This window comes from Balaenoptera musculus, chromosome 18 (assembly GCF_009873245.2).
Source record: "Balaenoptera musculus isolate JJ_BM4_2016_0621 chromosome 18, mBalMus1.pri.v3, whole genome shotgun sequence".
In the NCBI taxonomy this organism is placed as follows: domain Eukaryota; kingdom Metazoa; phylum Chordata; class Mammalia; order Artiodactyla; family Balaenopteridae; genus Balaenoptera; species Balaenoptera musculus.
The window spans coordinates 17,894,132-17,998,833 of record NC_045802.1 but is presented as its reverse complement, the minus strand read 5'-3'; the positions used below and the strand labels follow the sequence as shown (position 1 = coordinate 17,998,833).

The following is a 104,702-nucleotide window of genomic DNA, read 5'->3' as shown; positions in this document are numbered from 1 at the left end:
GTTTGTCTATTCTATTACCCATGCCTCACTCCCAAAATTGTAAGCTCATGAGGGCTGGAATTTATCTGTTTTGTTCAGTGCTGATCCTCAGTGCCAATACAGTAGAATAAATAAATTTGTAGTCCTCTATATATAAATGCTTCAAATCTATTTTTAATGCTCCTTGTTAAACATAAGCCAGAAAAGACATTTATGGAAAAACAAATTAACATAAAAATCTGCATAGACTATGTTAAAATGTACAAATTCTCTTAAGAAATGATGTACTTAAACTTTCTTTACTTCTAACTATGGGACAACATTCTACTTTGTTGCTTCATGCTAAAGTGGTATTTTTAACTGACCACATGAAAACTTAAAAAAAATTATCCTATAGTTACTATCGTATGCATTAAAGTCCAAACAGAAAAAAAGTTTTAGTGGTTCTATTAGAATTTATATCCCTGAAAAATGTTACTTTCATAAATACAAGCATTCCCAAAGATTATAAAATAATGAGATGTGGAAATAAGCAGACTCTGGAGTGATTTTAAAGTTTCTACTACTTCCTAAAGATATTAATCCATGCTAAGTGCTTAAATTATAAAATGAAGATATACAGAATAACTTTAATAACAAGTTAATCAAATTGAGGACATTTAGTGTAAAGGTGGCTTAAAAATTTTTTTCTCAGCATAATTTCTCAAACAAAATCTAACCCTATAGCATAAGATAAATATAAACAATAACAAGATTCTCCAGGCAGTTTACATTTTTTCAAAACACAAAAGTTCAATCACAAGAATATGATAAGTATCAGATTATTCAAAGTTCCACAGAATTAAGGGGGACCTGTACTCATACATATGCTAATCTAAATGTATTATTCATGAAGTTTTTGCATGAATCCCATGGATTAAAAATCAAGAAATAGACCCAGAGAAATTATAAATGTTGAATTTAATTTCAGTATAATAAAAACAAAAACCCAGCAACTAACTTGTTACCTTGCACAGTAATTTTAACATAAAAAGTTTAAACTTATTTTGCCAACATTTTCTTCATTGCAAATAGCCTAAAAAAAAAAAAATCAGAAATCTGTGAGATTTATTTTATAAATAAATAAGGTAAGAACATAAACTCTTAAATTCTGCTGGAGAAATTAATTCTCCATTAAAGGGGCTCAAGCTATTAGTAATAAAACAGGAATTTTAAGAAATCCCTTGATAAGAGGTAAGAAAATAAAAAATTTTAGCTGGAAATGTACTGATGATGGTCTCTTATTCCTTCTCCCAGACATGTAAGTATTGGGTTGGCCAAAAAATTCCTTTGGGTTTTAAGTAAAAATAAAAGACACATTTTTCATTTTCACCAATAACTTTATTGAACAACGTATTTGCCCTTTTGTTCTACTACCTTCTGCCATTTTTCAGGCAACTTCGTAATTCCTTCTTCCCAAAATTTTTTATCTTTTTGAGCAAAGAACTATTCCAGGTGCCTTTTATAGTCTTGCAGGGAATTGAAATTTTTTCCATTAAGAGAATTTTGTAAAGACCGAAATAAATGGAAATCCGAAGGTGCAATGTCTGGTGAATATGGTGGATGAATCAGAACTTCCTAGCCAAGCTGTAACAGTTTTTGCCTAGTCATCAAAGAAACATGCAGTCTTGCGGTATCCTGATGGAAGATTATGCGTTTTCTTTCTTTTTGCTTTTTAAATTTATTCATTTATTTTTGGCTGCGTTGCGTGGCATGTGGGATCTTAGCTCCCTGACCAGGGATCAGACCTGCACCCCCTGCAGTGGAAGCACAGAGTCTTAACCACTGGACAGCCAGGGAAGTCCCAGATTATGTGTTTTCTGTTGACTAATTCTGGATGCTTTTCATCGAGTGCTGATTTCAGTAGGTCTAATTGGGAGCAGTACTTCTTGCAATTAATTGTTTGGTTTTCTGGATGGAGCTCATAAGAGGGGACTCCCTTCCAATCCCACCAAATACACAACGTCACCTTCTTTGGATGAAGACCGGACTTTGGTGTGGTTGGTGGTGGTTCATTTCACTTGCCCACGATCTCTTCTGTTCCACATTATTGTACAGTATCCACTTTTCATTGCCCGTCACAATTTGTTTTAAAAACGGAATGTTTTCGTTACGTTTAAGTAAAGAATCACACGCGGAAATATGCAGGAAGGTTTTTTTCACTTAACTTATGTGGAAGCCAAACATCAAAGCGATTAACATAACCAAGCTGCTGCAAATGATTTTCAAAGCTTGATTTGGATATTTTGAGTATGTTGGCTATCTCCCATGTGGTATAACGTTGGTTGTTCTCAATTAATGTCTTGATTTGATCCCTATCAACTTCAATTGGTCTACCCAACCGTGGAGCATCGTCCAGCAAGACATCTCCAGCACAAAACTTCACAAACCATTTTTGACACGTTTGATCAGTCACAGCACCTTCTCCACACAATGCACGAATCTTTTTTTGCGTTTCAGTTGTGTTTTTACCTTTCTTGAAATAATAAAGCATAATATGCCGAAAATGTTGCTTTTTTCTTCCATCTTCAATACTAAAATAGCTATACAAAAATTCACCAATTTTGATAAGTTTTTTTGATAAGTTTTTTTTAATCGGCACTCTGATATGACAGCTGTCACAATACAACCTAACAAAACTGTTTTGAATGAAGTTAAAGACAACTAAGCACTCACTACTAGAGCCATCTTATGGGAAAAAACCGAACGAACTTTTTGGCCAACCCTATTAATAATAGGTCTAAATACTTACTAGAGCCAAATCTATCTCAAAAGTTTAGGACATTAATTTTTCTCCTTTTTGCTAATACTCAATGGGAAACAACACTTAGAATACAACTTTTTCCATGAATAAGGGATAGTAATATCCACCTGCAAAAGGAAAAAAAAATTGATTTAGAATGTCAACTTCTAAATAAATAAATACATTAACTTAGAAATCATAGTTTATTAAAGTATAATCTTGCTAATCCAGTTATGGCCAACCTGAACATATATCAGTAATGACACTTGGTGGCTTAAAAACACCTCTAATTCTATAACAATTAAAAGGTTACATAATTGATTGAAGAAAATCTTTACTGTTAAATATGGCATTTAGTCTATGATCAAATTGTCAATTCTACTTTCACATATATGTGATCTTAAGAGATCTGCATTTGAATATAGTATGCAAGCTGAATTGTTCAACTATTAAGATATCCCTCTGACTACCTCCTGAATACTTGCCTGTAGTCCTCTGAGTTAGCTCCAAACTCAATCCATACTCCAAGTAACAGATTTAAGATGCTCAATATTGGAATTATTTGGCATCAACTTAAACCTGAATGAAAAAGATTAGGATTTTTTTCCAAAGAAGGTGGAAAAAATGAAAGCTTAATATACACCCATATATAGTTATTTCTTCTTTGCAAAAAAATAAATGGCCATATTAAGACTAACATGAAAGGGTATAACTTTTATTTTACTATTTTCTCTTTGTGTTTCAAAATTACACAAAGATGGAAATATATTAACTCTTACAAATAAAACTTTAAGTCCTGTTGAGTTACCTAAATGAGTGTTTCATTAGGTACTGACAGGCTATTTCACCTTCTCTAATAAGAGACTGGAAAGAAGTTGCATACTGTTATAATGAATTTCAATGCAACAGTTTTTCTATACTTCCTTACTCTCCCAATATTTCAATTTTTCTTTAATCCATTCTCAGGACTGAATTAAATAAAGTTTTAATTTAGCCCCAAATGATCCTTTTTCACATCTTGAGCACCTAGATATAAAGATTTATTTAGTAAATATAAAATGCATTTAGAAGGCAAATTAGACTAAATATAATTTTCTAAAATCTGACTTCAAATACATTAAGGAAAACAAAAGAAAAAATAGAAATCTAATTCCTGGGTTGTTCCGGAAAATACTGGACAAACTTTGTAATTCATTCAATAAATATTTCTAAGTATCTATGTATTAGTTCCTGAAATATTCTTAGTGGAACCAAAAATTACCATATATTTGTTACGGTCTTTCATGAAATGGCTGAGATAAAATAAAGGGAACAGGCTAAAAGCTTGATGAATGACTTTTAAAAGCCCCAAGGCAATATTTCCATGTAAAAGCTGGCATTTGATTCTCGCCAATATGGTATACTACTTCTTTATTTTGGGAAAAAAATTTTGCTGGAAAAAAGTGAGATTGTTCTTAAAAATGAGAGCTTTGTCTTACATATTTTCTTTACCTTGAAATAAGAATTTAAACAGAAGATGCTCAAATACAACTCCTTAAATTACATCTGAAATACTTGTAGGGTTTCCAACATAGACAATTATAATTGAAATGATTTGTTAAGAACTGCTTGTATTTTATAGATTTCCTGCTTGGTTACAACTGAAAGGAGTGAGATATTCCTTGTAGGAAATAAGACCAGGAGTATAGTACACTACACAACCACACTCTTATCCTAAACATCAATTTTTAGTTTAATGACTTAATTAAACACCAACAAATAAGGAATAGAAGGTAAAGAAAGCATTTTCCTTCAAACTTCAATTAAATTAAAAAATATTGACTGTTTGCATCTATAAAATTAGTGACTATCATAATAATTTTTGTTCTTATGCTAAAGTTAAATATTAGATATAAAAGAAAGCAAACAAGGCCTTCATATTTTCGACTTTACTTTCTAACAAAAATCTGTGGCTAAGGATTAAAAAAAATTTTTTTAATAAAAACAAGAAAAAAACCAATATGATAGTACAAAGTCAGAAGACGTAGGGTTAAAGATCCTAATCTGCATGTGTAGCAGATTACTTAATTTGAGTTTCTGTTTCCTGAACTAACCAACAAATATACTGGTCATTTATAAGGTCTTTCCTACCTTTAAAGTTATGATTAAGTGCATTTTTGAGACACAGGATTTCAGGAATTTAATTTACATGTTTTGATACTTCCCCCTTTCCCTTATAAGAGAATACTTAGAAATATTACTAAAAATTGTTCTCTAAGTTCTGTTCAAAATGTGTATTTTATAATGTACATTTATCTGTGAGATAAGCAAATGTCTTAATGTAATTTCATTTTATTAGAGAAATAAAGGGAAAACTAATATTTCCGATCTACCTGAAGTAAAAATTTAATATTTAGACTGAATACAAATATGCATTAAAATAAATTTATTTGATGCTGTATGAGCTCTTTCAATAAACTTGATGGCATTCAACACTATTAAATTGCAATTATACTATTTTAATAAAAACATCTAAAAGTTAGTACTAACTTATTTTTATTGAATCATTAACAAGATTATCAGTAATACTGAAAATTAATTATCAATAAAGCTGAAAATACATTGGTAATATTAATATACATTAAAATATGACTGTAGAGTATGGCCAACCTTACTTCAGCAGCACAGTTAATACTGGAGATAATTTTAGAATTTTAACGCCAATATTTACGTGCTGCTAAGGCACTGCTGACACTGCTATCATAAGAGCTATGAATAAAAAGAAATATATTTTCTTCAGAAGATCAGATCCTTGTATTTTTGAGGCAGCACAATATGGCCTGCACCTTTTCAAAATCCACAAACCATTATGTGCTGCTACTTTACTCCAAGGTTTTGTTTTTTTAAACACACATTAGCACCTAAAGATACAAAAAAAATTTTCTTTTAGAAAAAGAGAGGGTAAATACATTAAAAAACCCATGTTTAAAGATTCTAACATTAACATAGTATGCATAATTAGTTATTTCTTGGAAGCTTTTGAGTAACATAATAAAACTTATTCCTACATTGAAAATTTAAGGAAAGCCTATTATGTGCGAAGCACCTTGCTATAGGTTAGGAACACAAAGTTGTATAATATGAGAAAAATAAAAGCATTTTTTTCTGTGTCAACTTAATAAGCAAATACAGTTAAATATTTAATCAAACTTTTGAATGTATTAAATATATGAAGTTATTTTTTCCTTTTATAAACAAAAAGTGAATTCATAAAATTTGGTCTTTACCTTGGTAAAAGCATAATTTACAAACAGCATTTAATTCCTTGCAGTACACCAATTCAAATGACATCTTCATCAAGTAGGTAAGACTTCATGTCAAGGGAAAAATAAGAAATGACATACAAGAGCTAAGTTTCAATAAACTTAAGCTAGCAAAATGCAAATATACTTTTAAAGGAAAAAAATTAGAAGTCGTGAAATATTTTAATACTAAATACAGTAAAAATATACAGAAGGCCTAAAACAAACCAATTTTCTCTTAATTTGTTTAAAAAAAATCCAAATATTATTTTACCCTCAACATTTATCTATTAGAATAGTTATTCTGTTAGACTTGGATATCACTTTATATAGGAAGTAATTCTAAAATATGAACCTTGGAAAAATGAGTTAATTTTGTACCCAGAGATGAGAAATAAAACAGCAACCCTGTGGCTCTTGATCTTCCTAGTCTCTTCCTGTCCCCATTCTTCACCAGGTAAGGAAGTTTACTCCTAAACAGTTTCCACATACTCAGATGTTGGAATGAAATTTCTTCTCTCTCTAGAAGATACCAGAAAACTACCACCACTGTAGCTCAAGCTTTGACGACCTCTTTTATTGCAGTTTTCTTACCACTAAAATGGCTATGCTAAAGCTACACTACTTCTATTACAGAATAAGGGGATGTGCACTGAAATTTGTCCCTCCCTTCTAATATCTAATTGTTTATACAAAGCATAACTGTCCTATATTCCACATTAATTTTTTGTGAATATTTTCCCATTAAAAGTATATGTAGCTAATCTTCTCTTTTCTTTTTCTTTTTGGCCCGCCGCTAGGCTTGTGGGATCTTAGTTCCCCGACTAGGGGTTGAACCCGGCCCTTCGGCAGTGAGAGCGTGGAGTCCTAACCACTGGACTGCCAGGGAATTCCCATGTAGCTAATTTTCTATTTGAGCAACCAGTTTCACATCTTACTCTATTATTGTCTCAAGTTTCAGCACAGTTTTTAACATATAACCAAAATAAATGTTTGTAATGACTTGAGAAACACATATCTGTATTTATCAATTATATTAAGGAACTGTCCTTTTAGGCTACCCTCCCTGCTTGAACCCACTTTACAGACAAAAATGTGAACAGTCCAAGAATAGCTAGACAAAACAATAGAACAAAGAGCCTTGAACTCTATGCTGACCTATATAAGAATTTATTTTAAGATAAAAGTGATTTAACATATCAGTAGCAAAATAAATAATTGTTTCAATAAATGGTCCTGGAAAATTGCTTAACTATTCAGAAGAAAGTAAAGATCTGTAGCTCATACAATAATCCAAGTAAATTCTAGTTAAATGTAAAAGATGAAACTATAAAACAACCTGAAGTTTAAAAAATGGTGAATATTTATTTCAAATCATGTAAGGACTTCCTAAAGCATAAAAGTACTGACAGAAATAGCAAATAAAAATATCAGTGACTTGCCTATATAAAATATACATTCTTACATATAACATGTATATATATATAACATATATAATAGATTAAAAGACAAAAGTGAGACAATTTTTAATAAATGTGGAAGAGTTAAATCTTAAAATTTGTTTTAAAAATTATTAAAACTTAGGGAGAAAATAGGCAAAGAGCATTATATGAATGAAAAAAGAAATTAAAAATTTGCTGACACTCATTAAAAACACATGTCCAATTTCACTGTTATAAAAATTGCCAATTTAAGCTATTATGAGAGATCATTTTTCAGGTATACAGTTGGTCTGTTTTTTCTTTCCTTAATGATAATTTTCAGTGTTAAAGAGGGCAAAGTGCAATGTTTACTTTCATGTATGGTTGGTGCCAGTGTAAATTGATAAACTTTGAAGAAAGCAAATTAGGAACCAAAAGCCCTTAGAAATTATAACTTTGGCCCAGTAATACCTCTTCTAGGAATTTATTATGTGCAATGATATTTATGGCAGTGTTATTTGCAGTAGGAAAACACTGAAACACCCTAAATAATAATAATATGAGAATGGTCAGAATAAAATAATGTGTTCCTTATGACTTAATATTATGCATTCGTTTAAATTCATGCTACTGAAATCTGTGTCAGGGTCACTGGGAAATGTCCATGATTGAATCAGGGTATAACAAAGCATGAACTAATCAGGATATTAAAACTCTGTGGTGGTGGTGGTGGTGGTGGTGGTGTGTGTGTGTGTGTGTGTGTGATTAACATGCCAACAGCAGATCTCTCTGGATCAAAAAACTAAAATTGATTTTTATTTTATTCTCTACCATTGTCTTTATTTCCCAAATTTCATCAAGTAGTCATTTTTTCAATCAGAAAAAAAATGTATTCTAAATTAAAGAAAAATACAAACTTATATTCTCAGAAAAAAAAATGTGAACAGATTTTCAAATATACATAATTTATATATGTATATTTTTCATTTAAAAATATTTTATTGAACATCTACTATGTTCCAGGTACCATCCCAGTTGTTATGTGAGTCGGTATACTGGTGTAGTGAATAGACATAATCCCTTCTCAAGAAAGAATCTAAAATCATTTAAATTATAAGACACAAAAACATAAAGCAAATAATTGTTCAAGACTGCATATTTTTCTTTGCCCATGCAGACATATACATTAAATGATTATTCCAAAATCAAATGGGTTATTTCAATTCCTATCTTTTTTTTTTTGCAAAATCTATATGTATCTCTCTCTATACATATTCGGCAGTGAAAGTGCAGAGTCCTAACCACTGGACTGCCAGGGAGTTCCCCTAAATCTATATATTTTAAACTAAGCCAAGTGTGCCAAACTTGAAAGAAATAAGTGTGAATACTGCAAAATGCAAATAGTTTTATAAATCTTTTAAAAACCTTCACAGTGAATGTCTTCACTTATTATTGTTTTATTTTAAAAAATTGTGGTTAAATATACGTAATATAAATTCTACCACTTTGAAGTGCATAGTTCTGTGGTATTAAGTCCATTTACTTTGTTGTACAACCATCGCCACCATCCATCTCCAGAACCTTTTCATCTATATCAACTGAAACTGCACCCACTAAATACTAACTGCCCACTCCCCCAATCACCTCAGCCCCTGGAAATCACAATTCTACTTTTGAATTTGCCTATTCTAGGTACTTCATGTAAATGGAATCATACAGTATTCGTCCTTTTGTGTCTGACTTTTTTTACTTAGCCTAACTTTTTCGAGGTTCATCCACGTTGTTGCATATATCAGACTTTCCTTCTTATGGCTGGGTAGTCATTCAATTGTGTATATTACTACATTTGTCCACTAATCTATAGACATTTGTTTTGTTTGATCTTTTGGCTATTATGATAAATGCTGCTATGAACATTTTTTATAACTATCTATTGAGTCCTGATTTCAATTCTTTTGGGTATATACCCCATTAGGTATCACTGGATCATACAGTAATTCTAATTTTTTGAGGACCTGCCATACTGTTTTCCAGTGGTTGTACAATTTTACACCTCCATCAGCAGTGTACAAAAATTCCAATTTTTCTACATCCTTGTCAAGACATATCTTTTTTTTGATAATGGCCATCTTAATGTGAGTGAAGTATTATCTCGTTGTGGTTTTGATTTTCATTTTCCTAATGATTAGTGACGTTGAGCATCTTTTCTTCTATTTATTAGCCATGCGTATATCTTCTCTGGAGAAATGTCTATTCAAATCTTTTGCTCACTTTTTAACTGAGCTTTTTTTGTTGTTATAGGAGTTCTTGATATATTCTGGATATTAATCCCTTATCGGATACATGACTTGCAAATATTTTCTATTTTGTAGGTTGCTTTTTCATTCTATTGATAGCGTCCTTTGATGCACAGAAGTTTTAAATTTTGATAAAGTCCAATTTATCTTTTGCATAGGCCTGTGCTTTTGGTGTCATATCCAAGAAATCATTGCCAAGTCCAATGTCATGAAGCTTTCCCCCTATGTTTTCTTCTAAGAGTTTTATTGTTTTAGTTCTAACATTTAGGTCTTTGATCCATTTTAAGTTAATTTTTGTATATGGTGTGAGTTAAGTGTCCAACTTTTCTTCTGGATATCCAGTTTTGCCAAGACCATTTGTTGAAAAGACTGCCCTTTTCGCGTTTAATCGTCTTGGCACATTTGTTGAAAATCATTTGAACATATATATGCAAGGGGCCTGGGGCACCTAATTTATTCCAATTGGTCTATATGTCTGTCTTTATGGCAGTACCATACTGTTTGATTACTACAGCTTTATATTAAGTTTTGAAATCAGGAATTGTGAGAGCTTCAACACTGTTCTTCTTCTTCAAGATTGTTTTGGCTATCTGGTGTCCCTTGAGATTCCATATGAATTTTAGGATGTATTTTTCTCTTTCTGCAAAGAACGTCATTGAGATTTTGATACAGATGGCACTGAATCTGTAGACCACTTTGGGTAGTATTTCATCTTAATACTCCCAATATATGAACATGGGATGTCTTTCCATTTACTTGTGTCTTCTTTATTTCTTTTAGCAACGTTATATAGTTGGCAGTATACAAGTCTTTCACCATTGTGGTTAGTATTATTCCTAGGCATTTTATTCTTTTTGATGCTATTGTAAATGGAACTGTTTTCTTAATTTCCTTTTTGGGTTATTCACTGTTAATGCACAGAAATGCAACTGATTTTTGAATGCTGATTTTGCTTATTAGTTACAACAGGGTTTTGTGTGTGTGTGTGTGTGTGTGTGTGTGTGTGTGTGTGCGCGCGTGTATGGGGTGTGTGTGTGTAATCAAGGTTTTTCTACATGTAAGATCATGTCATCTGTGAACAGAAATAATTTTACTTTATAAATCTTTTATACCTAAAATCGGTTCATAGCTGTCTGGCAATCTTGGCCCATTCATTCATTCTTCTAGAAAAACATCAGACAGGTGTCTCTTCTCTCTCTTCAGACTTCCAATATCTCCCTTTCATCCTCACTTTCACTCAAAAAACAGAAGCTATGAGAAGAGAATTTCTGCCAGTTTCCACCACACCTATCTACATACATGTATCCGTCCCCATATAACTCCTTCTTTGAATTATGGATGAACAATCACTGTTCATAAGACCAATCCCTTCCCTTTTATACTAGATTTTATCCTCTCTTGCTTCCTTAAGGATATTCCTTTAACACTCTCCCCTACATCTTTAATTTTTCTCTCTATTGGATCATTCCTATCAGCAAAATGTTATAATTTCTCTCATCTTAATTTCATCCCTTACAGATTATTACTTTCTGTGATAATATTGCAATTTTTTTAAAAATTTTATTTGTTTATTTACTTATTTATTTATGGCTGTGTTGGGTCTTCGTTTCTGTGCGAGGACTTTCTCTAGTTGCGGCAAGCGGGGGCCACTCTTCATCGCGGTGCGCGGGCCTCTCACTGTCGTGGCCTCTCTTGTTGCGGAGCACAGGCTCCAGACGCGCAGGCTCAGTAATTGTGGCTCACGGGCTTAGTTGCTCCGCGGCATGTGGGACCTTCCCAGACCAGGGCTCGAACCCGTGTCTCCTGCATTGGCAGGCAGACTCTCAACCACTGCACCACCAGGGAAGCCCGATAATATTGCAATTTTATCACTGATGTTTTAATAAACACTCAGAGGAAAATTTTTTCCTATCTATTTTTATTTCTATTTTTAACTCTGAGACAAATATCATGGCTTTCTATGTGAAAGCCTGATAAATTTAAAATATTAGAAAACATTTATTTCCACATGCCTGAAAAATATGGAAATTCTTTATTTAAATGTATTAGTAAAGTGAAAGATTCCAGTGGAGCAATCCAGAAATAGGGAAGGTACATCTCTCTTTACCTGTGTTCAACAGCAACAATTATCTCTCGAGCTGGTAAGCTTTGATTTTTCCTTTCCATTTATAATAATCTTCTACTCTGGGGTGCCAAAATAGGTTTTATATTATGCCTTCAGGAAGGGGTTATTTTAAATTCAAAATTTCTTTAATCTATAGACAGTTTCCATTGTCACATGATAGGGATATTCAGATGCTAATACATGTCATGAAAATATTTATGCTACTTTGTTGTTTACACATATCCTTTATGTGTCACTAAATTACTTTAGATTTTTCAAATACTTAATTTTACTTTTAATCTGGTATTAACACAATTTATAATAGTAATTACTTTCTTCAAGTATGCTTCAAATTATGCACATAAACCTCTAAGGAGCTGGCTATATATAGCCCCTGGCCACAGAGTGACTATCCTTGCTCAGGACAGTGGAATACTACACAAGTGGTATGATATAGATATTATACCTGGAGAAAATAAAATTCACAGATGACAGATTAAAACTTGCTTTTCTTTTACTTCTGTTTTTTGGATACAAATGCTTAAAAACAAGGATTTTATTAACTAGATAAGGTACATTTAAAATTCAGTGTTGAGAACAGGCTTGAAATAATATTCAGATATAATCCAGAAAGCCTATTTTATAATCCAAAAAAACCTAGTTTTTCAGTTTAAGTGAATATAAATTTGTACTGTTGCTACATTCCCTTCATTTTTTTCTGATGAAGAAATTAATGATTACTTAAAAACTGTGTGAAGTGGATTTCAATCTAAATAATTTACTCCAGAAAAGTCTGGAGATATATATATGTATTTACACAACAATATATATATATATATGGTACAATATATAGAGTTACATATATGTTATCATTTTATTATTAGATATGTTATCATTTTATTATTAGATTTCCTAACAATAGTTGCCTTATATACAAAGTTAAACTACTTACAAGCTAAACATTTATATTGAGTTTTTAATTTTTGATGACTTTACTCCCTAGATATGAATAAATTATAAATATACCATAATGTCAGCCAAGAAATGCAATATAAAAAGTTTTATGAGAACATAAATAAATATGCTGTTTATCTTAACTTTTTTTCTTCTTAGACACATTCTTCTTTTGCATTCAAATTATGGATACTTACCCATTGCTATTCTCTCTTTACAATTTTTATGCTGTGTCAATCATTCCTTGTATTCAGTTGGTCAATAAAACCAACTGACCCTTTCTTTGAGATCGCAATTCATCAATTTCTTTGCCATTCTTAATTCATACCTTAAAATCAGGTCTAAGTACCTGATAACTACAATTGCATTTCAGCTTGACTTCCCATCTTTAATCAACTAATAAACTTCCTGAAACTCATATATTCAAGAATATATCTGTGGTTTCCCAAGTGGAGTGTGTACTTCTCTGCCTAGTATCAAGGTCTATATAATCAGGACCTAACCAGTATTTTCTATTTCTCTCCAGTGAAAACACTCTACAATTCAAGTTAAAAGATATCTTTTAAAAGCCATGACAACCAAATGCCTTATGTGGACCTTTCTGAAATAATCAGAAATTTTAACAGGAACTAGATATTATTATAGTAAGGGATTATTATTAATTTTGTTAGTGTGTTCAAAGTATGGTGGCTATATATTTAGGGGAAAAGGGTCCCTATAAGTTAGCGAAGCACATGAACTATTTGTGAGTGGATAAAAGACTGATCAAGCCTGATGCTACTGTGGCCACCAGGTGAGTAGCAAGTGGAACAAACACAATTACTCATCATTTGAGTGTGACTATCCTCTCCCACTGAGTGATTTTTCAAGGCTCCTGCAAGAACTGAGATGCTTATAATAAATTGTTTTTCAGTTCTTTCCTCCCCTAAGCTGTATATTCCTACCTCATCTTTGAATCTTCACTGAACCTACTGCTGGAGGCTAAAATACTCACTAACCCCTCTTCCACTTATCCCTACTTTTAAGGACAATTTAAGTCTATCTTCTCTGGCGAATTCTTACTTCAACCTTTCTGAAGGTTTCTGATATTGAACTGTCCATTCACAGTAAGTTTTGAATACAGACTATTATTCCCGGGATTTAGTACTGTGCTGAGCTGATAACTGGTTTCATTATTTCATACCTATCCTCCTTTCAAACTGGACTATGTGGCAATGCTTCCTTGTATGGACCATGCCATTTCTCCACTCCTACATCTCAGTCCACTGGAAATCTCATAGTGCCTACATCCTTTAATCTCTCCTTCCAAGTTTGCTGGCTAAAACAAGAGCCACCTTCAACAAGTAGATATGGAAAGAGCCCTGATGACTAGATGCAAAACCAAAAAAAAAAAAGCTATTAAAAAAAATCAGAAAATAAGAAGTTCTAGACATGTCTCCTAAGCTCTTAAATCATCCTGAGTGCAGTGGAATTCACTGGTCAATTTCTGCATTTTTAACTTCATCAATGAAATGAATAGTAGAAATAATTTATTGAGGCAGCAATTACATAGAGCAGTGAATTTGAAGGCAGAAGACCCAAGATGGAATCCTGGCTCTGTCCCTTAGGAATCAAGATCTTGGATAAATTACTTCAGTACACAGAGCCTCAGTTTCCTCTTTGTAAAATGGGCCTATTAATGCCTACTTCATGAAACTGTGGTTAAGACTGCACAATCTTAAACTTTTATGAGCACATCTAGTAGTGAACAAGTATTCAAAAAATAACCTGCTGAATCTAAATTTATAGTACGATTTGAAACACACCTCAGACAAACTTAGGGTTTCAGTGGACTGTGATTCAACATGAACCAACTGTATTGATGACAAAGAGAAAGTGGAATCAGGATGCATTAATAGAAGTATCTTATTCATAAGAGACATACTGTATTTTGTACCTCAAACCACATTGAGTATACTGGGTTCAGTTCTATATACAATATTTTAAAAGGAATACTGACAAAATGTAGCAGATCCAAAGTGAGATACCCAGGATACTAATGGTCTAGAATTCATATTGTGAGAACCAGTGGAAGGACTTGGGTATGTTTAGCTTAGAGAAAAGATACAAAAACTATTTTTAGAAGATAAATCTAGGGCCAAAAATTAAGTTGTATGCTAAACTGAAACCTGCTCTCTTACAAGAATTTTATTTTCTATGAGTTATTAATGACATAAATACAATTTATAACACTAAGGAAAAAGTCTATTTATTATGGTTCTAATTCTAATATTCTGAGGGCTAAAATAAAATGAATACAGATCACTTTAAAAATTGACTTTTAGAAAAATTCAATGTATTTTACTAAGCTGTCTTGTTAAGGATTTGGAGGACAAACTGCCAATTTTAAGTTCTGACTATAGGGCACCAAATTCCAGAGGCATAAGAAACAGCTTGTAGAGCCAAATTAAGGAAAACAAAACTGAAAAAAATTTTAATAAACTTACTGGATATAACAGGAAGAGTGAAACTGACAGTCTAGACAAAAAGTCAGGTGTGACTACTGACAAGTGGATATATGTTTATGTCAATCTGCATTCAATTTATTCCTGTTTTTACAGGGAGATAATTTTGAAGACTCACATTTCAGACAAATAGGCAAAGGGCAAGACTGCAGATAATAGTCTGGGATGTTACCTACTGTACTTATGCTTAGAGCTTGAAATCCCTATCATACTAGAGTTCATTATATTTGTATATTCATTTCCTATTTAAATCAAGGCCTGTGCTATTAAATATTGCCTTGTTTTCATTTCCTAAGAAAATATGCAAAGTAAGTTCACAAATAGTAAGTTTTCTATTATTCTTCTTTGAATCACCCATCTTGAACTGAGAAGTTTGTTCAGGGTGGGAAAACAGTGAATTCATTCCCTTTCTATAGTTTTGGCATTGAAATTCAAATTTTATAGCTATAATTCTGGTGAGATCAGAAACACAGCACTGCCTTAAACATTAAAGCTCAAATTTAACTCGTTCTCTTAAACATACATGTGTCAAATATATAAAATTTTGAGGACAGGAACACCTGGCATTTGATTAAGCATTGTCTACTTCTCAAAAATAGCTGTTATTTGAACAATGACTGAAAAATGGCTGTTGCATATTGTCAACTTGCTCTATGTTCACAAACTGTAAAACAATATACAGCTTTAAGGGCTTAGATATGATGTTTACTAAATTAATATCAATTGATGATGTTATTAAGTTTGCAAATCCTTCTTTACCACCAAATGCTGACAGTACCTAGCATCCTTATAAAATTTTCTGCTTTGGATTATAACACCCTTTACTAATCCAAGTGCCAAAAAAGCAATTTGTTTTTTTCTCTTTTGGCACACGTCTTTCTCTCAGAAACATTCACATTATAAAATTATTCAAGATAATTAAAATTTCCCCATGGATGGCATAGGTAGACAGTAATTTACACCAGTAAATTTCCATCACAAATAAATTAAAAATAGGAGAAATTTCAGCTACATCTAGGGACTCATAAAAAAAGCATTACATTTTCATTGAAAACACAACAGATTTTATATCATTTGCCATATTGATTGCTTACTGCCCTACTGATTACAACATTCTGGTTTTATGTCCAGTACTTTCAGTCAATCCTACACTTACACTATTTATAATTCAAGAACTGACAATATTTTCTATAATGGTATAATTACATGCCATTGCTATTCTATGGCTAACTTGATAACATTTCTAAAAACGATAACCAGTCCTATGTGAGAAATAGTTGTCATTTCTTTTCACTAGCTTATCTCTTGGATAGCAGGCAAATTTAATAAGTCTCCTGAATTACAAGGTAATTTATCTCCATCACTTTTGTTTACAGGACTACTAACATTGACAGCATTGAATAGTGAATTTTCTGCTTTATCTTTTGTTTCCTATTTACAAAGTCAATCTCTTAAAATTTTTGTTGTTCTAGATTAGAGACAGAAGCAATGATATTAACTGCTGACAATGAACCTAAAGATGTTATTTTATTTAGCACCAAATGATACATTAATTTATTTTAAATTCACATAACAGAAATATATAAAAATCAAAAAACATAGCTCAAAAAAGAAAAAGTAGGAAGGAATGTGACTTTCTGAATGTTTTATGTTAAGCAACAAAAGTTTAAGAGCTTAAAATTGAAAAACAAACTTGAAAAATATTTCATCTCTACTCAATTTGTAAAAATGAATCAAAAACACTATCATTATTTAATTTTTACAGTATCAAACATATGGAACACTAATACTCCACAATTTCTGGAACATCCATATTCCACAAGTGAATCGTTCAAAAAAATCCCTATCTTAAAAAAACAATGGGGACTTCCCTGGTGGTCCAGTGGTAAAAGAATCCACCTTCCAATGCAGGGGGTGCAGGTTCGATCCCTGGTTGGGGAACTAAGATCCCACATGCCGTGGGGCAACTAAGCCCGTGTGCCACAACTACTGAGCTTGCGGGCCTCAACTAGAGAGCCTGCGTGCCGCAAAACTACAGAGCCCACATACTCAGGAGCCTGAGTGCCACAACTAAAGAGAAAACCCGCATACCACAACTAGAGAGAAGCCCACGCGCCATAACGAAGAGCCCATGCATCACAACGAAAGATCCCGCATGCCTCAACGAAGATCCCGTGTGCCGCAACTAAGACCCGACACAGCCAAATAAACAAACAAATAAATAAATAAATATTAAAAAAAGAAAGAAAGAAACAATAGTGTAAAATAAACATAAAAGAGAGAAAGACGGAATACACACACAATCATGAAGAATCAATGACCACTGTCACGATGTGCCTATTCTTCTGGGTATTGTTTAATTGGAAACAACGCTATTCTAGTATCTAAGATTAAAAGTAACTCCAGGCATATTACATAGAAGAGACAAGAGTAAGCATTTCAACTATGAAATACCGCAAATGACCTATTTTAAAAGATACTGGAGAGTATCCAAGCAAGGCTGCTTGCTTAGAAATTTATAAAGGAGATGAAATGAGCTTAAGAATGTGATGTTATCTGTACTTATAAATCTGTTGGAAATTAATGATACCTATTTCTTTTTGAAAAGTGGACTGCCCTCCAGTCTACAGTAAGACTGCAATACCAATTGAAAAGATTTCTTTTTCTAAGATTTAAGTTGAAGAAAAGCTGAGCTGGCTTCCAAGGGACCAATTAAGAAAGCCAAGCCTGGATTATATAGGATTCTTTGGGGATTTGCAAATGTTTTCCATTCTAGTTTTCCAGTGACAAAAATATAAAGGGAAAAAATTATAAAAAGAAGTGATCTGTGGCATTTGGTTACTATTCTTCAAATGGGCTCATTACTACAAATTTTCAATATTTAATTGATTCATACCCTAAAAACTACTTAATTGAGCTCAATGGCTGGTCTATGATCATAAAGTCACTCCTTGACACATACACATTATTTAATAATAATACACATTATTACTGGGTCACTAAATGCAATGGTATGAGGTAATGTAAGAGAAGCACCTGAAGCACTAGTTTTCATTTAAACAGGGCCATCCCTCAATATCAAGAACAGAAAGAGTAGCAGTTGAGTTTCTTTTATTCAGAGATGTAAAATTAGCTGAAGGAATACATGGAAATGAATCTTTTTGGTAACTGATTTTAGGGTCTCAAATTTAGGGAAATAAGTATCTTGTGCATTTACCATAACCTTGTTTTTGACAGTTTTTCTAGGGGTATGATATTAATTTCAGCTAACCTATTAGAATTATTCCCTTAGCATTTACAAGTTTCTCAAAAGTAAAATGAATCAGGGTAAAAATGTTTCTTATTCTAAGAGGTGTGCATGTGTATATATAAAAGGAAGGAAAAGGGATTGCCTTCCTGTTTTTCCCACCTCTTGAAGTTTAACAGCTAAATTTTAAGCACGTCACAAAGAAGTCAGAAGTGTAATCTAGTAAAATGTAAAAACAGATAAATGAAAAAAACTGTTTCTCCAGTGGAGGGGACACTTCCACTTTATAAAACCATAAAATAACTGTCAATAAACCTGAATAATGATGATAATAAAAAAGACCACTACTTATTTGTAAATTCCTTTGAAGGAAAAGGGTTTAAAATTATGATTCTCAGATTTAGAGATGATAGGGCCTGGCTGTAAAATCCTTTCCAAAACAGAAAACTTACCCAAGGCAATGACATTATTTTTGCTCTAAAATGGACTAAATTAACATCGAACTTCAATGTGTTTGGGGGTCAGGGGAGGTTAGAAAGTTGTCATTCTAGGATGGCAGAAAAAAAATTCAGAAATATAGCAAAATATGACACCAAACAGTAACTTTTTACAGCAATGGCAGGGGGACTGTGAGTTAGTACTTACAAGGTAAGAATTGCAGGGCTAAGTAGGGGGCTTGTTTTATTATGGTCTTCATTTTGTTGTTATTCACCTAGGAAAAAATAAGAGGGAAGACTTAAAAAATCTGATCACATTATATAAGTTAGACAATTTTCAACTGACAATCATTGTTTTTTGATCCATATATAGCACTGAACAATCACAGATTAGAAATACCTAGCAGCAGCATTTATATATTTCAGTACAGAGTACTATCATTAATTTTTTAAATTCACTTTTCTATTACTATCACCCTCTTGAAGTTTAAAAGTCAAATATGTAAGTGTAACTAAAACTCACACTTCAATATCTAACTTGGAGCACACTGAGGCTTCTGGAAGACATCATATAATTGCAGATATTTTAAGATAAATTCAGTATCATACCTCAACATTGACCAATCTCTTTCTCTTTCTCTCACACACATACACATGAAATCTACAAATCTGTATACTGCCCAATTCCAAGAATTCTACTGTAATACAGTATAAATACAAAGCTTAAGTTGGAGCTTAAAATGCATGAAGAAATTTCTGAAAACAGTATGCTATGATCTATGGCCAAAAGAAAAGAAAACACAGTCATGAAATTGCCTGAATTAAAGAGTAAATGAAAGAGTAGTGATAAAAAAAGAGAAACTATTTCCATGGTTGTCCTTTACTTATAAGAGTAGGAAGGATTAAAAGCCAGTATGCAAAGGAAGGAAACAGTATGGCTCTCATCTTCAAAAATAAAAGAATTTATTTAAAATTTAAAAATATCCTAGCAACTTAAGTTTGTTAGAATGTTTGATTTCTGTGGGCCATGATTATAAATTGTAGTTCGTACACCAACTAACACTTAAGCACTTACTACAAGACATAGAATAGAATAAATCCAATCCATGCCCTTAATGGAGTATTCCAAGTGTATATCTTATTGTAGAATATCTTCACCAAAAAGGACAGTACATTTTTAAAACTTATTTGAAAAATAAATATTTCAAATCCACAGAAAAATCAAGAGAATAGTAAAATGAATCCCCACATCCTACCCCTGGCCCTCCAATGCAGCTGTATTGAATTCTAATATTCTGTCATACTTACTTTGCTTTTATTTATTTACTTTTTTTTTTTTAAAGAAAAAAAAACTACACATATAGTTGAGTTCCTTTTGTACCATACCTTGGATCCCATTCCCCTCTCTCCTAAGACATAATCACAATCCTGAATGTGGTATTTAATTCCTATGCATCTTTTTACACTATTATTACAAATTCAAGTATTTAAAACAATATGTATCATTGCTTTCAAGCTTCATATAATGTTATCATACTGTATCTAATCTTCTGCAACTTTTTTTTGTTTGCTGAAGACATTCATCTGTGATGATACACATAGCTCTCATTTTAATAGCTGTATAATAAACATTTTTTATCACACAACTATGTCACAAATTTGCCATTCTCCTGTTACTTAACATTTACATTGCTTTCAATTTTTTCCTATTAAAAGTAAAAATAAATAAGACTTTACTACAAATGTGTTAGTTTATCTAAAACATCTAGGAATGGAATTGTTGAGTTAAAGCCTATGTATATCTTCAACTTTACTAGGATGTTGCCAAATGCTTTCACAAGCAGCATATGAAAAGTTCTCCTTTCTGTATTTTCTCCAATACATATTTAGAGGTACATTTAAGATGAACAGCTACTATCTAACTGAAAATTTAAAAAATTCTTAAGTGATCAATTCCCTCTGTTTTCATCAAGTACAGGTTAAATAGAGGTATACTAAATGTTCCAAACAAATACTTAAAATTTGGTCCAAGGTACTTGAACAAAAATAAGCTCTCATAATATAGGTAGGTTTTCTTCATATGACTGAAGAAATAGCAAGACTTAATCTAGAGCCACTGTGTTAGAAATGATAAGATTCATAATTAGTTACTAAGCTTAGAGGAAAAAAAAAAGCAGAAAATGTAAATGGTTTATTAGTGTGAAGAATCCTTCCCCAATTCATTTTGGGCAGTGTTCTCACATGTGGTGCTTCTAAAAAAAAAAAAAAAAACTCACTTAGTGCTTATAAAAAACACAAATTCCTAAGTCCAGCTCCAGAGATTCTGATTCAGCACATCTGGAAAAATGCTTTAGTCTAGGTTATTCTGGTACAGGTGGTCCACAGATACTTTACACAGTAATTAGTAGTAAAAACAAGGTATTTTCAATATAAAGCATTATGTAACTCACTTTTTTGGTTAAGGGTAGGTAACAGTAATTAATATGTTATCTGTTAAATTACATCAACATATTAATGAAAACACACTGTAGTATCAAGGAAAAAAAACCCACACCAACCAACCAACCAACAAAACACCCCATGGTTACCTTTTTAAAAGAATGCTATTGTAAATGTTGGACTTTCAGATGGGGCATTAGGCTTACACACTAAAAACACCATTTGTAGTTTTCCACCAAGAATGCTACAAATGAAATCAGAATTGTAACAGAAATCCAATATTCACTTCCCTTTAACTACAACCTATTGGAATTTGGATACAAAAGAGGAGAAAAATATACAGATAGTATTTAGGTTATGCACATCTGTGCAAATTCAAATCATTAAAAATCAAAAACACTCTTTTATACTATTTGAAATTACAGAGTCCTATTTCCAAAAGATTTAGAATAATCTGAACTTTCCATATACAAAGTTCAGATATAAGACATTATTTTAATAGTAAGAAAAAGTAAAGACTTATGCACTTTCACCTGCAGCCCGCTTTGTCTTTATACACAACACCAAGTAGTACAGGGCGTTGTTCTTTTTAGTTACAGTGAAATCAACAAAAATTTGGCCTTGTTTAGACTGGGCTATAAAATAAAGATAATATGGGGCTTAGCATATGGTCCCAAAGTGAAAGAAACACTCCTATGTGGCCATAGTCAACTTTTCTTTCCTCAAGTGTACTACCTAACTTGTGTTATCAGCAACTATTAATAATTTATTCTAGCCTACCAAAGCATGGAACATACCATAAATACTTTCAGAATCAAGAAAGTTTTCCATTCAAACAGATGGAATTAACTGAATAAAAATTAAATGAACTAAAACCAGAGTAAATAGTAAAAAACAGTAAAAGTCTAAGAACTATAAGCATCTACTGTTCTCTTGAAGCTGCTTTGGGAATAAAACACCTTTTTGTCAAAGAATGTATTCATTATACTATATATGGATTACACTGACAGTTTGGCCTCTCTCACTTGGTCTGTAAAAGCTGGTGGGTGCAGGCTCTGTTGGCCACCATTATTGCATATTGATGCTATTCTGTACAATAGCTGACAAGCAGCAGCAATCTCTCAGACCCTGCTCCCAACTGTAAAGAGCAAGAACAAGGGCTGTGGTGATATTTGTTTATTCACTGTTGCTGCCACTGAAGCAGCAAGCTGAGAAAAGCATATGCAACTAACACACAGAGGAAAAAACTGGCTCAGCTCAACCTACCTAGTAAGTCTGCTTTTCTCATTACATGATAAAATTAGTTAAGAAGGAATTTTTTCTTTAAAAAGTGGGATGGAGAGAGAAGAAAAGACAAAATTGATGTTTTGATTAGAAATGGAACCTGTAATGTATCTAAGGAAAAAAATTAATGACACATGTAATGACACTTCAGCTCCTAGTTTAGATTTAACTGCTCAGTTATCAAAATTCTCAGAAGAGTTTTAACCAGGTTCAGGGTGAATTCATAAAGACTATCTTCCCTAGCCATTCTTCTGGAAAATAAGAAAGCATCTAAACTTTAATCAAGAAATGAAATTATATTATGCTTAATAAAGAGCTCCAGTCTCCCAGGTTCCACATATCTAATCACCAATATATGTTTGACATCAGACACTATTAGCAAATAAGTAAGATTTTAGCCCATAAAGTTTTTACAAAAGTTCCAGCTATTAAAAAAAATTTCCACATGTAATTAACCTACTATGAATGTGTAATACAAAGTTAAAAACTTAGTAAGTACATATCAATTGATGACTAACAGAAATAGAAATATTTGTTCTGTCAAATTATCTTTAAACTTAAATGACTCTATTTACGGACTTATAACTTTAAATTTAAAAGAAATTCTTACTTTTTAACACTTTAAGTATTTTTGATTCTGAAAAATATTTAAAAAGTCAGAAAAATTAGGAAATCTGTAAATTATTTTTTAAATGCAAGAATAGGCTGATAAACTTAAAGAGCTAGTCAAGAAGGCTAGGTTTGAGATAAATAAAAGTATAAAATATAGTAATATTTACAATTCAGATAATATTTTGTTAAAAAACCCCAATCTTTAATTTTTATCAAAATTGAAAAAGTCACTTTTCTGCTTAGCAGCAGCTCATAACAAACAATGTTAATAATAAAAATTAAAAAAAAAAATCTGAGGATCACAGTATAACAAAATTACTAAATATATTTGTTTATTATGAAAGCTATCCAATAAGAAATAGTAACAGCAAATATCAAAGAAAGATTTTTAAAAATTAAGACATTTACAAACAATAATAAATTAATAAACGATTAACCAGTCAATTAATCAGTCTCAGCAACTACATTTGAATCAGGCTGCATGTTTCTCTTCCAAGTGCCTCTAACCATGAAAATAGGAAAGTAAAACTAAGCCAAATCACATATGTTAATGAAATATCAAAAGTGTGGTTTGTGGTGCTGAGAACTGAAATTCTACTTCAAAATGATATTAAATAAAAAAACAGTCCTGACATTAATTAAATATTGCCTTTTGAAAATGCTTATCAGACAATACAATTCTGATGCATTACGTCTTATCTGAAAAAAACTGAAACAGATTAAGGATCTATTTGCTAGTCAGAAAAAGAAAACATAAAATACACACATGTACAACACTGCCTCAAATAAACATTTAAAATTTTTTCATTAAGAAATTGTATCTACTCTTTAATGAATCCTCAGCAACACCATAAAACCTCAAAGAAAATTTTTATAGCTGACAAACTGCTTAAAATATAAGTTGTCCTTATATACTAGCACTATACATCAACGACAAATATGAATAATTTCAAGTCCCTTCATACGTAGATATGTTAAATTACCTCTATTCTAGTTTATCCAAATATTCTTCTCCCCCTAAGGATAACTATTTCAATAAAACTAGAACACTGACAGTATAACTGTATTTTGGGAACAATTAAGAATTTTCCTGAAAATAAACATTATTTAACCCTGAAAATGCACTTATCCAAAAATATAAATATTGCACAAATAAGATAGAAATCTATCACTGTAAAAAATGTAACACAATAAATCCTTTCCCCCAAATTCTGTTATAATGAACTACATGTTAAGGTTTAGTTAGATAATCAGGTTTGTAAATTAAAAACAGCCAAAATCCTTACAAAATGTCCTTTAAGGGATAGCCAATCACATGTAGCAGTAAAAGCCCTTATTAACCTGTCTCCTAAAATAACACATACTACTAATTAGGTTAAAGTTTCTTACTCTGTAAGAACTGACCAAATAGAAGAAAACTGTTAATATCTACACCAACTCTTTTAGATGTTAAATTACTTACTAAGCTAAAAATTTGGAAGTTTGTAAGCTATCGATGGGACAATTTCATGATGCTAAATACTTGTGTCTAAACAATAAGTTTTGACAACTTCAGAGATCACAAATCATAAACTCTCTAAATCAGGAACAACTCTAATTTATATCTTTTCCACAATATAAATTCAAAAGCTGTCTCTCTTTCCCCATTTAACTCATTAAGACTGTGTATAAAGATATCTGAATTGAAAGTGATAAACTGAACCTGGATTTCCAACCCCCCCCCAGATACCCAGAAATTGGATTTTTCACTTTTCATCTTAATGTTCTCTAACCTAGAAAACACTGGTTAAGTTAAAGGGCAAAAACTGTATTCATTTTCATCCTATCCAAACTAAGCTGCTTTTTTATAACATTCTCAAATCAAAGTTGTGAAGACTTTCTATACCTTGTATTTATCTCAGACAAGCACCTTACAGTATAATGACACCAATATCTGAACTCCACCCTTATATCAAACTGATTTCTATTAAATTTTAATGTTTTACTTAACCTTAACTGTCAACGGATTCACATTCCTGGATCACCTAATATCTAATAAAACAGAAATATCTGATTTTTAAAGTATTTTGATATGTATCTCAATGTTCAAACACATTCTTAAACATGCATCTGAGAATTTACTTAAAAATTTTTTTAACATTCTTTAAAGATAAAAGCAGTTCTATGGCCATGGTGATAAATACACCTCACTCTTAAAGACTAAGATTACACTCTTCTTATGAAAACAAACCTTTGTGATTTCCTATATCTTAAGTATATAAAGTAAATATTTTTAGGTGAAAAAAAATTTAAAGAAAAAATTATATTATGTTATCTTTTAGTAAACCTCACTTTACTTAGCAAATAGTGTTTTAAAAAACATATTATGGTTAGTGTTTCATGTAATTTATACTTTACTAATCAAAACTTAACCAATACTTAGTAATACTGTTCAATGAATTTTCACTATACCAGATTACAATTTAGAAAACAGCCAAAATTTTTATCAGCTAAGTATCTGAAAACTTCAACTAAAACTATAAAATAAATTTTATTTCAAAGCAAATAAACATGCTGGAAAAGTGGTTCTGTGATAAAGTATTTTGGAGGTAAAGACCAAAGTCACTGGAAGTTCTGGAATTCTACAGTTTATTTTTAAAGAGTTTGCAACTTTTGATATGAACAATTTAAATATTTCACTCAGAGTACCTATGAGTAAGATGCTAGTTTCTGCTTAAGAAAGTGGGTTTTTCAGTTTCAACCAAATTGCCACTTTTGGTTAGGACAGTCCTTGGAATACTTTAAATTCTCTTAAAATATTCTCATTAATCTTATCTGATTTTGTAGGGTCTATCTACCACTATACCTGTCAAAGAGCGAAACACCAAATTCCATTTGATTTAAACCTTCCATTTTATAATATGAAAAAATCCACTATTTAAGTCTTTTACATATAACACTGTAATAACAACCTTATGAAAAAAAAAGAAAGATCATTATATATACACTTATTTTTAGAATAAATAAATTCATTTGGAGTTGGACCTAATACAAGATGATAAGAACATCAATTATATGAAAAAAAAATCTGAAGTTTTAATAAATCAAGAGAACTCAACTGTGGCCACTTCGCTGGATGATTTCTGTCTATTAGTAAATATTGATTTTAGCTCACCAAAGTGTTCTGGCTTTACCAATTGTCTAGCTCAATTATACTGCAAAGATATAAAATTGTATGCTTTTAAAATTCTTTAGTATACCTTAACCTCCTATCATGTTCCAATGCATTATGTGAATGTTCAATCAAAGAAGTTAGGTTGTTCTCCAGAATTGGCTCTCTCCTAAAGGTCAAAACCTGCAATAAAAATGTCATGTATTATAGCATGAAGACACTCAACAGATTTCCGCCTCCTGCAGTTTCACAGTGGATCCCTGAACACAGAAGTAAGATCTTCAAAACGACCCCAATCTTGCCTATATTCAAAGAAACCCTAACTTGAAAATAATGTTTTAAAAATAGAAATATCTTGATTAGAAACACCTGTGATATGCTTTATCATCCGAAGCCTCTTCAAACAAATCAGATTAATATGTTTCTGCTTTCATTTCTCTTTAGAGCATTCATTTTGAAAGCAGTGTAGATGAGTGTGTGTGTTTATGTAGGTAGTTGTCAGAGGACTGGTAAAGGGGACTCCATAAGGAAAACAGAAATACAGTTTGTGCCTCTAAAACTCACAAAATCCACAGTTTAAGAAGTTACTCAAAGGGATAGAGACAAATTTTTAAATACCTTTCTCCCCAAATTATCGTATGTTTTAATGGTGACAGAAATTACCATCATTTTCAACTTCAGTCTTTTGCCAAGCCTGAGTGAATAATAATACTGATATTTCCAAACGTTTTAAGACATTACAGTCTAACAGAAAAAAACTTAGAAATTACTTTTAAAACAAATTAAAATATTTATAAGTAATAAATGGATGAGTATCGGGCCACTGGTTTTTTTAATGTGTCCAAGTAGAGGTGGTGTAACTAAATGTATGTAAGGGTGTTTTCATTTGTTTCACCTGAATCTTAATAATTTAGTGGCAATCAACTATATAAAAATATTAAATTGTTAAATTACCACAGGTTTATAATGTACTATATGTGAACCACAATGCTCTGAGTTTTCCATTTTTATTTAAAATAAAATAACCCTTTATTCCTCTGCAGCCAAATATCTGATTGTTTAATAACAAAAAACACACACATATAACTCACAAACACTAATCCTGAAACCATGACATTTAAAAAAATTAGAATAATTGTACATAGTCTTCCTCAAAAGATATAGACAGTTTTCTATATGTGAGCATACAGTAAAGGAAGATATCTTAATTAAAAAAAAATCACAGGATAATAGAAGAAACCAATATGTACTCCATGCCAAGTGTTGTTTTTAAATAGTAGGGAAACAAAAAATACTAGATAATAAAGAACAAAAGAGGTTCAGATAGAAGACAAATATTAAATCAAATGTGTATGATAAAAAAGATGTTAAGAAAACCTTGAAATATTAAAATTCAAATCTCAAATCTATTACAAAATACAGCTTTTTACACTCAGAACCCACGACAAGTCTTTCCAGTGCAAAGATTCTTTAGTGAAATATGACAGGATTAAACAAAAGTGTATTTAACTTCTCATTATTTGATAAACAATATTAAGAATATAATTCATATATATATTTAATACTTTTATATATTTCCAATACTTTAAACTTGCCTTTCTAAAAGAAAGATCCTTTAAAGTATCTTTAAGACAGGCAAAGGAAAAAAAAAAGGCAAGAGAAAATCATTTCCCTACCAGAAAGCAATATTTCTAGGAAGGCTCTACAGTCATTTGTTCATGCAAATAATCAGAAAAATATATAAACACATATTAGTAATGTGACATTCTACAACTGATGTTACTCCTATAATATTAAGACAATCGAGACTTTAAAGTTCTACTACTGTCACTTGTAAAAATTAAATGCAAAAGCAGCTTAATCTCATTTTCGACACTTATTTCAAAGAAAGTGGTAGTTTATTACTGATTTCCTTAAGCGATTTGGAGCTACCAAATTTCAGCAAGTCATAGTTTGAATTCTAATTACATGCCAAAATTAGTGGCCTGGCACACAATGTTTCTAAGTTTTCTGAATTAAAACAAAACAAAATGTATAGTAATACTCTGACAATTCTTTCTAAGATGTGTTTTCTAGTTATAATCAGACCAGTAATCTGTTTCTTCTAAAAAAGGGTTAAAAAGAAATCAGTGAAGATTATTAAGCTTCATTAAACAAAAGGAAAAAAAGACAAGAGCCAATTTTAGCCCAGTAATATTTTAAAATAAGAGAGACAAATTTTTATAGAATAAAATTTCAAAATCGTGTGTAAATTTATACTCTGATGTTTTTAATTGGAGAAAGCTTATGTATCCTGTAGAAGAAATCTCTAATACAGTCGCTGGGCATTTTTTTTTTTTTGTAAACCAAATCAACCGACTAATATTTCTGGATTGAAGTTATTTAGTGACATTCTGAACAGTTACTACATACTAATAAGTAAGCAGAGATAAAAATATATGTCTCCACAGAACAAAAAATAAACAAAAATGTAGCACACAAAGCATGATGAAACAAGGGATCCAGAATATGAAAGGTATTTTGAAATTTTCATCCTTAGCTCTAGATAAACATTAAAAGTGATTATTAATCTGATTAGGAAAAAAGCAGTGTTACATACAAACACCTGAGGCTACATTTTGTAAATGTACAACTAAGACAACAGCATTAAAACAAAGTCTAAAACCGCACTTTTATAAAATAGTATGAAGGGCAAACAAATGAAAATCAATGCTACCAGGAAGACTGATACCTTACCTTCTCTAGTTCCCTCTCCCCCACAATATGTAAACATAGCTTTAAAAATAGCTGAGCTACAGTAGCAACACCTTTCTCCACCATTGTTTTCCTGTGGTAATACAAGACTTTTCTAGCCCTTACAATAGAAAACAAATTAGAGTTATCCATTTCTACAGAGAAATATGGATAATATACATAATATAATAATATACATCTGCTGGAACTCATACCTACACGCCCACAAGTCTAAAATCAAAATCTTCCTCTTATCTAGCACCACATAAAAGGGAAAATATTTTGAATGCTTGTGGATTTTATTTAGGTGCTAGTGTGTTCTCAAGCTTTAGTGTAGTATTTTAAATAAAGGAACCCCTTCACTTCTTTTCAAAATGGCTTATTAAACAAAACAGTCCTTCACCTATCACCTCCCAAAACAAACGAAAAACCCCCATAAACCAAAACACTAAAAAAGTATGGTTAAATTTAACCAGCCTGGCGGAATTTAAAGCCTTTCCCCATCCTACCCTCAAAACTCTCCAAGTCACATAATAATTTGAATGAAAATTAAAACACAAAAACCAAAACAATGAAAAAGCAAAACCCACTGGTTCTGGTATCTTAGGTAAAATTACATTTAAAATAGAAATAGGGTCTCCTACAGTTTCATTAAAGCAAATTTTATAGAGAGGATAATTAGCATCTCTTATGAAATTTTCATGAGATGACTCAAAATAAACAGCTTTGAAAAAAAGCAATGAACATAGGTTGTGTCATTCCAATTCTTGTTTTGAAGGCAATACAAAATAGTATGACTTATAAACTCAGCTATTCCCCTTATTAATATAAATTATATTTATAGCTCTACAGAGATTTATAAAAGTCGTAGGATCTTTTCATTTGAATATTTTCTCACAATGCACATCTGACCTAATGTGAGAATACAAACTCTAAGTTTCAAAATTTCAATTACTATTCATAAAAGGATATAAATTTCTATTAAAAAATCTTTAAAAAACCATCTACGGCTATCTTGTTTATCAGTGAGTTTACCGATTTTCTTTGAAAACCACACCCGCCTTTTATCAAGATGCAACTAAACGGAATGACAAGCTTGGTAATAAAAAGAAATATATTGACGGCTGTCTCAAGCAACATTAAACAACTGAAAACTAACCAAATAAAACACAACACATCCACACTGTTCTATGCAATATATTTCTTCATAATGAATTTATAAATGAAATCATACACTCGCACCTGTGCTACTTACCTGTTGTATTGTCTAAATTAAGCAACATAAATTTATTGCAAATAAGGTTTTAAGTCCATTGCAATGGCTGAATTAGCAAAACCTATATATTTTAAATTATATGTGAAAAGTTTAAGAAATGTATCCAATTTTTGTGGAAAATGTGGAATGTGCTCATTCTTAACATTAAGAAAATTGAAGTTTCTTTTCATGGAAATAAAAGAAACAATTCTCCCGTAATCTGCATCTAACAAATACATGTAGGTTAAGATGAAAAAATTCTGCCAGAGGAATAAAAAAAATCCTAAATCCTAAACTCAGTTTTTAACCAATAGAGAACAGGGGCAAATATATAAAACTCTTGTAATTTCAGCCAGCAGAATTACAATTTTGCGAAAATCGTCTTCTCTAGGTTTTTCTTTTAATATACATTTCAAAATCACTCGAAAATCCTTTATGCAAGAAAAAATACTAAACACCAGCTTTTTTTTTTTAAACTCCCCGTCTTAATGTTTCATAACGTGGTTTTCTAAATGTATAATTTTTTGGAAAGTCGAGAATTATAATCTAGTGTTCAACATTCAACCCCCCCAGTCCCGCTTCCTTCCAGCCAATCAGGGGGTAACAAGTTCGGTGTTTTGGGAGCTCCGTTAGACACAATTTGAAAAACATCACTTTGCGCTCTCCTACTCTCTTCGGGGAAAGATTCTAAGTGAGGGCGGGTCCCCCAATCTTTACAGAAATAAGAAATCAATCAATCGTTACATCAATTCCAGAGGGAAAAACTTTAGGCAGGCGGTCCTAAAAAGTGTGTGACTGAAAGCCTTATCCCTCTTTTCGAACAACTGAATAGCTGCTGCAAAAATCATCTCCTGCATATTCGCAACTCAGAGTCGCGCGCCCCATACGCAATACATCACACCAGCAAAGGGTTAATCTAGGGTGCCTTCAGCGCAGAAAAGGATTCATGATCCGGTACATCTTTAATGAGGAATTTTACAAAAGCCATTATCTACCTATAAAGTATTACTTAAAGTTAAAGCCGTCACTGGCTCAAATCATTCAAGAGTTGTCGAGTAAAAACTGGTAGAAACTACGAGAAAAAAAATCACTAAAGGGAAAGACAAATAGCCCTTTTCCTTCCGCCTCAAAGTCAAGAGAGCTCCCAAGAAAAGGTGGGGATTGCAAAATTACCGTTAAGTTCTTCGGGTAAAAACTTTTCGGGAGGAAAACATCAATACAGTTTCAAAGATTGCCTTTTTCCTTGAGACACGTTTCAAAGACTAGAGAAGGAAAAAGTCTTCTCAGAAAAGTGCGACTCTGAGAAGGAAATCGCAAGGTCGAAGCCCCATCTTTCATCTCACCCAAGAACACACCCCCGGCCGCCCCCCCCAAGAAAGGACGACACCGTGAGAGCAAATGACAAAAATCCCGAGCAAAAAGCGAAAGTCCAGCATCTTTCCTAGGAGCCCGCTAAAACCTCAAAAGCCTGCCCCCGCCCCATCTTGTCCAAATTGGAAAAGCCAGACGCGGTCAGTGCTACCCCTGCCGAGACCCAGGCGCGCAGAGCCGGAGAGCGGCGTGGAGAAACTCACATTGCTAGGGCATCTCATGCTTTGGCATCAAAGACGACAATATACACGACTGGGTCCCGCGGAGGGTACTGTCCGCACGTCGGCCGGGAGGCACCCGCTACTCCGGGTCCTCAATTTTCCGCCGACCTTAAGTTTCTTGTCACGGGAAGACAGCCGCAGCGGGCCGGGAAAACTGCCATAAAAGACTGCTCGGTTCGGCAATGGGGGAGGGGGCGCTCGTCCCCCTCCTCCTGTCAAGGAGACTCTGCCTGCCGAGCCCCGCCGCGCCCCGTCCCCGGCCCCGGGCGGGGGGTCCTGCTGACAGATCCGCTGGGCGGCGGCCGCTCAGCCGCAGCGCGTCCGCGTCCCGCTCAAACTGCAACTCCCCTCCCCCCACACCCCCGACTCTCCGCGCTCCCGCCACATTCTGCCCGCCGCCGCCTACTCAGACACCCAATTACCCCCAATCCCTACCTCCTCGCATTTTTTGCGATTAAAAAGGCGGACCCAGTTCCCACTCCCTGCACCCCCCACCGCCTGCCGGTCCCACCACTGCCACCTCCCGAGTCCCGCTCTGCTACTTCTTCAGGCTCTTACCGGCTGCGCCAACCCTGGCGAAGCTCCGCCAAGTGCCCTTTGCTCGAAGTAATTTTTGGCGATTTTTTTAGTAATTTTTCGGCTGAGTCCTAGTGGCGTTATGCTCTCCGACAGGTTATCCCGTCTCTCCCGCTAGATTGATGAGATCAGGCATCACTCGAAAATGGCGCCGAAAGCGCTGAGGCTCCTCATTCAAATTCGTTAGAGCCAACCCCGCCGCCCCGGGGCATGCCGGGAACGCGGGCTGCCTCCACAGCTGTCAATACCGCCTCCTAACCTCCTTACTCTAGCTTTCCCGACACTCCTGCTCATGCGCAAACTCCTACCCCAACCCCCACGCCTTGAACATGCGCAGAATCATCGCGTGTTCGCCGTTCTGCCTTCGCTTCCTCAGTCGCAGCCCTTCTACCTCTTTTTTTGCGCGTGCGTGCAGCTCCTATGCTCAGCCTAAGAGGTGGAGGGGCCGTGCGGAGTGTGGGCCCGAGGGTCCATAGATGACGTATCAGTCTATAGGCATTTATTCTACTGTTCGAGGAAAACAAATAAGGGTGCAGCTTAGGCGAAAAGAAAAACATCTTATTGCCAATGTCTAAACTCCAACGGAATGTGTCTGAGACCGTGTGTATGGATACACGTGTACTTGAAACAGACCCGCCTGTGTGTACAGCTCTTGCTGTAAGTCAACGCTTTACCGGAGCTATCGCACTTAAGCCTCAGAACAACTTTATGAGGTAGGTACTATTATCATTCTCCGTTTGCAGACCAGGAAACCAAGGCTCAGAGACTTTGTAAGTAATTTCCCTAAGGTAGCACAGGTAGCAAGCACGTGGACGAGTCCGCATCTGTCAGATTCTGGAGCCCGGGCCGTTCTCTACCATGCTGTGCGACCCAACCTGTGTGTGTCTCTGTGTGTGTGTGTGTGTGTGTGTGTGCGCGCGCGTGTGCTGGAGCCCGGTTCTAGGTTCCCTTTTGTGAAGGCACTTTCACTGAACCTAGTTTCTCTCACTGCGTTCTTGTTCTTAAACATACTGTCGATTTTGGAGAGGTAAATGGGTTATTGGGCAGTCTTTGGGATCGCTTAGGGTGATTTTTTAAAAAACGGTTGGTAAGGGAACTTAATCTTGCAAAGATGGGTTTCTGTTGTGTCACGCACTGGTAAAGTAATAATAGCTAGATACCATATATTGACTGTACTCTGGGCTGCCATGGTGCTAAATACACGCTTTACGGAATGATCATGTTTACTGCCCACATCAGCCCTATGAAGTAGGCATTATCTTTATTTTACACAAGAGGACACCTGAGACTCAGATTAAGAAACTTGCCCCAAAGTCTTATAACTAGTAAGTAGAAGCACAAGACCTAGGCAAATCTGTCCAACGTCAAAAACTGGGCACTATGGTAAGACAGTAGATGATGATACAGTTGTCAATACTGGAACACCTTCTTTAAAAATCTCTTTTAATCATTCATTTGCTTGAGAGAATTACCCTACCTGCCACAGGCTAGTTAAGATGGGAAAAAAAAAAAAAACAACTGCCATTGATTTTAAATGATTACATTTTAAGATTATTTTAAAACTGGTTGCTTTTTTCCTGATCCCAAGTTACAATGAATTTTCTAAAGAATCCAACAGTTTAAAATCTGGGGCATTGCTACACTTTTTTCTAGTTTTTGTTGTAAAACAATTTGTGATGAATGATAACTGAGCGTACAGACATAAATCATTGTGAGGGTTAAATTAGACAACGCAGGTGAAAATGCCTGAAGGGCTAAGAAGTAAGGAAATGGGAGAAGGCTAGCGTGGTTTGCATTATTGTGGTACAATTGGAAGAGGAATGGATTTTAATAATTTGACATCATCAAGAAGTAACATGGCTGAGTAGTATGGGGCTTACATCTCTATGGTACGTTTGTGCACTGGGTAAGTGAGTAGACTCTGGAACCAAACTGCTTGGGTTAGAGCTCAGCTCTGCTATTTACTAGCTTTGTGACCCTGCATGAGTTACTTTTTCTAAGTTTGATCTTTTGTAAAAGGATTAATGCTGGTACCTCAACCGGTTGTTGTAAGGATGTAAATGAGCTAATATATTAAAGGTATTTGAACAGTGCTTGGTATATTAGTGAATGTTAGCTATTGTTTTAAGTCAGTTATTAACACTGATCTTTTAAAATGGTTTCTTTAGAGGTATTTTAAAAAACTGCAGTTAGGGCCATTAGGAATTAGCATTTGTGTTCAAGAGCCCCTTAAAATGATAAATCAACCTGATGAATTATTTTTGCCAAATAGAGTAATGATTTTCTGTCAGATGAATAAAGATGTTAAGAGTAACCTAAGAAAATGGAAGTGTCTTACTGCTTTTTCTAATTATTAAAGTTAAAGGGAAAAGGGAAAAAAACCACTCTAAAATATAAAGTAAAAACCATCCAAATTTCTATCATCTAGAGATAAGTACATATCCTTTGTAATTTAAAAATATACCTGTGGAGAGAATCAGCTAGGTGAAGTCGGGATAAGTGGTATATTTGGGGAATTTATTTGCAAGATTGTACTAGAACATCATGAATTGGTAAAATTTTAAATCCAGTCCCCTTTTAAGATTTATTCTGTCAAGAGAATTCCAAAGTGATGATGATATTAATAAATAATAACATTTATTGAGTACCTACAATGTGTCAGCTAAGCATGCATATCCATTTTCTCTTTGAATCCTCATAATAACTCATGAGGTGGGTGCAATTATTATCTCCATTTTCCACATACTAAAGTTTATATAGAGGTCACTTTTAGAAGATTTAAGTCCTGTTTTAAGATACTATTTAATAAACCAACAATCCTTCATTAAAGCTTCTTGATTAACTAATGTGGGAGAAAACAAAATCAGGTAACTTGGTTCCTAAGCCTGAACCCAACTGGAAAAAAAATGGTGTTTTGAAAATGAAGAATTTTATGTTTGACCACAAGGGGGTGCAAATTCCCGAGTTGAATTTTAAAGGAAAAAAAAAAAAGTACTTTTACTTCAGATCATCAGATTCACAGGTAAAAAACTAGTAAGAATACCTTTCTTGAAGTTTAATACTCCACACAGTGATATACTTTATGAGAAGAAAGAACTCAATTATTTAGGGACTCAGCTGGGGTAGAAGTTGTCAAGTTTCTTTCATTTTCAATACAGTGAAGAGTTAATCACCCTACCCCCACCCCTTTCCACCCACCCAGTTTGTTTTTCTGCATACTGTTCTTGACTTGTCATAAGAGTAAAACTGAAGTCATAATTTAAAATTTGAGGTTTTACTTGGAAACTGCAGTGCAATCACCAGCAAATGAATGGTAAATATGGGTAGTGTGGAGAGCAGAGGTCTTGTAATTTCAATGCTTTCTTTCCCTCCTGCTGTTTCTGATGAGTAAGCTACGACTGATGGAATGTTGGCTTCAACGTATTAGCTTATTTAGATAAAACTGTGAAAGCTATAGGTCTGTTCATCTTTTAAGGAAGAATGAAGCCTCTTAAAGAAAAACATTTTGAACAGTAACTCAGTATACACTGGTGAATGTTTTAAAAACAATTTGCATAGATGCAAATTGCATAGATGTAAAAGCTAGGTAAATAGCTTTTATTTTCCTGTTGGTCTTGTTTTTCTGAGGTGGACTTAGTTTTAAAAAAAACTTTTTTACTTGGAAATAATTTCAAATTTACAAAAAGTTGCAAAAATAAAAATAGTTCAGAGAACACCCATATCATTTACGTGCTCTTTTGCAAGGTCTCTGTCTCTCTCCAGATATATATATATATATATATATATATATATATATATTTCTTTATATGCAATTTTTTTCTGAACCATTTGAGGTTAAGTTACATACATCCTGGCCCTTGATCCCTAAATACTTAAGTGTGTATTTTCTGTCAACTTCATAAATTTACACTGAGAAAATACTTCAGTCTACCATCCACATTCGCATTTTGTAGGTTGGTCCTTATAGCATTTTCCCCTCCAGTACAGGAGCCAGTCTGGGGTCAGGCACTACATTTAGTGGGTCTTGACTCTAGCTTCTTTTACTGAAACATTTCCGCAGCCTTTCTTTATCTTTTATGACCTTGATATTTTTGAAGAATATAGTTTCTCCCTCCACCCTCCTTTTTGATAGAACATTCCTTATTTTGTTTTTGTCTGATGTTTCCTCATGATTAAATTGAGGTTTTGCATTTTTAACTGGACTACTGCACAGGTGGTATTGTGTCCTTCTCAGGGTACCACTTCTGGAAGCACATGCTATCCATATGTCCCTCATTGATGATGTTAATTTTGACCACCTGGTCTATATATGGCCCGAATTTTCCAATGTATAGTTACTGTTTTTTTCCTTCCTGGCAAATAAGCAATTTGTGGGGAAATATTTGAAGATAAAGCTTGCTCTTCATCAAAGTTCCCATTTAAATATAGCATCCATTATTGCTGATATAATTTTACCATGATGGTTGCAAAATGATTCAACAAATCTAATACTCCTTTCACATTTACCAGTCAGCCCACAGCATTCTACTGCAAACAAAGAGCCCTTTCTTCTCCTCTATTTGTCTACTTATTATCTGCATTAACTTATGAATTCCTATGTTTTTCCATTTCTGTATTTACCTTGTTTTCCTGTATTCTTTCTACTATATATGTGTATATTTTGTACATTTTTTTCTGAACCATTTGAATGTAAGTTACACACATCATGACCTTTCACCTCTAAATATTTAAGTCTGTATTTAATTATTTTGGTGTTCGAATTGTCCCAGATTTAGCTAGTGGAAGCACCTTTAGTTTGGGTCCTATGTCTTTGTGGTATGTTTATATCATTTTTTGGGAGTGCTTCTTTGCTTTCTGGTATAATAAGATGTTCCAAGTTTAGCTTGTGCTTACCCTGCCGTAGCCCTGGTGTTACCTTTTTCTCCAAAAAGCCCTGTTTCCTCTTAGTGGAGAATGGTATTAGAGATCAGGGTTAGGTATGCTCATTGCTGCTTCTTGGACCTTTCAGGAGACAGAGCTAGGAAATATATACATATATATGCACATTAAAATATGCATACACTAAGATGTACATATAAATAAAATTAAGCTCATGTATATTATTATTTGTATTATAATTGAGAAGATATCATAGCAGTATTTATAAAGTTCTGAATAAAGTCAGTGAAATCACAATCCACATTAACAACTCATACAATTTTCATGTTCCCTTAGTAAATGTCTGTACATATAATTTTATAGGGTCATAGTGTGAAATAGTTTTCTTTGTCTTTTTCCACTTAACATGTAAGAAGCATCTGAGTTACTATATCATTTTTACAATCTCATTCTAAATTTCTCTGCTATGTATCATTTAGCAGATTCTACCATTCTTTTATTGGTGGACATCTAGGTTGTTTCCAATTTTTTGTTATTATAAATAATTCTGAAGTGAACATTTTTATGTTTTCCTAATTAACTTTCTTATTTATTCGTTTATTTATTAGATGATTTCTCAGAAGTGGGAATAGCAGTTCCCAAAAGGTAGGTATGTTTTGATGGGTTTGATATGTACTGGCACACAGATTAGTCAAACATTTACCAAAGTCCATATCAGAATTGATATATAGAGATGAGAAGTATGTAGTCCCTTGTTAGCAAGGAGCTGAAAGTCTAATGGAAGAAAGATAAATTCTTTAAAAATTATAATTTGAAATGTACAGGAAGAACATTAACCCAGGTAAGGAATAGGTGGCTCCGGAAAGCTTTTTAGGAGGGAGGTGGTGGTTGAGCTGTGTCTTGAAGGATACCTTGGTGAAGCCTTTGAGGAACCAGTGTAAAAGAGAGAGCAGAAATAGGCCATAGAAAGCATTTTAAGCATAATCACTGGAGTCTAAGAAAACAGAGGAGTCAGAAAGAACCTGGCATGGTCAAGAATATTCAGGTAGTTGTGTGATTTGTTGCCTAGGTGCTTTGGAGGAGTTGAGAAAGGTTAGCCTGATCAAGTGGATAGAGGTTAAACTATGAAGGGCCTTACATATCACTTTTATATTGATGCAATTGAAAAATCTTAAACCAATGAGTAATACGATCAGATTTATATTTTAGAAATTCACTTTAACAAGGGTACTGGAGAACAGATTAGAAAATGCAAGAGCGGTGATAGAAAGTCCTGCAGAGGCTATTGTAGTATCTAGGCAAGAAATAAAAAAGTATTTGAACCAAAGAATTAGAAATGATGGTGAAGTGAAGTATAAACAATATTGGATTTACTTACTCAGTATTAACTATGTAACTATTCCCAGGTAACTATTTAGCACCTACTCTGTGTTATGTATCGTTCAAGGTACTGAGCATATAGGGATGAGCGTAACAGCCACAGTTCCTCCCTTTATGGTGTAGTCTACTGAGAGAAACAAGGATTAAGTTAATAATCATACAAATTACAACTGTGATAAGTACTATAGCAGAAAAACACAGGATGCCCTAAAAGCGTACACCACGGGGACCTAACACTGGAGATTTAAGTAAGGCCTTTCTAAGGCGGGACAGTTAAACTGAGACTTAGGAAGGAAGACCACTCTAGGCAAAGGAGCAGTGTATGTTAATGTCCTGAGCAGAAAGGACCAGCCCATGAGGCTAGAGCAGAGTTAGCTAGGATGGAAAAAGTTGGAAGGTAAGACTAAAGAGGTTTAGGAGCCTTTGTATAATACATGGAGAAGAGAGAGAAGGAGGCGTGTAGCAAGACTCCTAGGTTTCTGGTGTGGGCAACTGAGTGTCTCTTGGTACCATTTCCTGAGGGAAAATAGAACAGGTTTGATGGATTTTGATATGTGAAATGTTGATTTTTATATGCCTTTGGGCCAAGTACATCCTTCCATCCTCTGTAGAGATAACTGGATATTAGGATTGGATTTTTGATTTGGAAGTAAGTCTGGAATTTTGAGGAAGGTCTGGTTTGCATGTTGTCTGTAGATTTACTAGTTGACCAATTGTAGATGGTAGTTTAAACTGTGGGATTGGATGAGATCACTGAGGGACGTATGTAGACTGATAAAAAGGTTCAACACAGAATCTTGGAGAACATTGGTAGCTACACAAAAAATGTATACACCGGAAAAAAATTTGCTGTAAATAGTAAAGACACATGACAAACTAAAAAATATTTTTAACATATAAAGTAGGTAAAGGGTTAATATCCTCACTATATAAAGAGATAGGTCTATAAGAAAAATAGAGTTAACCAATACACAATTAGCAAAAGGAGAAAAACAAATACAAGTTTTTCTTGTTTTTCTTTTTCAAATAAGTTCTTGGAGAGGTTTTATTTATTAATCAAACTTTAAGTACTTAAGGAAAGCAGAAGTTATAGAAGTTATAAAATTCTAAATGCTAAATATTTAAGAGACCTTAAAAAGCATCCTTAAAAGTGATTGCTGTTAAAATTTACAAAGACTAACCAGAGTTTCAAGTTGAATTTAAAAGTTAAGGAAGAAGTAAGTTTTTTAGTTCATAACTTTGATAAGAATTTAAATGACCCCTGAATATTCTTTTCAATGCACGAAAGACATTTAAAAAACCTCCGCACATTGATGGTGTGAGTGAGTAAAGGCTGGTGGCAATGTAAATTAAAGCAGACCTTTTGGAAAGTAATTTAGCAATAATAAAAAAGATTATAGAAATAGTCATGTTTTTCCTGCCAGAAATTCCAATTTCAGGAATCTAGGTGAAATAAATCCAAACTATGGAAAAAGATCTATACAGGAAGATGCCCATTCCAGCATATTAAATAAAAGCAAAAAGGGGGGGGGGGTTGGGTTGAAATGTCTAGTAGTAAGATTATTGAGTAAACTGTGGAAAATTCACTGGATTTACTATTAGCTTCATCACAAAATGATGCATACCAACTGGAAAAATGTAAGTGCAAGATGTAGAGGTATAATTAGGATGATTGGAACTACTTCTAAAAACACACAGAGGGAAAATACAAGAAAAAACTTTTAACGCATATCAAGGTTTTCTGATCAAAGCTAAAAAAATAAAAGCCAGTCTAAAATTTGGCATTGTTGACACTGCCAAACTATCTTTCTAAGGAACATTGATAGTCTGTGAGCTAGTCCAGTGATTCTTAAACGTTGAGAATTTGTTGACAGTTACAGATTCTTTCTCTAGAATCATGTGCATAGGTGAACTGTTTGCACGTAATTTTAGAGATGGATGATGGTCGATGGAGTTCCTGAAGAAAGGTAGAGGAAAATGATTCATTTATATGATAGGCATAATAATGGTTCTCCTAAAGATGTCCGTATCCTAATCCCTGGAATCTGTGACTATGTTATGTTACATGGCAAGGAGTTTTCAGGTTGCAGATAGAATTAAGGTTGCTACTCAGATGACCTAAAAATAGATTATCCTGAATTATCTGAGTAGGCTCAATATAATTCCACAATTTTTCTAAATGGGGAAGAGGGAAGCAGAATAGTCAGTGTCAGGGTGGTGAGATGTGAGAAAGACTCAACCAGCTATTGCTGGCTTTGAAGTTAGAAGGGGGCCATGAGCCAAGGAAGGAGGGCAACCTCTAGAAGCTGGAAAAGGCAAGAAAACAGATTCTTTCTTAGATCCTCCAGAAAGGAATGTAGCTCTTGCTGGATCTTAGTTTCCCGAACAATGATTGAACCCCCGGCCACAGCAGTGAAAGTGCCGAGTCCTAACCACTGGACCACCAGGGAATTCCCCAGTTCTGTGAGAGTTTCATAATGGCCTGGATTCTGTCTGTCCTTGTTCTGGGTCTTCAGCATAGTTACTGGCATTAATATTTAACGGGAATGAATGGAACTCAGCAAAGAGAGACAGGATCACCAATTGCTCTGCCACCTGAACAAATTTGAGAATTACTTGTTTTACTCTATTATGTTCTGTGTATTATAATCTGTGAGTTAAAACTGTAAGAATATAAAATGGTAAATATTTGCTCTATATTGATTGTTAAGGCTGTTTTCTGAAATAAATTGATGTTTACTGAGTATCACTTATGAACAAGGTATTTTGTTTTAAGACTGTACTTGTTTATTATCATATATTTAAAACATTGTGCTATAAATAGCTATGCTTAGGATTCTCCCCCTCCAGGAATATTATAACTAGTAAACTAGAAGAATTATAATAAAAGGCAAAAAGAATAAGGTTTAACAATGGCTGGTTTGAAAATGTTTCTAATCTGTGTCATATATCCATAGCTATTTATTTTCTACTATGAGTTTTAAATTTTTCAAATTTAATATTTACCTGATAATTTCAAATTAAGCTTCTAATCAGGTTAGTGTATTGGTAAAAATATTGTATATATGGGTAAAGTACTAAATCTAAGTATTTTTCTGTACTTTTTTTGTTTAACAAATACATCAAAGTACTTTTTTAGGTCTGTGAAGTGGCAGACCTCAAGACAGACAACAACTGTTTCATTAGGTTCACAGTATCTAGTGCACTAATCATAAACCTGTACAACATTTACTGAAATTTGTTGGTAATGTGGTGAGTTTTTCCCACATATTCACCCATTTACATTCCCTTTTTAAAATGCAAGTGTGTCATTTATTTCAGATATTGACAGAATCTTTGTTCTGTGAAGTAAATTTGGTAGTTTCTTTTCCCTGTAGCTAATTGATACATAAAAAAAAGCAATGATAAAATCCTCCTCAGAAGTAAGAGAATGGACTTAGGACATGGGGAGGGGGAAGGGTAAGCTGGGACGAAGTGAGAGAGTGGCATTGACATATACACACTGCCAAATGTAAAATAGATAGCTAGTGGGAAGCAGCCGCATAGCACAGGGAGATAAGCTCGGTGCTTTGTGACCACCTAGAGGGGTGGGATAGGGAGGGTGGGAGGGAGATGCAAGAGGGAGGGGATATGGGGATATATGTATACGTATAGCTGATTCACTTTGTTATACAGCAGAAACTAACACAACAATGTAAAGCAATTATACTTCAATAAAGATGTTAAAAAATAATAATAAAAAAAAGTTACTTAAATGGTTCATAACTATATGCTTTAATTAATTACATATCAGTTTATAAGTACTTTATTATCCATAAATATTTTTGGATGACCCTTTAAAAATCACAAAAGGCAAAAAAAGAAACTATTCTTAGAGTAGTTTCTTTTTAGAGTATGTCCATATTAGTTATAGGGGAGAAAATTTACACATGGATCAGGAAATATACTTCTGTTTGGGGAAATTTACTTTGCATGGTTTAGAGCCCCAGTTTCTGAAAGTCATTTATAACAGATTCGTACATATTTTCAACTCTGATTCTGTTAGGATTATGGAGGTATAAGGTTTTTTTTCTCCTATATAAAGAATTGTTTTGCTTCCACATTCGTGGAACTAACATTATAGGACTGAACTAACATTCATTTACAATTAATAATTGTAATATTTACTGAAGAAGTATGAACTACCCACCTCACAACCCATTACCAATAAGGATACCTGGAAAGGGATAAACCCATTTGTTTGTTATCTACTTTCTAAAAAATTACTGTGAAAATGCTGGCCTTAAATGATATATTAAATACAGTGTTTTGAAACATTGTTTTAAAATAATTTAAATTTCCTTAGTAAAGGAAATTTAGCCTATTCAGGTTTGGAATCGTAGAATCTTAATAGATAAAACACACCTATTTGTAACTGCCCCCTGGAGCTGCTGAGAACAAACTCATTCCCACCTACATGTGATAACCCCTTAAGTATGACTTCTAGTACTTTCAACCACGAGGACAACTGAATCTCCATTCTCCAAACATCTATGATTTTAAACCCCTCACAGTCCTGGTTTCCTTCTCTGGTTGTTCTCCAGTTTAACAGAGCCTGTCTCAAAAAGTGACACCCCAAATGGTAAATCATATACCATATATGGTCTAAAATACACAAGCGTTGGTTAACTTTTTGCCTGGTCATTAAAATGTGTGTATTTGGGGAGCAATTTAAGTAATAAAAAGGACTGGTAAATAATAGTCATGGATCTATTATTGACCCTTTATCAAAGAAAAATTGAATAATAAACCTTACATTGAGTAAAAAATGTTTAAAATGACAACTCATGGCTTTCTCAGAGACTTTTTATTGACTTGGGATCAGCCTTGTCCTGGAAGTTGAGGAGGACAGGAATCTATTAACATTTATTTCTTATTCCTTTCTAGTAAACAGAAGTAAAATTGGGACTCTCTGGTCTCTAGGAGATATGACTGAGGATGTATGACCTGTTCTCTATGACAGTTGAGCCTCATGTTACATTTCTATTCTTAATATGTAAAAAAATTACTTCGTGTAGAACAAATCTATAGGGAAATAAGGAGAATAAAATACAGCACATTCTCTTTTGGCAAAGGAATGCTTACGTTTAAAACAAATTAACTTTTTAAGGCAGCTCTGAAGAAGTAATTTATTTTAAATAGGTGAACAGTTTACAGCTCTTATGGGAACACTTTTTCCTTACTTTTCTTCGTCATAGGATTAGGCCCTATGTTTTTAATTTAACTCCTTTAATTTTTGCTGTTAACATTTAATTTACTTGATGACCCCATACTGTTAACTTTTGACCCAGTGAACTCGGGATGGTATATACAGACCATATACCTGATTTTAAAGAAACTCTTAAAGAAAAATAATGTTTGAAGTGAAACAGAAGATTAAATTCATTTCAATGTTCCATGTAGAGAAGTATCACACATACTTAACCAAAGAACTTTTATCCCCTTTGGAGGATGTATTTTTATAAACATGCGGTTTTTACAATGAGATGTTTATGCCATTGGCAAACCAACCGAAAGCTGATGTGACTGAACTGCAATATTTCTAATAAACTGCAAAACCACTAATACAGTATAGTAGATATGAAACCTTTTCCTGATAAGAAATTCTTATAGCATGTAACTAAATCTAATGGTCCTTCCATCTACCTTTACTTATACCCAATTTCCTTTCCTATCATAAAATTGAAATTCCTAAAGTTGAATCCTTTAGATGTAAAAAATGTTAGTACATATAGTTGTTAATTATGATAAAGTTCAAAGCTTCTTCTAAATTACTTGATGTAAAGATACTTTGTACATAACTTTTATTTGCCCTTAAAACTGGACCTGTGGACTTGCTTTTGAACATTTCCTCCCTAATTATAAAATAATATATGAGTCCTATTATTTATTGAACTGTTTAAAATGCAGCTTAATAATTATTATGGATATCTTCAAATATGCCACATTTACTTTATTCAAAAATGAACAGATAGTTAAGCAATAACTGCTATATGCTAAACACCTTTATGTACAGGGGTATTAACAAGCCTTCTAATCTCTGGAAATAGTGCAAGCTATATATGTTTCTGTATAAAACTTCATGGTTTGCTAATAAGGTATCATGGTTGTTGTTTCTTAATTTAAATACTAAGGGAATGTTATAAAAGGTGTTTTAATTTCATTTTATTTTTTAAATAAATGGAAGTATTTTTGTGTGTTTTTACAGCCGTGGAGGGAAATAATGAGATTTTGCACTAGGGAAGTAATGCTTGGAATAGAGGTTAAAATAAGGTAAGAAAGCAGGTCTTAAGTGAGTAAATGGAGTGAAAAAAGCTGGAGTGGTAAGCAGTTGTGGTCAGAGATCAAGATATTGGAGTCTAAGGCCATGGAGTAATTCCTTGGTGTGTGGCTCTGGGTCTGGAAGGCTGAATGGAGTGGTTGTAAGATGGTGGAGTTCAGGGTTGTTGGATTGGTTGTCTGTATGGACATGGAAATGGCGCACAATAGCAGAAAATGCAGGGGAGGTGGAAACTGGCAGCCAAGTGCCCAAGTCCTCGATGAGTAAGGGAGGGAGTGACTGGGCAATTAAGTAATGACAATGAAAGAGAGGAACAAGGAATAAAAAATTTCCAAGACTGTTAATCATGCCCACAAATGAAGAGTCATGAGGGCAAGGACTAGGTCTTATTTAATGCTGCCAATATTTGTTGAATTAATGAATAAACCAATGATGACCTTATCATTTTGAATAGTATTTATTCATGTTGAATAAGTATTTCTGAAAACTTTGTGTTTTTCTATTATAAGAAATTGGTATTAAAGAAGATACAAATGGGCAAGAGGTAGAAAAAGGTGAATAATCCCACACCCAGAAATAACCACTATTAACCCCCATTATTAAATTTTCACACCTGTTTTTTGTTCATATATATTTCCTAGCAGTAAATATTCAAGTATAATGTACTTTAATGACTGAATAAGTATTCTACTATAGAATATAAGGATGTACCATAAGCAGTTTCTTATTTGGGAGTATTTATATTGATGCCTACCAGTTTTTCTCTACTGGTAAAAGGAACAATGTATCAATAATAGTTAAATTTTTGCCTTATTTATTTCCTTAGGATTCAGTCTTAGAAGTGGATTTTCTGGTAGGGTCTTCATAATGAGCCTATTTATCTTTATTTTAGGTCTACTTCTAACAGGCTTGTTTATGTGCATTCTTATTCTATCCTGGATTGGAATCAGAAAATTGGACAGTGTTGCAGGTTCTGACTGATGCAGGCACACCGACAGTGATTAAAGTGAGAACTGGTAAGTATAAGTTCTTCTTCACAGGAATAATGATGGGTGTTTTAAAAACTTGGAATCAAGTACACTTTTCATGATTACAATAAGAAATGATTCATGAGCTGAATAACAGGATATAGTGGTCAGTTCAGAAATACATATTCAAATTAAATAAAAACCTCTATGAATAACCTACATTTGTTGACAGCATCCAATTTTAGGAGAGATTTTAAAAAATCGTGAATAGGGACTTCCATGGTGGTCCAGTGTGGTAAAGAATCCGCCTTCCAATGCAAGGGACGCGGGTTCGATCCCTGGTCAGGGAACTAAGATTCCACGTGCCGCGGGACAACTAAGCCTGCGTGCCACAACTGCTAAGCCCAAGCGCCTCAACTAGAGAACCCACGTGCTGCAAACTGCAGAGCCCACGTGCCACAACTAGAGAGAGAAAACCTGCGTGCCACAACTAGAGAGAAGCCTGTGAGCCACAACGGAGATCCCACGTGCAGCAACTAGGACCCGACGCAGCCAAAACAAAATTGTGAAGAGTCATCAAAGTCACTGCTCCTCAAGACTTTTTCACAAACGTGTGGTTTGGTTAATAGCAGAGAAGAGTGAATAATAGCCCTAGAAGCTTGGTCCCAAGATAGAATTTTCTTTAGTTTCACATTTTATCTTAAATTTAAAATGAATGTGCATTGTATATCGTAATAGTACTATGGTTAGTATAAATACCACGCCACGTGGTATACATTTATACCACGGTTAGTATAAATGTTAGTGTGCCACAACTACTGAGCTTGTGCGCTTCAACTGGAGAGCCCGTGTGCTGCAAACTACAGAGCCCATGCACCACAACTACTGAGCCCGAGTGCCACAACTAGAGAGAAGCCCGCATGCAGCAACAAAGAGCCCGTGGGCTGCAACTAAAGACCCGACACAGCCATAAAAATAAATAAATAAATAAATATTAAAAAAAAAGAAAATCGACTGTTTAAACAAAAATAATCACAATGTATAATGGGGGTTACAACATGCATAAGTAAAATATATGATAACAATAGCATAAAGGGCAGGAGGGGAAAAACAGAAGTATAATATTTGCTATATGTGAAGTGGTATAATATCACTTGAAAGTAGGCTGTGATAAGTTATATGTGTAGACTATAAACCCTCAAGCAACCAGCAGAATAATAAAACATTATTAGGTAATAAGCCAACAAATGAGAAAAAATGGAACCATAAAAAATTCAATCTGAAAGAAGGCAGAAAAAGGAATAAAGGAACAATAAACAAATGGAACATAGGACAAAAGGAACAAATAGAAAACAGTAAGATGATAGACTTAAATCTAATCATATCAATAATCACATTAAATGTAAATGATCTAAAAATCCTTATTAAAAGGCAGAACTTATCAGATTGATAGAAAGACCCAACACACTTTACATATGAAAAGACAAAAACATTAAGAATGAAAGGATGGAAAAAGATATACCATGCTGTTGTCACCCTAGTCGAAAGAAAACTGGTGTGGCTAGATTAACATATAGAAACAAAGTAAGATTTCAAAGTGAAGAATATTACCGGAGATAATGAAGGTCATTTCATGATAATAAAGGGGCCAGTTAATCAGGAGTACATAACAGTCCTAAATGTTTATGCCCCAAATAACAGTAGGTTCAAATTATGTGAAGCAAAAAATGATAGAACTGCAAGGAGAAACAGAAACATCTACAATTATAGTCAGAGATTTCAGTACCCCTCTTTCAATAATTGCTAGAACAAGTTGAAACCTAGCAAGGATATAGTAAACTTAAACAACACTACCCACCAATATTACCTAATTAACTTTCCTAGAACATTCCACTTACAGTAGTAGAAAACACATTCTCTTTAACATGAAACATTTACCCAGAGTGAGCATATTCTAGGCCAGGGGTGAGCACACTATTGCCCTGGGGCCAAATCTAGCCTGGTTTTGTATTGGCCTATGACCTAAGAATGGTTTTCACATTTTGAAAGATTTCTAAAAAAAAAAAAAAAATTGACAGAGACTGTATGTGGCCCACAAAGCTTAAAATATTTACTATCTGACCCTTTACAGAAAAAGTTTGCTGACCTTTGTTTTAGGTCATAAAACATGTCTCAGTATATTTTAAAGGATTCAAGTCATGCTGAAGTATGACCTGACCACAAAGGAATTAAATAAGAAATCAATAACAGAAAGCTACCTGGAAAATCCCCAAATATTTTGAAACAAAATAACATGCTTTTATATAATCCATTGATTAAAGAAGGACTCAAAAGTGAAATTAGAAAGTATTTTGAACTGAAGGAAATAAAAATACAACATATCAAATTCTGAATAAATGAAATGCCTATATTAGAAAATACAAAAAATATCTCAAATCAATGACCTCAACTTGATGTTAAGATACTAGAAAAAAAAGAGCAAGTTAAACACAAAGAAACAAAAAATAAATCATGAAATAATAAAGATCAAAGTAGAAATCAATGAAATGGAAAACAAAAATCAATTGAGAATATCTGTGGAATGAAAGCCTGGTTCCTTGAGGTCAGTAAAGTTGATAAACTTTTAGCCAGACTAGTCAGGAAAAACAACAAAAAAAAAGAAGACACGTATCAGGAAGACAAGTAATCAGGAATGAGAGGAGGTGACATCATTACAAATTCTACAAATACTGAAAGGATAATAAGGGGATATTATGAACAACTTTAGGCAAAAAAAATAAAAAGAGTCAACAACTTAGATGAAATGGCCAAAGTCCTTGAAAGACATAAACTACCAAAGCTCATTCAAGAAGAAATAGATAACCTGAATGGTCATTTGTCTGTTGAATTATTAGTTTAAAATATTCCCACAAAGAAAACTTCTGGTCCATAGCGCTTCACTGACAAATCCTTCCAAACATTTAGGAAAAAAAATAATACCAGTTACACTCTTCCAGAAACGTGAAGAGGAGGGAATACTTCCCAACTTGTTCTTTGAAGCCAGCATTACCCTGATACCCAAACCACACAAAGACATAACAAGAAAACTCAGGCCAATCCCCCTCATAAACGTGTAAAAATTCTAAACAAAATTTTATCAAAATCCAACCATATATAAGAAGGATAGTATTATTGAGTGGGGTTTATCCCAAGAATACAGGATTGGTTTTAACATTCAAAAATCAATGAGTATAATTCACCATATTAAACTAAAAAAGAAAAATTGATCATCTTAATAGATGTAGAAGAAAATTTGACAAAACCCAATTTTCATTTCTGATTTTAAAAACTCTCAGCAAACTAGGAACGCAAGGATACTTCTTCAACCAGATAAAGGGTATCTACACAAAACCTATAGATAACCTCATACCTACTGATGAAAGACTGCATGCTTTCTAAGATCAGGAACAATACAAGGATTTCTGCTCTTATCACTTTTATTCAGTATTGGAGGTTCTGACCAGTACAATCAGGAAAGAAAAGGAATAAAACAATTTCAGATTGGAAAAGAGAAAATAAAACTGACATAATCGTCCATCTATTCCACTTGATGGAATTGACAAAAAGCTGCCAGAATAAGTGAGTTTAGCAAGATTGTAGGATACAAGATCAATATATAACAGTCATTTATATTACTACATTCTAGCACCAAACAATTAAAAATGGAAGTACAAAAAATATAGAACATTTACAATAGCATAAAAAATATGAAGTTCTTAGGAATAAATCTGAAAAAGGCATGAAAGACCTGTACACTGAAAACTACAAATGATACTGAGAGGAATTAAAGATGATTTAAATAATTGGAGAGATTTACCTGGCTCATGGGTTCATATTGTTAAGATGTCAGTTCTCCCCAAATTGATCTAAAGGTTCAGTACAGTCCAAATAAAAATTTCAGTAGGCTTAAAAAAAAAAAGCTGAGAAGCTGATTCTAAAATTTGTATAGAAATGCAAAAGATCTAGAATAGCCAAAACAATTAAGTTTTATTTATTTTTTTGTTTACTTATTTATTGCTTTTAGGTAACTTTTGGAGGCAAAGTAGGACTTAAGAAAGGTAGCATTGGTGACCACCCAGAGGGGTGGGATAGGGAGGGTGGGAGGGAGATGCAAGAGGGAGGAGATACGGGGGTGTATATATATGTATAGCTGATTCACTTTGTTATAAAGCAGAAACTAACACACCATTATAAAGCAATTATACTCCAATAAAGATGTTAAAAAAAAAAAAAGAAAAGTAGCATTGGAATCAGACAGATCTGGACTTAAATCCTAGCTCTGCCCACTTACTATCTACGTTATCTTGAAGATATAACTTTACTTGGGCCTCGGTTCTGCCCATCTGTGAAATGGGTTAATAATACCTCAAGAAGCTGTTGTGAATATTAAATGAAATAATAAATATCTGAGCACTTAACACAGTGTCCGACATACAGCATGTACTAAATAAATGTTCCATCGCTAGCTACTATGAAGATACTTCTACATAAATGTAGGAATCCAAAGCCATATTAGATTAGATAATGGTAAGATGCTGAATATATTTTATGATATAATCTTCTGTTTACAGAAATCGTATCACAAAAACCCTTAGTTCAGGGAGGGTCAAACTTGATCCTTTGCTATTTAAAGAAACATGTAGGGTAGCACATTCTAAAATTGAACCTTCTTTAAAGGTGCTTTTTTATTTAGTTCCATAGCCAAGATTTGCTTTGGGGATGGAAATTCATGTTGGCCTGACAGTTTTACATTAAAACAAGCCCCACATTTAAGGGCTAAATAGTTTGGATGACTTGCATTAATGTACCTTTTATACTTTTTGAAGCCATAGCCTTTATACGGGAGTACCATAGTCGAAGAAAAGTTGTAGGTATTTATTTTGTGTGTTTTATCTTAAGGCACATAATTTGTTTAAGTTGGCTAGGAGGACATTCAATTAAAAATTCAGAACACTGAGTGAAATAATCCAGAGAAACAAAGTCTTTTAATTTTATTCATTCAGTTTGTTATTCTCACCCACTAAGGGGTCAGCTAAAATGAAGAGATAATGTTTAATAAAGGACAGCTTTGTCTGACCTGAAGGAAAGAGTTCCAAAGCTAGATTACCTCTTTTGAAGTTGCTTTGAAATTGCTTCCTCATCTTACAATCAAAGTTCATATGCAGCCATTTGATGTTGTTTATTGCATTCCCTTTTTAGCCCATAGGGTTTCAATCTATTTCTGTATAATGATGACTTTCACATGTCATCAGTAGCTTATTGAGAAAGCTTGAGTCCTCTGTCTTCTAGTGATATCCCACTTAGATCTGACATTAAGTTCATTTTTTTCTTTCAAGCTATTTTTTCCAAATTTCTTGGCTATTGTTGGTGACAACACAAATTTTGGGACCTTCAAACTTAAAATCTTAGGTTCATTTCCTTCTTTCCCTCCCATAGGTAAACAATTGCTAAACTTGTTACTTCTTACAGCTACTTCTCTACAGTGGTACTTGATATAGCCCTTTTCATTTTTAAAATTGCCCATTTAATCCAAGCTCTTAAATGTCAAGTTTGTATTGTAGCCTCTTGTATTGTATTGTATTGTATAGAATTATATTGCAGCCTCTTGGTAGTCTCCCTAGCCCCCATCCTATCTTATCCCCTTCCCCACTGGTCTACACAAAACATAAAATACTTTCCATCAAACACTCTGTAGAGAAGTATTGCTCGGTGAATACGGAAAACCTGATTAAGTAGAAAAAAGGAATTTAACTGGAATCTCCCTTCCTTTCAGTGATTCTACTTGAAAGGAACGGAGGAGAGCAGAACCTTCAGGTATTGAATCACGACTTTGACAAATACCGAATGGGAGACGTGGCTGGCAAGAGACTGATAATATACGATAGAAACCATTGGAAAGATAAAAGGAGCCATAAAATTCAGCTTCTGCTAGCCATTCTTTCCCTTTTTGCTCTCCATACACCTCAGCTGGGAATCTTTATATGTGCAGTATTTATTTGGCTTGTGTTATCCTGGTCATTATAAAGTTATCTAGGAGGCTAAGAGAGCTGACCAACTGAGAGGGGAAAGCAGTCTGTTCTGACCGTGATGACAAAAGGAGTTCAAGTCATACCAAACATCTTTCTCCCATTTAGAAACATCCTAGTATTTAAGACCTAGTATTTCATTTCTCTGTACTCCCATATTTGTGTTCTCTGTTCTTATCGGGTCTGTGAGATGACCTGCCTATTCCTGCTCTGCAGTAGTTCTGTATATTGTTGCATCTCTAGTGCCTCGAACAGTGCCTAGCACATAGCACATAGGAAGCACTCAGTAAATATTTGATGAATGAATGAATGGTTGTCTTTTTTCTCTGGCAATCCAAACCCATTGCCACTTGGGAAAATCCACATGAGATTTTCCGATTCCACTAAGTTTCTGTCCATATCAACCTAGTTTTAAATCACTTCATTTTGCACATCCTCTTAGCAATTATTTGTAGTTTGTACTTGATTAATATACTCTTATTATGTTACTTTTCACATATTCCTATATCTTTTCTATATATGTTGTATTTTCAACTAAAAGATAATGCGTCAAGTGTTAAATACTGTATGTGCTGTTCAACAATGCCTCATGTGCTGCAGAAAGATAGACCCTCAGTAGATGGGCAGGCTACCTACCTCCTTTTGAAACATATTCCCTGGATCAGTGTGATCTGCCTTGAAAGGGAGTTTAGATACATAGGTTCTGTTTTTTTGTATTTCACTCATATATTGTGTGACTTTGAGCAAATTCATTCCTTCAGTGTTCAGTTTAAGAACAAATTAAGAAAAGAAATAGTTTCCTAAAGAAAAACATTTTAGAGTTACAAAAGCATTTGTATGTTGGTAACATTTCTCCAGAAATATTTAATGTAATATACAAGTCTGGACTGGTCAATTTTAATCTTTCCTTGGAATTTCCATAGAAAAGTCCATGTAGCAGAGACACTGAAATAATGTTATATAGAAAATATTAACTACAGAAAGAACCATAGCTTCTTCATAGGGAAGAACCAGAGATAATATCCTGGATTTTTGCAGTATTTAAGCTACTCCTTAGTTGTCTCACAAAGGAATTTAGTGCAGAGGAACACATTCAAGGAATTACTGAGGTTCAGAATAAGACTGTACAAAGTGTAAGAGTGTTTTCTTTAATAGTTTCTATAATAGTTTTCAAATAGTTAAATTAAGAGTCATTCATTCTCTGGCCTCTTTCTCCATCTACACTGTCTTCTGGTGACAATAAAGTGCACCCTATACATGAAAGCAATTTCTAACAATGTCAAATAAACAGCAGTTTCTAGGTCATTTCCATTGCTTCCTCCATGAAAATGTACAACATTTAGGTTATTCCATGTATTTCCCCCATGCCCCAAAATTGTTAGGTTGCCAGAGAAAACTGATCAGGTAATGAATTACTGTTTGCCTTCAGGTAGTCATTCTAAGTACATACAAAATCAGACATTAACATGAAAATATGAGGGGAAGAAAAACATCAAACCACAGAATTCAGTTTTAGTTTTACTGACATTTATATACCACACTTCCTGTTTATGATTTCAAAAGTGCAGCCATGCAGTGCTTCTATTAAAAACTGAGTAATTGGGAACACTTTTGAGGATTAAAATGGCAACTTAAAGGAAAAAAACCCCACTAAATTTACTGTTTGTGGAATTGTTATCTTTGTTGTGTAAAAAGTTGAATATTTTTCAAACATCATTTACTAATAGTGTAATTAAAAGGGAACTTGATGGCCTTGTGCCTTTAAAACAAGCAGCCCAGTTGAGAGTCTTAGTTCTGAATTTGACTAGTTGATGGGATAAGGAAACCAAGCCAACGCCCTTCTAATCTATATCTATCTATATCTATATATCTATAAAGGTAATTCTTGCAAACATTTGCTTTTTTCCCCTCATTCTGAGATTTCAGTTGACTGTTGTTATGCATTAATTTACAATTAGTTCTGGCTGAAGGAGGGAAAGGGTAGAAGTGAATACAATTCTTAAATGAAAGGTCCTTTCTTCCACTACTAACTTATTCTATTTGAAGCATAATTGTTTGAGTTAATTTAATTTTGGCGATCACTTCAGAATGTGTGTGTGTGTGTGTGTGTGTGTGTGTGTGTGTGTATGTGGAGAGAGAGCACCCAAGTGAGCAGTGGCTGCTAGCTAGACATCAAAATCCATGTTCTCACTTCTTCTTGGCCATACAGATAAGCTTATTCCCAGCCTCCCTTGCAGTTAGCTGTGGACATGTGACTTAAGTTCCAGCCAATGGAATGAGAATGGAAGTTATATGTACTACTTTGAGTCCCCGCCCCTAAAAACTCCCCTTCCTACGGGCTGAAAGAGAAAAGACCCCCAGGGAGATCTTGGAACTTTGGTACTGAAAGCTTAGGTACAGAAAGACCTTGAAAACTAAGTACTGAAGTACTTGTTAATTTTAGCAAGAAACAAACTTGAGCCATTATAGATTTTGGGGTTGATCTGTTAATGACCATTAGCTTACCGTAATTAATTCAATGTACAAAACTTATATCTGCAGTGTCCTGTGATGTACAACTCCCATGGGCAACATTTACATTGTAATGTATGTAAATGGAATTTCCTGAAGCACAATTAAGAGGCTACAGGTATGTATACATATGGATATATATAAATGTTCCCCCCAGGGGTTGTGTAACATTGTAGCTCTGCCGAACCACTCCAACTTCTCTCTTGGGTTTTATTTTGTAGGAGTATCCATTTGTGTAAAGGCACTTCCCTTTTGTGTTTGTGGTAATAAATTAAGGTGGAATGGATCATCCAACAAGAATCTTAAGGGGAAAATGTATACTTATGAACCACAACAGACCTCTTTGTTAGATTTGTTCAACTGTGTTAGCTACAGACTCTTATAACCTATTACCCTCTGGCATGCATTAGGCCAACAGAGAGTGTTAGGAGAGCCCTTCCCCTCTGCCCGCCAAGCTTACTGCTGTGAGTCATAAAAACTTTGCTGGGCTTCATTTTCCTTTTCTGTAAAATGAGAGCTGGATTATATGACCCCAAAGATCCCTTCACTAAAATTCTACTATCTATGACAATGTCCATAGCTATTGGTAGAAATAATTGTTAATGTGAATGTTCCTTCAGATTCCAAATTGATACTGTATAGGTGCTTAAAAGTAACTTGAAGTTATAAAAAAGATGTTTAACTTGCACCAGTTCACAAAGAGGCACAACAGAGGTTCTACTCTTCTCCCAAACAAAAACTATTAAATTGAAAAGATTTTTAACTCACTCAGGATATTTTTTAGAGTAATTTTAAAGCACTATGTCACCTCTCTGATTTCTTTACTCAGTTGGTGAACTATCAAACCAATGCAGAATTTGACATTTATTAAAACAATATACCATATTACAAAAAGCCCTAAATAGCAGATTGTGCAGTTGTTCGCTGAATTTAGCTGTTAAAACCTTAAGTTTTACTTCTCCTAATAGTATACTTACGTTCTACTGTTTCAACGTAATAACAGTTAATACTATAACAAGTTCAAGATCATGGCAAAATCACCAAAGTCATAGTTACTTTTGTCATAGTTAACTAAGTCATATATGACTTAGTGCTAAATCACATTTTTGTTATAGCTGACAAAAATGAATCTACCTATTTGTCTGCTGGTAGGGATTTAATCTCATGGATTTCAGCTTTGGTTAAAACTAAAAATATACATTATCCAGACTTGATGCAGGCATGGAATTGGCTTTAATTCACATTCTTTTGCTTTGGGAGAGCTGCAGAAATATGGACCTTGCTCAGGGATGATGCTATTTTAGAAAGGAGAAAGGACAGGCTGTATATCATTGTCCAAAGTAGAGTTTTTACGTTAAGAGAAAGCCATGTATAGGCTGGAGTAGATGAGAAGAAGAAATCACAGTAACTTTTTTTTCCCCAAAAGGAACAAGACAGAGAGCTTGCAATAGTATTTTGAGTACCAATAGGCAAGTATGGATTCTAAATATCCTTAGATAATTGCAGAAATTAGGAAACAGTTTTTAATATAAACGCATAGATAAATAAATTTTGGTATATCCATATGTTGGAATGCTCTGCAGATGTTAAAAACATGTTTTCAAAACATAAAACAACATGAGAAAACGATCATTATGCACTACAAACCCTTTATTGCTATCAAACAGGAATCAATCTTATTCTTTCCAACGTCTGTAGCCTCGCTCATGCCATTTCCTCCCCACCCCCAGTATAAATAAGAGCATAATGGAAGAAAGGTTTTAAGGAGAGATGCACAGACAGTGAATTTTAAAGCCTGAAGGGATTTCAGAGATCATTTAGTCAAAATTCATCGTTTTGCAAAGGAAACTGACACTGGAAAATTAAATGTCTCACTTAAGGTCTCAATATCAGCATTGCTACTTGCCAAAACCTGGGTTTCCTTGATCCCCAAATCTGGCACATTTTACCTTCTACTGTTAACATGCTACATCTGAGGTTGGGTCAGACCAGATTAGAGAGAGTACTTTTGGAGAGGGTGGGTACAGGGCACAATGGTAATGGAATGGTAATGATCAGAGTCATAAAATATCTGTGGAGATCATCTATTTCCTAATAATTCTAAATCTTTAACTTTTTTCTTACTCAGTACTGCTTTAAAAATTGTTGGGGGAGAACTCAGATTACTTCTTTGTCTCACATAAATAACACTAAGTAATAAAAGTGACTAGATTACAATTTATGACTTTTACTTATTTGTTCATTTGCTTTTGTCTGTCTCTTCCACTAGAATGTATCTTCCAGAAGGGCAGGCCTATATCTTTTTGCTTACTCCAACTCCCTTCTAGCAAGTGTTTGACACATAAAAGATGTTCAATAAGTACTGGTGAGTGAATTATTAAATCATAACTACTACAAAGCAGTAATCCTTATTTGGTTTGGCTCGATTTCTTCTGGAGGTTTTCCCAAGTTTTGTGATTCCATCACCATTCTCAATTAATTTTAGAATTGGGTGAACGTGCTCTATTCTTCATATGCTCTGAAGTTCATTCTAGCACAATTGAACTGTTTTATAATATTAATTTTGGTACTCTTAAACTCTTGTGCCAAATTTGCTAAATTTGGGAATGACCTTGATCTGTAATTTTATTTAGGTTTTTATCCACAGATGAATGTGTAATTCACCACCATGAATTAGTGGTGTGCATGTGAAATTAAACTGATGATGAGTCAGGAGGCAACACTGTTGGGTGAGCAAATTTGGAAATAGGAAAAAAGAGATGGTAATACCTTGAAAAATAGAAGTATAAGGCTGAAATAAGTATACATATAAACTTCTATCTCAAATTAAGTGTAAGTTTCAAACCTGATAAAAAGAAGTAACTAATATTTTGAAGAGTGGATTTTTCCTTAAAGGTAAGATATTAAAATAAAAACGAAGCAAAACAAAAACACTGAGCCTAAATTTAAACATTAATCTCAATTTTAAAAGGTAGGCCTCATACCTTTTCCTCCTTAGGTTTATTTTCAATACAAATATATGTAGAGAATTAAAAGAGATATATTTTTTTTTAACAGCAAAATTTTTACCAGATGAAGAAGCTTAAAAATGTTGGCCTTGTAGTCTATTTCTAGGAATTCATCCTAATTTAGGAAATAATCTGAAATGCTAAAATAGATTTATGCATAAAAAGTTCATAGCAACATTATTTATAAGAAAGTAAGGAAAATAGCTTAAATGACCACTTAAGGAAACACTACTCCACACAAGGATCATTATGCAGCCATTGAAAATGTTTTTAAAGAGTTTTAAATAACTTGAGGAAACATTTCTGATAAATCGTTATGAAAAAAAAGACAGTGTGCTCAAGCAAACAGTTTAAACTTCATAAGCTTAAAAAACTGCGTGGAAATATGTCAACCAATAGTCAGTTACCTCTAAATAAAGGAATTATTGGTTATTTTTTTCTTGCTGTCTCTTTAAAAAATATTTTTTCTTTATTTTATTTAAACATATTTTCAAATTTTTCTTCACTTACATGTACTACTTTTATAATCAGAAAAAGAAACCTATTACTTGGCATAGATATGTGTTTATGTCCCAATGATGTGTTTTCAGTATCATCATGAGTATAAATATTGTTGCCCAAAAGAAAAGTTTGATATTGATTTAAATCCAAATAATGGAGTTTCCAAAACAAACACTGGTACATATCCTATAACTTGTAAAATTATAGTGGTTTAGTATAATTTATTAATTATTTCAACATAGCAGGCTCTTAGTATGTTCGTTGATGATGAGATGGTTAGAGAAGGGATACCTCAATTCATTTACCAAGTTCCTTGAATCTGTCAGTTAGCAACTCTCCCACCAAGAGATTAATGATATAATCCTATGTTAAAAAGTTGTCCATAAAAATCTCCCTTAGTTTGTGTGGTGCACTTTTGCAAACTATTATTTTGTACTTCAAAAAGAACAGTCTCTTAAGTGCTAATTTTTTACAGACACAAAAGGGAGAAAAAATGATTCTTACCTTGTTTATATTGGCCAGCTATGAGCTTCAAGTAAGATTCTGTGATCTGTAAACCACCAGTAAAAAAGGTTTCTTGTGGAAATAACTGGCAACAATACTTACCTTGTAAGGTTTTAGAAATCATGTATGTAAAGTACCCAGCGTAGTACATGGCACCTAGGCATTCAGTAAATGGTGGCTATTATAATAATACAATATATAATATTACTATGACTTATTATCTGTTATATATAGGTTGAGTTGAAAAAATATGAAGTGCAGTCTATTTAAAAACATTATTCTAGGCTTTCAGATAAAGATGGGGAGTGAAGGCTGATCACAAAATCTTCCTGCCCAAATACTTTACCAAATAGTTTGTGCGAAACAAAGAACAGTAAAAACTTCTTTAAAAACCTTACCAGGGACTTCCCCGGTGGCGCAGTGTTAGGAATCTGCCTGCCAGTGCAGGGGACACAGGTTTGAGCCCTGGTCCGGGGAAGATCCACATGCTGTGGAACAACTAAGCCCGTGCGTGACAACTACTGAGCCTGTGCTCTGGAGCCTGCGAACCACAACTGCTGAGCCTGAGTGCCAACAACTACTGAAGCCCGTGCGCCTAGAGCCCATGCTCCGCAACAAGAGAGGCTACCGCAATGAGAAGCTTGCACACCGCAACGAAGAGTAGCCCCCTGCTCGCAGTAACGAGAGAAAGCCCCGCGTGCAGCAACGAAGACCCAAGGCAGCCAAAAATAAATAAATAAATAAATTTATAAAACATTACCAGAAGCAGCGAGAAAAAAGAAAAGTCTGCAACCTAAGCCAATGAAAGCCAAAAAAATACTATTATTTCAAAATAAATAAATAAATAAATTTGGATCAGCAAGAAACGAAATAAGCATGGCTGGAAATCAAATTCTCACCAAAAGAAAAGACTGGCAATCCCAGCACATTCCCTAGTCAATTCATCAAGATGATTATGCCTTGTCTCCTCTCTCCTAAATCTCCCACATTTCCCTGCTCCTCACTTCAAACTCTCGTTTCATTGATAAATAGAAGCTATCACAAGAGAAACTCCTTTTTCCCACGTTATACCTATCAACCTGACTTCATCTGTACTCATATATACTCTCCCTTTATAAAGGGTCAACTCTCCCTGCTCTTATCTAAGGCAAGACCCTCTACTTGTACCCTGGATCCCATCTTTTCTTGTATAGTCAAGGATTGTGCTCCTGTGATTACCCCCTCCGTTTCCTGCATCCTCAGTTTCTCTCTCTTTACTAGATTATTCCAATCAGTAAACATACTGTAGTATTTCCTTCTAAAAATACCATCACCCTAGACCTCATATACTCCTCCACTTACTTGGTGAGTAGGAGCCCATTTTTTCTGCTCCCTTCTATAACAAACTTTTAAAAGGTTGTCTGTACTTGGCAGTTTCCACTTCCTCACCATACATCATCTCTTCAGTCCATTCCAATTAGGATTATTGTCTCCATAGCTCCACCTAAACTGCTCTTGTTGAGATCATCAGTTACCTTCTTGCCAGATCATTTTCCTTTTCCCAAATGTTTGGGACTCCCAGGCATATTCCTCACCCTTTTTTTTTTTCACCATAATATTCATTTCCCCCTCAGTCGTATTATCCAATTTTTCTGATTTTAAATATTGTCTGTGTTCTTAGGACTCCTGAAATTTGTATTCTATCCCTAATACCTTTGTCGAGCTCCAAACCCATATCTACCAACTCCACTCAGATGTCTAATAAGGACTGCAAAGTTAACTCATTCAAAACAAACATATTGATTTTCTTCTCCCTCTCAATTTACTTCTCCCCAAGTTTCCCCCATGTCAACAAGTGGCATTATTTTCATCCAGTTGCTCAAGACAAAAACCTAGAAGTCATTCTTAATTCCTCTTTGTGCCAGTTATTAGGCTGTTATCTCTTAGTAATAAACCATTCCACACTCTGATGCTGGGACTGGGACTCTGCAAGCTACATTTCTATACTTTGCCAGCTGAATCCTTGCTACAGTCTGTCAGTAAGCGACATTAGAAAAAAAGACTAAAAGTCAAGAAGAGGGAAAAAGAACTTGCTCCTCCTTGTTGGCTTTCTGCACCTGCCAGCATTGCCCCAGTTATGGACCTTCACCCTCACAGCAAGCAGTTAGCCCCAAATTTCAACTATTTTCCACTTTCCTAGAACCAGCCCCAGCATATCTCTCAGAGGCACCAGCAGCAAGTGGGCAGCACCCCCTGCCCCAGGTCAGGGTTCCAACTCTGCTGGGTCTCCCCTCCTAGCCCCGGGGTTCTAGTAACTTCACGTCTTCCCAAGTTTATCCAGGACTAGGTTACTTCCTGAAGTTATTATATTATCTCAGTGCTCCCCTTTTCCTTTTTCAGTTAGACAACACCTGTTTGACCAATTCTTTATACTCAATTTATTGCTGTTGAGATACTTAGCAGCAGCCAGAGTGACTCCTCTAAAGCATATATCATCTCCTTGCTCCTCATCACTGTTGGAACAAAATTCAGCCTCCTCTTTCGGGCCTTCGGCCCCTTTTGTGACCCGGCCTATCCAATTTTCTAGTCTCACCTCTCACCAGTTTCTGATCGCTCATGCAGCTCTAATCATTCTGTCTCGAACACACCACTTTTCCACTGCAGGGCCTTTGTACTTGCTCTTCTCTACATCTGGATTGCCCAGGTCTTTGCCTATCTCACAGCCTCGTTCCATTCATGTTTATTCTCAAATGTCATCTCGGAGAGGCCTACTCTCACTGCATCATCTAAAATGCACAATTCCCCCCCCCTCCATTTCCTTACCTGGGTTTCTTATTCTCACTACCTGACTTTGTTATGTTTATTTCTCCCTCCCCTATTCTCAAGTAAAAAGTCTCATAGCTTCACATAAAGGAAGGGATGTGATCTTATTTACCACTGGTGCTGGCACTCAATAAATTCCAGTTGACAACTGAATTTAATAAGTGAATGCAGAAGAAAAGTGGACCAAAGTAATTGCAAACAAGATAATATGCACGTTAGACAAAGACAACATGATATAGCCTAATTCAACTCCTTGAGTACATAACGCAACAAATGAATCAGAAAAAGCACTTAAAGATTTAACAAGAGAATTTCCACAAAATCATACAAGAACTGAATCTGCAGAATAAAATGTTCAAAGAAAAATGGACATATACTATTCATATCAAGGCATATACTGGTTAAGCTATTAGCCATGAAGAATGAAGGAAAAACTTCAGACCTCCAGGCCGAAAACTAAATAACTTATCAGAGGGAGGAAATCATGCTGGCCTTAGACTTCCTCTAAGCAATATTCAAAGCCAGAAAACAAAGGAAAAATGTTTGCAGTCTTAAGGCAAAGCCAGCATGACCCCAAACTATGATATCTAAGTAAGTGACATTCAGAAATTGATGAAAAAGGCAAACATAACATCCACGAATCCATGTAAAAAAAAAAAAAACTATTTAGTGAAGAGCAGATAGCTAAGTGATGAATCAAATTAATAGTAGGAATTGAGAACTGAGGTGTGGTTGCGACCACTGGATTTTAAAATAGAGATCAAGACCAAATGACCAAAGGAATTAAGGTTACAAAACAGAAGAACATTAAAACCGTCACTTTAAAAAATAATGACATAAATAAAAATATATCCTTTCATAGCAGAGTCAACTTGCATTTCTAAATTGGAAACATACAGATAAAAAAATCTCCAAACTCTTAATTTTTTAAACTTTGGATATTTTAGGAAATAAGATCTCTTGCGGCAAAGAAACATTTTTCTAGAGTTCAGCAATTCCTTCAGCTTATCTTACTACTACCAAATTCAAATAATTTTAACACTTTAAAAATTTTAAAAGTATGCACATTCTCATCTTAAATAAGATTATCTTATTTGTATAAGTGCATAGAAATATGCCTACCACGATGGTCACTTAATATTGATGATAAAATCTGGGATCTGAGGAGATTTAAAAACCTTCCTGTAACTTTCTATATTGTTTGAATTATTTATAAATGAACATGTATTGTTTTTATGAAACCAATAAAAACACTATCCTTAAAATACTATTATATACAACAATGCGAATGTACTTAATACTACTGAACTGTATGTACATTTTTAAATTGTTAAGATGGTAAAGTTTGTTATGTGTTTTTTTTATCACAATTAAAAATAAAAAATACTATTATAAAAATTATGATATAAAATAGGTCCAGCCATTATGGCTTTACAGATGGATTTTGACTATCCCAAATTCTCCTCAAATCAATTTTTTCCACCAAAGATTACCCCTCAAATTATACCCTTCACATAATACTCTGTACTTGCTTATACCTTATCTAATTTAATTTTAGAAACAGAGACCATTCACTGGCAGACATTGTTATAAGTATGCAAAATGAAAAGATGCATGTAAAAAGTAACTAATATGTTGTATTACTCTATTAAATATCTTAGTGTTATTAAAATGTAAATATATGTCATTTGATTTACATATTTTGGTGGAAATCTTTTAATGATTTTTTTTCTGATTGTTAAAATATGTGCCCATTTTAGAAAATATGAAAAAGGTAAAAATCACCATAATTACATAATATACTTTGGTATATTTTTTCTCCCAACCCTTGAGGAGAAATAGTTTTATAACCTAAAAGATTTATCTGTACATTAAATTAGATATTAGTGTTTCTCTGTGGCATTAAGTATTTTTAGTGGTTGCAAAAATTCCATTAGATTGATGTACCATGGTTTATTTGATCCCTCCTTTACTACTGAATATTCAGATTGTCTCCTCTCTATAGGTGCCGTAATGACCATATATAAATCTTTGACTTCATATCTGACTAATTTTTTTAGGATTGGTTCCTGGAAGTGGAACTACTATTATCAAAGATTTGGACATTTTTGACTCCAGAAAAGTAATATAGTAATAGATGAGTTTGTAAATTTCATTGCATACTTAGCAACACTAGCTGTTAGCACTTCTTTTTTTTCTTTTTTTCTTTTTTTAACATCTTTATTGGAGTATAATTGCTTTACAGTGTTGTGTTTCTGCTGTATAACAGAGTGAATCAGCTGTACGTATACATATATTCCCACATCCCCTCCCTCTTGCGTCTCCCTCCCACCCTCCCTGTCCCACCCCTCTAGGTGATCACAAAGCACCGAGCTGATCTCTCTGTGCTATGCTGCTGCTTCCCACTAGCTATCTATTTTACATGTGGTAGTGTATATATGTCCATGCAACTCTCTCACTTCGTTCCAGCTTACTCTTCCCCCTCCCCATGTCCTCAAGTCCATTCTCTACATCTGAGTCTTTATTTCTGTCCTGCCCCTAGGTTCTTCAGAACCACTTTTCTTTTTCAGATTCCATATATATGTGTTAGCATATGGTATTTGTTTTTCTCTTTCTGACTTACTTCACTCTCTATGACAGACTCTACATCCATCCACCTCACTACAGATAACTCAATTTCGGTTCTTTTTATGGCTGAGTAATATTCCATTGTATATACGTGCCACATCTTCTTTATCCATTCATCTGCTGATGGACACTTAGGTTGCTTCCATGTCCTGGCTATTGTAAATAGTGCTGCAATGAACATTGTGGTACATGACTGTTTTTGAATTATGGTTTCCTCAGGGTATATGCCTAGTAGTGGGATTGCTGGGTCGTATGGTAGTTCTATTTTTAGTTTTTTAAGGAACCTCCATACTGTTCTCCATAGTGGCTGTATCAATTTACATTCCCACCAACAGTGCAAGAGGGTTCCCTTTTCTCCACACTCTCTCCAGCATTCACTGTTTGTAGATTTTTTGATGATGGCCATTCTGACTGGTATGAGGTGATACCTCGTAGTTTGATTTGCATTTCTCTGATGATCAGTGATGTTGAGCATCCTTTCATGTTAGCACTTATTTTCCATCTCTGTCAATCTGATGGGAAGACTCTTTCTGTAATTTAGTTTGATAAAGTTGCATTTTTGCTGATACACTCATATTAATAACTTTACTATTTCAAGGACTTATAATTCTTTGTCTTCTCCATGATGCTTAACAGAGCCTTGCTAAGATACAGAAGAAATGTATTTTTTAATTGGCTTTGGCAGCATTTCTTTTAAAATACATTATATCTTGAACACATAGAAAGGTGAAGAAAAATAACATCAGAAAGGATCCAAATTATTTTACTTAATGAAAAGTAAGATTGTATTCAATTCTTAATGTAGTCTTAGAGCATTATTACTATCAGCCAGCAATATCATATTTTATTTATTGAATTTATTGAAATCATATTGAATTTATTGCTTAATGTGCCATTTTTACTACAGCACTTTTCAAAATGCTTCAAAATGCTTAGTCTATAAGGTTAAGAAAAACATTCACTAGATAACTACTTTGAAATAATTTCCTCAACTCTGCCTTCATTCAAGAGGCCTAAAAACAGACTGGCCCACTTCCAACTTTCTTTCATGTTATCTTTGCTATGAAGTCATTCTATAGATAGGTTAATAAGCATTCTGGCATACAGAAAAATAGTTTCTGTAAAACTATATGGCATAGTTTTGGCTGGGGTTGTTCCTCCTTCAGAACTGCATTACGTAACTTTAAAGTGTTTACTTAAGCTCCTTTGGGCTGCCTCCATGGTAGCTATGAAGTCACTGAGAATTAGGAACAGTTTGGGGCCTGATAACAAAGTCTATTAGTTTAATGTGAACACTTTGTCAATTTTTTTTTATCACTGCCATATAAGGAACTTTAAAAACAAGGATATTAATTCATTTTATTTTTTAAAAAAGTTTGCTACTTCAAAAATCATTAAGAAATACACACAAAAAGGGTTCATAAATGTACATTTGCTCATTACCTAAATGTACTTATTTTAAAACCCATACTCTATAGCATGAATTCACAGTGTGATTTTGACTCATAAATAATTATGCAAAATTACTAAAATGTATAGAGCACAGCCTTTAGGAGAGTATGAATTATTAAAATGGCCTAAGCACTATTTCTATCTGTAAGTCATAAAGGAAGTTTTCTATGAGAACATCAAAGATATATAAATTATAATAATATCAGCTTTGAGAGAATTTAAAAAGATACTAGGTTATAAGATTATTTTATCTTGATACACATAGAAAGGTAGTATCTTCAGTTCCTTAGATAGAGAACTCTTGAGCTCCTTTACACAACTAAATAGAATGTGTCATGCAATGTGCATTGTACAAGTGGAGAAGAGTCATTCAGATTTTGTATGTTAATAATCAAGTGTTATATCACCTCAAAGAAACATGCAAATTCTTATAAAAATACCTAAAATCTCAACCATCACTTTAGAATTACTGACTTTTATGAATCAAACAAGCCCAAGTAAAGTCAAAATCCTGACATCTGGGACTTCCCTGGTGGCGCAGCGGTTAAGAATTCCGCCTGCCAATGCAGGGACACAGGTTCGAGCCCTGGTCCGGGAAGATCCCACGTGGCTTTGGGAGCAACTAAGCCTGTGCGCCACAACTACTGAGCCTGTGCTCTAGAGCCATGAGCCACAAACTACTGAGCCCGTGTGCCACAACTACTGAAGCCCACGTGCTCTAGGGCTCATGTGCCACAACTTACTGAGCCCACGTGCCTGCAACTACTGAAGCCCACGCTCCTAGAGCCCATGCTCTGCAATGAGAAGCCACCGCAATGAGAAGCCCGCGTGCCGCAACGAAGAGTAGCCCCCACTCACCGCGACTAGAGAAAGCCCGCGTGCAGCAACAAAGACCCTACGCAGCCAAAAAAAAGATCCCGACATCTAAAAACATGTAATCCTTTAAATGTCATTTTGTTTTAATTATGTAACATGAGTTTATTATAAAATTACTTACAGGAATAATCTTGATAGCATTTTGTTTTTTAACTTTGAGAAGTTATTGATGGCCTTGCCAATGACCTAGGGAGGTCCAAAGTCAGGGACAATTCAAGGAGGGAATGGAAGAACTTTTAGGACCTGATTATCTCCTTGAAGGTGCAGCCACTGTGGGTGTCCTACCTAGCTTGGGAGAGAGAGAGGTGTCTGTGTACAGGAGGCCTGACCTGGAGGGGAGGGAATGGTCATGAGGGAGAAAAATGGGGGACATTTATGAGACTGCCCACTCAGATTGGCTCTCGATTTGCTTTGCTGTAATGATGCAATGTTTGGGTTTTTATATTACATTCTAATATCAAAAAGAGGATATTTATTTGGTTTCTTATGTTTAAACATTTTTCATATACAATATATTGTTTATACATCTATTTATCTGAAGTTAACATGTGTGGTGATTTTAAACACATGGCAAACTCTCTTCCCATTAAAAGGTAGAGTCTGATTCTCCTGTCTAGAATTGGTATGGCATTAGTGATTTGCCTCTAACAAACAGAATGTGGATAGGATGCCCCAGACTTCTACGCTTAGGTCATAAGTGATACAGTTTTACCTGGCTCTCAGTCTTGGGACCCTTGGAGCCCAGAGCCCTGTGGTGAGGAAGCCCACACCACAAGGAGAGGCCATGTGCAGGTGTTCTGGCTGAAAGCCCTAGCTAAGGTGCCAGCCATACATGAGTACGGATTGCTAGGCGTGGAAGTGAACACGCCTTCGGATGATGCAAGCCTTCAGCCTATAAGCTGCCCCAGCTGACTCCCAGTGGACTGGAAACAAGCTGTCTGCAGAGCCCTACCCATACTGCATATTCATGAGCAAGTAATGTGTTTTAAACCACTAAGTTTTAGGGGTGGTTTGTTTTGTATTTGAGTCCCTGCTTCCATTAAATCTCTAGCTCAGGTTAGCTGTAACAACTAGGAACACTTTCCCTCCGCTTTTCCTTGTTCCCGAGCTAGACTGAGATCTTAGCACCTCCAGGTACTAATTGTGGATGATTAAGTGTGGTTTTGAAGTGCTGTTAGGAACAAAAACCCACCATTATGGGGACCCATTTCTAGCCAAAGTCCTTTCCTTGAAGGCTTAGTGGTTGAGCAGGGGAAAAAGAAAGCTTGATCCCCTCCATCTCTCCTTTTCTTCTTCACTAGGTATCCCTAGTTTAAAAAAGAGGGGAAAGCAAGATTTAATCTTCTCCTGCCCTCATCTCCCTTCTGAATTCAAATCTTGGAAAGGTGCTTTCTTTTCACCTGAAAGGTACACAGCCTTTCAGTCTTATAAAGGGACCAAACCAGCCACAGCTTTTATTCCTTATGAAGGAAGCAAAACAGAGTTCTCCTCCTGAACCCGAGGCCACGTCTCCTCCCTCCCCAGACCAGAATGGGGATGGATCCCTTGCTCTGGCCTCACCAGCCAGTTCACTTTCCCATCCCACCACTCTTTCAAATTAACCTTTCTTGAATCCCTTTTTTCTCTATCCCCACTGCCACTAGGTACACAGCGTGGTTCTAGTTGATTCTTACTTAGATCACAGGATATTTTATTTTCCATCTTCCAGTTTCCAGGACCCCAACTGGTGTAATCTTTTCAAGGACCTGTAATCTTTTCATACCTGACCATGCATTTCCATTAAAAAAAAAAATCCTTTCATGGTTCTCCCTTTCCTGCAGGTTTCAATCCTGAGGCCCAATAGTCATTTACTCACAAAGCAGCATAAACCTTGAAATTGTATGCAAAATTGTAGTAGAGGTCTATAGGTGCATTTTTTTTCCTGGAGAGAGACCAGATGCTTTCCCTAGGTTTCTCAAAAGGTATGGTGTTCCCCCAAAAGATAAAGACTTGCAGGTCTCAGGCTAAAGTCCAAACTCCCCAGCATGGACTACAAAGTCCTGTGTGACCTGGTCATTCTTCCAGCCTCCTTCTTTCCCTTCTCTTACCCCTTTCCACATCCCACCCATTCTTACTTGGCTGTAGTTGTTCACTACAGGCCTTTGTACATGCTGGCTTTGCTTGCTCAGCTTGGGAAATCCTTTCCTCTCTTCTTAGCTGGTCTAACTTTTGCCCATACAGGAAACTGCCTTCTTTCTTTTAAGAAGCACCTCAGGCCATGCTACCTACAGAAAGCTGTGCAGGCTAAGCAAGCTGGGTGTGAACTTTTGCCTCCCTGAATCCAGCCTAGCAATTGCTCTTTTAGCATCTACCTCCTGGATTTCCAAACTGGGGTGGGGGGTGGGGAGAAAAGATAAAACGTAAAGTAAAACCTGTAAAACAAGCAGTGACTAATAATTGTGCAGCACTTATACAGAAGAAGAACCCCAGGCTGTAGTATACATTTTTGTAGTGCTTTCTTGGGAGGGTGAGATTGGGTAGTAAATGTGTAGTTTATAGTTCCCTCAGAGTGTTCATGATAAATACAACCACACAACCTTCCTGTTAGAGAATATCCTATACGAATTTTCAACATCATCCAGTTTTCCTTTATTTATTATGCCCAGCCACCAAATGGTGTTATGTATTTAACAAATACTGAAATTAATAGTTCTGATGTTCTGCCATCTACTAGGACTGCTGGGTCATTAATCTGAATATTTCTCCTGGTTCACGCAACACCACCCAAAAAAGACGGTCTAAACATCATGATGTGTCCTTAAATTCTCCATCTACCCAGGAAGATGTTCCAACTTTTTGAGATAAACCGTGTACTAAGTCTTTTCGTGAGACCTGCTTTGTCTTACAGCACAGGCTTTTAAGTCAACCCTTTACTCTTTCAAAAAGTTAAGTCTTTTAATTGTTGCCATCGAAACAGAGCTCTTGCCTTTCTTGGGCGGGACGGATCTGACGAAGTGTATTTCCCTGCTACTAACGCATAAACTTATAAATAGCGCTTACCGCGCTGAGTCACCAAAACCCGGAGTTTCCCCAAATAGCTTATAACGACTGCTGGAATCGAGTCCTCCAGAGCGGTGACAGGCTCCTATCACACACCCGCGAGGCTGGACCCTAGGCGGGTCCCCAACCACCCAGCTCCCGGAGAACGCGGGCAAAGCCACCTATTGCCAGCTAGGAGTTGAGTGTCGAACCTTTTGAGCGCGGATGGCGCTCTCGGGACGCGGCCGGACTTGGCCTTGACCGCTCAGGGGCCGTCTCCGCCCCCTCCGGAGCTGGGAGCCGCAGGGGGCCGGCACAGGCCTCCGCCCTGCGCCGCCTGCTCACACAATGGGGCGCGTCGGGAGAGGACGGCCTCGGCACCCGCTCTGGTCCCAGGCCCGGGACTATGAGCAGCTGGGGAAGCAGCCAGGAGCTAGGGCGATAACGAAAATCCCCGTCTCCCCTCTGCCCACTCCCACACTTCGAAATGGCTGCAGCCGCTGGTTTGGGGGCTGGGGGAGCAAGGATGGGGGAGGGAGCGGAAGTGCCACCCCCTGCAGTCAGGGGATAGTGACGTCACCCCTACTGTCGGCCTGTAGCGGGGGCGTCTGCCCGTCACGTGACCCCAGCCCCCCCACTCGCAGCCGAATCCCGCGCGCGCGCGCGCTCCCTCCCCCAACCCCTTCTCCCCAACTTTCGCCCTCCCCGCTCCAGCAAGGCTGTCAACAGCGCCAGCTCCGCCCCCTCCCCCGCGCCCAGTGTAACCGCCACGGCGGCGCGGCGGGCGCTCGCGCTCAGGTCAGGGCTCCTGGAGGAGAGCATGCCTTATGTCCTCACCTAGCCCCCAGTTGACGGCGTGCTGGGTGCGTGGGCACCGGAGCCAGGGTGTGCGGTGGCGTGCGGCGACAGCGCTTCTCCGTTCAGCCCTCCCACAGCAACCGCAGGACGAGGTGGAGACGCCAGGTCCGAGCTCAGAGGGGGCGAGTTGTGCTCAGCAGCCTCCAGGTCCTGGCACGTCTCCGCTGGGGGTCGGCCCCCAGGCGGGAGCGGCAGCAGGGAGCCCGCCGTCGACCCCCTGCCCGGAGGCGCGCGCCTCCGCGGCGCTCCCGCCTCCACTCTCCCTGCCGCCTGGGCGGCGCACGCTACTCCTGGCTTCCTCGCGGGCCGCGGCGCGGCCACGGGCTGTACGACGGGGGCAGGCGCGGACCATCTCCTTGAGCCCCCTCGGCCACCCCGCCGTGCACTGCTGGGGTTCCAGATTGGGTGGCTGTCACTGCTGCGCCTCGTTCCATTTTTTCCCCCCTCAATTCTAAGTAGAGGCTTGGGGGAGGGAAAAGAAAACCCAGTGTAGAAAGGGGCGGTGCGGACTGACCTGTCAACGGCGGAGGAGGCAGACCCCCGGTCTGGGCGAGCTCTCGAGCCCGCGCAGGGACCGGAGCCCTGGGTTCGCGCGGAGCGGCGCGGCGCGGCGCGGCGCGGCGGGCAGCAGCTGTGCCTCAGCCAGGTGTCCCCTCTCGGCGGGGCCCGCGCTGCCGCGCCCGCCCCCTCCCCTGGCGCCGCGCTCCCCCGCCCCATCGCCAGGGACCAGGGAACCCCCCAGCTTGATTTTTTGTGCAGTTTCAGCAAAGCTCCGAGGAAGTTGGTCCTTTTGTTCCACTATTTATAGATTGCGTCAACATTGCGAAAAGGAGAAGGCGGAGCGGTGGCCCCTCCCCCTCCCCTCCCTCCGCCGGCTCCTGGGAGAGAAAAGCCCCAGCACACGACCTAAGTACACAGCGCGCCAGCCGCCCCGCCCGCCTCCGGCCTCCCTGCTCGCCCGCTTCCCCCTCCTCCCTGCCCGGGCCAGAGCGCTGCCAACCCGTCACGTGCCCGCCCGGGAAACCAGCTCCCCGGGGCTCCGCGCCGTCCGCCAGGCTCCGTGGCGGCGGCGGCGGCGGCGGCGGCTTGCCTCGCTCAGCTGTGCGCCCAGCTCGTGGGCTCCGGCCGTGGCCCAGGCGTCCGCGCACAGCGTTGGGCACCCGCACCTAGTCACTCGTGGGGGGGAGCCGGGGTCCGCGACTCTTGGGTGTGCTCACAAGCCTTCCGTGCTTCCGCCCTCCTCCCCCACCCCGCCCAGTCTCGGGAGCGCCACCGCCCCGCGCGGAGTGTGCGCGCGTTCGGGCCTCGCTGGGAGACGGGGGCCTGACTTGTCCTTCGCGCGGCCGCTTCCCCAGACGCTGGGATGCCAGGCCCCCCAGGCCCCCGCACGACTGGTTGTGGGCGGGGGACTGAGGGACGCCGGGGTGGCTGGCGGCAGCTCGAAGGCTGGCCGGCGGAGCGCGGGAAGTACGGTGCGGCAGTGCCGAGACGCGCGGAGACGCTTTCCCTTCCCTCCTCCCAGGTGCAGCGGGGCGTTGCGCGAGCTTCACTTACTGCTTCCCGGACATCTGCGGACCAAGGAGTTTGAGCTACAGTGGGGGTAATATAGTTTTTGAGGGATTACTGGAAGTTAGATCTGTTACAACAACATTCGAAACTTTTCTTTAAAACCTGATGACGAAATGATAGGGCCCCGCCATACGCCCCGAAATGAAACTGAGCTCCCTTGGCCGGCCTAAAGCCTCTGTTCCTGAGCTCGATGTAACAAGGAGGGGCGGTAATACGAGAGGAAGGCCTTATTTTAACAAAACCAAGTGCAAGTAGCTGGTTTGAGTGTAATTTACCTTCGCAGCTTCCGGTCATTTCCCTAAGTGATCTATTTAGATCGCAGTCTAACTTTCCAGAGTCGGAATAAAATAATTTAGCCCTTCAGATCAACGGGTGGAGGAAAGCCCGGGCTGAGCTGGGACGAGTGCAGGAAACGCGTCTGGACCTTTCCGGGCAGCTGGACAGTGTGGTAAACAGTCCTGGAAGACTTATGTTATTTTCTAAAGAGTTTGGAGAGACTTTTCCGTTGCACCCCTCCTCGTTCGGGCTCAAGTGCAGGCCGGGGGTGGGGGCGGGACTCTGCATGGGCCCTTACCCGGAGCCGTGCTTCCTGGCCCTGCACTGGGAGCGTGCAGTCCTAGGGGAGCTTTCGCACGGGCCACACGGGGCAGCAGCAAGCTTGCCTCTATTTGAGAAACCTTTCCAGGTTTGGCTTTTTTTTTTTTTTTTTTTTAATAAAGGGGGAGACCTTAGGCCATGGGTTCATCGATGTAGGATACGTGTGCTTTGCTCGCCGTAAAGAGGGATGCGAGATGAAGAAAAGCGAGCCTGTGCAGTGGTTGCTGGGTTTCCAAAGCGCAGAGCTGAGTGGACCAGCAGCAAATGGGGCTGGGCGTTAGTCCCCTCACACCTGATGGTGCTCAGGGCCTGGTGTGGGAGCCGGATCCCGGCTGTCGAGCCTCCTCTCTCGGTTTCCTTCCAGTTTAGTGAAAGGCTCCGGCCTCCTCTCTTCCCGCCTTTCTACCCTGCTTATTCTTCTGTATTTGAAAGACACAGTCCTAAGAAGGCGAATTCGTTTCCGCGCCAATTTTGTTGCATCAATATCTACAAATCACGTTTCTTTGCGCGAAGAAAACAAGCCAGGGCCTCCTGGCTTTTCTCGCCCCTGCAAGGGACAGGGGTAGCCAGGCCTCAGCCTGAACCTTCCCCTCCCCCCGGTCCGCTTCGGACCGAACATTGGTGTACCCATCACTTTGTCAGGACACGCGCTTTTCACCCCTACTTTGTTCTTCTGCAGTCTTCCCAGCTGCGGAGAGAAGGGAGCGAAAGCAAAACGAAAGCACCCGGGGCGCATCAGTCGCGGCGGCTTCCCTGAGCGCGGCGGTGGGAGGCCAAGGTCTGGGGTCGGAAGGCAAGGGTGGGCGCGAGGGCTGCGTGGAAACCGGGTGGCGGGTGGTCCCCGCAGGGCCCCCGGGAGCTGCCGGGAGCTCCATCGCTCCTCCTCCCTTGGGAAAAGCGACCGTGTGTGAGAATATACCGGCCCCGAAGGAAAAATTTGGTCTGGGTCTTGAGTTGAAATTCGAGACTGATTGGGACCGTGCGGAGGGGTCTCAGAGGCAAAGGAGGGTGGCGCGAACACGAGCGTTGGCCCCCGGCGGACGATCCCGGGGAGAGGTCCGGACGAGCGGCAGCGCAGCGAGGGCGCGCAGAGGCCGCCGGGGAGTGGAGGCCCACGGAATTGTTGCTCCACTGAGGTTGGATAAGCAGCCCGCTTCCCCGCAAAAACCAGAGTTCTACGCGGTATAAGGACTTCAGGGAACTTTGGTGATAACCTCCGCGCCCGCCCTCCTCCCTCGCGGTAGTCACTGCGGGGACAAAGGCGGCCTGCGCAGACTTGGACGAGGCGCGGCCCGTGTGGGCGGCCTTAGCGGCCGCAGACTTTTTCAGTTTAGAGAAGGATGAGTATCTTTATGAGGTGAAGGTAACCTCCACAACCACCCCTCAGGGGTGACAGCCACAGTCTGATCAGCTAAAAGGCGTCCTCGTTCCTCCACCTGCCCCCGCAATGAACAAACACTGGGAGATTGGCCTGCAAGATGCTCGCCCTGTCACTCCAGTACATTTGTGTAGCCAAACGCCCGAAAAGCCCCACCTTGCCCACATAAACAGCTAACTTTATTCCATTGCATGGCACCTTTCTTGTAGCAATAGCTGTGGGTTTTGGCAAGTGTTAAAAAATCATTTGATCCTAAATGGGTCGAATGTGGAAACATAGATTTCTGTGCGAGTAGTTTGGGTTTGTGCTATCCTCTCCACTGGCACCTATGCACGGCGCAGCGCATAGCTGTTACACCTCTACCTGTGTAGGGGCGCTTTCGCACCGCGCCCTTTCACTCTGTAAATAAGTAGACTTGGAATTATGTACATGTGTGCATTGTTTAGATTTTGCATCTCTCGTTATTCATTTCACCGCAAGGACTCAAAAACGGCTATAATTTTAAAAGATGCAAAATTGAATTCTTTTAAGCGAATCTCGAGAAGGCAGTCTTGGTTTCCTGCTAATGTTATGCCGGTAACAGGCAGCAGTCAATCCCAGACTAATTTTGTTCGTTTTTATTCCTTCCCTCTTCACCACAACTGCAAATACCAGAAAGTTATGCGAAAAACATGGCCCACTCCACCCAAATTTCTTTATACAATGATGAGAGGAGACCTGCAGGTGAAATAGACCCGTAGGTTATTACTTTTGGAAAGACTCTTCTATTTCTTTAAAAAAAAAAAAACTCAGCAAAAGCTATTTTTGACTCAACAGACTGATTAAAATGCCTGCTTTCACCATGCTCGCCCTTTGGTTTCGTATGTGGTCACTGTTCTCACTTTCTTACAAGTTTTTCCTCTTGTAACTTATTTTCGTGAAACAGAGATTCCATCAGGTTATCTTGCTAAACTGGGCGTCTATAATTATGAAGTTGGTCTTTCTCCTCCCCACCCCACTTAAGAGTACACACACACGGCCTTGAAAGCCCGCAGTTGTCTTTACTTTGCACCCCCCCTCCCCCTTTTCTTTTTATTTTAAATCTTCGCATTCGCAAATTATGCTTTGCCTGGGCTAGGTTCAGACTACAGCATCTAAAACGTTACCCGTCCGGGTAGTCCTTTAAGGCATCGAAAGCCCAGCCTTGCGCAGGCCACTGGAACCCGTACCAGAAACCTTGATCTGGAGTCCAGTTTGGAAACACATCTGTGCTTTCCGCGGTAAAATGGTAACTTGCCCAAGCGATGCATCTGGCTTTAGATTTTATGGGGAATATGATCTGGAAAAGGGAACGCCTGTTTCAGGCGCGGCAACATGCCCCGCGCGGATCCCCGGGGGCTCCCTCCTGCTTAAGAGCGCGCGGGGCCTCGACCCGCAGGGCCTCAGCCAACCTCTGGGCGCCCTGGTTTGGGTTAACCCCACACTAGCTCTCTCCCTTCCTGGCCTCGCCTGGGGTCGCTCTCCGCGGCGGACGAAGCTTGTAGACGAGAGGAGAAAGTTGGAGACTGAAGATCAGATGTCCTTAAAGGGGCTGGGGAAAGGGAGAAGCTATTCGCAGCTAGTGCCAAGAAACTCGGACACCCCGCGCTCGCCCCGAGGCGAAGAAAACTGTCCTGGGGGAGCACAAGTGTTCCCGAGACTTTGCCAAGGTCCGGAGGTAGACTGTCCCCCACCCGCGCCCACCACCGGGTTGTTTCATAATCCCCTCTGGGCCGCCTTAGGTGAGGACCCGGGCGGGGTGGCGTGGGGGTGAGGTGAGGTGAGGATGGCGGCTCTTCTCTGTTTCCCGCCCTCTCCGCAGCGGAAACGTCCAAGGGGTTAAAATGGCGCGGCGGAACGGGCTCGAGGAGCGGTGCCAGTGTTCGGCCCCGACGGGCGGGAGAAGTGGGGTGGGGGTGTGGGATCCCGGAAAGGGCTGGGAAAGCGGGGACCAAGGGGAGCTGTGAGGCAAGAGTTTCTGCTCTTGGGGGTTGCGTCCAAGGCAGTTGCCGGCGGTAGTGGGGACGGCAGCGGCAGCAGGGGAGCCAAGCGATGGTTAGTGCACATCTTGGCCCACCCTGGGCAAGGTTATGTCAGGAGAGCGCTCTGGCACCGAGCTCTGGCCCGCGGAGAAGATACTCCCCCCTCGGGCTCTCTCCGCGAGCGGGGCTGGGCGGGCGCGGAGGGGCGGGCGGTGCGCCGCGCGAGCCCAGGGCGCTGAGGTCGGCAAGTCGCGTTCGGAGCGGGCGGCGGCCCTTCTCCGGTCTACGTGGAAAAAAGTCATCTAAAAGAGCACCCCCCCCCCCCCCGGCAAGCAGCCCTTCAGCGCCGGTAAAGAAGATAGAAAGGGACTCAGGGAACGAGGGAAGCTCAGTTTAGAACTTCCAGAGTTTCCAGGTTTGTCCAGCGAGTGGGACTCTTGATAGCTCTCGAAGAGCTGAGCCCATTTCCCCTTCCAGAACAAAACTAGAGGAGCGTTCCTCCAGAGGAAGGCTGAAGTTCAGGCCCCACGTGGAACCCGAGCAGCCCCCGCCGCCTGACCTCGGGCTCGCTTCTCCCAGGGCGGCGGGGAGCGTCCTTTCTGAACAGCCCCGGGCGGGAAGCGCGAGATTCGGAGCGCGCTCCGCTCTGGGCCCTGCTGCGGGCTCGGACGTTAAGGCAGGAAACGCCTCGTCCCGTTTTCAGTCTCCCAGTCAAAACATTTGGCTGAATCTCGAAATAACTTTTTTGATAGTCCGGAAAAGAAGCACGACAAATGGACTCACCATCAGCCTTGCGTCAGCGAACCATTTCCCCTGGACTACAGTGAGATTGGTTTTTTCATTAGTTGCAGGAACTGAATTTTTGATGATTTACCTGGCTGCTCAGGCTCCTGGGTGTATTCTCCTCCCCTCCTTTCCCACTTCATCTGTCAACTCCCTTCTCATTTTTTATTTTTAATTTTTTAAAGCTCCGGATACCAATTGCATGGTATTCTTTGTAACTTATGTAGCCTCTAGTCTAACTCAGCCTCTATCAGTGGTCAGCACAAGCCACAGTGTTTGCATAGCCCTTACAAAACGGGTCATGTTTTCAGTTCCTTTGATCCACAGAGACGAAAAAGTTTTGCTTTGCATTTCTCTCCCGCCCCCCTCCCCTCGCTTTCAGTGACAGTGCTCTCCTCCCAGTTACAAGTTCCTTCTCCTCCCGAGCAGTTCGGGATTTCTTTATTTTTACAGGGACCTAAAGATTTAGGAGAAATTCACCGTGTGCTGACTCACCTTCACTTCCCCACCCCGAACCCCCCGCCCCAGACAGGATTAACACTAGAAGATGTAATCAGTTAAACCAACAGACTTTAATATCATTAAACATGGATCTCTCCACTAACCTTAGCAGTTACGTCACTTCGAAGAAGGAAGTAATAAAAACAAAATTCTTGCGAATAAAATAAAATTATGGAAGCTGTCCCTTTGAGGTCCGGATGCAGAAGAAAGTGTTTGGTCTTTTTAAAAAGAGCTCTTATTGATAAACAATTATTAATATGAAATAAAATTTATAAAGCCAGCCCTATCAGGGTGTCTGCACATAGTAGGTACTCAATGAGTATTTAGTCTCCCATTCTTCTCCCCATCCTTGGAATTTTGGCAGGAGATACAGACTTCCCAGTGGCTAAGAAAATTATGCTCAAACTTCGCTTCTGGTTCATGTAATCTCCACTCACTCAGGCAAAAAAAAAAAAAAAAAAAAAAAAAAAAAACCAAACAAACAAATAAAACGCACACACAAAACCCTCAAAAAACCCCTCACAAAATTTATCCAGGGAACTTTGATAGCTTATTAAAACTTAATGGAAATAGCTAGACAAAATAAAAAGTATGGTGATTACATACATATAAATCCTAAACACATTTAATTATTTCGAACGTTTCAGTGGCTGTAATAGGTAACCATTACCATTTGATCTCGTTTACCGATTTCTACAGTAAAAACGAAAATTGTGGGCTCCCGCTCACTTCTCGAGTTTCTGCTAGAGCAGCCTTCACCCACGCACTGATCTATCTCGACCTCATATTTTTCATAGCGCAAATTTTATCAGACGCTATTCAGCTATCCACTTTTAAGACTTGTGCGCGCGCTTTCTCTCTCTTTTTAATTTTAAAAAATAAAATGAGAAAATAGAGAAGGAGGTTGTAGCACTCAGGGGTGGAGGAAACCCACCTGCCCGCTCCCCTCTCCCCGGTCTCGGACTCGCTGGAGGAGAGAGTCGCCGGGAGCGGCTTTGCGGATCTCGCCGGATCACCTGGTCCAAGCATATTTTCTTTGCGGCCCATTCTCAGGAGTAAACAGTCACGTCGTAGTGAGTTTCTTAGCAACTTTGCACTGCTTTTCAAACAGCAGAGCATTCTCGCACGTTCGTCCCCGCTTACAAGGCTCCTGCCTCAAACTGTCAAGTATTAAAAAAGCGTTCCGAGCAGCCCTTTTGCCCTTTCTCCTTCTAAATGACGAGGCCGGTCACGGCGGGTGACTTTGGCGTCTGCCGCAGGTCTCAGCCCCTTGGAGCCGGGCTGCCCAGTCGGCTGAGCGGGAGAACAGGGGCACCTAATTAGTCCGTGGCTCCCGCCAAGGTGAGCGCGTGGGCGCAATGCGCGCTTCGCGAGAGCTGTACCCAAGTTCAACCCAACGCGCCTGAGGAAAACTTGGGGCACCAAAGTCCCCTCTTTAGACAAGCGCCCGGAGGGGATCTTTGTAGAGACCTAGGGCGCGGTCGTGGCTTCGAGACCAGGACTTTACTCTTTTGAGATCTATTTATCTCGTTCTAGAAAAATACCCCCTACATGAACCCATACGAATACCTCCCCGCTCTCCCCTCCAGTGGTCTGCAAGCCCCGGGTGCGAGCGTGAATCCTGAGTCCCGCACCGGGTTCCCGCTCGCGCAGAGCCCGAGGCGGGCCGCTGAGGTCACAGTAAGTTCAGAGCCACGGATCCGGGTCAGATTTGAAAAAAAAAAAAAAAAAAAAGTGTATTCCAAGTCCGGCCCGGAGCTGCTGTCTGGGGCTCAGCCCGGCTCCCCCTCAAAATGCATCCGAGTGCAGAAGTTGGTGATTACTTCGCGCAAACTGGACGTCGCGCCTGAAGGGCCGGCGGAGCCACCGGCTTGCCTTCGGGGGGGTCCTGGCATCAGTGGGACCAGGACGTGTCATTATTGTTGCAAACGGAGACGTGAATGGAACCCCCATCCTCCACCACCCCCTCGGCCCGGAATAACTCCAGGGCTCTCTGGTTTGGATGTCTAGGAGTCGGAAGGGCCACGGCTCCCAGGACCCCTGGGGTCCCGGTCGGGCCTCGCACCGAGGGGCGCGGAGCAGCGGGGACGGCGTCGCGCGCTGAGCCGGGGCCACCGAGCAGCGGCGGCCCAGGGCAGCCCACGCGGGTTCCGGCGCCGCAGCGAAGACAGAGGCGCTTCCAAGCTCGGCCTGGAGCGAGGGGCGCGCAGGGGGAACCGCTTCTCGAGCTTCGTGGCGCAGGCAAGTCTGGCGGGGAGAGGAAGGCGGGGAGGAACTCTCTGTTCCTGAGGGTCTGGTCGGTCATAGGAAGCGTTTGGGGTGCGGGTCGCAGGAGTCTGAGAGCTCGAAGCGGCCGCGCTAGGCCTGGCCTGAGCGACCCGGCGGCGCTCCCAGCCCAGGCGGCGCGGCGCTCTCCGCCTTCTGCGTGCGGGCCGCAGTCGGGCCACAGGTCGTCCAGTTGGGGCCGGCCTAGCCCTCGGGGAGGCCTCTGCAGATGGCCGGACGGCAGGGAACCCCCAGGCCCCGGCCTAGACGCGGAGAATTCACAAGGGTATTTCCAGGCCCCGGCGGCCTCTGGGCAGGGGTTAGCTCAGAGTCAGGTTTCTGCTTCCACCAAAAAAGAATTACACAAGTTTTCCAGATCTGCAGTGATCTCAAGGCCGACTGCTTTCTTAGGAGCCTATAGGTATTTTTGCCTGTAGAAGTGAATTTGAGCCATTCCTCTTTCCCTCTTGTGAGCTGGTCACAGGCCTGGTAAGGATTCATCCCAGGCACATTCAGGTCTGTGCCTCCTTCTTGGGACGTGGTGTGTCCCACACACTGCTGGGCCTGCGGGGTGGGTGGGGGGAGGAGGTCCTGCCCTGTGATGGGGAGGTGGGCTTCCCTGCAGGACTAGTCTGATGGGGGTGAGAGGCCTACCTGGAGGACGGCAGGGGAGGCATGGAAAGGAGGAGGAGACAGGGCCTGAGCTGTGTGTGGAGGGCTGGAGGTGGTGAGGGTAGCCCTCTCCCTAAGAAAAAGAGGGCCTGTGGAGTTTTGCTGCCTGGATTAAGAAGACAGGGTGGATACGCCCAGGCTAAAGGTGGATGGCACAAGACTCCAGCTCCCAGAGACCAAATGAGGATGGGAAATCTATATTTTCCTGGCTGTTTCTTGTATTTTAATCCTTTCCCATTTGTTTTCTGTTTACTCTTTAGTCAAGTGTTTCTGAAAATCTTGCCAAAAGGAGGTTATTCAGTTAACAGATATTTATTGAGAGCCCACTGCATGCCAGGAATAGGAATGGGATAATTAATAGGACATTTCCTGACCTCACAGGGCTCACAATCCAATTTTCTCTATAGAGAAAAAACCAGGCAATTAAAATATGCTGTGTAAAGGGACACATGGGCTTATATATGGTGAAGTGAGCATGGCTGTTTAGGGCTATTTACAAGAAATTCAACATTTCTGGAACATAGAGGGGAGAGGACTGGGTGGGGGGGGGGTGGGTAGAGAGACAGCCTTGGGTGATTAACCTGGACCCAAAAGAGGAGTTTAAAGTGTAAGCAGTGCATCATGGGGCCTTCATGGTGGTGGCAGGAAATGATGCTAAGGGGGGCATGGTGCTGCACTAGATCAGATGCCCTCTAGATTTCCCTTCTGGTGTTGAGATTTGAAGGATTCACCTTTATTTTATTAAAGGACCTGGTATTCGGTGCCAGCATCTGCTGAGGCATGTATAGATTAAAAAAAACATATCTATGCTTATTCTACCTACATGGTTAATATTTCACACCTTGAAAAGAAAAGAAAAACCTAAAAACTAATTTAAAAAATTAAAAAAAAAATTTTTGGCCGTGCTGTGAGGCTTGTGGGATCTTAGTTCCCCGACCAGGGATCAAACCCGGGCCCTCGAGTCCTAACCACTGGACCACCAGGGAATTCCCCTTAAAAACTAATTTTAAGAGAACTCATCTAGCAGAAAATTTCGTGAAAATACTGCAGTTAGAAAATTGACATTTGAGATGAAACCTAAAATAGTGAAGAAGACACTGTCCTGACCTCATGGAGTTTACAATCCAATGGAAGATACAGAGAAATAAATACAAGTTGTTCAGCATCCCTGGAATATAAAGGGCAGCAGACAGGGCAGGCTTTAAACTCTTAGAAAGTCAGATCATGGGGGTGGAGCATTTAGCTCAAGGTAGCTCAGAGAAGTCCAAAGGGGAAATCTGGAGAACATTCATAGGAAAGAGAAAGCTTTCGTGGGTTGACACAGCCCTTATCCTCTCTGGAAATGCCAGTGCCTTCATGACATTTGTGAGTCTCAGGACTACTATAAGCTAATGACTCTTCTCTAGAGGGACAAAGGAAAAGTCTTGCAACTAACTAGACTTCAAAATATGTTAGTTTGATGTCTTAATGATTAATTATGAAAATACCTAGATGTTGTACTTTTAATTGGAACCACTGAATCCGTTTGTACCATTTTGGTAGGGGCAGGAGGGACAATAAATTGAGTCCCTGCTGTGTTTCATAGGCACTTCACGTACATTGCCTTTCCTAACCCTCATAACAACTCCATGAAGTAGGTGTTTATATTTCTATTATATTTCCATTTTATAGATTAGGAAACTGAGGCCTAGTGAGTTTATTATGCAAGGTCACTTGGCGAGTAAAAGTGGCAGAGCTATCTGACTCTAAGTCTGTGTTCTGTTCACTCTTCTCATGAGGGCTTTTCCCAACCCAGAAGGTGATGATCCTTGAAAAGAAAATCATATTAAGAGTATTCACATTTGAGGACTTTCAATCCCTGTGGAAAAAATAGGGTTGAGTGAACTTATAGTATCCCTATAAGTTATTTTAGGGTCGCCAATATAAAAATTAAGGACATCACAATAAGTAGGAATGTTTTACACAGATTGAATTCACACATGTGATTAATTTGTCTTTACCATCCTTGCTTGCTAGAAAAATTTCAGAATAAAGAGATGCTGATGTATTAGTTTTGTTTTATTATACAGAGAAACATATGTATAGTCTTATATTTAAATGGAAACTCCCTCTTTATTTCACAGTTTGTAGTCTCTAAGTCACTCTCCCTGGGTTGTGACTGAATATAGCTTGTCATTAGTATGTAGACCATCTGGGGTTTGTGATTGGGGGAGGGATTATGGTAATATTATAATTTTATAGATTGATAACATTTGATAGGTAAAAGGAAAAGACGTTTGTGTTTTTTTTAAATCCTGGAATTACGTTAATTAATCAATTCAATAAATATTTGTTGAGCACATACTACTGCCAGGCGAAGACAAACCGAGTCCTTGCTGTGGAGAGTGTGTCAGGAAGGAAGGAATACAATGTGTGCTCGGCTCCTGCTATGTGCCAAACACTCTCCTAGACACATTTAATGCTTCAGACAAACCTGCTGTCTGTCCCTGTGTACAGAGTACATGAACAAAAGAGGGAGGCTCAGAAAATTTAAATAACTTGTTCAAGATCACACAGCTTGTAAATGGCAGGGCTCCAATTCAAATGCAGCAATAAAGAGTATGCTTTTTCACTACAACACAGTGCATTCTTGCCTGTGCAAATACTAAAAACTGTGAGTACTTGCTAGTCATTTTATCCTTCTTTGGCCTGTGTCCTCAGCTAAAACAGCTGGATAACTATTCTTATCCTGTTTACCTCATGGAGCACTCTTAAAACTCAAACTGTAAGAAATTAAAAAAAAAAAGCTGTTCCTAATTGTTTAGCTGAATTGAATCTCACAGGAGAAAAAAACATATGAACTCTAATAACGGGTTTATTAATCGTAGTCTATTGATGGAAAAAATACTTTAGTCCAGTAGGATCAGAATTTGATGAATTGTTGCTGTTCTTTGTTTTATTAATTAATTTAATGCCAAACATTTATTAGACGTAGTAGAATTGCACTGAGCAGTGGATACAGAGACTACGGCAAGTTACTTTTCCAAAAGGGGCTTCAAATCTAGTGGGTGAAATAGAATATATAAACAGGTAAATTATGAAAATGTGCTATAACAGATGCCCGAGGTTTCCTGAGATCTAACAACATTCTGAGCCTCCCTCACCAAGGCTAGAATCTTTGTCTCCAAAAGTGTTTATCAAGCTAGAAGACACCTGGGCAGCTCGTTAAAAACATAGAATCCCACTTCACTCTCATATAATCAGATTTTCTGGAGGTGGGGCCTGACTCCATTTTAAACAAATTCTCCAATAGTTCTTATTCTAGTTCTAGACCAGAATTTGGGAAAAAGAGCTAGACCACTTGATTATAGTCAAGTGGCCTAAAGAAAAACAGTCCCCTGGTCCCTAACTGGGATGTGGTTATACTCTACCAGCAAAGGTTAAGAATTCAAACCCACTTAGGGAATTTGGTGTGCTAAAGGGTGGGAAAGGTTGGTGGGAAATTTTCAAAGCAGATGATGATGACATACAATTGTAACACATTATAGTGGGGGGGGGAGCATTTGGGCTAATAGTCTTACCCATGAGTTAATTTAAAATTGTGAGTGGTTGCCACTCAACTGCAGAGCATCTAGTTGATTAAATAAGAGTAGAGCAGAGAGTTCCAAATGTTCTTTTATTTTTTTAAGCCAAGGAATCTTTTATTCCAGTGAAACGTTAATGGAAGGCTGACACATAAAGAAGAACTGCCGTGGCTGAAGAAGAAGATGGGTGAGGAAGAGGTGGGTGCCCTGAAAACCACAAGTGCAGCTGTGAATTCAGCAGCCTGTGAGGGACTTGAGCCAAGGACCAGGCTTGTGTTCCAAGCCTGGCACCATGTGGGCACATAAGAAGTGCATAGTGTTTGATGACTTCTGTGGACTGAATGTGTCCCACCCCCGCCAAATTCCTGTGTTGAAACCTAATCCCCAATGTGATGGTATTTTGAAGATGGGGTCTTTAGGAGATGATAGCTTATGAGGGTAGAACCCTCATGAATGAGATTACTGCCCTTGTAAAAGAGACCCCAGAGATCTCCCTTGCTCCTTCCACCAGGTGAGGCTACAGTGAAAGGACTTCTGTCTATAAACCAGGAAGCAGACCCACACTGGACACTGACTCTGCTGGCACCAAGATCTTGGACTTCCCAGCCTCCAAAACAGTGAGAAATAAATTTCTCTTGTTTCTAAGTTACCCAGTCTATGGTATTCTGTTATATCAGCCCAAATGGACTAAAGTGACTGAATGAATAAATGAGTAAAATGCCATCATTTCTGCTTCAAAATGTAATTGAAGAATGCAAAGCTTGCTAATATTTTTTATCAGTAAAGACTAAAGTAAATAATCCATTTAGTGGCTTATTTTCATCACCAAATTCTTTTGGCCACTTATGGTCTTACTTGCCTTCTTTGAACATGAATTTATGAAGCATTTGGTCTTTACAGTCTAATTTCCTCCAGGACTGTTTCCACTTGACTTAATCAGGAAAAGAACCCAGGTGAAGTCAGGAAAACTGGCGAAATTCAGGCTGTTTTTTTTTGGGGGGGGGAGGTGTAAGATAGGACAAAAAGGAAGAAAGGAAGCCATTTCTCTGTAAGAATGAAGTGTGATTAATTTTAAAAATAAAATTTATTTTTTACCTGATGATGAAAATAATATATTTTCACCGTAGAAAGTATGGAAAATACAGTAAAGCACAAAGAAGGAAATAAAATTTACTTTTCCTATCATTACCCAGAGATAATGCTGTTATTGGTGTCTATCATTCCAGTCTTATCTTTATACAGTAGTCTTTTTTTTCAAATTAGGATCACATCCTAATGTGTTTTAAACTTGCTTTTATCATTAAATAATATACATGAATATTTCCTATGTCATTAAGTATTGTTCTATAACATCATTTTAAAATTTCTACATCATCATGTATGGAAGAATACCACATTTTGTCAAACTAATTTCTTATTGTTGAACATTTGGGTTATTTTCCATTTTTTCACTAGTATGAAGTGTGTGACACTGAGTATCCTTTAATCTTTGTGTGTGTGTGTCTGTGTCTCAGTATTTATGGTATGTTTATTTTTTAAGGCTTTTGACCCTCCAGAATGGTTGGACTCCTGCTGAAAATGGATGCAAGTTCTTGCTCCTCACACTGCAATGACAATCTGTCTATTTATGATCTGTACTGGTTATTTGACAGGGAGCACACCACTTTCCTAGATTTGGGAAGGAAGGGAGGGTATTAAAGCCCTGGGTGTAGTGTAGGTATTTCCCAGATATTTGTAGTTAAAAATCTATCTCAATATTTTGTTTTTTCTTAAAAAGCAGCATAGTCTGAGGAAGGAAGGCTGATTAGCTGGCCCCATGGCTGCTGCCTCGTGCCTGCAGGGCGTTCTGAGTGTTTTCTTCTTCAGAGCCTCATGGTTGTGCCTAAATGAGACATTACCCCAGGAGGACCTCTGCCACCATGACCACCACTACTTCTGAACTGAGTCTGTCCTTGGCTATAAATCTGCTTTGGGGACTTCTCTAGAAGTTAAGTTTGTTTGTGTGGAGGCTGAAATTAGTCACTTGCCCACATGTGTAACATGAGTCACATTAGAATAAAGATCTAGGATGGTGGTAAATTGTTCTGCCTAAACTGAATCAATAATGGCAGTGGATATTAGCACTTATAACTTACAAATGATATCTTTCCCGGTCCCTCTCAGTTCAGTCTGGGTTTGACGGTTTTTTTTTTCATGACCTATACACGAAGGGTGTGTGTGTGTGTGTGCTCGCGCGTTATTTTGGAAATTTTGAACAAGATTTCCATATGTCATTGTGGTATACTGCTATAACCAAGTGTTAATTCAGTACACACACACACACACACACACACACACACACACACACATGACTCATTTAGGGAAATACACTGACTTTTCTTGCTCACAAAACTGAAAAATTGGCAGAATCTTTAACTTGTAACTTGGCAGTATTGCAATTTACAGGCAAGAAAGGCAAGCTAAATTGGGTGAAAATTGTTTGAAAAAAATTTTTGAGTCTTAGACAGTGAAAATCATGCGGCTGAGTGTGCACATTCGGATGTTTTCTGCTTGATTTTTAACCACATCCATTGGCACTGCCAGAGGCAGTTAAAGCTTCCCAGTGAAGGCGTGTGACGTCCAGGGGAAGGTGTGGGGATTTATGGCTATCCTATCCGTGCTGTTAATGTTAAAATGACTGTTGGTTTACTTGTTTTGAAATATTGATTAGGGAAATATGACATGTGATTTTATCGAGCTTCATAAATCCACCTTAATCATGATTTATATAAACACAGACTTGGGGGTTGGGAGGTCAAAATCAGACATGTTTGCAGGCCTGAGCTTTTTCTGTGGGTTCCTGGAACATTCGTGGTGACCGAGACGCAGCAGGAACCTGACAGCTCTAAGAACAGGCTTTCTCTTCTGAATGCTGGGGGCTTTGAAATTGTCTTCACAATGAGGGAGGACTCATAAAGTAATGAAAAGCTGTTTCCTTTTTAAAACGTTCAGACAGCAACACAAACATCTGGGAATTTATTTAAGTACTCTGGTTCTCTGAATTACCCATTTCTTTAACATATACTTTACTTATTTTTCCAAGAGGGGGTAAATTTCCACTTTGTGTTTTTCCCAGTTCAACCGTGTTAGGCTCCTCATTTTAGCATTTAGTTTGCTTGATATTTAAGAGTACAAAGTAAGGCCCTATCACTCGAGCTATGATTTGGGGGGGCAAGGGGGAGTGGGATGTTATCAGGTTGTGTGGGGCAAAGTGTTTTGTGTGGTCAAGTTTCATTACATTATAGTTTCACTTCTTTAAATCAAATAAAGAAATAGATGGCTTGAAAAGATCGAGTGTATCTTTTAAAAAATAATTAAGCAACAATATTTTGCTCAATACTTGAATTAAGCAAAACTGCCATTCTTTTCTCCTTTTCAGAATTTAATTCCTCTTTCCAATTTCTGAAGTCATGAGACTTCTCTTTCTTTCTCTTTCTTTCCCTCACCCTGCAATGTCTCAAGTGGTGAAAATGCATGTGTGGTGAAGGGAGGTGGGGAGTAGTGGTCAGAATTCTCAGGAAGCTAGGATGAGAGGACCCAGCTTGATTTCTACACTTGGAAAATAGTTTATGTCTATTTAGGGATGTGAGATCTGGATGGATATAAAAATCGGGACATACTTAAATATTTCAGTATGTAATATCAGATGATGAGACGGTGCAGCATTTATAGCTTCCTGGGTTGTCAGTGTGGTTTGGTCTCTTCTTCTGTTTTACTTGTCATATTTGTAGTAGGTAAAGTCAGTGTGGTTTTAAATGTTCAGGATCGGGCTATTTTTAACTAACTGGACTATATTATCATATGTGGCTTGCCAGTTTATAATCAATTAAAATATGAGAAAAAATATGAGATCTATTGATTAGCATGACTATACTAAATAGAATTTAATTTAGTTGATTTATTTAGTAGGCACTTTAGGACATCACAGTTACTACTGTGAACTTCAATGGCTTAGAAGCAACAGTTGTTACTATGCAGCATTGGACATGGAAATGTGAGGACTGGGCTTAATAGATACAAATTTAGTGGTATAATCTGGCAGTTGCCTAGTTTAATATCCTGTTGCCAGTTGAAATACTATTCATTTACCCTCATCTCATAAAAGTAGGTTGCAGGACATATTTTTAAAAATTCTAGCTATATGAACTGGTTAGTTTATTTATTTAAAAAAATTTAAGCAGTAGTTAATTGTGATTTGTTGGTCATTTCTTTTCCCCCCATTCATTTAATCTCTGCTTCCTTAAATAAATGAAGGAGTATTCTGGATGTCTCCTTCTCCACCTCAAATTTAGGAGTATTGTGAAGTGAGACTAATACACTCGACTATGGAAAGGTATATATTTGCACCGTATTACCTGGGTTCTCTTCTCAGTGTCTCTTTCTGGTTCAGATGGAATTACCAGTTTTATATCTAGGTCTGGTGAAATAAAAACCGAGGGAGAGGGGCCTCCCAGGCCCCCATTTTCTGAAGTGTCATGTTGCCTGACATGAATGAACACGCAGTCACACTCTGGTACCCTGGGACTGTCAGTGAATATATGCACAGATCCCAACTAGGAGAGGGTTCCCTGTGAGGAAAAGATAGGCCTAAAGCCCTCTAAGTATGAGGATGTGTTGCAACACGTCACAGAAGTAGTTCATCGTTGAGATCCAGAATTACACGTTTGGTTTTGTGATACAATGGAACCAAAGCGAGAATTTCATTAGCAAAGGTGAAAGTGCCTAATTCTGTTACATCAAACTTAGTTGATTAATGAGAAGGCTGACAGTTTTGGATGTTTTTGTTTGTTTTGGTGTGTGTGTGTGTATGTGAAGAGGGTGTTTGGTGAGAACCAGGCAGTGTGAGAACAGTTCTGGGGGTCTGATTCCTTTGGGAACAACCCCAAGTTTCCCATCTGACCCTGGTAATCTTTGATTTATCATTCAGCACAGTACCTGGCTCTTAATAAATGGGTCTGTTTCATAGCTGCAATAGAAATCTATCCCTCTACCATGTGGTCACCTCTTCCCTGTCTCCACCCGCCTGCCCCCAAATTTGGCCTTTCATCTTGAGATTTGGGTCACAACCTTTGTGGAAAGGTGGAAAAAAGCAGAATTGGCAGTTATCCCAGTGATCTGGATTCTAATAAATTAAGGTCTACTTTATTCTACTCTTTTGGGGGGAATTGTGCCTGTTGGCATTTTGTGGGAAGGATGCATTTCTTAATGACTAACTCTACCTCAAACTTTTTTTGGACCCAAGAGGGGATATAAAAAATAATTAGTTAAAAGGGGCACAACTGAAAATATAAGATTTATACTCAAGCCAAGAACTTTATTTGCATATCAAATAAATGACAGAGTCATGCATGTAATCTCAGAATCTCTAGCTATCATAATCAGTAAAGAAAGTGAAACCAGATGTTTTCATTTAAGCTTTGAATTGTGTTACTATTAAAATAAAAATCAAGTTTCTTTAAGTATTCTTCTAGGTCCAATCTAATCATTTTTTTCTAGATAGAATTCTTGGAAAGGCCAATGGCATTTTGAGAGTGGAACCTGGGGTTTTGCTGGATTTAACAGTTCTCCATGAAGCTACATACAAATTTTGTTCATTTGCCCTTTTGCTGTATATTTCTTAAAGCGCTATTTTTGTTGTGGTTTCAGTGATTCTCATCCAAAAACATAGCAGCCTCATGTCATGGAAAAACACTGGACTGGGAGAATCAAGTCTCGTCTCAGTCCTTCCATTAAATGAAAAGATTTGAGCTTTTGGAAAACCACTTTAACTCTTTGGACCTCAGTTTCGCCAGCTGCGTGTTGGTCTGCCACGTAAGGTCACGTCTTTTGTCTAATATTTTAAGTCTTTATTAGAACAAGCACATTACAAGTGAGCTACAAGGATACTCGTCTGTAGAAATTAGACATCTCAAGCTTCAGAATAACACTGCTTAGCGTTTAAAGTGAGTGTCAATGTTGGCAGAGTGTGTAAATCTTAGCATTAGAAAAGCAAATACCATTAACTTATTGAACTGACAGTTTGAAATATTTTAATGTATTAAGAATAACATTTAATGTTTTTTCTGTTATGCTAGTCATCCATGTTCATTGCAGAACATTTACAAAATTCAGAAAAAAAGAAAAAGATTGATCTTAATCTCACCACTCAGAACTAACCAGTAATATTTTGATATATTTTCATTCCTTTTGACTCTTTATATTTCTCTTACATTCTATGCCATATATGATTTATTTTTACAAGGTTTGTAAAATATTTTTACATTGTTTGTGCTATTTTGTATTTTTTTTCACTTGAGAAAACATTGTGAGTTGCTTCCCATGTCCTTATTGTGAAACATGATTTTTGAAAGCTTTTTATTTTTGTTTGTGACTATAAAACATATATTTACCAGATATAAAGATTTAAGCAATAACTAGTTTTATAAAGCAGAAAATTAAACTTTCTCTCTCTTCACACACTGCCAACTCACTTTTTCTCAGTCATATTCCCTGGAGGCAACTCCATTTAAAGCTTGGGGTATATTCTTATGGTCATTAAAAAATGTAAGTATATAAATGTATATGTATGTCTGTGTGTATGAGTTTTTTTCTTAAATAAGGTCATTCCACTCAAGCCACTTTACAGTTTGTTGTTTTTCAGGCAGCATCACAGGTGCATAGTTTATTTTTTCTTCCAGTTTTATTGAGGTATAATTGACACACAGCACTGTATACGTTTAAGGTGTACAGAATAATGCTTTGACTTACATTGTGAAATGATCATCACAATAAGTTTAGTGAACGTCTGTCACCTCATGCAGATGCAAAATTAAAGGAACAGAAAAAATTTCCTTTTGATGAGAACTCTTAGGATTTAGTCTCTCTTTTTTTTTATAAAGTTATTTATTTATTTATTTATTTTTGGCTGTCTTGGGTCTTCGTTGCTGCGCGTGGGCTTTCTCTAGTTGTGGCGAGCGGGGGCTACTTTTCGTTGCGGTGCGCGGGCTTCTCATTGCGGTGGCTTCTCTTGTTGCGGAGCACGGGCTCTAGGTGCGTGGGCTTCAGTTGTCGTGGCGCACGGGCTCAGTGGTTGTGGCGCACAGGCTCAGTAGTTGTGGCTCTCGGGCTCTAGAGCGCAGGCTCAGTAGTTGTGGCGCACGGGCTTAGTTGCTCTGCGGCATGTGGGATCTTCCCGGACCAGGGCTCGAACCTGTGTCCCCTGCATTGGCAGGTGGATTCTTAACCACTGCACCACCAGGGAAGTCCAGGATTTACTCTCTTAATAACTTTCATATATAACATACAGCAGTGTTGATTATCCTTATCATGTTGTATATTACATCCCTAGTATATAATTATAACTAGAAGTTTGTACCCTTGGACTGCTTTCATCAAATTCCTCCTCTCCCCACTCCCACCTCTGGTGACCACAGATCTAATCTCTTTTTTTCTGTGACTTTGTTTTTGAAGTATAATTGATCTCCAACACTATGCTAGTTCCTGTATGCAACATAGTGATTCGATATTTCTATACGTTTCAAAATGATCAGCGGGGTGGATATTTTCTAGTGGGTGTGTACAGCCAGAATTGCCCCACCACAGTGGCTACACAGTGATTCCATTGATGGTTGACCAATTTTATTTAATCAATCTCCTATTGCTGGACATTGTGGTTGATTTGAAATTATTTTATTTTGCTTTTAAAAGTGTTGCATAAATATCTTGTATGCAAATTTTGGGGTCATCTTTGATTATTTCCCTAGAACGAATTCCTAGATGTAAAATGACTGGGTCAAATGTTATATACGTGTGATTTTTGGTACATATTGCCAGTTTTCCTACAGCAAGATCATCCTGGTTTACATTCCTGAGAGCCATGTATGAGAAGATTTTGTCCTGTCCTTTTCCAATTCAGAACTCGTCAAAATTTAAAGTAAAATTTTCATCATCACTGTGTCAATTTTTACCTCAATTTTAGTTCAGGACATTCCTTTTAAAGTATAGGAAAAAAAGTAATTTGAAATCTCTGGTGCCTTGATCATCTTTGATTCCTCTGGTGAGACTTTGTAAAGGACCCTTGGGAATTTTAAGTTCTACTATACTGTATTTCTGTTTTTATTTAGTATGATGAACTCACAGATTAATGATTTATATATTTCGTCTTTTTAAATTTTGAAACTGGCAGGCTTAGATTTCCTCCTCCTAATTAAAATATAAAGTCCTTTGGGAATGAAACCTATTAAAGGACATTGTCATTTATAGCCCAGTAACTGGAGTCTGGTCTGATTGAGCTTCTAAAAATCTCTGTTAGTGGAAGGTGAAGAGAGCCCAAGATTGGAGGATAGGGTGCCTTATCTAAGGGGAAGGGTCATTGTTGGACGAGGGAAAGGGGACCAATGGAGATTCAGTGTAATGAATAGCAATTTAAATACATTGGAGTTAAAAATTGCCAAGATCCAAAGCTTTTTCTTAAGCATATAACAGTAAAGGTAACCATATTTTATTTGCATTGAAAAACACACTTTAACACTTTGGCTTTAGCAAACTGTGACCATTAGTAGCAAACCACAGTTTCATTCAGTCTTTAAAGAAATGTGTGTTACATCTTAGTTGAATGTTTTCCTGGTCTTTAGATTTTGTGACTGGAGATACACTGGAGTTATTACTACGCTTTTTTCCTAGAAAAGAGAACTCCCAAATGGGCAATGTTTTGAAATATAGCCAGCACCATTTTAATATATCACTCTACCGTGGGGTTCAGTTTATGACAATGGAATGCAGCAATAACTAGTCACAAAGGAATTGAGGTCATAGTATAATGGGGAGCAGGTTCAAGACTAAGGCAGGATGCTTGTGTTTGATTACTGGCCCTGGATTAATTAATAGCCCACATTACTCCGGACAGGTAAGGTAGGTCATGACAGTATAGGCATCTAATAAATAATAGTGTGAGCGAGCAATGCCGCTTGGGGTCCTAACACTCCATGATATCTTCATTAAATCAGGTGGTCAAAATACAACTGGAAAAAAGAACACCTAACCACCGAGTTCAGTTTAGGCCATACAGACAGGACTTTTCTTCCTCTTCGCCTGAGTTTGTCCAGCTATAGCAAAATATTGGTACCAGTAAGATATAATCCAGAATCTGTGACTTTTTTTCTTCATTCATTTATTCAGCAAAGGTTTATTGACCATGACTATGAGTCAGGTCCTGTGCTACTCACTTAAATTTACAGTGGTAGGGGTCAGGGGAGTCAGACTGGAAGGTACGAAGAAAAGGAGCCCACCCTACATCTGGCATCCCTCGGTTCTGCATTGAGATGCAGATGCTTGGGCCTGTTGAGAACTTCACCACTGGCTCCCCTGTGAGAGATAAGAACCCATCTTTGCAGTTATTGCTGCCTGACCCTTCTTCAGTACGCAGAGATTGGAAGGGGGAAAAAAAGCAAAATTTGAATATTAAAACTATCCCTGTCCTCATAGATCTTGATTCTTGAATTTCACTGTCATACTAATATCTTGAGTCATTTATTTCATAGATGGTAGCGATTTGTTTTTGATAAGTAGCTCAATACCTTTTCAGTCATCAAAAGACCAACTTGTCCACACAACAGGATAGTAAATTAAAGACACATTCTGAATACACTTTCACACACACAATTCACAAATGTATGCAGGAACACGCGTACAACCGTTAAAGCACCCTGCCTTGCTGGTTCTTTTTTAAATTAATTTATTTGGTGGCACCGGGTCTTAGCTGCGGCAGGCGGGCTCCTTAGTTGCGGCATACATGTGGGATCTAGTTCCCTGACCAGGGATTGAACCCGGGGCCCCTGAATTGGAAGCATGGAGTCTTATCCACTGCACCACCAGGGAAGTTCCCTTGTTGGTTCTTAAGAATAGAATTAGACCGACAGTTGAGAAATACAAACTGAACCACGTATATTTGGGGAAAAAATTATACCTTAAGAAAAAAAAAGTTCTGAGGCAGAAATGTGCTATTTGAGAAACAAGAAATTGTAAAACACCACACTTTGTCAAAACTGGCATAATGGAAGCAGCATCTTGCCAAAGTGTATCTAATCAGTATTTCACTGTATTGAGGCCACAAAGTAGGGAAGGTTTCATCTTCAGTTTTGCAAAAACCGCTTTTTTTTTTTTTAAAGTATCCTGTAGTAATCAAGAGTAAAATATTTAACTTCTGAATACATTTATTGGATTCTTACTTAAAAAAAATTGAGAAAAAGACTTGTAAAGAAAACTCTTGGTGTATTAAGTGTGGCACGTTCTCTGAGGCACAGGAACCCAGGGTGCTCTAAGAAACACTTTGACGTTTTCAGGACTTTCTGCCGTCTGGGATGTAGATCAAACCTGCAAGGCATATCTGACCATCTCAGGGCAAGGAATGATCGTCTCAGGCATCGATCATGCTCTATGTCTTGATGAAAGATTGGGATAGAGTCGAACCATGCATTTCAGTGTGGGACCTTAACATTTGCATTCGGCATTTATTAGCTGATGAGTTACTGGAGATTGGCATTCTTTTGGACAGCCAATATTATCTAGCCATTTAATTGCGGCCTAGAGGTGTACGGAAGGGTGCCTCGGACAGCATGTATTCTGAGTGTTGGGCAAGACTGATGTTCATGAAACTTGTAGTTGAATGTAACATTATCCAATGCTAGTCTTGAAAATACAATGACTCTGCAAGAGATTGTGGAAAATTTAGAATAACTAAGACTTACATTTCCAAGACTACCTTGGCTTTATGAATTAAATTCCAGTATCTTTCTCCAGTTTTCTCTCTGTCACCCCATCTGACCATCCCTAGACCCTGTTTAACAATCCTCAAACCCCTTCCCCAGTCCACTTTAATGGACTCAACGTCTCAGATTTCACTTTTATTTTTAAATTAATTTTTTAATTGGAGTATAGTTGATTTACAATGTTGTATTACTTTCTGTTGTACAGCAAAGTGAATCAGCCATGCATATACATATATCCCCTCTCCTCTAGACTCCATTCCCATATAGGTCATTACAGAGCACTGAATAGAGTTCCCTGTGTTATACAGTAGGTTCTTATTAGTTATCTTTTATATATAGTAGTGTGTATATGTCATCGGATTTCACTTTTAGTATTCTAGGAATTTATTATGTAAATTAGAGCAAGAAGGAAATACAGAGGAAAGAAAAAAATTGATCAAAAGTGTGGAAAAATAGGACTATATGAGGGTTTTAAAGGAGCCCAGGATTATTTAGCTTGGAAGAGAGAAACTTGTGGGTGGCTTAATAAAACTTTTCAGGTGTATGAAGGGTTATTGTATGGAGACTGGTGACCAGCTGTTCTCTTTGCTGCTGAGAAGAGAACAAAAGGAAGTGGTCTTTAACTTCAGCAGGGGGTAGCTAGGTTGAACATAGGGAAGAATTCCCCCAAAGTGAGGTTTGCTAAGCATTGGAATGGATTACCATAGAATCTCTTTCTGGAGGTGTTTGGAAATAAGTCAGAAACTGATGTGGGAGGAGTGGTTTAGGTAGGTGGAGCCTTGCTTAAGGCACTGGAGAATCAACCAGATGACCTGCCCTTTGCTGGTCCCTTGAGTCTACACCAAGCCAGCTGGACCTCAGTCTGACAAGGTATGGAGGAGTGCCAGGCTTGTTCATGCCTTTGACTGTTTTAGCAGATGCTGAGCCAGTGTTCACGCTGCCACAGGCTTGATTTTCTTGGTACCTAATTATTATTTGGTGGGAAGTAGTGATCGGGGCAGGGGTGGAAGGAGGTTAAGAATACTGCCTTGTCATAAGCGAAAATATACATAGGCCCCCTTCAAAGAATTCTGAGTGAGTAAAGGTAAATTCTATGAAGTGTGAGAGGCCCTTGTAATTTTGTTCTTTCTTTTTTTTTTAGGCCTCAAATACTGTTTTCCCCTCAGCAATATAGCTTCTATGTGTTCATTAAAACTGCTCCTTCCTCAAAGCTTTTGAGATACAGAAGTATGTGTATGTCTCTGAAGAAGTGTTCTGTTTAGTTCTTGTTAATAAACTAATTAGAATAGTAGAATTTTAGGCTTGGTTGGAATCTTGGAGTGACTATCTCGTTTAAAGCAGTGGAAAAGTTTTTCCAACCTTATTAATAATCCCCAAATTGTATTGCCATGACAGTAATAAATAATATAAATATTACCACAAGAATTAAGTAAAATCACATTAACCAAAATAACTCAGTGTGTTATTCTTAACTAAGCTGTAAGTATAATACTTTTACTGAATTGAATTCTTCTATTTTTTAAAAATTTAATTCATCATTTAGACATGACTTAAGAGATTTGACAATATTTACTCAGTTTTAAGTACTAAAATTTTGAATACTGGCTAATAAAATATTCTTGGTTGCTTCAAACATGATTATTGCAATAGAACCACAGTAAAAGATTGAATCAATTCTAATAGCTAATCATGAACACACACACACAATCAAATGTAAACCCTTTGTTACTGAACAGTTAAGATGAAAGATTATACTACTGCAGTTTTTAGCCTAGAGATTTTTCTTTCAACTATTTTAAGAAGTTTTGAGATTAAAACTGTTTTAAACTTTACTTCTGACATCGTTCTACAAAAATGTCATTAAAGAAAACGAAAGTAACATTTTACTGTGCAACATCAGACTAATGAACATGGTGTATTCTTTCTCTTTTAGTCATTTCCTTTAATGCTCCATTCACAAAGATTCATAAAGAGGCAACTGCATGGAGGATGTGCTTTGGCAGGCAAGGAGAGGACATGTGTTCAATTTCCCACCCCGTTGTCTATCTAGCTTTGAACTATTAATATAAAGCCAAGAAGCCTGAACTCTTACCTTTCCCTTCCCCAATAGGGGTAACCAGACCTATTCATATTAACCTGGTGAACATGCAAAAAATTAATGGGTCAGTCTGATAGTCTTAGGGCTTCCTAAATTTTCTTTGTTCTTGCAAGATATTCAGGTCTATAAAACCTAATTTATTCTTAGGGACACCAGCAGACTGCTTGAAGTCAGATATTTCATCTAAAGAATATGACAAATGGGGAAGTAAGGGCAAGAAGCCAGAGGGAGCTTGATGCTTCTGGCCCAGGTAACACTTGATAAAGTGAAATCAGCAAGTCTTTCAGCTTTACTAACAATGACAACCTGAAGCTTGGGTTTGGTCAATAGCCTGTACATGCCCTCTCTCTAACTGGAAAGGTCATATGTCATAGAATATTTTTTCAGTTTTAAAAAATCTGCTGGCAGTTCATCCTGATTTCTTGACACAGTTTTGGAAAGGAGCAAAGCTAGAATATTTGATGCATCTCATGGGTCTATGGTAGAGTTCGACACATGTGCACGCACACTTGTTCTTAAGACTTCTATGTCAAGAGAGCTTGCTGTTCAGAACTCAAAGTTGGCCTAAGACACCAGACTACAGTACTTGCTTTCTTTGTTCTCTTTGACTGAACTAAATGTCTTCAAGTTTCGTTTTCAATTTTTATCGTAAAAACTGTGAAGGCAAGGTATTTGCTTACTGCCGGGATTTGATTCTATCTTAAAGACCTGGAACAGAAGTTTTATACAGGTTTCAGAAAGCTGGTGTTTTATGATACATATATAGTACAAGGTATAAAAATGTAAAGTAACCCAGTAAGAGTAAAGACAACATAACAAAAACTAAAAAAAAAAAATCCAAAGTTGAATACTTAGTACACCTCTCACAATAGAAACCCAGAATTTTAAGTGATTGCAGCATGCATTTAACGTGAGGAATCTGTGAATGTTGGTCCCTAACAGTTAAAAGATCTGATGGGGTTATATGTTTCTGTCCTCTTATTCATGTTGGCCAGCTATTCATATATTCAGATGCAGTAGATTCATGGGAGAATTTCTAGCAGTTCTGGTATATTATTCTGTGTTATGCTTTCTCTATCTATTTTTTATGATGCACATCCTGTTGATTCTGCTCATGATGGTAGAAAGGACTTATTTTGGATTATGATTGCACTATTGATATAAATTTGATACTTTGTCTAAGATAATCAAAAATCAGGTAAAGGCAAGAGTATTTTAGCTTTTTAATTAAGATACGCATTTCCCACCTGCTCAGCCTAAAAACTGTCTTGTAGGATTAAAGGGAAGGGGAGTGTTCATGGGAAATCATTTTTAAAGGAAAAAAGAATGATACATAGAGTTAAAAAGCAACAATATAAACTGTTAAAGGACCAATGTTTCAACACAAACAATATCCAAGTTATATAAAAGCCCTGTGTATGATATGTTTATTGTTATTAGTTTTTAGGCTTTATAGTCTTTGGGGACTTTGCTGGCCTGGATTTCTAGTTTAGTAGAGTACATTCAGCTGCATTGTGCGTTTTGAGTTCTATGGAACTGTTGTGCTTCATCCCTATTTACCTCATCCTTGTGGGCAAGCATCTGCTTTTTCATCTTACTGCTTAGAACTGCAGCTGGATTTCTGGAATTTTGTGGCTGTCTGGTATTTTCTTCTGCATATTAATATGATTAAATTGTACCAATGGTTCTCTTTTGATCCCTTCATAATGAATATACTCCTAATATTTTTAGATTATAAAAATAAGATAGCTTTGTTGGAAAATATTCAAACAGTATAGGAAAGTACAGAGGTTAACAACAAAAAAGACCCCGAGATAACACTGGTAGTATGATAACACATTGGTGATCATCCTTACAGATGTTTCTCAATGTACATATATTCACATATAAAAATGTATAAGTAAATACACATGCACTTTTACATAAATGAGAATACTAAACACACTGTCTTGTAACCTTTTCCCATACTAATAACTACAGATATACATCACTGTTTTACTGGATGCATTATGTATAATGTGTATGGAATGCTGCCTGGCATTCAGTAGGCCCTCAACCAATAGTTGTTGAATGAATAAGCCATAATTTATTTACCCAATCTCCTATTAATGGACACGATTTATTTCCAATTTTTCAGTATTGTAAATTCCGTTGCAATGAATATCCTTTTGCATCTTCTTGGTTCACATGTGCAATGATCTGTTTAAGGAAACTTCTTAGAAGTGGAATTGCTGGGTCAAAAGGTAGAAATATTTAACAGTTTGACAGTGACAAACTTGCAGAGTTGCTAAATTTATGCTAAAGTTGTTCAAAATTATACCATCAGCAACAGTACACGAAAGCATCTGTTTCCACACATTCTTCCCTACACTCTGATTGTTATCAGTGTTTTAGAATTTGCCATCCTGATAGAAAAATTGCTGTACTGGTTTTATTTGCATTGTTCACATTACAAGCAAAGCTGAATATCTCTTTGCATATTTACTGGCTGTTATTCATTGTGTGTTCTTTGTCCATTGGTTTTCTCTTGAAACACCAGAGACCTGTTTTATTCTGCTGAAGGCATCTAATTTTATAATCCCCAAGTATACCCCAAACAGGTAATAAAATACCTCCTTTAGTTGGGTATACTGGTAAGTGAACATGTGGAACCACAGTCCTCACTTGTCAGAGATAGAAAAGAAGAGAATTTGGAGATTTTACCTCTTAGTGTAGTGTCTCTTTGTCTGAGGACCACTACCAAAGTTTTAAGAGATTTGTTAAAGAGGCAATAGTCATCTGGAACAAAGATTATGTTGTTCAATATCTGGATTCCAAAAAGTGGGGAAAAATCAGTTTATTATTTATGTATATTAAAATGACACACTATTTCCAACTGCTAGATACAACGTTCACCTTTCTTCTGTTTTTGTTTTTTTTTTAGCTTCATCATCAGGCTTCCGAAATGTGCGTGTGTGTGTGTGTGTGTGTGTGTGTGTGTGTGTGTGTGTATTTAATTAGAGAGAAACTCATTCCTAACTTCATATGTAGTGTTGGGACCAAAACTTGTTTAGTGAGGCTAATTTTTTTTCAGATCAAAGTTGCTGCTGAATTCCCAATATGAATAAATCACAAGGGTTTTAGTACCCTTCCAGAAAGTGATAATAAAATGCTTGTTTTTAAAAGCAATAGGTATGTTATGTCCAGTGGGGTTAGTTCAATTCTTAATTTTCCAGACCAAAATGCCAGAAAGTGAACTTCGGTTTCTTGGTGAACTGACTTCCAGCAGAGAGATTGTGAGGCTTGTGACGTGCCCCCGTACTTCCCCCTTCTTCAGCCTCCTTTTTCCACTTGGCACACCTTGCTCAGCCCTCTAGCCTTACTTGGAAAAACGTCCTCATCAGTGAGTACTGGTGGGGTTAGGGTGATAAGGATTCTAAAGGAAAGAGTGCCTTGTTTCCATTCAAATAGCTTGATTAGTCACAGGGATACTTAATCCACTACAAATAGTAGAATCCTCCAGCAAGCTTCTTTGTGTTCATCAGAGTATTTTGTACTTGTTTAAGGGAAAAAAAATGAACAAATGAATGCAAACTATGCAGGAACTGTCCAGTTAACAGAGCTCTAATTTTCCTGATTCTAAATTGTGTAAGCATTTGGATATTTTTAAAATTTAATTTTTAACATATTTTAAAATTGTCTTTAAAATGCACATAACATACAATTTACCATTTTAACTATTTTAAGTATATAGGTCAGTGGCATTAAATACATTCATGTTGTTGTGTGGTCGTCACCACCATCCATCTCCAGAACTCTTTTCATCTTGTAAAATTGAAACCCGGTACCCATTAAACAATAACTGCCCATTCTCCCCTTCCCCCAACCCCTGGCAACCACCATTCTATTTCGTGGAGACTTTTTTGAGGGATATTATATCTCTTTCTTTTAAAAATAGGATAGAAATCCATCTATCAAGAATGGTTTTAGTTGCGTTCCTGCCTGGACACACAGTTGGACAGTCCTATAATTTAATGCATCTTCCTGAAATGCGTTTCGGGTCATTTCTACTTTAAAAAATACTTCATATGAGTACTAGAGGTTCTTGCATCTCTTATCCCACTAACTTTTTGCAGCTATAAGAATATCTTATTAAGGATTATGCAAAATAACCTCCTACAAATCCTGATATTATTACACTGCCCAAAAAACTTCAAAGCATCAGGAAAGTTTTTTTTTTTTTAACTAAACCAGATTCAGCTGGCTACCCCAATTGGCTACAGAGTACTAAAGAAGAGACTGAACTTGATCCTGCTGCCCTTGCATACACAACACTCCCATTGACTCTAGAGAAGACTTAAGTGCATGAAAGGATTCCAAGATCAAAAGGTTAGCTCTACAGGGAGCTGTGTCTGGCTCAAGCAATCCATTTTTTTTTCTATTGACAGTGAAAACGTTTTATAGTTCATTTTCAAAGTTTTTCAAACTTTTACAAAAACAGGCTACTTGTGAAAAAGTGAGAAGGCATCTAATTGAACTATATCCAGAGGAGATCATGGCAGAGACCAACCGGGAGGAAAACATTTCTAAAACAGAGTGATATTGGCCAATCATTTGTATTAAAAAAAAAGTTTTTGAGGCACCAGCTGAGGGAAATTTTCATTATGAGACCTGGTTGGGCTGTGAAGCAGAATGTGAGATAAATTAAAACACAAAGTTTGTGAGTTTTTATCCTTGTCTGTTAATGACAATACTTTCAAGGTTATATAACCTTTACATTTTATGAAATCTGTGAAATAGGAAAAAATACATGCTATGGGCAGATGATCAACCAATATTTAATTCATTTCTGGGAAGATAAATGCCTTAAAACATTTCAGAAAGAGAAATATCCTTTAGGAGAGTAATTAACAATCAGGAGTAGTAATAGCATTTTGGAGGAAAGTGAGATACGGTTCTACATGTGAATTTTCTACATCTATTGGAGCTCCTTAGTATATCTAAGAATTTATTCATTTATAAAACATGTTTTTGGGTGCACTTACTATGTGCCAAATGTTAATCTAATAGTTTTCCAAAACTTCACCTGAACAAGTATACAAGGAAGTGGATTACATTTAGTAAAAGAGGATCGGCAAAATACTTGAGACAAGTATTTTGTATTCTCAAATCACTCTTTGTTAGTAAATTTACCTCAAGAATTTTCTCCAGCTTCACCTGGAATGTACAAATTTTTATTGGCAAATGGCTTCTGTGATCTGTCTCCTAGGAATAACTGTTCTAATGTTTATCCTAATATAGGTACCAGGACAGAGAACGGTACATTGAACTGACTTGAAAAGCATGTTTTATAATCAGAAAACCGATTTAATGCCATTAAGTTTTGATCTTAAGCATCCTCCGTTGTATGAGCGATGGAAGGGCTTGGTGAGGAGCTTGTCTGAACAGTTCTCTTGCATTTTCACATAATTGGGCTTGACAGTTTTCTGCCATTGCACAGGATAACTGCAGTTGATGGTGTTCATGTTTTTACTTAAGGGCCATTGAATTGTATTAGAAACTTTATACTACTCTCTTGTAATCCTGTAAGTCATTTTTGAGTTGCATGATTGAAAGTGAATAATAATGTACCGCAAAACAAAAATTACTCATGCAGTTAAAGCTTTCTGTGTGTAGTTTTAGAAACAACCAGTCCACAGAGAATAGGGCTCATGAAAGAAATGAAAATACATGTTCATCCCTACCCACTCCTTGTTGTCTAGGCTTAGTCAGATCTGGTGAAAACATTAAGCCACTTACCCTAAGTGGTATTGGATAGCTAATTTATTCAGCTTCTGGAAAGTACTGAGTTGATGCTTACAGAGGCAGGATTTAAAATTTGGGAGGGTGGAGGAAGGTTCTAGAAAACTCTTCCACATGCCCAAAGGCCCACAGAAATCATGTGCTTTTTTTTTCAATTACCTTAGGTTTTCTTGGGAAATTTTAGGTGTTTCATGGGTCATGTTCTTGTATAGTGGTTAAGTTGGCTTGCTGAAATGGATCTAAAAAAAAGACTGAGAGCAGTGACTGATTGAAAAAGAGTTTATGAGTGGGTACTCAGAAAATTGAGGAGGTATGACTCCCAAATTTCTCTTCTAGCCAATTAACACTAAGGTCTGAAACTTTCCCCATTAGTGTCAATCAGGCCATTGTTTCCAAGAAGGGGCCTGCTAAAATTAAAATATGTCCCTTTGGAGCATTAGCACATTAATTTAGGTGATTTTGTCAGGCTAACTAAGCTGTTATCTATGGAACTAAGAAATAAGGGTCCAGGAGGAGTAATATGATAGATACTCAGGTATTAATAGAGAAGGAAGTTGGAAGAAGAAAGGTCCTGAGAATATAATAACATCTGTTGAAGGCAGGCCAGGTGTAGGCACATAGCATGGAAATTTGGCAGCTTGACGTGGCATAAACATCCTAGAATGATGGCTTTGTTGGGGTTGGGGATATTAGAAACAATGGAGTCACTCTGGTAAAGAGGGTTTAGGTGTCACTGAAGACAAATGCAGCCTGTTTCACAACCTGATTTGGAGTTTGGTCTTTACAGTAGCTCTTCATGGGAGATTAGAAAGCCTTAGTCTGTATACGGGGAAAGGCTTCATCTCAAGTCTTCACTCTGCTTGTTTGAGGCTGCTTGGGTTGGGGTGCTGGGTCAAGGAGAAGTTCTGAAGCCAAGTCCAGACTCAGGGAAAGGAATTCTATCGTTTAATGATTTCTGCCATAGGTCCCAGGGGAACAAGTGGTCGGTTATTGCAGCCTTAGATTCTGCTGCATTTTTGAGAATTAAGTACATCAGCAATGACAATGACAACTCAGTCCAGTCCTGACAAGTGTGAGAAGAGCTTGGGGACATCCAGCTAATGAATCTACAAGAGTTCTGGGCAGCCTTGATGGGCCTAAGTATTCTCCTTGCATATTTGTATAAACCTGGAAAATTGCTTCTTGAAGAGAAAAGGAAGTGATATTTTTAGACTTGGATCAGCATTTCCAGCACATCTATTGATGGGCTAGCTCTTCAGTGTGTACATGGCAACGGGATGAACTATTATTAGTACTGCTCACATCATGGGGTATCAGAATGTTTTTTGCTATACAGATGAGGAGGTTGAGGGCATTGATTTATTGAAATTGCTGTTGACATTTTAGCTGTGATTCTTAGTTTTTTCTCTAATGTCAGACTGTAAATTCTCATGTTCTTGAGAGAAGATTTTTGAAGACAATAAAACACAGACTCATATTTAGTGGAATGAGTTTTTCTTGAATGTTTGCTATGTTTTTGACACTGTGCTGAATGCTGTGGGGATACAAATGAAGGAGGGAATACCCTCAAGGAAGTTATCATTTATTAAGAGACGCAAGGCATTCTTGGACCAGTGAAATAATGACAGTATATGATATATATATACTTATAATGATTTAGTAGTTTAGAAAAAGGAAGGAACAGTGGGATTATTTAAAGAGCTAAAATACCATAGTCTGCTCCTCTCATTTAGTGGTCAGTGACTCTGGAGTCCTGTGAGAGAGGGGGTAAGGAGAATGGAAGAAGGCTTACTCACCTCTTACTTCCTCACTCAGCAGTGTTGCTCTTGTAAAGTCAATGTCGACGGAAATTTGGGGATTGATGGGAAAATTATTTTCAGAAATGGAGATGAATGTAGTAATGGTAGAATATATTTTTTAAAAATTAATTAATTAAAAAAAATTAATTGATTGATTTTTGGCTGCGTTGGGTCTTCGTTGCTGCGCGCGGGCTTTCTCTAGTTGCGGTGAGCGGGGGCGACTCTTCGTTGCGGTGCGTGGGCTTCTTATTGCAGTGGCTTCTGTTGCTGCGGAGCACAGGCTCTAGGGCGCGCAGGCTTCAGTAGTTGCGGCACACAGGCTCAGTAGTTGTGGCTCGCGGGCTCTAGAGCGCAGGCTCAGTAGTTGTGGTGCAGGGGCTTAGTTGCTCCGTGGCATGTGGGATCTTCCTGGACCAGGGCTCGAACTGGTGTCCTCTGCATTGGCAGGCAGATTCTTAACCACTGCGCCACCAGGAAAGCCCTGATGGTAGAATAT

The 104,702-nt window shown here is 37.6% G+C and overlaps 2 long non-coding RNA genes across 7 annotated transcripts; one reads left to right on the top strand and one right to left on the bottom strand.

Annotated features, from left to right (window-relative positions):
- Positions 1 to 2,627: 2,627 nt before the first annotated feature.
- On the bottom strand, positions 2,628 to 71,195 carry LOC118884273. Of its 4 annotated transcripts, none has more exons than XR_005017252.1 (5): positions 32,631 to 32,794; positions 26,581 to 26,675; positions 19,215 to 19,281; positions 6,028 to 6,110; positions 2,628 to 2,889 (listed from the first exon to the last, which is right to left on the bottom strand). It is a non-coding gene; the product is annotated as an uncharacterized LOC118884273 (long non-coding RNA). The 4 variants fall into 4 exon arrangements; XR_005017250.1 differs by lacking the exons at positions 2,628 to 2,889; positions 32,631 to 32,794 and adding exons at positions 2,923 to 3,340; positions 70,931 to 71,195; XR_005017249.1 differs by lacking the exon at positions 2,628 to 2,889 and adding an exon at positions 2,923 to 3,340.
- LOC118884275 lies at positions 33,026 to 66,225 on the top strand. Of its 3 annotated transcripts, none has more exons than XR_005017253.1 (5): positions 33,026 to 33,361; positions 38,135 to 38,171; positions 46,118 to 46,241; positions 54,800 to 54,887; positions 66,129 to 66,225. It is a non-coding gene; the product is annotated as an uncharacterized LOC118884275 (long non-coding RNA). The 3 variants fall into 3 exon arrangements; XR_005017255.1 differs by lacking the exon at positions 66,129 to 66,225 and adding an exon at positions 57,039 to 58,230; XR_005017254.1 differs by lacking the exon at positions 38,135 to 38,171.
- Positions 71,196 to 104,702: the final 33,507 nt, after the last annotated feature.